General features: G+C 48.5%; 2 protein-coding genes across 3 annotated transcripts; one reads left to right on the top strand and one right to left on the bottom strand.

Annotated features, from left to right (window-relative positions):
• The first annotated feature begins 240 nt into the window (after positions 1 to 240).
• On the top strand, positions 241 to 25,202 carry CNTN2 (contactin 2). Of its 2 annotated transcripts, XM_049770620.1 has the most exons (23): positions 243 to 438; positions 5,230 to 5,349; positions 8,932 to 9,076; positions 9,214 to 9,389; positions 9,517 to 9,612; positions 9,856 to 10,065; positions 10,194 to 10,293; positions 11,860 to 12,035; positions 12,415 to 12,551; positions 13,006 to 13,135; positions 14,599 to 14,749; positions 15,308 to 15,435; positions 15,709 to 15,884; positions 16,254 to 16,374; positions 16,776 to 16,934; positions 17,287 to 17,436; positions 18,323 to 18,393; positions 18,652 to 18,886; positions 19,114 to 19,226; positions 20,275 to 20,461; positions 21,025 to 21,137; positions 21,464 to 21,632; positions 21,945 to 25,202. In XM_049770620.1, the coding sequence occupies exons 1-23, from the start codon at positions 294 to 296 to the stop codon at positions 22,052 to 22,054; spliced, it is 3,318 nt and encodes a 1,105-aa protein (XP_049626577.1). In that variant the 5' UTR covers positions 243 to 293; the 3' UTR covers positions 22,055 to 25,202. The 2 variants fall into 2 exon arrangements, with proteins under 2 accessions (XP_049626576.1, XP_049626577.1); XM_049770619.1 differs by having other exon boundaries at positions 241 to 438; positions 21,464 to 25,202.
• Positions 22,076 to 94,192, bottom strand: IGFN1 (immunoglobulin like and fibronectin type III domain containing 1). Its single transcript, XM_049770789.1, has 26 exons — positions 94,186 to 94,192; positions 93,719 to 93,841; positions 91,894 to 92,033; positions 90,860 to 90,959; positions 90,491 to 90,535; positions 89,879 to 89,924; positions 89,190 to 89,367; positions 87,794 to 87,907; positions 85,816 to 85,984; positions 84,633 to 84,905; positions 83,931 to 84,224; positions 83,025 to 83,579; positions 81,006 to 81,143; positions 80,196 to 80,432; positions 78,095 to 78,155; positions 77,662 to 77,815; positions 77,459 to 77,576; positions 73,399 to 73,484; positions 71,599 to 71,743; positions 70,240 to 70,542; positions 68,262 to 68,588; positions 46,473 to 46,634; positions 45,975 to 46,124; positions 23,082 to 23,191; positions 22,788 to 22,882; positions 22,076 to 22,139 (listed from the first exon to the last, which is right to left on the bottom strand). Exons 1-26 carry the CDS (start codon positions 94,190 to 94,192, stop codon positions 22,076 to 22,078), a joined length of 4,194 nt encoding a protein of 1,397 aa, XP_049626746.1.
• Positions 94,193 to 121,896: the final 27,704 nt, after the last annotated feature.

Raw genomic sequence — 121,896 nt, 5'->3', positions numbered from 1 at the left:
AGCACAGGACCGACCGGAGCTCTGCTTCCTTCTGCTCCTCGCCACTCCCTTGTCGCAGCCCCATCAGCTCCAGGGCTGAGCAGGAATGGGCGAGCTGGGGCCAGACAGCGCCCCGCAGGCGGCGGCTGCCCATGCATTATGGAAGATGCGGCGCCCGGCTCGCTCCCTGGCCCTTAAATGACGGCAAATGAGGGGGAAGGCAGGAGGGTGGGGACGGGAAGAGAGCGGGAGGGGGTCAGAGCCGAGGAAGAGCCAGCCAGTGAGCGGAGCCAGGGAGGGAGGAGCACATCCTGATGCGGAGATGCTGCAGTGACTGGGACGCGCACACACACGGCGCGCAGGGACCGCAGCAGAGGCGAGCAGGGAGGAAGGCAGGCCCGCGGGCTCCGCCGAGGGCAGCGCCCATCTGCCCCAGCCGACACCCTGATTTCACCTCAGGTAGGTGCCTTCCTGCTTTTGTTTCCCGCCGGGGCTTCCCAGGGAGCTGCTTTGCACTGGGGCTCCGAGATGATCAGTTTCCTTGCAACTTGGGAGGAGCAGAGGCCAGGCTGGAACTGGGGTTCTAGCTTCTGGGCCAGGCTGACCTCTCGCCTTCACCCACAGTGTCTGCCCCGTGCCTCTGTCTATATGGGGGCATCCTGCAAGGCCCCTTCTCACCCAATCTGGCCTCCTGCGGTGTGTGTGTCCGAATTCCTACCTCCCTCACCTCCACCACTGCGCCCAGGGTATGAACAGGAGGTCTCCACAAGGGCCAAAGCAGTCCCCAAGTCCCTGCTGCCCCACAAGTGTCTAGACCCCACTGGATGCCCTGACTGGGCACTGCTCGGGTGTCTCTGCAGGGATACCTCTTTGCAAAGTCCTCACTCGGGGGGTGGAGAAGCTGGGAAGGCAAATTCTGCAGGCAAAGGCCTGCTCAGGATCAGGGCCGTGGGAGACACCAGGACAAGTCACAGCCCTCCAAGGGCTAAGGAAGAGCCCCCAGTTGTAGCTCTGCTCCCTTCTCCACAGCTCAGGTTTCCTTCAGGAAAAGGGGTGCTGCTCCAAAGGGGTCTGGGGCAGAGCCACATGTCGCCCCCTGCTGCTCAACCTAGGACCCTCCCAGAGACGCAGTCCACAACCTAGTTCCATGGCTGGCTCTCTAGGGTGAATTCTGCTGTTCCCATCTCAGTAGGGGAGACAGGTATGGGAGGCCTGCAGAGAGGCGGATCCAGGGAGGGAACATGCAAAGGGATTGATGCTGCAAGGGAAAAGCAGAAAAGCATTCAGAAGTCCGTGGGGCTGTTTGTGTGCCCTAGTCTGCATAGCTTAGTGACTTCCCCAGTCCTACACAGGGCTGTTCTCCATGCCTGTCCCACCCTTCCCTCAGCCCTTCTCATCTCATCTGCTCCAAACTTTCCCTCCAAATGACTCCCTGAACTCCCTTCCACCTTAGTCTGAGGAGAACCTCATCTTCCACTACTCAGCTGGGCTAGGATCTTGAGGTCCCTTCCCAGCCCTTAGGCCCCAGAGCCTCTCGGGTCTGCTTAGCCTCTGCTGAGAAGGAGCAACCAGGGCTCAGGTGCAGCAAAGGGTGGCTGAGGACCGTGCTGTCGATGCTGGGGGAGGGAGGCCAAGGAGGGGTCTGTGGAAGGGTTGGGCCTTCCTGGGGTGCCTTATACTGGACCCTTTTCTAGCCAGGATATAGAAGCAGTCAAGTTTCTGTCACAAGGTCAAAGTACCTCATTTCCCACAAGCTCTGCCCTTGAGAACCTCTGTTCCCTGATTCAGTCACCCAGGTCACTTCATCCTGCTCAGTTGGGGAGAGGATGCTTGTCCCGTTCCCTGCATGTCCTCATCTCCATGCTGCCCAACACACCCCTCATCTCCATCCTGTTGGGTCCACTGCCAGACCTCACTCCTGACTCCGCTCATTTCAGCATCTTCTCTGCCTGTTCTTGTCCACAAGCACATGCATATCCCAGCAGACTGCTCAGCAGTAGGGGGTTCCACCTAGCTTCTTGGAAACCCAGGAATACCCTCAAGTCACCTTTAGCGGAGGGTGAAGTACGGGGGCCCCTGCGGTCCAGCCAGCAGACACTTCTCCCCTGCAAGGGGCCTTGGGTATCTAAGGGCACTACTCTTAGGTTTAGCACCGGGGGAGAGAGGTTTGTCTGGAGCAGGGAGTTTCCTTCTCCTGCATGTTGCTAGTGGACTCCTGCCATGAGATCAGCAGCAGCCCTGAGCTGGTCGCTGAGCCACAAAGTGTTCCTGGGGTTTCATGGCAGGAGGCATAGGATTCGGGGCTACTGCACTCACCAAAGAGGGGCAAGGATTCTCCTTGCTGGTCATGTAGTGAGCCCACCCCTCGACAGCCCTCCTGATACATCTCTCCCCTCCTCTGCCTGCACCTGGCTGGGCACAGTGTGGCACAAACACACACACACACAGTACACCACAGAGTGTAGCACATACTATACAGTATAACACAAATAGTGCAGCAGTAACCTAGTATACAGGCAGCACAGTACACCTAACACATGTAGTAGACACATCAACACAGTAAACACAGCAAGCAAAATACCTACAGCACACACAGCATACACAGAACATATATACACACAATGTATACACAACTCACAGCACACGGTATACCCAGCAAGCTAAGAACATACAATATGTACATACTGTAATGAAGCACATACATTACACACACAACATATAGCACGTACAGTGCAAAGTATATGCAACACAAACAGCACACATTGTACTCACATACCAAACACAAAGAAAATACATGGCACACACAGTATACAGTTCACAAATCAATACAGCACACACAGCAGTATAGTTCACATAGTACATACATTGCACAGAACACACATCATACTCTGCACACTAGCATGTACAAGCCGAATGTACAGCACCCACAGCACATGGCACAGTGCTGCAGAGCACTTCAGCCCTGCTTAGAGTGACTGGAGACTGTCCAATGCAGTTCATCTGGGCCTCAGAGTGGAAGCTAGTCTGAGTGAGGAGGCAGGCTAAAACTGACCCTTGTTCAGGCCAAGGGGCTGAAGGGGAATCATCCTTCTTGCTTGGGGATCCTTAAAGGTACCTCCATGAAGACTCGCCACTGCCCAATAAGGAACTGTCCTCTTTTGGAACAGAGTTTGGAGTCTTAGCCTGGCCTCACATTTAGGTCAGAAGGGACCCACAATGAACCACACCCCATGTTAAGGGTCTCCAGGGCAGAGGGCATAGACAAAAGAATTAGAGACACTGGCGCAGGTCAAAGTCCAGACTCCCCAGTCCCAAGGGTGAAAGCCAGAAGACCCCAAGAGCCTGATGTGGGAACAGACTCCTGTCCTGCATGGCTCAAAGGGAGAGGAGCATAGTAGGAGGGGACAGTCATGTGGGCTGTGCTCAGGGCACACTGAGCTGGCACCAGCCCACAGTGGGGACCCGAGAGAGGGTGGCACAGTCTGGACTGTGTCCTGGTACAGTGTCAATCATTACCATTGATGCCTCTAGACTCTCCTTTTCTCGCACACCCCTGAAGAGTGCATTATTCAAAGATATACCCCTGCACAGTGCAAGGTCCCAGGCTGACACGCCTCACATGCAGTATCTGGTTTAGCCATTCGCCCCCAGCTGTCTCCAGTCCTGTGTTTCCTAGGTTCCCCTGGTACCCCTGAATCCAGAAGTGGCCCACTCCCATAGAGTCAGGCTCCAGTGGTGACAGACGATGCCTGCTTGTGCCAGTCTGGGCCTGTTCCCATGTGACAGGACATCTGCTGGGCCAGGCCCTGAGCCTGGCAGAGCTACAGCAGCCTCTCTCCTCAGAGAAAGGCTGGATCTGCCCTACATGTCCTCGAACCTGCCAGAGAAGGTGCTGTGGGAAAAGATCACATGGCTCTGAGAATGACTGCAGACAGAGACAGGTGGTTGGGGCCCCTAGTTCATTACACACTGGCTGGTGTGACCACAAGTATCAGGGCCCCCAGTACACACCAGACTGGTGTGACCACAGGCTGTTGGGGGACCACAGTACACATGAGGTTGATGTGACCATAGTTGGTCTGAACCCCCAATACACACTAGGCTGGCATGACAAAAGTGGGCAGGGTGCACAGTATAGGAAAGTTCCAGTTCTATTACCTGGGAGCTCACAACTTTCTCATAGAACATGGGTGCGTGTGTGCATGTATATTAGTGCATGTTCGTATGAACTTGTGACTTTATGTACAGTGTGTATATTGTATGTAGTGCTTGTATGTGAGTTGCTGTGAATGTGGTATGCGTGTATGGATTTTGAATGTGTGAGAGACTATGTGTGTGATCATGTGTGTGTTGTGTTATTGTGTAAGTATGTTATCGTCACTGGTTAGTGAGACACTAAAGGGGCCTCTGCCCTGTCCCCTCAGAACCCCTGTCAGGTCCTCAACCAAACCTTGCCCAATCCCCACATAGCCCCTACCTGGTCCCTTGTGCACTGCAAATGTCCCAACACCTCAAAAGGAGCCCCCAGAGCTCTAGAGACTGCTGAGCTTGATGTTTGCCAGGCTTCCTGATGGGCAGCCCCAAGAAGGAAGCTCCATTGGAAGAGAGCAGTCATGGGAGTGCTGGAATGTCGGAGCCTGGATGGTGCTGGCAAGCTGATGGCCTGTGCCAGGGGGAGGCAGCACGGAGGGAGGGATGGCAGTAGGTGTGAGAGGCGCTGGTGAGGTGGAGCCATCTGTCACCACCACCCACACACCCAACTTCCAGCTCACATCTTCCCTGACCCCTGAGGCTTTCCCGCCCATCCTCCTCTTCCCTTTTCCTACCCTACCCTCCTGCAGTCTTTTTCATACCCTACCCTCCCTTTTCTGCTCCTCAGGAGCAGACAAAATGGGTGGAGGGTGAGCATAGGATGACTGAAAGATCTTTGAAGGCCCCTGCAGGAGCCCCAGAATTTTAGACCTATTCTGGGGAGTGGGGAAGAGTTCATGGAGCTCCTGTCACCTGTCCAGTCTAGTCCTGAGACACCACACCAAGCAAAGACAGTACACCCAGAGAGGGACAGGACACCCAGGGAGAGAAATGTCCAGGGACAGCATGCCCAGACTGACCGTTTGTCTGTCTCAGGGCCACTACAGTGAGGGGACCCTGTCCAGAGGACCTTTGTCAGTATCTGGCTTGCAGCCTCACCCTTCTCTGGGGTGTGGGGCAGGAGGGACAGTGATTGAGTTCCTCCCTGTCCCCATCCAGTACCCTCCCAGCCTCTGCCTGCACCCTGCCCTAAGGATCCAACACCTGCCATGGGGACACCTTCTGGGAGAAAGTCACACCTGCTGCCTATGGTCATCGTGGCCCTTGTCCTGTTCACAGGTAAGAAGGTCACTGGACTGGGGATCTTGAGTTGCTTCAGGAAATACCCATGGCTGAACATATGTATTACTGAAGCTGGTTCCTTAGCAAAAGAAAGTTCTTCCATGAAAGTTCTTTGGTTCCCTTTGGAGTCTGAGGAGAGGAAAGGAGATAAAAGAGGATTGATCCTCAGAGGGCAAGGGATTAGTCACGGGCACCACATGGTCCCCCACAGTGCTGGGAATAAGTCCTGAGCACTGCCAGGTGTGGCCCAGGAACAAACAGAAGACAGCTCTTCCCTAAGCCCTCCAGGATGGCCATGGTGGTTTTGCACTACAGGGCAGGGCCTGAGCACCATGGCCTTGGGAAATGTCTTTGAGACATTGGGCTCACTCATTGGGCTATAGAGATCACTGGACATGTACCCCAATAAGGTAGAGTTGAATAAAAATTAATTCTGAGGTGACTAGGAATAGAGAAAGGCAGAGACACAGAGAGAGACAGACCAGAAGCTAAGAAACTGGCCTTGGGGCCCGGAGAGATAGCACAGCATAGCAGCCGATCCAGGACCAAAGGTGGTTGGTTCGAATCCCGGTGTCCCATATGGTCCCCTGTGCCTGCCAGGAGCTATTTCTGAGCAGACAGCCAGGAGTAACCCCTGAGCAATGCTGGGTGTGGCCCCCCCAAAAAAAAAAAAAAAAAGAAACTGGCCTTGCTTCTGATTCTAATTTGATCCGTGGCACCACATGGTCCCCTGACACTGCCAGGGGTCACTTCTGAGCTCAGATCTGGGAGCAGTTCCTGAAGTGCTAGGAGTCCTCCCTGCTCAGTTGAGTCCCAACCACAGCCCAGGGAGATCTGGTCCAGGCCCGAAGGACACTTTCTTATCCCATGAAGTTCCAGGACCACTTTGGAGCTCCAGGCATGCAATGACAGGCCATGAAATTAGGGACACTTCTTAGGATGGTAATGAGGCCTGGCAAGGGGACAGAGTTGGGGAATATCTTTGGAGGGGCACAGTAGAGCAAGGTGGGCCCAGACCAGAGAAGAATGATCAGACCAAGGCACTTGTGTTAGGTTGTGGAGTTGATGGGGGCAGATGGGCTCTGGCAGTGCGGGGTAGAGACAACCCAAAATGAGCTTCTGCTTCTCCTGACTTGTGGGGCTACAGCTTCTCCCTCTCCTCCTGCCTGCAGCGCATACCAAGGCACTTGGAGACTTCCCCAAGATAAAGCCCATTGCCCACTGTTCAATGCCCCTTCTGGGGTTCTGGCCACTCTTCCCTGTTCCAGCAGTGCTGGGACCACACTTAAAGGTTAGTTAAAGGTTAGTCCATCTGGTAAGACCACACTGAACCTTTTGGCCACTCACCCTGTCCTAGCTGCCACCCCACCCTGCACCCACAGAGAGGTGCTGGCTTCATCCCTCACTGCACCCACCCAGGAAACTGGAAGGGTGTGGCTCCTGCCCTGGTGGATTTAGTGGGTTCCACATACCTGAGGTGGCTCCAGGGGTGCCTGGGCCCACACACCTCACAAACCCCTGGCTCAGTGCAGAGACCCCATGTTAAGTGCCAGGAGGGCAGCATCTCCCTCCAGAACACAGCCTCCTCTCCCTTCTTCCTGGGGTTACCCAAGCCTAATCTGGGGGCCATGATGTCTAGGTTAGAAAATCAAGACAGAATCAGAACAAGTACAGCAAGGAGGGGTGGTTTGCAGGAGTTGGGGAGAAAGACAAAGAGGTAGGAGGCAAGATAGGGGAGTGAGGGCATGTGTGGAGATATGTGTAAGTGCCAGAGGAGTGTGAGTGCCAGAAGGATGAGGGTACAGGAGAGGTTAGTTTCAGGGAGAGGGGAGCGTAGGGGAGGGTGAGTGTCTGAGAATGGTGAGTGTTATGGGAAGGGTGAAAGTTAGGGGAGGGGTGAGTTTCAGGGGAAGGTGAGTTTCATGTGGGGTGAGTGTTATGGAGGGGTGAGTGGCACAAGAGGGGTGCGTGTTGGGGGTGACACTCAGGTGCAATGGTGCTATATTACAGGATGGCCACTCAGCCCTTTGTACCACTCCCAAGGCATTTTGTGACCTCCCAGAGCCACTCCCAGAGTGGGTCTTTCCCCAGTCCTCTTCAGGTTCCTCTGCCCTGAGTTTGGTACCCAGGGAGCCCTGGAGCATGCTGGGTGCCATGCACAGTAGCGCTGGCCAAGTGTATGTCTGAACATGCTCAGCCCAGAGCTGTACCCCTGCATCAGTGGCCCTGGGCAGTGGGAACTGTGACAGTTAGTCTCCCAGCAGGGTTGGGCTCTATGGTAGATTCTGCTGTGGGTCCTACCCTAGATGGGCTCTCCAGCACTGGCTCCAGGGAATCTGTGAGCTCAGCAGGCTCATTTAGCAACCACAGGAGTCAGTGTGTGAGGATCTGCTGGGGGGCATCTGAGAATAGGGGTGTCCTGGAGAGCCTGCTCTGTGATAGATGTGCAGTGTGCTCACAGCAGGGGCAGCTCCAGGTTGTATGCATGTTTTCTGCTTGAGGGATTGGGGCACCCACAGGAAGAAGCCTTGTACCGGCAGTGGAGCCTGGGCCAGTGGGGGCATGTCTCAAGGAGTGACCTTGTCCATAGCTGAGAGCATTTCACAGTTGCTGTCTCCGGCACCTGGGCCTCAGCTAACACTGGGGTGTGATGGGCAGGTCAAGAAGTGGCCAATGGGGCCAGAGTGGTAGCACCATGGTAGGGCATTTGCCTTGCATGCTGCTGATCCAGGATGGACATGTGTTCGATTCCTGGCATCCCATATAGTCCCCTGAGCCAGGAGTGATTTCTGAGCACAGAGCCAGAGTAACCCGAGTGCCTTCGGGTGTGACCCACAAAACAAACAAACAAGAGGTGGCCAATGGGGACCCTGAAGTTAGCCACCTGGAGAGATAGGAAGCTTGAAGGTGGGGGCCTAGCTTCTGTGTGACCCCACAAATACAGAGCAGCTGTCCCCACATATGATAACCTCAGAACTTGACCTGCCTGTTTACACCCCTGTCTTATGTCACACCCTCCCCAGAAAGCTTGGTTGTGATAAGAAAGGGACCATCTGTCCCAAGGGAAACTCCACTTGCCACCTCTTAGAACCCCATGTCCTATGTTTCCCATTCCCTGTGTGAGGTCCAAATGGTTCTACAAGGCCCAGTGCCCAGTCCCTTCTTGCGGACCTAGAAGGAACCTCTCCCAGCTCACGCATTGCCCATGACTTCAGGCCCAACTCTGGGCTGAGCTCAGTTCTGCCCATGTCCCCTCACCCAAACCCCCCACCCAAGGCTCCTATCCCTTGGCATGCAGCCCCCTCACTGGACACAAGCCCTCAAGGTCGGGGCCATATGTGGTTTACACTTCCTATAGACCGAAGGCAGGCACAGGTTCTCAGGCCTGGGTACAGGTTAGTTTTGGTAATTGACCCCCAGAAGGAGACTGCTAGTCCCATCTTGCAGGAGACTCTTCCAGGGCTGGCAGCAGTGCTGTGGATGGAATCAGAAGAATCCCCTCAGTGTGTCTAGTCCTGTGTAGGACATCCCTGCTTGCTGTCCAGGTTTCAAGCTTCTGCTGTGCTCCAATCCCTGCAGCTCAGAACTCAGCCCAGGGGGGCCCGACCACCTTTGGGCCTGTCTTTGAAGAGCAGCCCCTGAGTTTGCTGTTCCCAGAAGAGTCCACAGAGGAGAAGGTGACGCTGACATGCCGCGCACGTGCCAACCCTCCAGCCACCTACAGGTGAGGCTCAAGGGGCTGCGCCCCACAGGGCTCAGAGATCCTCCTCTGCCCAGGACCTCCACCAATTCAAGGCAGGGTCTGAGGGGAGCCCTGCTTCCTCCCCACTGGCTCCTCAAGAGTCCCCTCTACCCCTGCAGGTGGAAGATGAATGGCACGGAGCTGAACCTGGAGCCAGGTTCTCGTCACCAGCTGGTGGGTGGCAACCTGGCCATCATGAGGCCCAGCAAGGCTCAGGATTCGGGGGTGTACCAGTGCCTGGCCTCCAACCCAGTGGGCACCGTGCTCAGCAGGGAGGCTGTGCTTCGCTTTGGCTGTGAGGCCTGAGTCTTAGGGAGGGGGGCTTGGAAAGTCTCTGGAGCAGACCTGGCTGCTTCTCAGAGCTTCCCCTTCTTGCTCTTCCCCAGAGGCTGGGGTTAGGTCTGAGGCTTGTCTACCTTCAGTTCTGCAGGAATTCTCCAAGGAGGAGCGGGGCCCTGTGAAGACACATGAAGGTTGGGGGGTGATGCTACCCTGTGACCCTCCTGCCCACTACCCAGGTGAGTGGCAGCTGGTGGACAGCAGTTGCTCAGCAGGGCTATGGTGAGTGTTCCTGGGCAACCCAGACCTGTATTCCAGTTCTCGGTGCTTCTGAGTCTCCTACGGTCACACCTCCCTTGATCTCTTGGCTCTCATTGGAGCCACAACTCTAACACAAAGGCTGTACTTCTTTGGGCCTGTAGCCAAGTTGGGTTCAATGGCATGATGCACGCTCCCAACCTGGCTTACTCCAACCCCATCAGGTCTCTCCTATCGCTGGCTCCTCAATGAGTTTCCCAACTTCATCCCCACGGACGGGCGACACTTTGTGTCCCAGACCACGGGGAACCTGTACATCGCTCGCACCAATGCCTCAGATCTTGGCAATTACTCGTGCCTGGCCACCAGCCACCTGGACTTCTCCACCAAGAGCGTCTTCAGCAAATTCGCTCAACTCAACCTGGCAGCTGGAGGTCAGGCGGGTGTGTGGGGGTGGGTGGTGGCAGCGCAGTTCTAGGCAGTGTCCAGGGCAGGGACAGAAGTTCTGGAGGGTGCAGAGAGACACATTTCAGCGCCACCCCCATACGCCTTGTGTCCACAGACACCCGTCTCTTTGCACCCACCATCAAGGCCCGCTTCCCTGCAGAGACCTACGCACTACTGGGCCAGCAGGTCACCCTGGAGTGCTTTGCCTTTGGGAAGTAAGTGATGAAGGAAGGCAGGATCTGGTTGGGGAGTCCGGGAAAGAGCAGAAAAGCTTAGTGGCCTTCAAGGTCTGGCAGGTGCCCGAATAGAGGCCCTTTTGGTCACAGGGGTGTGTATGTGCAGTTTCAAGCCCCAAGTTTGGCACCACTAAGGGACAGCACACACCCAGTCTCAACTCTCACTGATTGGGACAGGGACACTTCCCTGTACCCCTCTGACCCCTCTGCATTTGCACATGGAGGTGCTGATAGTACTGGTCTAGGGGGCATCGCAGGACTGAGGAGGAATCAGTGCCCTTGACGTTGGAGCAGAACCTGGGACAGTGTCCCAGGCAGAACCACTTTACTTGTATTTGACTCTGGACCCAAGCTTGTGTCAGCACCAGAAGAAAGCAAAACCAATTGTGCCATTTACCAAGTGTTCTATGGGCACAGAGAGTTATATGTTTCAAAATTACAGCATACATATGTTTTCTCAGACAATGTCACAGGGACAAGCAAACAGTAGGTGCTCAATAAATGCTCACAGAGTGGATGAGCCAGGGATGGAGTTATTACTCCAGAGTTATCACAGTGGGTAGGCCTTGCATGTGGCTGACCCAGTTTAATCTCTGGCATCCCATATGGCCCCCCGAGCCTGCCATGAGTAATTTTTTTTTTTTTGGTTTTAGGGCCACACTAGGTGGCACTCAGAAGTTACTCCTGGTTCTGTGCTCAGAAATCGCTTCTGGCAGGCTAAGGGACCATATGGAATGCCAGGCATTGAGCCTAGGTCCTCCTCTTGTTGTCTTCATGTAAGGCAGAATGCCCTACCACTGTGCTATCGCTCTGGCCCCTGCCATGAGTAATTTTTGAGCGCAGAGGCAGGAGTAACCTCTGAGCTTTTCCGGGTGTAGCCCTAAAAACAAACCAACAAAAGAATGGATGAACCTGATGGTTCCTTGACACCCCCTTTCCTCAGACCAACTATGGTAACTCTCCAGCATGCTGCCTGCACTGTGGAGAGTTACTGGGTTTCAAGAAAACTGCCCTTAAGAATTGGAAAGGGCCATTATTGGCCCTTAGCCTTCTGATTGATTGGGTTGGCTTATAGGGCCGGAGTGCCTGTGTCTGCATATGGATGCTCCAGGTTCCTCCTGCCACCATATGGTCTCTGCAGACTGTTGGGGTGGCCCTGGAACTTCCCAAGTACAGCTGGTCCTGAGAACCTGGCTGAGTGTTACTGGGTTCCCCTGATCATTGCTTAAGGAACCTCCTTCCAGCAAAGAAAAAGTGATTTCAGTCTAAGCCCACCTTTTCAGGTTGATCACTGAGAGCTCAGGCCCCCTGCTGGGGAGAGTGGGAGGGGATCTTGGTGAGACAGACCCAGAAGAGGGGCCATGTGGAGCAAAGGAGAAAATAGGGAGGGAAGATGAAGGAGGGAGAGAGGAAGAAGAGAAAGAGGGGGAGGGAGGGGAGGAAAGAATTGAGAGGAAGAGGTTGGGGAGAGGATCCCTTGTTCTTGCTCCTTCCCAGCCTGAGAGTGCAGAGAGATCATCCCCCTCTGTTTTGTCTCCTTGCCAGTCCTGTGCCCAGAATCAAGTGGCGCAAAGTAGAAGGCTCTTTGACCCCACAATGGGCCGGGGCCGAGCCCACCCTGCAGATCCCCAGCGTCACCTTTGCAGACGAGGGCACCTACGAGTGTGAAGCGGAAAACTCCAAAGGCCGAGACACTGTGCAGGGCCGCATCATTGTGCAAGGTACAGAGCTGGGCTGCTCATCCCCTGCCTGAACCTCAACAAGCCCACCCCAAAGTCAAGAAGGAGGGCCGCTTACTCAAGCTTTCTCCTGGAGGTTTGTGCTGGGTGAGGGAAGGAAGGGGCTTGCCCTGTGGCCAGCTCCCTGTTACAGCAGGGGCAATAAAAAAGTACAAGGATAGCTTGAGAATGATTGAAATGGCTGCCACAGCCACTGGGTAGATAGATAGATGCCAAGAGGCAGCTTTCTTATGCCCAGCTGGATCTGAAAGCCAAAGGCGCCCTCTGCCGTCCTTTGCTAGGGCCACAGCTCTGAGTTTCCCTGGAGTGACTCAGAGGCGCCTGCCAGTCGGCTCAGCCTTTCTCTCCCGCGTCCCCGCAGCTCAGCCAGAGTGGCTCAAAGTGATCTCAGACACGGAGGCTGACATCGGATCCAACCTGCAATGGGGCTGTGCGGCCGCAGGCAAGCCCCGGCCCACAGTGCGCTGGCTGCGGAACGGGGAGCCTCTGGCCTCCCAGGTAGTATACTCCTTTTCCCTCCCTTTCATGTGGTCAGTGCAGTGTCCACCTGCCCCTTGCCCCTTTGGTCAACCCCCACAAGAGCGATAACTCCTCCAAGCCAATCAGGGCACCACAGGGGGCATGGTTGTCTCCCCTTCTTTCCCTCCTAGAACAACCTGGTCACAGGCTGGATAACTAGAGGCCTGCCCAGAGACTAGTTATTGGGTCTTGGACTCTTTGTGGGTCCAGGAAAACAGTGCAGAAACTGCATTCCCACTGCTTCTGCCTGCTTTGTTCTTCTACTATGTGAGAGGCCTGGAGGTTCTCTGAATTATGGGGTTCGGTGCCAGGCCTCCCAGGAGTAGGACCAGCACCCCGGTAGAGTTCCCACAGCTCTCACCTCGCTCTGCTTTTTTCCCCTGGGCTCCGAGCTCTGGCCTCACTGCCCTGCCCTGCTGACTCTTGTGCACAGAACCGTGTGGAGGTACAAGCCGGTGACCTGCGATTCTCCAAGCTGAGCCTGCAGGACTCGGGCATGTACCAGTGCGTTGCCGAGAATAAGCATGGCACCGTCTATGCGAGCGCAGAACTGGCTGTGCAAGGTAAGAGGCCGGGGGCAGGGATGTGCAGGGAGAACTGGAGGGCTCTGCCTCACTTGCTCACGTATACACTCACATATGTACTGCAGTATGCAGGTGCATACACATACTCATGCACACATGCTCTCACATGCTCGCACACCTTCAAACATATGGACAGCTCCCTGAGATTTCTGACAGCTTCTGAGCAGAACTCCAGCGCTTCAGGAAGGAACAAGGCCACTGAGGGTCCAGAGCAGATTCTGTGACTACTTCTAGGATAATAGTAGCTCAGTCGACTACTGTAGGAAGAGGCATTGAAAATTCCCTAATCTAAACCAAGTAGATTTGATTCTAACCCAGCCCCTTGAGTTATAGGCCAGTGACTACTCCTCTCTGTGACTGTTTCTTTTTTGGTTTTTGGGCCATACCTGGTGAACGCTCAGAGGTTACTCCTGGCTATGCACTCAGAAATCGCTCCTGGCTTGGGGGACCATATGGGATGCTGGAGATCAAACACAATCGAACCTGGGTCAGCCGCATGCAAGGCAAACACCCTACCGCTGTGCTATGGCTCCAGCCCCTGTTTCTTGATTTTGGAGGGGAGCTTGGGGACCTCATCCAGTGGTGCTCGTGGATACTTCTGATTTTGTGTCAGGGATCAGTCCTGACAGTGCTTGGGCGATCATATGTGATGGTCAGGATGGAGTTGAGGTAAGCCAAGGAGCTCAACTCCTGTATTATCTCTCTGGTCTGGATTCTTGATTTTCCATGTCAACAGCATGGTCCCGCCCAGCTGTGGTGAGGTTGAAACAAGAAAGCAAGTAAAAGCTTCAAGGGCGACCCGTCACATGGTAGCAGCCTGGCACCCATCTTCGTCCTGTGCCTTGGCTGGTCTCTAAGTAGGGCACTTTGATGCTGGGTCAGCTGGACAGGACGGGATGTCAGGGACTCTCTCTGACTCTTCAGACTGATTGGACTGTATTCAGTTTGGGCCCTAGCAGGGTAGGTCTTGGGATTTAAAACAAATGCCAAAGGGTCTAAGGTAGGTTCCCTGCAATAGCAGGTGGTGGGGCAGAGGACTGAGGGCTCAGAGCAGGGGGCTCCGGTACACTCATAGTCCTGTTCATGATTTGCAAAGTACTCTGGGTACATGCTGTGTTACAGGAGAACCAGGTGCAACCCCCAGCACCTCTTCCTGGTTCCCTGAGTCCATGGGGAATCACCTGAGCACCACCAGGTAGGGCCAGGACATAAAACAATAGATTTAGCACTGCTGGCTGGGAGTTGGAAAGAGACATAGAAAGTGGAGCCTGCAGCCAAGAGGCTGCTGGTAGCACCACAGGAGCTGCATCAGGCTGAACTGGGGGGGGGGGTTGCCACCAGGCCAACCACCAAAGTCCAAGGGACACAATCAAGTGGCACCTTCACAAGGTAGTGGCTACTGAAAGTTTTGTGTATAACTGTGGTACCCCCTTTCCTTCCAGCACTGGCTCCTGATTTCAGGCTGAATCCTGTAAGGCGCCTGATCCCTGCAGCCCGAGGTGGGGAGGTCACTATCCCCTGCCAGCCCCGGGCAGCACCGAAGGCCACAGTGCTCTGGAGTAAAGGCACTGAGATTCTGGGCAACAACAGCAGGTAAGACCCTTCTTTCTCAGGAGCATTACCCCTTCACAGAAGCACTTTCCCTGCTCAGGAACACTATTACTCCTTCCCAGGAAGATTCCTCCTCATTTTCTGGGAGATTGGTCCTCCCACTCCACCGCAGGAACCTCCCCCTCCTCTGTAGGAAGACTCCTTCATCCTCTACTTCCCAGAAACAATCCCACCATCCCTAGAACACTCTCCCTCCTCTGTAGGAACACTCTCTCTCCTCCTCATAAACACTCCCCATCCTCTCCAAGAGCACTGTCTTCTCCCTCCTTCCCTGGTAGGTTCCTCACCCCCAGGAACTCTCCCCCTCCTTCCCAGGAGGACTCCTTCATTTCTTCCTCCCCTGCAGTACCATCCCTTTTCCTCCTCCTCAGACGTTCCTGCTCCCATTCCCCCCAAAGAACACTTCTCCTCCTCCTCCTCTTCCTCTTTTTCTTCACCCCCTCTCCTTCCCCTTCCTCTCTTTTCCCTCCCCTTGCTCCCCTCCTCCACTGTGCCCTTCCCATGATGCCCTGTGGCAGATTCCCTCTGTCCTTGGCACAGAGTGACGGTCACTTCGGAGGGCACGTTGGTGATCAGGAACATTAGTCGGTCGGATGAAGGCAAATACACCTGCTTTGCGGAGAACTTCATGGGCAAAGCCAACAGCACGGGCATCCTTTCTGTTCGAGGTGAGGAGACGGAGATCTGCTGGGCCCTGTTCTTGCTCCACCGCTCCTCCTGTCTGGCCTGGAGGGCACCCTGGGGTTCTGCCACCATCCACAGTTCGCACTTCCGTGTCTCTGCCTGCATCCAGCTCATACATACATCTGCCGACAGGCTGGGGAGCTAGGGTCTGGTGCCTTTTACCATTCCTGGGGCCCTGGTTCGAAACTCCTGCCCACAGTGTGGCCCAGCCTGGACCCATGTGATCCCTGCCCCCCTCCCGCTTGTCTTCTCTGCAGATGCCACCAAGATCACACTGGCCCCCTCAAGCGCTGACATCAACCTGGGCGCTAACCTGACCCTGCAGTGCCACGCCTCTCATGACCCCACCATGGACCTCACTTTCACCTGGGCCCTAGACGGCTTCGCCATTGACATCGATAAGCCCGGGGCCCATTACCGTCGGGCCAGCTCAGTGAGCCCGAGGCCCAGCAGCACCCCCCCCCCCGCCCCTAGTCCTTCCCCACCTGGTCCACACACCCTGCTGTCCTATCCCAAGTCTGGGGCCCCAGGCCACCACTGCCTCTGAGGCCTACCACTGCCACCACTTTTCCTTGGTGACCACCCTCCCTCAGGGGCAGTTCCCTGGAGCCCCCAAGAAGGCCAGGAGCCAGCAACCTTCACTCCACTTCCCTGTCCATCTCCACTCAGGCAGTGTGGGGTTTTGTGCCAATGACTACATGGGCAGTTAGATTCAGAAGACTCAGGGGCACCTAGGGACCAGGACGGGTCAGGAAGGGGTCCCGGGCTGCCCTCAGCCAGGCCCCCCTCCTCTGACCCGCAGAAGGAGACTGTGGGTGATCTCACCCTCCTGAACGCGCAGCTGCGCCATGGTGGAAAGTACACGTGCACAGCCCAGACGGTAGTGGACAGTGTGTCCAAGGAGGCCACCGTACTGATTCGAGGTGCGCCCGCCTACCCCGGCCTCACCCCATCCCCTACCCAAGCACCCACACTGAGAGCCATAGCATAGAATAGTCTTCCAAAGCCAAAGGTTCCAAATTTTAGTCCCGAACACAGCCTAAGATTGGAGAAATTTTCTGAAGCTGGAAGTGTTGGAAGCCTCCCGCTGGGCAATCTGCACCTCTAGGAAATCTATACACCTGTGGCCTCTGACCTCCTTCCCCTGCTCCCCCCAAACACAGGCTCAGACACATCCCTCACTGCCCCTTGTCCTACCTCCCTCTTGACTGTGTTTTCTCTGCCCTCTGCTGTCCCAGTATAGTACTGCAGCCTCTGACTCCCCTTGGAAGCTCCCTTAGGAAGCTGCCCAGTTCCACCCTTGGGCTCCCACTTCTTCCTGCAGGTCCTCCAGGGCCCCCAGGGGGCGTGGTGGTGAGGAACATCGAAGACACCACTGTGCAGCTCAGCTGGAGCCGTGGCTTCGACAACCATAGCCCCATTGCCAAGTACACGCTGCAAGCGCGCAGCCTTCCCGGGGGGAAGTGGAAGCCTGTCCGCACCAGTAAGTGTGAGCCACCCGCTGGGGCCTGGAGACAGGCCATGTGGAGGTGGGTGGTTGCGACTTGGAGAGCCAAGACAGCCAAGGCCGCCAGCCTGCAGAAGCTCTCAAGTCTGAGAAGGGCCACTGGACCTAAGAGGATGGCCAGGACTCACTGGGCAGAAGGATGGGGCGGGCGCAGGGATGCACTATACCAGCCGACTCTCCAAGGCAGAGCCCCCTAACTCCCATTGTCCCTGAAAAGGGCTCTGGGTGCTTGGTATGTGGCAGGTACCCCCAGAGGATGCAGAGGGATGATTCGGGCCTTTTCCCCACCTGCCTCCATCAAGACCCCTGACTCAGTGGTGCCTTACAGATCCTGCCAACATCGAGGGCAATGCCGAGACTGCCCAGGTGCTGGGCCTCACTCCCTGGATGGACTATGAGTTCCGGGTTTTAGCCAGCAACATCCTGGGCACTGGGGAGCCCAGTGGGCCTTCCAGCAAAATCAGGACCAAGGAAGCAGGTCAGTGTCCATGACATTCCCAACTGAAGTTACATTAGGGCACAAAGCTCAGTCCTCCTCCTGGGGTTGTGCCAAGAGATAGGCACTGAGCAGTTTCCTGGGGCTCACCAGCCGAAGCCCTGAGATGGGGTCCCTGCTGTCTCTTTGTGCTTCTTTGTGTCCTGATCCTTAGCTCTCAGTCACTAGCTCGGGATACTGTGCCCCAGGGTGTGACCTCTTAACCTGCTTTCTGGCAGCACTTTGCCTTTTTTCTGCTTTCTTCTACACAGCTAACCCATTATTCAGTCCAGAGAGGACACACAGACTGTGCCTGTGGTCTGGCTGTCGACACCTTGATTCAACAGTCTATGTGCTTGTTTTAGTGTCAGCCTTATTACATACAGAGATAATCAGGAAATTCATCTGCCATAGAAAGAAAAATCATAAAAAGTAGGATACCACCCCAAAGAAGTGCTCTGCGCTAACTTTAGTCTTGGGTGGTGATTCCTCTTCAGCGAAAGCGATCAGCGTTAACCTCATTACTTCATTTGAGTCAGCTAGAGGGAGTAGGTCAGTGATCACTTATGGAGAGTCTATGACATATTTTATATGAGGACTTTCTCTTGTTTCATTTCATTCTCCTATACACTTTGAGACACACATTAGTGTCCTAATCAGAGATCAGAGAGGTTGAGTAACTTGCCAGGGAAACATAGCAAGTAAGTTGCAGAAGCAGGACTTATGCTCAGGTCAGCCTGACTCCTAAGCTCCTAAGTCCATCTTGGGAGGGATAGAGGAAAGACACGGGGTATACAAAGGGGAGCCCTGCATACTCTGCAGATGCGGGCTCAGGCTGTGACCCTCTCTGTCCATTTATGAGCCTGGTCTGTATCCTTTGCCCTCACAGCCCCCTCGGTGGCCCCCTCGGGACTCAGTGGAGGTGGCGGAGCCCCTGGTGAGCTAATCATCAACTGGACGGTGAGTTGCAGGAACAGAACCAAAAGCAGGACCCAGTTCTGGGAGGTGGGACATGTCCTGACCCCTGATCTCTAACATCCCGTGCTTGACTGGACAGCACGTGAGAGGGCTCAGCCTGAGCTCTGCCCTATTGTGACATTTGCCACCTGACCCCTCTGCCCTGGGAGACCTACAGGGACCTGGAGTGCCCCAGGAAGGCTGGGTGGGCAGAGGACGAAACCTTAGCGACCTCGCCCATGCCACACTCTTGCCCCTCAGCCCATGGCCCGGGAGTACCAGAATGGAGACGGATTCGGCTACCTGCTGTCCTTCCGCAGGCAGGGTGATGCCAGCTGGCAGAGCACCCGGGTGCCTGGTGCCAGTGCCCAGCACTTTGTATACAGCAACGACAGCATCCGGCCTTACACACCCTTCGAGGTCAAGATTCGCAGCTACAACCGCCTCGGGGTGGGGCCTGAGAGCCTCACTTCGATCGTGTACTCGGCTGAGGAAGGTGGGCCTGCCCGTGACTGGTTTGAAGGCTAATGGGGTGCTCCCTCTACACCCCCCACTGCCCTACCCCTACTCACCTCTGTGTAATCACAGGAGCTGGGGATCACCTGGTGCTCCGTCAAGCTGGGAGACAGAGGGGCTTTCTGGGGAGAGGCAGTTCTGAGGGAAAGTGGGTCTCTTGAACCCAGGGACTCCGGGGTCTCCAGAGCCATGTTTCTCAATTCCCAGAGCCCAGGGTGGCCCCAACCAAAGTCTGGGCCAAGGGGGTCTCCTCCTCGGAAATGAACGTGACATGGGAGCCCGTGCAGCAGGACGTCAACGGCATCCTCCTGGGCTATGAGGTGACAGGGCAGGACAGGCGGGTGCTGGGTCTTCAAGGGGAAGGGGTGATGTAGGGGTGATGTGACCCCTCCTTCTGGGCTCATTCATGCTCTGGCCTGGCTAACATCACTGCCACATCATACCTGGTGCTGGGACCAAGCTGGTGGGGAACACAGAGACAGACTGGCCAGAAGTGCTGAGCCCTGGGATGAGCTGCTTGGGGTTTCTAGAAAGTGGGAGGCCATTCCAAGACCAAGGCCCACTGGTGCCTTTCGGCCAGAGAGCAGTGCAGGTCCTTGTCCTCCCTGCCTGCAGCCTGTGCCCAGTAGCCCAGGCTTCAGTTCTACAGCCAGGCGCTGTGCACAGCAGATGCAGAGCTGGAGTAGAGCAGGAGGAGGGATGGAGGAGCAGGAATCCACTATCCCAGGGAAACTGGGACGCCCCAATTTGGAAACCAGGGGTGCTCTCATTCCCGACTCTGAGTATAAGCAGACCAGGCCATGCTAGGGTTCCAGACTGCCTAATTGGGAAGAAATCAAAGTCTCCATCTAACAAGACGATATAGATAGTTTGCCTTAGTGTCTGGCCCCAGAACTGGCCTGCCTCCATTACCAGCACAAATACACATTCTAGGTCCTTTAGCACAGTCCTAGAAATTCTCCGGGCTTTTCTGGAGCAGGAAGGATTGAGTCAGACACTGCCAGAGGCTACTCCCAGATCATTCCTGGAGATTCTCAGGGTCTATGTGGTTCCGAAACTGACTCTGGGCCTCCTGCTCACAATGTTGCCCTCAGCCCTTGTAACTGGCTCCCCAGCCTGCTCACTCTCATCCATCGCTAGGATAAGTCTGTGCCTGTCCCATCTAGCCTTATGGAGCTCCCATCTAGCCCCTTCACTATGGAGGCCAAGGGCCCAGTCTCACCCCTGCCCTCTAGAGCTCCTGACCATATGTCTGGTTCTACACACAGAGAGGAGTCACAGGCAGCAGTGAGGGCCATAGAGTTGGGTTTAGGCCACAGAGTTGAGGTCCTGCTCTTACCTCAAACCTGAGGCCCCCTATCCCTTCAGATTCGATACTGGAAAGCTGGAGACAAGGAGGCAGCTGCTGACCGCGTGAGAACAGCAGGGCTAGACACCAGCGCCCGGGTCACTGGCCTGCACCCCAACACCAAGTACCATGTGACCGTTCAAGCCTACAACCGGGCTGGCACTGGGCCTGCCAGTCCCTCTGACAGCATTCAGACCATGAAATCCCGTGAGTCTGTCACTCTGATAGGCATGGGGGATCCCAGTGGTGCATGGGGACCTTGTGGTTCCAGGGATGGAACCTGCGGCTCTCATTTTAGAGCAACTGTTCAGTCTTTTCTTGACTGAAAATCACATCCTTTCTTGTCCATCTGGGGTGAAGCTTCCCCCCAAGGATGAGGCAAGTGCTTTAACTGAAAGCCCTGTGCTGAACAGAAACCAGGCAGTGGGCCAGATGGCATGAGACGGTGGAATTCATGAGACTGAGTACTGCTCTCTCTTCCTAGCTTTCTGTTTTTTATGGGCTTACAGTTGGGATAGAATGTTCTGGGTGTAACTGTGGTGGATAGACACCCAGAAGGCCAGGGACTGGGGACTGGAAGATGGCTTGGTGGGCTGTGCAAGCCTTGCTTCAGGTGGCCTGGGGAGGCCTGGGAGGCCTCAAGCAATTCCCAATCACTGTTTGGGGAGCAGGCCATGTGCATCACTGAATGTGTTCCCAAACCTCAAAATATAAGTAAGGGGCCAGGTGATGAGGAAGCATTTGCAAGCCTGCCACCTTCTCTCTGGCAGCTCCACGACAACCTCCAGGCAACATTTCCTGGACCTTCTCAAGCTCCAGTCTCAGTATCAAGTGGGATCCGGTGGTTCCACAGCGCAATGAGTCTGCGGTCACCGGCTATAAGGTCAGGAAGGGTGGGGGCAGGCACAGACAGTGTCAAGCGGGGAGACATGAGCTGGACTTAGACATGGAACAAAGTGAGCAAGGGTGGCCTAACACAAGCTCATGAAGGAGCAAGACAGTGGCACCAGGCAGATAATGTCCTGCTTGGGAGGCAGGGCTCAAGGAACAAGGGGTGACATCAGGTGTTTCCCACCATCCGAACCAGCTCAGCTATTTGCTCACTTTCTGAGGAGGTTGATTCTGGCTGTCAGAGGTAGTGCCTGGAATGGGAGCAGAGGACAGAGAGTGGAAGCAACCCCCATCGCTGCCCCCTGACCTCCACAACAGATGCTGTACCAGAATGACCTGCACCCAAGGCCTACACTCCACCTCACCAGTAAAAACTGGATCGAAATTGCAGTCCCTGAGGAGATCGGGCATGCCCTGGTGCAGATCAGGACCACAGGGCCTGGAGGGGATGGGGTCCCAGCCGAAGTCCACATTGTGAGGAATGGAGGTACGGCTTCCCCCACTGGCCCCAGGGGTCAGCAACCAGGACTCATTCCTTCCAAGACAACCCCAGAGGGAGGGCAGGGCATACAAGAAACATGTTTGCCACCCCCAAACCACCTTGCCCCCTGCTCACTGCACACCTGCCCTTGAGAGCCTGGAGCCTCTGATAGGGTGGGAGGCCCCAGGAAGTACAGTGCTGTATGATGCAGGGATATTCCTCTCTTGGGGTCCATGTCTCCTTGGGGAAGGGTGTGCCTCATTCAGGCAGGAGGCTGAAGTGCTGTCAGCCCCTGACTCTACCTCTGGTCCCTCTTAGGCACGAGCATGATGGTGGAGAACTCGGCAAGCCGCCCCATGCCGCACGCCAGCACTATCCTGTCCCGCTCCATGGCCCTGCTGGTGCTCGTGAGCTGCCTGGAGCTCTGATGGGCCCTTCCATGCACAGGCTCATGGTGCCTGAGAGGGGCTGGGTGTCGAAGCCCCTTCAGACAGTGCCTGCAGGTGCTGTTTCCTGCTAGTAATCCCCATAAGGACTTGCCCTAAATCTAGAGGCACTGGGCACTGTGTTCCCTAAGAGTAGGGACACTCTGCCCACATCACCTGAGAGCCTGGACTTGGGGGCCAGGCCTGGGAGAAGGGGCTCAAACCCATCCCCCTCAGTTGCAGAGATGGTGCCTTTGGGCCACACTGACCTCTGCCCCCAGGTGGAGGCCCTGCCCAGGGGACACTTACGACTGTGACTGAGGAAACTCAACATCGGCCTCCCTCAGTCTTAGGGGGCCCAGCCCTTCCAGAGAAGCAGCTTGGCTGGACCCTGATCCTGTCCTTGATGGGGTTTCTACTGTCCTGAAAGGTCTTTGCCCTCCACCAGGTACTGAGAACCAGTACCCCAAAGACTTGCAGCTTTGGGGGTGATCCTCATACTGCTGGAGCAAAATCCAGCACCTGGTGACATGCTCCAGGCTTGGCCTGAGGCACAGCTCCCACCCAGGTGACAAAGCCTCTTAGCCACCACTGCCAACCTGACACTGTCACCCAGAGTGACGCCACTGGAGGTGGCTGTGTGACTAAAGGGCTTGTCTTGGGGAGGTCCTGCCCCACTGGAGCCATGGCCATAGTCCCTCTGTGGGGTGGGCAGTGCATTGGACCATGTGCTTACCATCCACTTCTCTTGCAGACGCCATGCTGCTGCCTGACACCCACTACCAGGTGTGGGGAGTTGGGGCCGACTGTTAGCTTGGGGTCAGGCATCATCTGAGAAAGACAAAGGGGCAGGGTGACCTGCCTACTTCCAGGATTCCCTGGAGTGCCTGGCTAGGCTGTGTTGGGCAGCTGGCGCTTCCCCAGAGAAAAGGGAAAAGAAGGGGCCATTTCACGTGCATTCAATCAGAGTGTCAGTGTTGGAACATGCATAGCATGCCACTGTCCAAGACCTCCCATTCTCAGGGGCCACCGGAGGGGCCAGGCAGAGGCTAGGCAGTGATAGCAGCTGAGCACTGGTGCTCAGTTTCCTCTTCTCTTCCAGGCATGTCTGGGGGATGGGGCAAGGTGGAATGGCTGCACCTGGTGAAGGGGCACAGTGGATGTTGGGGAGAGGGGTGAAGGCTGCTTTCAAGGGTTCTGTGACTGATCATGGGATGATAAGCCTGGGGTCATGGCCTCAGGCTGGGCTCAACCCAGGAGACACCCTGTCCTTGTCTGCCTTCTGCTGTGATCTGGGCTGTGTTGGCTGGAACCCCTGAGCCTCTTGCTCCAATCAGAGGCCAAGGCTCTCTGCCAGTCCTGGGTGGCAGTGGATGTGCGACAGGAACCCCAATGCCGAAGCTCCAACAGAAAGCTCCTCAGCAGGAGCTGTGGGACCAGCACCACAGTCGGCTCCCCTGGTTCCTGTAGTTTACAGTTAGAGCTCTATTTTGTTATGGTTTTTTAAACTTTGAAGTGCTGCCCTGTTTTCCTGGGCAGATTTCTGTTGTTTACCTTCCACTGGTTTTAGAAAATGTCAGCTCACACCCCTCAACCAGGGCCCTTCACTCTGCTGAGGACCTGCCTCTGCACCCCTCTGATCACTCCCACCCCCTCCACACAGGGTGCAGGGGCTCAGCTCTGCCTTAACCAGGAACCCAAAGGCCCTTGCCTGGCCTGTGCCAGAACCAGGGTCTATGAGGGCCTTTGCCCTGATCTCTAGGGAAGGGACTGCTGGGACAAGAAGAGCCTCCTGCCCAAGTCTGAGCAATTCCTTCCCTAGTGACTGCCTGCAAGACTGAGAGGGATGTGCAGGTCTGTCCCTTAGGGCAAAGTGGCTAGAGGTGTGGTGTGAGTAGGCTTCAGGCCGGAGACATGTGGGACAGTGAGTGTCAGTTCTGAGGAGGCCCCTAGAAAGGGAGTCGGGCACAGGCCTAGGAAAGCCGCCAGTGGCTGAGCCCTCGGGACTTGAGGATAGTCCAACTAACATGTGGAGTTGTCCCTGTGGGAGTGAACAGGCCCCAGCCAGGCAGAGTCCCTGCTGGTCTCAGGCCATACTCATCGCCTTGCAGGAGTGGGCTGGGAGCTGAGGGAGTTTGCCCTGAGAGCATGAATCACTTCCCTCTTTTGGGATTGCCTGTCTCTCACCACTGCACCTGCCACCAAGGGGTAACTCCATGAGGGCCAGATGCAATTTCCACTCTGCACAATTTGTGTGGCTCTTACATAAGTTCCAGGGATCACCACTGTCTCAAACTGGAGGGGGGGGGCGGTGAGGTCAGGGTCTCTCCTTCCCTTCAGGCCCCAGAAATTAGAGGGGCCACAGGAAGCCAGGGTGGGGTTGGGAGGTAGTTTTTTTAAACATTGAAGTGATCAAATAGCAGGAGTCAGGTTTGACATCAGGAGATAAAAACATTAGAGTAAGCAGGTTCTACCAGTTATAGGGAGCTTGGGAGACTTGTGACTGCCGTGGGCTGGGGTCTCAGTTAGGGGGAGCCTGGATGGGTGTGGGATGCTATATCCACCACACCCCAAAGGACCTGGCTGGCCCCTACTGCATGGGGAACAGGGAATCTCCCCTGAGTGAAGACCTTGCTGCCTTGAGGTTCATTTGCTTCCCTCTCTGAGCTGGTGTCAGGCCCTTCTGCATTACAGGGAGAGCATCACTGTCATTCCAAGTTGACACTTAGGGTGGTGCCTCTCCCTGGTTCACACCCTAGTGAGGGTGTGAGAGATTTAGACGGACATTCTAAAGGGCCTCCTGGGAAGAGGTACCCAGAGGCTGAGGGGCACCCTGAACTTACAGAGATGACCACAGGGCTGGGTAGCCACAGAAAGCCAGTGTCTTTAGATGGGTGCACCCAGCCCTGCCCTGAGCTTCAGGCTGCCTCCTGTGGACACACACAGTTTGGAGAAGCTCACAGCTGGGAAGCGGCCAATGCCTCATCCTGCCACAAACCTGACTCACACTTGACCAAATGGAATGGCTCCTGTGGGCCCCAGCTTTGGTCCCATCTTTGTCTCTCTGTATTTCTTGTCTGGTAGTTATTTATTGACTCTGGTAGCAACAATTCTTAAATAAAGATGGTTTCCCAATCTGTGAGGCAGAGAAGTCCAGTTGTGATGATTTTCTGCTCAGCCTTTAATCCTGTTCTCTGACCCCAGCCTGTTTTCTGTCTCCTCCACCCAGTCAGCTCTGCAGAGGCCTGACACCATCCACTGTTGCACTCTGTCCTGAGAGGGGAAGTTAGGCCAATTGCCTTCTTGTTTTGCAGTGCCAGGATTGAAGCAGGACCTCTCTCACATCCCTGAGGTGCATGCTCTCTGCACATGCCAAGCTGGCAGGCTCCATGATGGCAATGAGCAGAACTCCCTTGAAGACACCACCCAAGCTTCCCTGAGGTGTTCACCAGGTTCACAGCATCTTCCCCCTGCAGACCAAGTAATGGAACTGAGCATTCCCCACCAGTCAGAATCTGCCTGTAGTCTCTTTTCCCGGCACTAAGAAAATTAGAATTCTACTCTTGATGTGTCTAGTGGCAAGACTCAATGCTCAGTGGTGAGATGTAGGCCTATGAAGGTGGTAGGTACTCACACCATCAGCACTCAGGGCTGTTCTTTTTTTTTCCTCTCTCCGAAGAAGATCCATGCTAACCTTTGAGTTCTTTTCAGGGGAGAGGGAAACCATAAAACAGAATCTTTGTGATTGGTGATCAGTGATGTAAGCAAGGCTGAGCAGTCAGCTGAAAGCAAGTCCCCAGAAAGGACATGGAAAAAAATGCCTCAGGCCTATATGCCCTGCTCTGCCACCCAAAGGGGCTGCTGAGAGCACTGGCCTCTGAGAGACCAAATGTTAGTCCCATGAGCATCTCTGTGGCCCCAACACAGAACTAAGAATTTGAATTGTTACACAAAAATGCTCCACATCATTAATCAGGGAGATGCAAATCAAAACAACAATGAAGGCACTATCTCATGCCACACAGACTGGCACACATCACAAAGAACAAGAACAACCAGTGCTGGCAGGGATTGGGGAGAAAGGAACTCTCGTTCAGTGCTGGTGGGAATGCCAACTAGTCCAGCCTTTATGGAATATAATACAGAGATTCCTCAAAAAAAATTGAACTCCCATATGATCCAGCTATATCACTTCTAGGAATATATCCTAGGAACAAAAATCACAGTACAAATTTGCCTTCTGCACACATATATTCATTGTAGCACTATTTACAATAGCCAGAATATGGAAACAAACAAGATGCCCAACAACATATGAGTGGTTAAAGAAACTGTGGTACATATACACAATGAAATATTATGCAGCCATCAGGAAAAATAAAGTCATGAAATTTTCCTATACATGGATGGACATGGAAACTATTATGCTGAGTGAAATAAGTCAGAGAGAAAGAGAGAGATAGACACAGAATAATCTCACTCATCTATGGGATTTAAGAAAAACAAAAGACACTATTGTACTAACACCCAGAGACAATAGAGATGAGGGCTGGACGGACTGACCATTATATGAAGCTTACCACAAAGAATGGTGAGTGCAATTAGAGAAATAACTAAACTAACAACTATCATGACAATAGAAGTAGGATGCCTGTCTTGAATACAAGCAGGAGGTGGAGGAGGAGGCAGATGGATGGGACGGGGGCTGGGGGGGCATTGGTGGTGGAAATGTTGCATTGGTGAAGGGGGTTGTTCTTTTTTTTTTTTTTTTTTTTTTTTTTTTTTTTGTTTTTTGACACACCCGGCAGTGCTCAGGGGTTACTCCTGGCTGTCTGCTCAGAAATAGCTCCTGGCAGGCACGGGGGATCATATGGGACACCGGGATTCAAACCAACCACCTTTGGTCCTGCAAGGCAAACGCCAGTATGCTATCTCTCCAGACCCGGGTTGTTCTTTTTTTATAACTGAAACACAATTACAAACATGTTTATAATCATGATGTTCAAATAAAAATATGAAAAAATTTTGAATTGTGTTTGGGGTTTTCCTAATGTCTCTGAGGGTCTTCTATTTGATCCCTTTAGTTTTAGTAAAACAAACAAACAAACAAAAAGCAAGAACCTAAAGGACAAAGGAACTATAAATCAAGATTTATATAGTATTCCACCCTGTCACCTTCTCTGTAAAAAGAGAAGACAGAGGGGAAGAAATACTGTGATTCTTTAATACAGAATTAGTTGTGCCATTAGTTAGGACAGGTGTCGGCAACCTGCGGCTCCGGAGCCGCATGCGGCTCTTTTGAAGGCTTGCCGCGGCTCCGGAGCCGATGTCAGAAAAAAAAAATACTGCTTTAATCTCAGCTCCGCTTCTCTCCGCTATATCTATAGCAGTGAGGCGGAGCTGAGGAGCGGAGCCAATGGAGGCAGCCGTACCTGGTGACGTATATAGCATTAAGGTAAGAAACAATATATGCAGTGTTATATTTGTTTTAAATGTTGCAATGGTTTTGCGGCTCCCAGTTTCCTTCGGAAACGGGTCCAAGTGGCTCTTTATGTCTGAAAGGTTGCAGACCCCTGAGTTAGGACAAGAGCCTTTTCCCTGGACCTTTTAAGGACAGGATTTCCCAGAGCAAAAAAATGGTATTAGTCTGCCTTAAGACTAGATGCCTAAGCCTTTCTAAGAAGCCAATACACTTGCTTTAGAGGGACACAGCTGAGGCTTTTGAAAGTACTAAAAGGACAGACAGGGAGGAATTCAAGATTAGTAGGCACATAGGCAGAGTCCATTGCCCAAGGATGAGCACAGCACCTCACTGAGTGTGAGTGGATGACTTGTCAACATTTAGTCCCACTAGTGCCCAACTGGCGTCCTGATGATCTGTAGACCTGTTCTTGGATACTCTGCCTTTTTGTAATTTGTTGTTCCCCTAAAATGGGATATGTTTGTTTTGCTTTGGGTCACACCCAGTGGTGTTCAGGGGTTACTCCTGGCCTTGCACTTAGAAATTGCTCTTGGTAGATTCAGGGGATCATATTGAATACCAGGGATCAAACCCAGGTCCATCCTGGGTCACCACAGGCAAGGCAAACAACCTATCACTGTGCTATTAGTCCGACCCCTACAATACAGTTTTATATTCCACATATGAGAAGAATCATTCTGTACTAATCACTCTCCTTCTGACTGATTTCACTCAGCACAATGTTCTCCAGGTCCATCCACACTGAGTCAGTTGCATGATTTCTTTTGTTACTAGAGTCAAGTAGTATTGCATTGTGTACATATTTCAGTTTGTACATAGTCATGTTTTCATACATTAGGGTTATTTCCATATTTGAACTACTGTGAATATGTTGTATGGCAATGATCATAGGACTACAAATGTTTTTTCTGAGTAAAATTTTGATGCTATTGAAATCGATGCCAGAAGATTGCTGGGTTATGTGTGTTGAAGTCCAGGACTGACTGATGCCCAGTCTTCTTTAATGACACCTATCAGAAAGCTCTGGGACCTGAAGCAATGGTCTTGGAGAAAGCCTACCAGGGATGACATAGGCAAATATAGACTCAGTCATTCCCAAGATAATCATTACATGGGGCCGGAGAGATAGCACAGCGGTGTTTGCCTTGCAAGCAGAAGATCCAGGACCTAAGGTGGTTGGTTCGAATCCCGGTGTCCCATATGGTCCCCCGTGCCTGCCAGGAGCTATTTCTGAGCAGATAGCCAGGAGAAACCCTGGGCGCCGCCGGGTGTGGCCCAAAAACCAAAAAAAAAAAAAAAATCATTATGATTAGGCCTGTAAACAGCCAGGTTTTCTTTAGATACACAGCCAGAGTTTTCTTATGCAAGTATGTGGCTTCCATCTCCATGCAACAGGATACATATATACATGTATATATAGATAGATGTGTATGTATATATACATCTATATAGTTTTTTTCCCCTCATTCTTTTAGCTTTGTTCCTCTTTTTTCCCATCCTCATGGTTAACTCCCCTCAGGATTACCACATGGACCAGGCAAATAGAATAGAATACAAAAAGCAGACACCAACTAAATAAAATTATAGAGGAGAAAAATCAGTAACACCTAACAAGTGTAATGGAAGTCTCATGCCCCAGTCCTTTGGGGATTGGCAATACAGAAAATAATCCACATAAGGATAGCAGTTCAGAAACTTCCACCACACTGGAGTATTTTAAAGCTTCTGTGATGATTCTAATGGCAGTCAGGTTGAGAATCACTTTTCTAAAGACTGAAGGAAGATGAACTGAGGGACACCTGGGAGATGCAACTTTAAAAAAATATTTTAACTTTATGTAAACATTGTGGTTTACAAAATGTTTGGTTCATAATACAATTGTCTAAAGCAGTTGTTTCAATACTGATGTCAAGCAGTCCAAGACATAGTGATCAAAACAGCATGGTACTGGACAGACTCTGACTCTATGATTCTCTGGTCAGAATCGAATGTCCGAGGACACATTTCTATATGTGGCCAGCTAGTTTCTGACAAAAGAGTTGGCAGCATAAAATGACATACAACAAACTCTTCAACAAACAGTTTTGGGACAATTGGTTCTATATTGTATACCACATGTTGTTCATCTAAGTCTATTTGATGAAGGTGCCATAAAACTGAGCTGAAAGACAGGAGGTGGTGCTCTTTAAAACTTCAGTTAACTATGGAGAAAATAAAATTTTCATATTTAACCCTGAGGGTGATTTTCGGGCTTTTGGAGAAATCACCTCTGTGACTTAGAGTTGAGGGATCTTCCCTGGGTGGTTAGTTGTGGAGACTACACAGCTGAGCCAGAACATCAGGGCAATATTCCTAGCTTTAGGGAGATACAGAGCCTATAGGAAGAACAACCCCCCCCAAAATAGGTTATGAAATGTGGATGATGAGTTGGCAAGTAGATATCAGACCAGCAGTAAGATTCCTCAGTGGGAATACTGGATTGAGAACCTGCTTCTGACACCCATGGGGCAGTTACCTACTATCCAATTTAGGCACTGAAAAGATATAATATTATCAGGCTTGCTTTCTTGTTTCGTTTTGTGGTCACACTCAGCTTTCTCAGGCCTTACTCCTGGCTTTGTTCAAGGGATCAAATGTGATACTGTGAATCAAACTAGGGTAGATTGTATATATGGCCAATGCCTTAACTCCTTTGTCCCTAAAAAGTCTCTAGATTTCAAAGAATTAGTGCTATGATTTGCATAGAAGTTTCTAGGTTTCCAAGCATAATGCAATAATCTAGTCTAGACCATAACTATTAAACTATTGTAAACCATGATACCTCAAAAAGACATTTTTTATTCTTTTTGAGCCACACGTGCTCAAGGGCTTTTCCTGACTCTGTGACCATGATCAACCCCTGGCAATGCTCAGGGGAAATCTGTAGTGCTGTGAATTCAAACAGGGGTTAACTGGAATCAGTTAGCCAAGATGCTTATCTTACAGCAGAAACAATGCTTGCTCTTGGTACCCAACATACACAAAAACCTACCAATCCCAAACCAAAAACATGACTTCAAAAGCCTGGTGAACTCTGAGTATCACAATAATTCCTATAATTAAGTTGGAAAACTCAACAAGTGTCCCTTGAGGCTGATGATAACTAGTTTCTTCCCATGTCATTTCCCTATCTCCTCTGAATGATGTGCTATTTCTTTTATTTGGGGGCTATGCCCTAAGGTACTCTAGGTTTATTTTGAGTTCTGTGCTCAGGGATCACTCTTAGCACTATTCTGGGGATCACATGCAGTGGAGGGGATTGAAGTAAATCAGCTGTGTGCAAGGAAAACACCATAACTCCTGTGCTATTTATCCAGACCCAGCTATTTTATTCATACAAGCTCCAAACAAAGGGCTTGATTATGCTATTACTCCAAATTTGATATTTTTCTTTTGGGGGTGGGTGGATCATGAGAGGTTGGGCCATACCAGTGATGCTCAGTGACTACTTCTGGCTCACTCAGGAAGCACTTGAATTGGTGCTCAGCAAACTATGTAGTGCTAGGTGCTGAATCTAGGGCTCCAGCTTGCAATGAATATGCTCTGGCCATTTGAACTATTGCCTTGGTCTCAGTATATACATGTTTCCTTTTTATTTTTTTAATTTTATATTAGACACTGTGATTCGCAACGTTGTGAATCCCCATATACTTCCCAGTTCCTCCAAGAGTGTTTCAAAAGGACAGGACCAGAAGTGAGCCTGGAGTAGCATTGGGTGACCCACAAAGAAAAAATGATGTGGTAAGAAGTGAGAGACCTACCCTGTATGTGTCCAATGAGGTTTGATTCCAAGCACAGAGCACAGAGGAAGCTGGATGTGGTCCCAAATACTACAAAGCAAGGCAGCAGTTGAATGTTATTTTGGGTCTCTCCCAAGTGTTGCTCAAGAAGATCAGGGCCCCCTGTGATTCTAAGCCAATTCAAAGACCATTGGTTCAGTGCAAAGTCCTGAAAAACTAGGATGCTGCTAGGGTACTGGGGTGTCCAGGATTACCCAGGGGTGCGTGGAGGTAATCCTGACTTACACCTAGTGATGCTCTGGAGACCATGTGGTGATTGGGATAGAACTGAGTCATGTTCCTTAACAACAGTGCTATCGTCCAGCTCCCCAAAATAATGAATTTTGTTTAGCAGGTGTATTCCTTCATATTGCCTGGCTACATTTAATTTTTAGACTTAATTATTAGTGTTTTTAGCTTTATAAACTTGCCCTTCTCTATGTGGGATTTGACAACCTATGGCCTGTGAACTAAATCAGCATATGGTACAGTCTGTGAAGTAAGAATATGTTTAGATTTTAAAAGAATTGTTTAAAAGAAGCAGAAGGAACAGGGGAAGCAGTTGAAGGGAAGGAGAGGTAGGGGAGGTAGGGGAAGAGTGAGATGGGGAAGAAGAGAAGGATGATGGGAGGAGGTGCAGGAAATGAGGGAAGGGTATAGAGGAGGAGGGAGAGATAAGGGGAGGGGTGGCGAGGGGAAGAAAGCAATGAGAAGAGGGGGAGGAGAGCTATATACGACTCACGAAGTTCAAAGTATCTTTGGGTCCAGAGGAAAGCCCAGTAAGCAGTGTCAGCCTGTCTTACAAAGGACTGTGTTAGTTCCCTAATACCATACTGTTCACGTGCACCTAGTGAGATCCTGGCAGCTGCCAACACAAGTGGTATGGGCAGCCCTGTCAGTGATTTGTTTCCTAATTCTGCAAACAATTTCTGACCACACTACAGCCATGTGTGTGTAAGTAACAAAAAAAAAAAAATAAGAGAGGACATGCAAAAATGGAAACGCATACCCTGCTCATGGATTGGCAGGATTAACATCATCAAAATGGCAATACTCCTCAAGGCATTATACAGATTTAATGCTATCCCTCTAAAGATACCCATGACATTCTTCAAAGAAGTGGATCAGGCACTCTTGAAATTCATTTGGAACAATAAGCACCCTAGAATAGCTAAAGCAATCATTAGGAAAAAGAATATGGGAGGAATTACTTTCCCCAACTTTAAACTTTACTACAAAGCAATAGTTATCAAAACAGCATGGTATTGGAATAAGGACAGGCCCTCAGATCAGTGGAATAGGCTTGAATACTCAGAAAATGTTCCCCAGACATACAATCACCTAATTTTTGATAAAGGAGCAGGAAATCCTAAATGGAGCAGGGGAAGCCTCTTCAACAAGTGGTGTTGGCACAACTGGATAGCCACTTGCAAAAAATTGAACTTAGACCCCCAGCTAACATCATGTACAAAGGTAAAATCCAAATGGATTAAAGACCTCGATATCAGACCCCAAACCATAAGATATATAGAACAACACATAGGCAAAACAGTCCAGGACATTGAGACTACAGGCATCTTCAAGGAGGAAACTCCCCTCTCCAAGCAAGTGAAAGCAGAAATTAACAGATGGGAATATATTAAGCTGAGAAGCTTCTGCACCTCAAAGGAAATAGTGCCCAGGATACAAGAGCCACCCACTGAGTGGGAGAAACTATTCACCCAATACCCATCAGATAAGGGGCTAATCTCCAAAATATACAAGGCACTGACAGAACTTTACAAGAAAAAAACATCTAATCCCATCAAAAAATGGGGAGAAGAAATGGACAGACACTTTGACAAAGAAGAAATACAAATGGCCAAAAGACACATGAAAAAATGCTCCACATCACTAATCATCAGGGAGATGCAAATCAAAACAACGATGAGATACCACCTCACACCCCAGAGAATGGCACACATCACAAAGAATGAGAATAAACATTGTTGGCGGGGATGTGGAGAGAAAGGAACTCTTATCCACTGCTGATGGGAATGCCATGTAGTTCAACTTTTATGGAAAGCAATATGGAGATTCCTCCAAAAACTGGAAATCGAGCTCCCATAAGATCCAGCTATACCACTCCTAGGAATATACCCTAGGAACACAAAAATACAATACAAAAACCCCTTCCTTACACCTATATTCATTGCAGCACTATTTACCATAGCAAGACTATGGAAACAACCAAGATGCCCTTTAACAGACGAATGGCTAAAGAAACTGTGGTACATATACACAATGGAATATTATGCAGCTGTCAGGAGAGATGAAGTCATGAAATTTTTCTATACATGGATGTACACGGAATCTATTACGCTGAGTGAAATAAGTCAGAGAGAGAGAGAGAGAGAGAGAAAAACGCAGAATGGTCTCACTCATCTATGGGTTTTAAGAAAAATGAAAGACATTCTTGCAATAATAATTTTCAGACACAAAAGAAAAAAGAGCTGGAAGTTCCAGCTCACCTCAGGAAGCTCACCACAAAGAGTGATGAGTTTAGTTAGAGAAATAATTACATTTTGAACTGTCCTAATAATGAGAATGTATGAGGGAAATGGAGAGCCTGTTTAGAGTACAGGCGGGGGTCGGGTGGGGAGGAGGGAGACTTAGAACATTGGTGATGGGAATGTTACACTGGTGATGGGTAGTGTTCTTTACATGACTGAAATCCAAACACAATCATGTATGTAATCAAGGTGTTAAAAAAAAAGAATTGGAATAAAACCTGAAAATGTAAAAAAAAAAAAAAAAAACAATGGGGAGAGCACCACAAGTAAAATCACGTGCAAGACCATGGCCAGTAAGTGCAATCCTTGGTGTGTGAGCTCGGTAGTGGTCCCTATACTATAACCAGAATGTAAATGAGCCCCAGAACAATAAGAAGCCCCCCTTGAGGACCTTGCCCATACACAAGCACTACAACAACTTGTTATGCAACTCTTCAGAACCCCCCTAAGTAGACACATCAGCTCCTCAGTCAGATGAATGTGTCCCATCATTTCAACAATCACACACACATACACAAGAGGAAAATATAAAAGATATTTTCTATCTTGTCCTCAGTAGGAAATGTTTCCAGCCTGACCTCCTGGTGGCATGTAATTTTTGCATAATTCCAGGCCTTTCTCAATACTCAGCTGATGTCCAAGATAGCTTGGCCCTGAAATATACCCCCACACCTTCCAGATTCACAGATTGGTTTCCATTTAGTTCTCTGCCCCACTGCAGTGGCTGCTTGATGAGCTTTATGAATTATCATTTGCCCTATGCACACAGTCTGGTTAAGTTCCCATGAGAAAGCACTGAGCACATTTCTGGACCCTCAACCTTATGGGCTCCCTTATCTTACTCTGTTCTACTATCCTACCTGAGCCCTTGCCTTGTCCCTACATGCACCTAAAATCTTAGCTCAGAGAGCTTAGCTCCCTGCCCTCCAGAGGATTTATTCCTTGTTTTTTAGGAATGTTTCTGTTAGAATCCAATACAATTGTGAAGTCTGTGTGTGTGATGGGTGTGTGTGTGTGTGTGTGTGTGTGTGTGTGTGTGTGTCCTCGTGCACATGTGCATGCATGGATTTGCACACTCAAAGATCACAATCTCTTTCTCATAGTCAGCATTTAAGAATAATTTCTCGGTTGTTTCCAGAATCTGGCTATTGTAAATAGTGTTGCAATGAATATAGGTGTGAGAAAGGGATTTTTGTATTGTATTTTTGTGTTCCTTGGGTATATCCCTAGGAGTAGTATAGCTGGTTGTATGGGAGCTCAATTTCCAGTTTTTGGAGGAATCTCCATATCGCTTTCCATAAAGGTTGGACTAGAAGGCATTCCAACCAAGATGCCCTTCAACAGATGAATGGCTAAAGAAACTGTGGTACATATACACAATGGAATCTTATGCGCCCATCAGGAGAGATGAAGTCATGAAATTTTCCTATACATGAATATACATGGAATCTATTATGCTGAGTGAAATAAGTCAGAGGGAGAGAGATAGATGTAGAATAGTCTCACTCATCTACGGGTTTTAAGAAAAATAAAAGACATTTTTTCAATAATTCTCAGAGAAAAAAGAGATGGGGGCTGGAAGGTGCAGCTCAAGACATGAAGCTCACCACAAAGAGCGATGAGTGCTGTTAGAGATATAACTGCATTGAGAACTATCCTAACAATGTGAAAAATTGAGGGAAGCAGAAAGCCTGTCTGGAGTACAGGTGTGGGAGGGGTGGGGAGGAGGGAGATTTGGGACATTGGTGGTGGGAATGTTGCACTGGTGAAGGGGGGTGTTCTTTACATGACTGAAATCATACAACTACAATCATATTTGTAATCAAGGTGTTTAAATAAAGATAAAAATATATTAAAAAAGCAGTTTCTCTAAAATATTCTGCCCAAGTTTATAGTTATACATGGAAGCAGTTCCAGTATTTCCCATTTGTCATCAGTGTCTTTCTATAAACTGGGGACCCAGCCCTCCTCACCATCTTTTGATTCTTTGTTCCTTTGCATTTTACTAATTAGTTAAAGAAGTGGATTACTTGCTTGATTTTTTTTAAAATAGCACGGACTTAGTATTTTCAGTTCCACAGGGTCAATGAATGAGACTTGAAGTTGGAGTTGAGTTGCTAGATGACATTCAGTGAATTCTTTTCTCCTGAGGCACAAAGTATCGGTTTCCCTCTCTCTAAAACCTCAGCTGTTGTGCTCAGTATCTACATTCACTGATTCATTAGAGCATCCTTGCTTTTTAAATTCATAATGCTGATATTATACAAGTTTTAATGCTGAATCCATTTTAATTATCATGTTTTAGTATTTAAACCATACTTTCTTCTGTGTTTAGAGCTTTTTCCCATCTCTGAATTCTGGAATCACTCCAAACCATCTGTGGCTTCTGGGATTAAATTTCTGCAGCAAGAACAGTGCCATGCCTGCCATCCTATCTCTCTGGGCCTTAAATACTGAACTTTAAGCTTAATCATATTGAATAAGACTTTCACAGGCTGTTTCAGGATCTAAATTAGATCTAAACTGCCTCTTCTTAGGTAACAGTATTAAAAACATATTTCAAGGTCTAGAAAGGGAGTGCTATAAGTTGTGTGTCTGCTTTGCACATAGGAGAACAAGGATCAGTCCCCAGCATTGACTGTTCCTTTGAGCATGGCTATGGTCTGGAATGACCCCAGCACTCAGAACTTGGCGTAATCAAGTTACACTGGGAGTGACAAAGTAAAAATTGTGAAATTCAGGGCTGGAGAGATAGCATGGAGGTAAGGCGTTTGCCTTGCATGCAGATGGTCAGTGGTTCGACTACCAGCATCCCATATGGTCCCCCGAGCCTGCCAGGAGCGATTTCTGAGCGTAGAGCCAATAGTAACCCCTGAGCGCTGCCGGGTATGACCCAAAAACCAAAAAAAAGAAAAAATTGTGAAATTCAAATTCAAATTCCTCTTTCATTTTCTTTAAGATATTACTTAGTCTTAGATATTAATTAGTCTTAGTGTCACACACTTAATGGTACAAATGTACAATGGTTGGTAGCCTCCACTAGACCACCACAGTTCTTCCATTGTCCCTCTCCTGTGCTCTGCCTATTCATTTTAACCATCACAACCCTGGGAAGCAGCTTATCTTTTTTTCTATTTTGATAGTTTTTACTTTTCTTGAATATACCAGTGGTATTATGCCATAAGTAGCTATTTAAAATTGCCATTTCTCTCTTAACAATATATGTCATGATACCTGTGTTTTTCATGGCTTGAAAGTGATTTATGTTGTGTTGGAACAGGAACTACCACCTGGCAGTGTTCAGGGGACCCAGGGTCACTCCTGGCAGAGTTCAGTCCACGTGGCCCTTTTTGCTCAGTGGGTAGTGCTCAGCGAGCCTTCATAGTTTCATCCGGAAGTGCTGGGGATCAAACCCAGACCCTTGCACATGCTTACCATGTATTCTGCCACTTGAGCCATTTCTCTGGCTCATTCTTTTTATTTCTTCTTTGTCTTTAGTGCCAATTACCATTCCAAGTTTGCAACATAGCATAGTGTATCCACTTTTTTCTGTAGAGGACATCTTATTTTCTTTCCAAACTCTTTCAACATCTTAGAGAAACATGACTTTCCTAACAGCTTTTATAAAACCAACATTAGGCCAATTCTAAAAGCAGACAGGAAGGAAGGCATTATTAAAGAACAATGTAATTTGTAGCACATAGAATATGCAATCTGAAATGAAAAATACAAACTATAAGCTTCCCCTCTGATTTTATTACTTACAACATAGCTCAGCAAGATGGGCATCAGGGACAGGGTTCCGAGTGACATAGCAAATCACACGCAGGATTTGTGTAGAGGGAGACTTCCCAGACTAGTGAGTTTGACATTGGCAGTCAGGAACTAATGCACAGGGTCTCAGGCATCTAGAGTCCTTTGGGGTTACATCACTTTCCAAGCACCTAAGCACACCTACAATGACAGTGGTAGTGGGTGACACCAAACTAATGAATGGTCATCCAGGGCAGAATTCCTGTTATTAGCACGAAGCCGAGATGTGTTAGACAAGGAGGTTTCCTAGGTCCTCTTCTTTCACCAGATTGGAAGCATTTCGCATAGGCAGAAAAAGGCATGAATCATAATAGCTAGAGGCAGGTGCCTGATTATGAGTGGTCTGTGTGTCTCGCAGGGATGGGAGAAAAGATGCCATACTGCAGCATTTATTAGGGAGGCTTCCCAAGTTTCCACCACCTGGTAGGTTGCTAGGGAAAACTTTCCCTCAGTGTACGTGAATTGGAGAAATTTAGATTGGCATCAGCTAGCATCAGTATTATTGTCAAGTGTCAGAAAGTCCCTTGCATCTTCTGTGTGCACTTTTCACTGGGTGGGTGTAACGGGCCTTCCCAGGTCCCTTCTGCTCACCTGGATGGGGAGGATTCTTAATGGCAGCAGCTGGGCTGAGGACTAATGCTTGGGCATTGGGCAGAGTGTCCTGGGCATCAGTATATTCCAGATGTTATGGGGTGGTCTCTACCAGAGATGGTGGTGAGAGGTTTCCCAAGTGTCTCACTTGTCTCCACTGAGCAGAATGTAGGGGGAGGTTTCCATGGTTCCCCTCATACCTTGAATAGGATGGTTTTAGATTGACCACAGATTTGGGGAGTTTTCATTGGCAACACCTGACAGGAGTCCTAATATCTCAGCATTGGGCCCAAATTCTAAGGGTGGGTGACTCACCTGTGGGGAGAGAGGGCACTCTCCCTTAGGATGTAAGCAAAGACTTATAATATGCACTCATCTTGGTGTAGTATGACTTGGTGGGTTGTTTGAGGAGATCACTGAGTTCCTCTCAACACACTGGTATTGAGATGACATTAAACTAGCAGAAGGTGGCAGCAATAGAGAAGATGGGGTGTCTTTCACCTCTTTAGTTGACTCCAAGATACTTGATTTTCCGAGGCACAATTGTGATTGGGATTGTAATCTCGATAGTTCATTCTCTTCTTTCATTATTTTTGTATAAAAAATCCATGAATTTATGTGTATAAACTTTGTATCCTGTGACTTTATTATGCAAGTTTAGTCTGTTGCTTCTAGAAGATTTTTTTGTGAAGTCTTTAGGATTTTCTAGATACAGTATTATGTCATCTGTAAACAAAAAGATCTTCCCTTCTTTCCTATGTGGATGCCTTTGATGTCTTTTCTCTGCCAATTGCTATTTTAAGTACTTCCATTACTATATTGAATAGTAATGGTGAGAGGGACAACCTTACCTTGTGCCAAATCTTAGTAGAAAGGCTTTTAGTCCCCCCCCATTAAGAATGATATTTGGAAAGGGTATGTGATAAATGGCTTTGAAAATATTGAGGAAAGTTCTTTCAATTCCCATAATTATTGAGTTTTGTTTTTATCATGAATGGATGTTGTCAAATGCTTTCTCAGGACCTATTGATATGTTTTTGTTTTTTCTTTTATTGATATGGTGTTATATTGACTTGTGTATATTAATCCATCCTTGCATCCTTGGAATAAATTCTGCTTGACCACAGTGTATAAGCTTCTGAATAAGTTGTTGGATTCTGTTTGCTAGTATTTTGTTGAGGATCTTTGCATCTGTGTTCATCATATAATTCTTTTTTTGTGGTGCCCTTTTCTGCTTTTGGTATCAGGGTAATATTGGCTTCATAGAAACACTTTGGGAGTCTTTCTTTTTCTTTGATTGCCTTGTAAGAGCTTGAAGAGAATTGGCAGTAGATCTTCTTTAAAGGGTTGAAAAATTTCACTAGTGAATCCATCTGGATGGGGCTTATGTTTTTGAGAAGGCTTTGGATTTTTCTTTTTAAAAAATACTTTCTCAGTTATTGAATGTTTACTACCCTTCACCAATGTACCTTTCTGCCACCAATGTCTCCCATTTGCCTCTTCCCCATGCCCTACCTGTCTTTGGGACAATCATTCTATTTCTCTTCTCACTATCATTGTCATGGTAGTGTTGTCAGTGCTGTTAGTGCTTGAACTGCATTAGCCACTCTTTGGTAAGCTTCATATGGGTTGGTCCTTCCAATCTTCATCTCTCTTGTCTCTGGATATTATTGCCATACTGTCTTTTATTTTTGTTATATCCCACAGATGAGTGAGACTATTCTATGTCTATCCATATCCCTCTGATTCATTTCACTCACCTAATAGTTTCCATGTCCATCCATGTTTAAAAAATTTCATGACGACCTTTTCTCTGCTGAGCCTGCCTACTTCCAAGGACTATAGCCTCTTCAGGACCCATCCCGGTAAGATGTCCCCACCCAATGCACGTGGGGCCAATTCCTGCCGTGATTGGGTACCCAGAGACTTTTAAACCACAGCGGCCTTGCCCTCTACCTTTTCTCTGCTGAGCCTGCCTACATCCAAGGACTATAGCCTCTTCAGGACCCACACCCAAAATTCGGCTGCTCCGCTTCGCTTCGCTGCCTTGCTTATCTTGTAACCCCTGAATTCCATTTCTGTACATTTTAAGAAGCAATCTACAGCCTTGCCAATGGAGTAATTTTGCAGTACACCCCCATATTTACAGAAATCAAGATGGCTCCTCTAATAATCTAAAAAGTAGAAAACAAATAGGTATCCTCTCAAGAAGTTTAGAGTAGAATTATGGAAAATGTTCAGGGAGCTCAAAAAAAAAAAAAAGCATCGATAAACTTGACTGGAGCAAAATTAAGCATCAAGAAGTTTTGTCAACTGAAATTAGAAATTTTCACACTGAACTAACAGATCAGAAAAACTGAGCTTACGGGACCCTTTTCCTAGCCTGAGGAGTGCTGGGAGGCTTGGCAGGCCCCCAGCCATCCTTGTCTTTTTCCCCTGACTCCAGGCCTTCCCTGGGTGCCAGCTCAGATGGCCAGAAGTGGGTTCAGGTGGACTCTTAGTGGTCTTCAGGTTCCCCCCTCCCTCTGTACATTAGAGGGGAGGTGCATGGGGAGGAGGGCAGGCAGACATCTGGCTTCCGGTTTCCTCTTTGATTCTGGAGACCAGCTCTTGCCAGGTATAGGGTTTTTCTCCCCTGGACTTCAGTCTTTCCCTGGGCACCGGTCTAGGTGGACTCTATAGGGGTCAACAGACTTTCCCCCTATCTCTCCCTACACTAATGGGAATGCACTCTGGGAGGAGGGCAGGCTGTTCTAGCACTGGTTTATATTGGGACAGTCAGTGGAAATTTTTTCTCTTTTTTTCATATTGATATTATTGTGTGCATATATTCTATATATCCATAATATCCATCTTGTATTGGGACCTTGATACTGCCCTACAAAGCTCATTTCTAATATTTTACTGCCTCAATCCCAACCCTTACTTTCCCCCATCCTCCCATGTAGGTGCAGCTAATGACATGAAGCTCACCACATAGAATGATAAGTGCAGTTAGAGAAATAACTACACTGAAAACTATCATAACAATGTGAATGAATGAGGGAAAAAGAAAGCCTGTCTCGAGTACAGGTGTGGGTGGGGTGGAGAGTAGGTAGATCTGGGAAATTGGTGGTGGGAATCCTGCACTGGTGAAGGGGGGTGTTCTTTACATGACTGTAATCATACAAGTACAATTATATTTGTAATCACGGTGTTTAAATAAAGATAATTAAAAAAATTTCATGACAAAAATAATTTCATGACTTTTTTTTCCAAATAGCTGCATAGTATTCCATTTTGTAGATGCACCACAGTTTCTTTTTTTTTTTTTTTTTTTTTTTTGGTTTTTGGGCCACACCCATTGACGCTCAGGGGTTACTCCTGGCTATGTGCTCAGAAGTTGCTCCTGGCTTGGGGGACCATATGGGACACCGGGGGATCGAACCGTGGTCCGTCCAAGGCTAGCGCAGGCAAGGCAGGCACCTTACCTCTTGCGCCACCGCCCGGCCCCCACCACAGTTTCTTTAGTCACTCTTCTGTTAGTGGGCTCCAGGGTAATTTTCAGATTCTGGCTATTGAAAATAGTATTGTCCTGAACATAGAGTGCAGAGAACATTTTTTTTTGTTTTTGTTTTTTTTTGGGGGGGGGATCACACTCAGCAGTGCTCAGGGGTTACACCTGGCTCTAGGCTGGCAGGCACAGGGGATCATATGGGATGCTGGGATTCGAACCACCATCCTTCTGCATGAAAGGCAAATGCCTTACCTCCATGCTATCTCTCCGGCCCAACAGAGAGCATTTTTAATAGTGTGTTTTGTATTCCTAGGGTATATACCTAGTAGAGGTATTGCTGAACCATATAGGATCTCAATTTCAAGGGTTTATTTTTTTGAGGAATATCCATATTGTTTTCCAAAATGGATGGGCTAGAGGGCATTGTCACCATTAGGAGTGAGAGTTCCTTTCTCCCTGCATCCATGCCAGCACTGGTTGTTCTTGTTCATTGTGATGTGTGCCAGTCTCTGTGGCATGAGATAATACCTCATTGTTGTTTTGAGTTGCATTCTCCCTGATGGTTAGTGATGTGGAGTATATTTTCCTGTGCCTTTTGGTCTTCTGTCTTTCTTCTTTGAGTAAATGCCTATTTTTTTTTCCTCCCACTTTTTGATAGGATTAGCTCTTTTTCTTGTTATGTTCTATCAGTACTTTTCATATCTTGGTTATTAGACTCTTATCAGATGGGTATTGGGTGTTATAGTTTCTCCCATTCTGTGGGTAGCTTTAGTACCTAGTCACGGGTATCCTTTGAAGTGCAGAAGTTTCTCAGTTTAATGTATTCTCATTTGTTTATTTCTACTTCACCTGCTTGGCCAATAGTTTTCTTCTTTAAAGATGCGTTTACTCTCAATGTCATGGAATGTTTGGCCTATGTTTCTTCAATATACCTTATAGTCTTGGGTCTGATATCAAAGTATTTCATCTATTTTTATTTGACCTTTGTGCATGGTATTATATAAAGGTGAGAGTTAACTTTTTTTTTGCATGTGGCTGACCAGTTTTCCCAAAACCACTTGTTGAAGAGGCTTTCCTTGTTCCATTTTGCATTTCTTGCCTCTTTCTCAAAAATCAATTGGTTGTATATCTGGTGGTCATTATATGAATACTCAAGTCTATATCATTTATCTGAGGGTCTGTCTTTATTCCATTACCATGCTGTTTTAATGACTATTGCTTTGTAGCATAATTTAAATTTAGGGAAAGTGATGCCTCCCATTTTTATTTCCCCTCAGGGTTGCTTTAGCTATTCATGGGCATTTATTGTTACAAGTGAATTTAAGAAGTTTTTGATTCACTAATTTGAAGAATACATGGGTACTTGTAGAGTGGTTGCATTAAATCTATAGAATACTTTGGGGAGCATTGCCATTTTAATGATGTTGATCCTACCAATCCATGAACAGGGTATATATCTTCATTTTTTGGTGTTTTCTTTTATTTCATTTATGTATTTATTTATTTATTTTTATTTATTTATTTTTGGGGTTTTGGTCACACCCGGCAGTGCTCAGGGATTACTCCCGGCTCCAGGCTCAGAAATCGCTCCTGGCAGGCTCAGAGGACCATATGGGATGCTGGGATTCGAACCAATGACCTTCTGCATGAAAGGCAAATGCTTTACCTCCATGTTATCTCTTTTTTTTAACTTTGTAGATTACTACTTTGCTATTATAAACCTATTGTTTCTAGAAACAATAAAATTTTAGAGCAAATTATCAGGCTACAAAATTAACAAACAAAAGGCATACCTAAATAAAAAATTTAAAGAGATATTTAAAAATAATGCCATTCACAATTATGCTTCAGTAAATCAAGTACCTCATAATCAATTAAAAAGGTGAAATACCTGTACAAAGAAAACTACAAAATATTAAATCAAGAAAAAAAAAGAGAGAATATATGGAAATGGGAAAACATCTCCTGATCATGGATGGAGATAATTAACATCATTAAAATGGCCATACTTCCCAAAGCATTTTACAGTTCAATGTAGTTCCTGTTTAGAACACCTATGATGTTTTAAAGAAATAAATCAAACACTTCTGAAAGTCTAATGGAACAACAGCTCAAGCATGAAAAACTAACACAATCCTTGGAAAACAGGAAATAGTAGGCATCAATTTCCCCAATTCCAAATCATACTACAAAGCAAAAGTAATTAAAATGGAATATTATCAGAATAAAAATAGACTCAGGTCAGCGAAATAGAACTGAGTAGTCCTGATCCCCAGGATAGGATAAGTTAGTTTTTCATAAAAGAGGAAAAATATGAACTGAAGCAATGAAGCCTCTTCAACAAATGGTACTGGGGAAATTGGTCAGTACATGTAAAAAAAATGAACTCAGACCTCTTTCTAACACTCTGCACAAATGTCAAATTAAAATGGATTAAAGGAGCTGGAGCAGTGGTGCATAGTGGTAAGGCATCTGCCTAGCCGGTACTAGCCTAGGACAGACTGTGGTTCGATCCCCAGGCATCCTATATGGTCCCCCAAGCCAGGAGCAATTGCTGAGTGCATAGCCAGGAGTAAGCCTTGAGTGTCACCGGGTGTGGCCCAAAAAAACAAAAAAACAAAAAATTGGATTAAAGACCTTGATATCAAGCCTGAAATCATAAGGCACATAGAGAAAAATGTAGGCAGAATTTTCTATGACACTGACTGAAGTTAAAGGCACCTTCAAGGGTGAAACACCACTGACCCAGACGTTGTAAGAAAAGCTAAATAAAAGAGACTACATTAAATCAAGAAGATTCTGCATTTCAAAGGAAATAATGAGCATGATACAAAGACTGCCCACAAAATGAGGAAATTATTTATCCAATGTCTATCTGATACAGGATTCATAAGGCACTCGTAGAGTTTAACAAGAAAAAACTCATCCAATCACATAAAAAAATCACACATCAAAAAAATGGGGAGCAGAGATCAACAGAAATTTCTTCAAAGAAGAGATCAGATGGTCAAAAGGCAGAGGAAAAAGTGCCCCACATCATTAATCATCAGAGAGATGCAAATCAAAACAGCAATGAGATATCATTTCACACCACAGAGACTGGCACTAATCACAAAGAACAACCAGTGCTGGCAGGGATGTGGGGAAAAAGAAACTCTCACTCACTGCTGGTACAAATGTTGACTGGTCCAGTCTTTTTGGACATTCTAAAATGTGGAAAATTTAAAAAAAACAACAACTAGAAACTGTGCTTCCATAAGACCCAGCAATAAAACTCCTAAAAATATACCCTAGGACCCAAAAAATACAATGCAGAAAAGGTACCTGCACTTCTATGTTCATTGCAGCACCAATCACAATAGCCAGAATCTGGAAACAACCCAACTTCCTGAGAACAGATGAGTGGCTAACATTGTGTAGTGGTTCAGCTACACAATGGAATATTTTGCAGCTGTTAGGAAAAATGAAGTAATGAAATGTGCTTATACATGACTAGACATGGAGAATAGCATCTGAGTGAAATGAGTCAGAGCAAGAGGGACAGACATAGAAAGAGCACACTCATTTTTGGAATATAAAAAACAAAGTATGAGGACAATATCCAAAGGCCATAGAAATGAGGAGTGGGAGGGAACTGCAGTTAGGATAGAGAAGGGACCACTATGACATTAGTAGAAAATGATCACTCTGGACCAAAACTGGGTGCTGAAAAGAGGTGAGGGATATTCATAATACCCTTGCAGTAATATTGCTAAACATGGTACCCAGAAGGAAAAAGGGAAAGAGGGAGAGAGTGGGGAGAGAGAGTAAGAGAGTGCTCAAGGCTTACTTCTAGGTCAGTACTCAGGGATTACTTACAGCAAGTGCTAGGGATCCAGCCCAGTTCTGCTTCCTATAAGGCAAGGTCATTACCCACTGCACAGTCTCTTCAAATCTATCCCCTTTTCCATTTTTAAAGCATAGTTTGGACTACCTTACCTCAGGATGGTTCTTAAGCAGGAGGGAATGGACCTGGCCCTTGGTATGTGCTGTCCTTCTCTAACTCATGAGCGGGCCTGCAGCTGGTGAACCACAAGATTCTGCTCAGTGCCTCTCCCTTGGCATACCCTAGGAGGATGACAGAGCTCTGTGCCCTGATGTAACTTCAGTAAGGAATGCCAGGGATACTGACCTGCTTCCTTGGTCCTGATTTTGCTGGAAGGCCCACTAGGTTCCCCAGTGCCCAGGATGTTGCTGGCTAAAACCCAGAACTCATAGTCCATCCAGGGAGTGAGGCCCAGCACCTGGGCAGCCTTGGCATTGCCCTCAATGTTGGCAGGATCTGTAAGGCACCACTGAGTCAGGGGTCTTGATGGAGGGAGGTGGGGAAAAGGCCCGAATCATCCCTCTGCATCCTCTGGGGGTACCTGCCACATACCAAGCACCCAGAGCCCTTTTCAGGGACAATGGGAGTTAGGGGGCTCTGCCTTGGAGAGTCGGCTGGTATAGTGCATCCCTGCCCCCGCCCCATGCTTCTGCCCAGAGTCCTGGCCGTCCTCCTAGGTCCACTGGCCCTTCTCAGACTTGAGAGCTTCTGCAGGCTGGCGGCCTTGGCTGTCCTGGCTCTCCAAGTCGCAACCACCCAACCTCCACATGGCCTTTCTCCAGGCCCCAGCACGGTGGCTCACACTTCTAGTGCGGACAGGCTTCCAATTCCCCCCCGGGAAGGCTGCGCGCTTGCAGCGTGTACTTGGCAATGGGGCTATGGTTGTCGAAGCCAAGCTCCAGCTGAGCTGCACAGTGGTGTCTTCGATGTTCCTCACCACCACGCCCCCTGGGGGCCCTGGAGGACCTGCAGGAAGAAGTGGGAGCCCAAGGGTGGAACTGGGCTGCTTCCCAGAGTCAGAGGCTGCAATACTATACTGGGACAGCAGAGGGCAGAGAAAACACAGTCAAGAGGGAGGGAGGACAAGGGGCAGTGAGGGGTGTGTCTGAGCCAGTATTTGAGGAGAGCAGGGCAAGGAGGTCAGAGGCCACAGGTGTATAGATTTCCTAGGGGTGCAGATTGCCCAGCAGAAAGCTTCCAACACTTTCAGCCTCAGAAATGTTCTCCAGTCTGTGTGTGTGAGGGTGCGTGCGCACGTGAGCGTGAGTACATGTGTGTGAGCTCAGTCACTTTCCCTCCTGCTCTGCACCCCAAGGAAGGGCTAGCTAGACCATTATCACACTTTGGGTTTTGTTCCTCTCCCCCTGGGAGTCTGACTGCTTGTACCCCAGGGCACTCTGCTACCAGCAGGTGCTTTAAAGGTAGTGGGTGGCACTAATTGGCACCAAGAACTCACCTGCCTGCTCTCCCACTAGTGCTCTTGATGCAGGGCCTGGAGGGGGCTGTGTTGGCCTGAACTGGGAAGCTAATAGCAGTGACTGGCCTACAGTCTCCTGCCTGACTGATGAAGTCACTGGGGAGCTGCATTAATTTCTAGCAGGTGAGAAGGGTATTTGGAAGCAACCTGCCAGGCCCAGTCATGACTTGTTACTCAGCCTGGTTAGTTATGACCTTGGAGAGGACCCAAAAGGGCCCTGAAAGGAAGAATGTGGAGGGCAGCAGCAGTGAACCCCATTCTGAGCCCATCACCCTCCTTCCTAGAGGGGCGCTAGTTTCATGGGCTTGTGGGCTCAGGAAGTCCTGAGAGAGTGAGGGATCCTTTGGGGAAGGAAAATGAAGCCAGCCTCCCACTTCTGGGAGTACTGAATCTCTGGGTTCTACATTCTGATGAGTATCAACATTGCCTCTAGCTCTAGAGAATAGGGAGGGCTGGGCTGCAAGCCAGGTACAGACGAAGGTCCTCTGACAGAGTTCCTTTACTGCAGTGGCCCTGACATAGGCAGATATGTCCAGAGATGGGCACTCTGTCCTGTCCTTCCCTGGGTGTCCTTCCCTCCGTAGGTGTTCTGTCCCCGCCTGAGTTTGCTGTCCCAGGGCTGGAATGGGCAGGTGAGAGGGGCTGGGGGACTCTTCTCTACCTCCAGCAGGTGTAAAATTCTTCCCTTCAGGAGAAAGTGCTTTAAACAACATTCAGACCCTATGCTCACCCTCCACCCATTCTGTCTGTTTCTGAGGCATAGGAAAGGGAAGGGTTGGGGAAAAGCCTGAAGAGAGGAATAGGGAAGAGCCAGGAGAGGGTTTGGTGGGGAATCCCCAGAGGTCAGGGAAGATGGGAGCTGGGTATATGGGTGATGGTACCAGATGGTGTGGCTTCACCGGTGCCTCCCACACCCACTGCCATCCCTTCTTTGATGCTGCCTTTCTCCTGCAGAGCCTTCAGCTTCCCAGCCCTATCTAGGCTCCTACATTCTGGCACTCTCATGACTGCTCCATTCTAGTGGAGCCTCTTCCTTGGGGCCACTGGCAAGCATCAAGCTCAGCTGTCTCTAGAGCTCTGGGAGCTCCTGCAGAGGTGCTGGGATATCTGTGGTGCAAGGTACCTGGCAAGAGCTGTGTGGGGACCGGGCAGAGTTTGTACAAGGACATGTCAGGGACTGTGCAGGGGCCTTTTACGCATTGGTCCTTTGAGCCTCCAGCACTGTTCTGCATGACACCAGTGAAGCTCACATACTTGCACACACACACACACACACACACTCACTCACTAACATACACATTAACACAACACATGCATATAGTAGACAAAGCCATACTGCAAAGTAAGCAACTGGGAGGTATGTCATTACCTAATTTCGAGCTGCAATGTAAAGCTATAGTGATCAAAATTATGGTGCAGAATTAAAGATAAGCTTTTTGATTGAAGGGACAAAAATCTAATACCCAAAGACAAAACTTTATCTCTGTGTGCATATGTATATATATGTATATATATTCATATTTATACATATAGATAGGGAGACAGTTACTTTTGGGGGGTTTTGGGGGGGTCACAGCCGGCAGCGCTCAGGGGTGACTCCTGGCTCTATGTTCAGGAACCACCCCAGCAGGCTTGGGGGACCATATGGGATGCCAGGATTCGAACCACTGTCCTTCTGCATGCAAGGCAAATGTCTTACCTCCATGCTATCTCTTCGGCCTGACCGTTACTTTTTGATAAAGGAACTATGAAATGAAATAAAGATAAAATCTTCAACAAATGGTGCTGGGAAAACTAGATCTCAGAGGGAAGGCTTTCAGCTTTTTTACCTACTGGCTATGGGTTTACAACTGTTTTCTGTTATGATCTTAAGGAAGGGTTCCTTCCAGCCCAGTTTTGTTGATTTTTTTAAATAAAATCATAAATGGATGTTAGGTTTGTTGAAGGCTTTTTCTGCATCAATTGACATGATACTATGATCTTTATCTTTCTTTTTATTGGTATAGTGCATTGCCAAGTTGAAGCGTCCTTGCATCCCTGGGATGAATCTTACTTGATCATGGTGTATGATATTTTAGATTTGTTATTGGATTTGGATGAGAATTTTTGCTTTGCTGTTTATTGAAGAGATTAATCTGAAGTTTTGCCTTTTATTCATAACTCAGTCTACTGCCACATTTCTTCCAAGCTACAGACAACAATCATTTCAGCTAACAAGTCCAGTGGAGACACAAACCAACAGTTAGATTCAATTGCTCTATATATGAATGAACCTGTGGAAAATTTCAACCTCCAGTCTTCAAGTGCTCTCATTGAATTCTTATACAAAAAAAGATCAGAAATAATTAATTTCACTATGTTTTATGCACAGGCATGATAATCATCCATTTTGCTATTTAAATATACATTATTTTAATATAAATATAAATTATTTTCATATAATAATAGTAAATAATTATGTTAATTTTAATATGATTAGAATAATTGTGGTTAATGGGATTATATTTTGAAGCTATTCCTACTTTAGGGAAATAATACATTAACTCTATATAGACCACAGTTATGCATATTGCAATTTTTAAATATCCAGTAAAAAATAAATAAATGCAAAGTGACAAACTAATCAAGGAATTAAATTGTAATGCTCAACCAAAATTGAGCTAAAAACAGGTAGGAACATACTCCATTATAAACACAACACATCAAAGACAAATAGCAATTGGATACACTTCAACACATACCATACCAATTCTATCTTTAAAACTAGTTAGATTTGGGGTTGGAGAGATAGCACAGCAGTAGGAAATTTGCCTTGCATGTGGCCAACCACCGATAGATACCGGTTCGATTCCCAGCATCCCATATGGTCCCCCAGGCTTGCCAGGAGTAGTTTCTGAGTGCAGAGCCAAGAGTAACCCCTGAGTGTTGTAGGGTGTGACTCAAAAACCAAAACCAAACAAACAAATAAAACTAATTAAACATTTTCATTAAAAGTAATATGTCTAAGGGGATTTCTCCCACTTTGTTTTACAGGACAACAGAACGTGAATCATCTTGTTCTGCCTCTTATTTTTATGTCTTACTACAAATTGAGAAAAAAAAAAAGGGATGGACCAAGGGGCCAAGTGGTCTCAGGAGCATTGAGTGGAAATAAAAAATAGTTAGACCTAAATAGCCAAACCAAAGTCAATGACAATAGAATCAAGAAACCCAACCTAGGGGCCAGAGAGATAGCATGGAGGTAAGGCATTTGCCTTGCATGCAGAAAGTCAGTGGTTCGAATCCTGGCATCCCATATGTTATCCCAAGCCTGCCAGGATCGATTTCTGAGCATAGAGCCAGGAGTAACCCCTGAGCGCTACCGAGTGTGACCCAAAAACCAAAAAAAAGAAAAGAAAAGAAAAGTAAGAAAAAAAAAGCAAAGAAAAGAAAAGAAACCTAAACTATAACAAGCCATAAAAAAAGGGACCTATTACACTAATAGTACAGGGGAGTAAGGGTGGAGGTATGGGAGGATTGCTGGGAAACTACGGTGAAAAGAGGTCAATACTGGTGGTGGGAATGGCCCTAATTCACTGCCACCATGTACCTGAAATACAACTGTGAAAGACTTGTAATTCACATTGGTCTCAATAAAAATTATTTAAAAATTAAAATAAAATAAAAATAAAAGTACATATTGTCTGTGGCCAGAAAGATAGCACAGGGGTAAGGAACTTGCCTTGCACTTGGCCAACTCAGGTTTAGAACCCCCTGTACCTCTAATAGTTACTCAAGCATCACCAAAATTGACTCCTTGTGCAAAGAGCCAGGATGGAGGCATGCAGACCCCCCCCACCCAAATATGGAAGCAGATACTATTAGACTGGCTTTGAAAAATTAAGATCATGGGCCCAGGGAGGTGGACTAAAGGATTGCTTTGAGGTAGGCCTGGGTTTGGTTTCCAGTCCCATGAGTTAAACTGAACACTGCTCAAGTGGGCCCCAGAGTTCCTTCTCCTAGCACTATGCTGGATGTAGTGCCTGGGCGCTGCTGGGTGGGTCCCCTCCACCAAAAATCAAAACCATTAATAATTACCCATTACCGTACCTTTGCTTATAAACACAAAATTAAGTTGTGTTGCAGAGAAACTAGCTCTAAAATGAGGACTGCACAAATTGTTGACAATTGAAAATGTCTCCCACTCCTGTATGTATGTATGTACATATCCACACATGGATAGGTAAGAAAGTCTGATGGAAGGTGTGTGTGTGTGTGTGTGTGTGTGTGTGTGTGTGTGTGTGTGTGTGTGTGTGTGTGTGTGTGTGTGTGTAGGGTAAATATCTCGGGATTCCAGAGCCAAGGCTCTGAACATTAAATTAACTGGCCCACACAGACAGGCTTGTCTCTAAAAGTGATTCCTGAATCCCTTGAGATTTGCTTCAGAGTTGAAATGCCATCCCCAAAATGTCCATTGACTCCTTCCCTTGGAACTGCTGCAAAGTCAAAATACAGAAATCCTCACCCTGACCCCCTTCTTCACTTAAGCTGTTATGAATCAACTTGCCTCTACTCTGCACTTTGCAGAAAGTTCTGTGTGAAGATTGAATCCTCTTAAACTCCTTGGTGTGAATGTTATCCTCAGCCTTGACATTCTGACCTATAATATATGGTGGGAGATAGATCCTGCACAGCTGAGGCAAGCGCAAAACTAGAGAAAGAATGAGGAAAAGTCTTCCCAACTCAGTGAAACAAGCATGATATGCTTATAGGCTATGAGGCAAATTGGACTTGAAGACAAGTATTATTGGGAGAAAAGGTGATTTCATTATGATAAAGCACCTGTCATTAGGATGCCCCTACATACATATGCATCAGTATCAGATCTTAAGAGGACTTAGTGTCATATGTGAAATATTTATGTCCATCTTTCCAAGGCTTCTATAAAATAGAAATTAAGAAGTATTTCCCAAACATTTGATAAATTGTAGCATTACATATATACCATTATACATATTTGTATACAAGACCTGTTTGAATCCACAGCACTACAGATTTCTTTTGAGCAATGGCAGGGGTTGAAACTGGGCATAGCAGTCAGGAAAAAACCCTTGAGCATGTGTGGCTCTAAAACAATCCAATTTTTTGGAAAATTTCATTTTTTAAATGTATTTATTTTGGTTTATGGGCCACACCTAATGATGTTCAGGAGTTACTCCTGGCTCTGTGCTCAGAAATCACTCCTGGCATTCTCCAGGGACCATATGGGATGTCAAGAAACAAACCCGGTTCCATCCCGAGTCGACCACTTGCAAAGAAAATGCCTTGCCACTGTGCTATTGCTCTGGCCTCAACAATCTAAATTTTTGAGGTTTCATGGTATCATGATTTGAGGTATCATGGTTTACAATTGAATTAATAATCATGATCTGGACTCACTAGAAAACAAACCCCTGTGCAAATCACAGCACTAGTTCTCTGCAATCTACAAGCCTTTTAGGGACAAAGAGATGCTACAGTATTTAAAGCACTAGCCATACATATATCCTACCCTAATTTGCTTCACAGTATCACATTTGATCCTTTGAACACAGGAGTAAAGTCTGAGCAGTGAACTGACTTCAAACAAAACTCAAATGAAACAAAACAAGAAAGCAAGCCTGATAAAAACACACAGAGCCTAAATAGGTTGGGTAGTAGGTAACTTCCACGTGGCTTATAAACAGGTTTTCAATCCAGTATTCCCACTGAGGAAACTTGCTGTTAGTTTGATATCTACTTGCCAACTCACCTATTTCTTGGAGTTGTTCTTCCTACAGGCTCTGTATCTCCCCACACCCGGAGCTACTACCCTGATGTTCTGTCTCATCTGTGTAATCTCCACAACTAGCCTTCCTAGTTCCCTCAGCTCTGGTCAGAAAAGTTTTCCCAAAGCCCGAAAACCACCCTCAGGGTTGAATATGCAAATTGGATTTTCTCCACAGTCAACTGAATTGTTCAAAGAGCACTAGCTCTATTTTTTCAGCTCAGTTTGATGGCACCTTCTTAAAAATAGACCTTTAAATAGACATAAATATACAACATAAGGTGGAAAATATAGATTCAATTGTCTCAAAAACCATTTGTTGAAGAGGTTGTTTTATTTCATTTTTTGCTGCCAGTTTCTTGTCAAAAATTAGCTGGCCACATATAGGACTTTGTCCTTGGACATTCTTTTCTGACCCATTGGTCAGAAAATCTGTCCAGTACTATGCTGGGCTTTTTTGTTTGTTTGTTTGTTTGTTTGGTTTTTGGTTTTTGGGTCACACCCGGCTGCTCTCAGGGGTTACTCCTGGCTCTACGCTCAGAAATCGCTCCTGGCAGGCTCGGGAGACCATATGGGATGCCGGGATTTGAACTACCATCCTTCTGCATGCAAGGTAAACACCTTACCTTCATGTTATCTCTCAGGCCCCATACCATGCTGTTTTGATCACTCTGTCTTCGCTTGAAACAACTGTATTATGAATCAATCAGTTAAACGAAGTTAAAACAGTTTTGGGAGCCAGAGCAATAGCACAGCGGTAGGGTGTTTGCCTTGCATGTTGCCAACCCCAGACTGACTCTAGTTCGATTCCTAGTGTCCCATATGTACACTGAGTCTGCCAGGAGCGATTTCTGAGCACTGAGCCAGGAATATACCCTGAGCGCTGCTGGACGTGACTCAAAAACCATATCTATATCTATATCTATATCTATACATATATATATTTTTAATTTGCATATCCCAATTGTCCCCCAGTCCATCTTTCTTAGCTCTTCAGAAGAGTGAGTCTCAACCTGACTGCCATCCAGAAGATCACAGAAACTTTACAATACTCCAATGCCTACCACCTGATATATAAAATACTAATTCAAAATGTATCCCAAACCTACAAGTTAGTAGGAAAGGAAAACTCTTAAAAAAGAGAGGTAAATGGTCATGACCCTGAATGTAGCAATCTAAGACCTGACACCAAACATGTAATGAAGGAAACAAAAGATATATTCAACTTGACTAAAATGAAAAATATTTATGCATTAAACATAGCATGAAAGTAAAAATGACCACCTACCAAATGGGACAGAAATTCTTCAGTCAGATATCTGATAAGATCAGTATCCAGAATACATAAATACTTGTTTACACAGCAACAACAACATGAAGACTGGCCACCCAGTTTAAAAGTGGAGAAAGGAGGACTGGAGCTGTGGTGCAAGCGGTAAGGAGTCCCCCTAGGATGGACTACATACTGCAGTTCAATCCCGCGGCTTCCCATATGGTCCCCCAAGCCAGGAACAGTTTCTCAGCACATAATCAGGAGTAACCCCTGAGCGTCATCAGGTGTGGCCCAAAAACCAAAAATAAAAAGTGGAGAAAGTAAGATATACAAAAGCCAATGAGAATACAATACATGCTTGCCAACATGATTCATTATAAAATGGAGATTAAAAGCACAATTAACACACAAAGGTGCTATAATTATAACATGCCTGAACTCTACGATCCAGAGCCACCAGGAGAGGCAGAGTTCTATCTGAAAGTGGCAGAAGCCCCTGTAGGCTTAGGAATGTCACGTGACTAACAATAGAAAAAACCCCATCCTGACCTGAAGAATGTTACTGAAAAGCTAAGGTCTCAGGTGAGCTTCCATGGGAGCATTAGCTGGGGGTTCTGTGGCCATCAGCCAGTGCAGTGGAGTCAAAGTGCAGACTCTAGAAGCTTGTGCTCAGAAGTATGGCCAGCAATGGTGTCCAGCCAGTTCAATGCATCAGTGGGGATCAGCTTTACTGCCCCATTGGCTCTGATATTTTCATAAGTTTAATTAAAAATTTTAGCCAGAGATTAAACACAGGACTTTATAAATGCTGGGCATGGGTCCCACTACTGAGTTACAACCTCTACTTTTTCAATTTTATCTAATATTATTTGTTCTCTCTTCTTTGTTGTTGCAAAGGTCCGGGATTACACTAGCACTTGGTTGTGATTACACGCTTGGATAAGGTACGCATAGGAGCATGCAGAAGATGGGAACAGTGTATACTTTAACTATGGTGCCCACACAGAAATGGCTGTGATGCAGGTTGAACACTCTGAGTAGCACTGGGGCCCTACATAGAATGCACACCCTTAAGTGTTCAGGGCTTACTCTTGGCTCTACTCTCTGAGATCATTATTGGCAGTGCTCAGGAGTCATATGTGGGACCAGGGATCAAACTCAGGTTTATTATTTGCAAGAAAACTGCCTCAGTTACTGTGCAATCTTTCTAGCCCTTATTTGGCTATTTTCTTCATTATCTGTAAAATATATTAAAGTATTGTCTGCTCCCTGTTTCTTGCTAGGGATATTGAGCACGTTTTCCCCTCTATAATTTTATTTAGATGGCCTCTGCTTTTTGTATCCTATTCAATTTGCCTGGCCCACATGACTAATCAAAAGTGTAGTTAACTATGACAGTGGGGGAAAAAGAGAAACAAAGCTAAAAGAATAATAATAAGGGCCAGAGCAGTGACATAGCAGTAAGTCATTTGCCTTGCACACGGCTGACTTTGGATGGACAGTGGTTCGATCCCCTGGCATCCCATATGGTCCCCCAAGCCAGGAGCAATTTCTTTTTTTGGGGAGGGGGCACACCCGGCCTTGCTCAGGGGTTATTCCTGGCTGGCTGCTCAGAAATAGCTCCTGGCAGGCATGGGGGACCGTATGGGACACCGGGATTCGAACCAACCACCTTTGGTCCTGGATCGGCTGCTTGCAAGGCAAACGCCGCTGTGCTATCTCTCCGGGCCCCAGGAGCGATTTCTAAGCACATAGCCAGAAGTAAACCCTGAGTGTCACCAGGTGTGACCCAAAAACCAAAAGAATAAAAATAATTATAATAAAACTAAGGATGTGTATATATACAATATGCAAATCTGCAAGAAGATGGAAGCCACATACTTGAATAAGAAAATCTTGGATGTTTGCCTGAAGAAAACCTGGATGTTTATAGGCCTAATTGGGAATGACTGGATTTATATTTGTCTATGTCATCCCAGGCAGGCTTTCTCCAAGGTTATTGCTTCAGGTCTCAAAGCTTTCTGACAGATGTCCATAACAGAAGATTGGGCATAAGTCAGGCCTGGACTCCAACACACATACACAGCAATCCCACTCCTGGCGTAGATTTTAATGTCCTCAAAATTCTACTCTGCAAAGACATTAATTTGTGTTCCTGTGATCATTGCCACATAATATATTCACAGTAGCCCAAATTTGGAAATAACCCTAACATATAAAAACAGATGACTGTGTATAAATTGAAATATGTATACAATGCAATACTACTCAATTCTAGGAACAAAAGAAATCGTACAACTGACACAATGTGGATGGACTTGGAGAACATTGTGCTGAGTGAAGTCAGTCAGAAGGAGAGACTAGAACAGAATGATCCCTCTCATATGTTGAGTATAAAAACCCATAATAAGAGAACAAAAAATTACATAAAGGAATGGTATCTAAGAACAGGTCTACAGATAGTCAGGACACCAGATGGGCACTAGTGGGACTAAGCATTGACATGTCTCCCACAGACACCCAGTGTCTCATCCTTCAATAAGCACCTGCTGTGCTCATCCTTGAATAAATTCCTGACCAAATCCATGGGCAATGTACTCTTTGACTACCTGCATGCTGATCTTTAATTTCATTCTCTCTGTCCTCTTAGTTCTTTCAACAACCCCAGCTGTGTCCCTATGAAGTCAAATATAGTGATTTCCTAAAGCAGCTAAGATCTTTTAAAGGAGACTAGTATCTTTTTTTTTTCTTTTGGTTTTTCAGGCCACACCCGTTTGATGCTCAGGGGTTACTCCTGGCCGCAGTCCTTCCTTGGCTAGCTGTTGCAAGGCAGACACCTTACCTCTAGCACCACCTCGCCGACCCCAGGCTAGTACCTTTTCATGCTCAGAGAATCCAGTCCTTAAGAAAGGCCCTGGGAGGCTGGAAGGACTTTTAGGGAAAAGGCTCTTGTTCAGCTCATAGCTGAACTAATTCTGCTTTAGAGAATCACAGTATTTCTTCCTCTGTCTTCTCTTACTACAGAGGAGGTGGCAGGGTAGGATATTGTATAAATCTTAATTTATAGTACTCTGTCTTTTGGGTTCTTTTCTTTCCTTTCTTCTTCTTTTTTTTTTTTAAACTAGGGCTGAAGGGATCAAGTGTGAGAGAACAGAAGACCCTCAGGGACATTAGGAAAGCCCCAAATGCAGTTTAAATCTTTAGTTCTGTGTTGAGGGCACAGAGATGCTAATGGGACTAACATTGGGTCTCTCAGGGACCAGCGCTCTCTGCAGCTCCTTTACCTAACAGAGTAGGGCTCATGGACCTGAGGCATTTTTCCCATGACCTTTTGGGGTACTTGCTTTCAGCTGACTGCTTAGCCTTGCTTATATCACTGAGCACCACATTACGAAGTCTCTGTTGGTTTTGTCTCCCTCTCCCCTGAAAAGGACTCTATGGGGCAGCAGGGATCTGCTTCAGAGAGAAAAAAAAGGACAACCCTGAGTACTGATGGTGTGTGAGTAAATGCCATCTCTCTCTCTTTTTTTTTTTTGTTTTTTTTTTTTTTGTTTTGTTTTTCGGGCCACACCCGTTTGATGTTCAGGGGTTACTCCTGGCTAAGCGCTCAGAAATTGCCCCTGGCTTGGGGGGACCATATGGGACGCCGGGGGATCTAACCGCAGTCCTTCCTTGGCTAGCACTTGCAAGGCAGACACCTTACCTCTAGCACCACCTCACCGGCCCCTAAATACCATCTCTTACAGGCCCACGTTTTACCACTGAGCACTGCTGGTCTGTGAGTAGTGCCTTACCTCAGGTACGGGTTTTTTGATTGCTATGAGTCTTATCACAAGACAACAAGAATTGAATTCTAATATTCTTACTGCTGAGCAAGAGACTAGGGGCAGATTCTGACCGGTGGGGCTGCTCAGTCCATCATTGAGTCTGCAGGGGGGAGATGCTGTGACCCTGGTCAACACCTCAGGGAAGCTTGGTGGTATCCTTAGGTGAGTTCTGCTCATTGTCACCATGGAGCCTGCCTGCCTGGCATGTGCAGAGCTTGCACCTCAGGGGTGGTAGAGAGGCCCTGCCTCGATACTGGCACTGCAAAACAAAACAAGAAGGCCCTTGGCCTAACTTAACCTGCTAGGACTGAGCACAGTAGTATAGATGGTGTCGGGCCTCCACAGAGCTGACCCAGTGGAGGAAACAGAACACAGGCCAGATCAGAAAACAGGATGGTTGGGCAGAAAAACAGCACAACTAAAATACTTTGCCTCCCAGGTTGGGAAACCATCATTACTTAAGAATTGTTTGCTACCAGAGTCAATAAATAACTACAAGAGCGATAAAGATGGAACCAACTGTTCAATTCTGTCAAGTGTGAGTGGCAGGATGAGGCACTGGCCCCTGCCCAGCCATGAGCTTCTCCAAGCTATGTGTGCCCACAGAGCAAGGCAGCCTAAAGCTTGGGGCAGGGCTAGGTACACCCATCTAAGGGCAGTAGGCTTTCTGTGGCTAGCCAGCCCTATGGTCATCTATGTAAGTTCAAAATGCCCCTCAGCCCCTGAGCACCTCTTTCCACAGGGCTCTTTAGAATGCTCATCTAATCTTTCACACTCTCACCAGGATGTGAGCCAGAGGGAATATCAACCCTGAATATCAACTTGGAATAATGGTGATACCCTCAGTATAAGAAGGGCCTGGTCCCAGCTGGGAGAGGGAAGAAAATGGACCTCTGGGCAGCCAAAGCCTCACCCAGGGGAGATTTCCTGGCCCCCATGCAGCAGAGGCCAGCCAAGTCCTTTGGGATATGGTGGACCAACCATCCCACACCCATTTAGGTTCCACCTAACTGAGACACTGTCAGCTGTCAGCACACAGCTGTCAGCCCCATGCCCAGTTCTCTATATCTGGTAGAAGCTGCTTACTCAACACTAATGTTTCTTTCTCCTGATGTCAAACCACCGACTCTTGCTATTTGATCACTTCAAAGTTTTAAAACCCCACCCTACCCCCACCCTGGCTTCCTGTGGCTCTGTAGCTTCCTGTAGCTTCCGAAGCCTAAAGGGAAGGAGAGAACCTGACCTTACTGCACACACACATCCCCCAGTCTGAGACAACGGTCCTCCCTGGAACTTACTGTAAGAGCCACACAGATGCACTGAGTGGGGAGACTGCATTCTGCCCTCGTGGCTCTTCCCACTGGGTGGCAGGTGTGGTGGTGAGAGACAGGTGCTCCAAGAAGAGGGTAGTAATTTTTGTTCTCAGGGCAAACTCCTTCAGCTCCCAGCCTGCCCTGCAATGAGACAAGGGTGACCTGTAACCAGCAGGGACTCTTTCTGGCTGGAACCTGTCCACTCCACAAGGGCAACTCCATGTGACAGGAGATCTGTCCTCATGTCCCGAGGGCTCAGCCACAAGCTGCTTTCCTAGGCCTGTACCTAGCTCCCTTTCTCCAGGAGTCTCCTCAGAACTGACACTGTCCTGAGTATCTGGCCTGAAGTCCACTCACATCACAGCTTCCAGCCACTGTTCCCCAAGGGACAGACCCAGGTGTACTCAGTCTTACAGGATCCTTTCTCAGTCCAGAATCTGGTCCCATATAGACCATCATGTGTGCCCAGACCTTAGTGCACCTTAGTGCCCTGTCCTCAGGGTGCAGACCCCCTCCATGGTGTAACCCCCCTCAGAATGCAGACCCCCTTTAGAGAACACTTCTGGATACAAAAAATACAAGAAAGGAGTGCCACTCTCACAGGATGACACTGATGGAAGTAGAATGTAGAGGGATCTTCCTCAGCTGGATCTTTCCTGTCTCCTGTCTCACTTCCTGGCATCTTGTGGACCAGAACAAGTAGCGAACTTCTCGTTTGTCCTCTTTCCTTTGCTGACTCACCCAATAATTCCATATCATCTTTTATAACCCAAAGCTGAGGCAAAAACTTGTTGTTTTCTTGTTTGAGAGGAGCACCCCCAACAGTGCTGACAGCATCCCTCAGCAGTTTATTCCTGACTGTTCAGGGATCACTTCCGGCTGGAGACCAGGTGTGATGCTGGATAAGGCAAGTGCAATGCAAGATTTTACCAGCTATACTATCTTTCCGGCAGGCAAGTACTTTTTCTGTGCTAAGCCACTGTCCTTAAGAAGCATAAATAAGACCAATAGAAATGTACAAGTGAATGACCATATAATTTAGTATAGAAAAGGTAGAGGTCAAATATCTTATTCACCCACCTTAAAATTAGGAATTGTAAAACACAATTCAACTGAAGAAATCTGCAGTCTACAAATGGGAAGAAAGCATTTCTAGTAGTCTCCAAGGTCACAGGGCCAGAAAGATAGTTGAGTATGTGCCTTGAATGACCCAAGTTCTGTCCCCAGCACCCGATATGGTTCCCTGAACCTCGCCAGGAGTTCAAATGGAAAAATAATATTTGAAAGTTCCTTCAGAGAAGTGATACAAATAAAGAGCCCATAAGTAGATAGAGAAATATCCAACCCATGGGTGACCATCCACCCTCCTTTATAATGTATAAAACCCAGTCATATGCCATTAATGCCACAGGCTTGCAAAAAGATAATTGTCTATTCCAATGCTGATGAGATTGGTGGCATGCAAAGTGTGGGCCACAGCTGGCAGGGGGTTCCATTGGAAGATCCAATATTGACTCATCATGGGAACTATAAAATGTATGGGTAATGGTATCCCAGAGAAATAGATCAATAATACCAACAGGATGGATATATGGATAATAGATAATAGCTAACAAACAAATCAATAACAGATATCATGGAGAATGATGACCGTAAAGTCCCACAGTCTGTTCTTAGTCAAGCCAGACCCAACTCTCCTCCAAGCTGAAGCTTTAGAACTGAGAATCTGCGTGGGTTGAGGTGGGGTAGGGTGGGAGATGCTGGTGTAAATCCTGGTCTAGTTCTGTCTGGAGAACTGGGAGCTCAGCAGGGAGGAGCAGAAGCTGAATTTCAGCCCCAGCAGAAAGCAAGCTTCCCTGCCTGTACCTAGTAGGATTACAGGAAATATGATGGAAAAATTACATAGAAATTTTCCAAGCTCAATAAACCTAAACAGTATCATAGAATCTCAGCTAGCACCAATCACATCCCAGTAAATCACATCCCAGTAAATCCCTAAACACTGACTTTAGTAATACCATGATGAAATTACTTTTCAAATTGACCTTTGTTAATTTAAGTTTTGATAACTTCATCTGCCTTTGTGTTGATAAAGTAAGTTTCTGGCTGCAAGGAGGCAGGCTAGGGTGGTGAGGAAATTGGGGTACTGATGAAGGAAAGGTCACATGGGTGGTTAGATTGGTGTTTGAATGTTTAATGCCTGAAAAAACTATTATGAACAATTTGGCAAATCATAATCTTATAATAAATCATAATCATAATCTTATAATAAAAATTATTTTAAAATAACCTTCACATTTTAATAAGCTACATGCTTATTTAATAAATTACATACTTCCTTTTGTACAAAACTTGATAGTTTTGATTTTTTTCTTATTGACTTGGAAAATAGTTTATATATCATTAACTCTTTCACTCTCTTAGTGCTATAATATTTACAAAAATATTTTCCACTTTTTTTAGGTTTGTTTATAGTCTTTTTTAAACTTGATTGATTGATTGATTGATTGGTTTTTGGGCCACACCAAGTGGTGCTCAGGGATTACTCCTGGCTTTCACTCAGAAATTGTCCCTGGCAGGCTGGGGGACCATATAAGATGCTGGGAATTGAACGGGGTCCCTCCCGAGTTGGCCGCATGCAAGGCAAATACCCTACCGCCATGCTTTCTCTTTGTCGCCTGTTTAAAGTCTTTTATTTATTAAATTTATGTGCATGTGTGTTTTTGTATGTGTGTGTTCTACAACTGGACTACATTTCCCAGCACTTGCTTAAAGTTTTTATTAAGGTAGAAAGTTCTTTGGCTATGTTACCAATTCTGTCTTGGCTCTAAAAGGTTTTGAGTGTCTTCATTCCAGCCTCAAAATGAAATGAATGAGGATTTGTATTTTTTTTCTTCAAATATTTGAGAGTTGGTTTATTATTCTCTCTTTTAATTTTTAGCTTTTTATGTTGTTGGTGGTGACTGGGTTCATGCACAGTGCATTGAGGATTATATTGATTTCTTAATATAAATTTATTAAAATGACTACTTGTGCTGCAGGGACTTCAAATAACAGCATAGGGGATTGTATTCAGGAACACAGGTAGTGGCAAGGATCAAACATAAGGTTTCGGTCTTGAAAGGAAGGTATTTATTTTTTGCCATTGTGCTGTCCTTGAGTCCTATGTGAAGTTTCTTTAATATATCTAAGATATTTTGTTGTAAGATATGAGATAAGCATACAACTTAATTTTTTCTCAAGTAAAATTCAATTATTCAAGCACATTTTCTTACTTACTTTTTTTAAAAAAAATCATTACTTGTTATACATTACCACTGCTTTGACCCATGTTCTCTTCGACCCATATTACACCTTATTTTAGTGAGAAAAAATAGATCAAACTCTTCAACAACTAATCACATTTGTAGAGTTATAATTTAGATACAACTAATCACATTTTGTTTCCTTTAGAAATGAAATAGTGTCTATATTTGTCATTTGAGTCCTATTATGCTTAATTTAGAAACAGGTTAATGATTTTAGTTTTGATTAGAAAGGGCAGGAATGTTATGATAATTACATTTGTAATTAGCAACTGAATTCACTCTTTTCTTACCCCCAGGAAATATTGGGGTGTGCTTGTAATATTGGGTGAAGAAAGTAAGGATGAAAGGAAATGTTATTGGGCATCAACATGCATTCTATCTACCCAGCAGAGTAGTAGTCCTCTTCTTTCTCCTGCTGTCAGTTATTCTTGGGCCTCAGACATGACTTGCCCACTTTCTGAAATCTAGCCCAAAGATAAGCCTCTGTCTTAAAGGTAGAGCATCCACAGATGTATTTCCTGTTTTAATGTCAAAGTAGCTATACCAAGAGGAATGTGCTTTCTGAGGCATTAAAGGCATGACAACCCTTTGGGTTGACTTCTACTCATCAAGTCTCTTTCTGCCAGATTTCTCCTGCTGGATTGTCGTTGCTGAATTGCTGGAGAAAATGTTCACCAGATTCCTGGATCTTGCTGCTTTTTGCTTTCTCTCCTACTGCTCTGGGCCTATCACAGAAAAGTTTGTTCAAAATGGATTAAAGGGATTTGGAGAAATTGTACAACAGGTAGGGTGTTTGCCTTGCACACTGCTCACCCTAGTTTGATCCCTAGAGCCCCATATGATCTCCTAACCCTCATCAGGAGTGACCCCTGAGTACAGAACCAGAAGTAATCCCTGAGCACTGCCGGATGTGGCCCCAAAGCAAAAAATAAAATTAAGCTCTTAATAGTAGAACCGAATCCATAAATGGCATTGGAGCAAACATAGAAAAAAGTGTTCATAATATGGACTTGAAAGAAATCTTCAATGGCTGAAAGCCATTGGCCAATCAAACTAAAGCAAAGGTAAACAGATGGGACTATATCAAATTAAGAATTTTGTTACATTAGACAAAGTTAATATTTGCAAAACTTTACAATAGGAAAATGAGTAATCCTATTTATAATGGGAAGAAGAGTAGAGCATACTGTTTCTCAGAAAAAATATATAGCTGGTCAACAGGTATAGGCAAAAATGTTCTTCATCGCTCATTATCTGGGTATAACTTCCTCCAAGCCTTTACAGAGTAGTGTACATAGATGCTCAAGAATCAATGAGCCTAGTGTGGAGTTTGATCGCCCTCTAGTGGCTAAGAACAAATCTCATTTGATCAGCAGTGTCTACTCAAGTTTACAATTTACTAAGCAATACATAAAAATACGATAGATTAATGGGATAATAGACTTTATTGATAGTCAGACACATGATAAAGTAAACTCAACAAGGTTTATTATAGAATCTGGACAGATTGATTTGGAGTTACAGTCTAATTCAACTTTTTTTGGGGGGTGAACATCTACATGACTAAAAAAGACTATAAAGGTGCAGTAAAAAAAAATGAAGGTGCTGCTGAGATACAAAAAATTCAAAGGTCGAGCCAAGGTCAGCTTCTGGTCTCCATCACATACAACAATGGATGATGGGCCTAAATAGAATTATGAAAATCTTGGCATCCAGAGTAATGATACAGCAGGGAAGGCGCTGACCTTGCACTCAGCTGACCTGGATTTGATCTTGGGCATCCTCTAGAGTCCCTGAAATTGCTAGGAGTTATCTCTGAGCAAGAGCCAGGATTAAACCCTGAGCACTACCAGGTGTGGCCCAAACATTTAAAATAAATATAAACGAAAAGCATGAAGAAAACCCTAGGGAGGAAAAGAGAAGCGCTGGGAACTCGCGTTGGGTAGTTGCAGCTGTGCTGAACTCATCCAGAAGGTGAACACAGACAGACCTACATCCCATGGCAAGGGGACGGGCTTGTCTCTAGCCTGGACCACTCCACTATGCAACCGTTCCTGGCTCGTGGCTGATGGGAGCACCTGCTGCCCCTCCCACAGCCTTCTCTGTTTGCATAAATCGGTTACAGGTGCATAAGCAAGTCAGATAAATCAGTTACAATGACATAAATCAGTTACTGCTAACATAAATCAGTTCTCAGGTGCCTTGCTGAGACTGGAATCTTGCAAGGCTGGGTTAATCCTGCCATCCACCTCCACCAGTCCACAGGTCTTGTCTGTCCTACATTACTGTATTACCCCAGCAGAAGTCCAGCACCAAACTTAAAAGGGGTTCACCTTTTGTGTTTTTTTTTTTTTTTTTTTTTGGTTTTTGGGCCACACCTGGCGGCGCTCATGGATTACTCTTGGCTATCTGCTCAGAAATAGCTCCTGGCAGGCATGGGGGACCATATGGGATGCCGGGATTCGAACCAACCACCTTAGGTCCTGGGTCAGCTGCTTGCAAGGCAAACGCCGCTGTGCTATCTCTCCGGCCCCAAAAGGGGTTCACCCTTTTAAGAAAGACCTTAATCAATTGTCATTGGCTGGCTGGAACTCTATAATCATCCCCTCCTCAAAACCCAGTGAGGTTCGGGGGTAGAGTTGTTAGAGGCAGTTTGAAGAGGCAGTTGGAACAGCAACCTGACAGAACTGTTTCTACTCTTGGCTATGGTTTTTCTCACTGATTTCAACAGACTTTTGGCAGTTTCTTTTTGGACTACTTGTTCTTTACTTTGTATACTTGTTTCATTTATCTGGCCCTCAATCTGATCTTACCCTAGTCCCAAACCCAGCTCTTTCTCCCTCTCTCTCTCTCTCCCTTACCCAGCCTAGGGATTTGCCATATGACCCCTGGCTTCTCTATTAATTAAGGCTTGAAGTATCTTGTCAGAGATACCTGCTCCCTCCAGTAGGTTGAGGACCCCAGGAACTCTGGCACACAGGAACCTGTTTTCCCCCACCTGAAATTCTTCCCCCTCACCCTGGCACAGCTGCCCCCCATGTCAGCCTGCTTGGTCCCCCTTATCCTTCAGGGGGGTCACCACCTGTGCTAAGTCCTCACTGAAGTGCTCAGCCTGCAGAAGCTCTCACAGAACAGTTCGGCACTTTTCTTGGCACCTCTCCTAGGGCTGGGAGTGCCTCCTATTAGGTGATGGTCCTGCTGTGCCTGACTTTTCTCCATGCTAGTGGGTGGCCCTGGAGGGGCACCTGGGTACTTTCCCCTGCCCAGTGGCTATTCAAACCCCATCAGACGAATGAACCCCAAAAGCTCCCCCTGTCTCTTCACAAGGGTCGAACCCTCTTCACTCCTCCCTTAATGAGGGCACTCTTGGAGGCTTTCCTAATCTGTGTTAGGTGAGGCTGGTCACATCACCACATCCCTCAGTGTGCTGATCCCCAAATTCAGATTTCTAATTCCAGCCCCCCCCCTGCAACTTTCACCACTGTGGCCCTCATCTCTGTAGCACTCATCCTGCAGCCCTCACCCCTTCAAGGGTCAAAAATCTCACGGAGGTTTTTATTATAAGAGAATCACTGTGAGATAAACAGTTTCAAAGTTGTTGATAATAGAGTTTCAGTCTCACAATGTTCCAACACCCATCCTATCACTAGTGTCCACTTCCTGCCAACCACGTTCTCAGTTTTCCTCCCTCCTCACCCCCACTCCAGCCTGCCTCTATGCCAGACATTATTATTCTCTCTCCCTTTCTCTCTCTTTCTCTCTCTCCCCTTTGAGGCATCCTGGTTTTCAATACTGTTACTGAGAAGTACCCTGTTCTTGTCCAGAGTGATCATTCCTAACTATCATTGTCTCCAAGAATTCATCCCCCAGCTCTGGCCTGCTGGGGTCAGCAGAGGTGGTTGTTAAATTTCAGAATCTGTGATGAGACAGGCATTACCTGAAGCTTGGGAAAATGAGCCCCTGGCATCTGCCTGCTTTTGGGAAGACAGTTGGGGTCTATCTGGGGTGGCCAGCAACTCCCCAATTCAGAGGGCCACCTGGTCCAAGAGTTCCTCTTCCGTGTGACCCATCATCCTTCATGGCCTTAAATGACAATGATACTCCAAATGGGTGTGGGGGTCATAGAAGAGTGTGGGGTCACAATGGGGGTGCAGGGGTCTACACATGGTCTCCCTGCTGCGAAGTACCCACTAGACTTGGGTACCCACAGCAAGGAGTGAGGCTCACAGCTGCCTTAGCAACCCTGGAACTCCAGAACATTTCCTGGGAGTTTGGATGTTGGGGAGCAGTGGCTGGAAGGTGACAGCAGGTGGAGCAGACAGGTGGGACAGAGAGGTGATCCCAGGCCCCTGGAATCAGGCTGTGGAGAGAAGGGCCTTGGGAGCCCCTGGGCAGGTACCAACACTTAGGTGTCCCTCTTAGGCCTTTTATCGGTGGAGTTGCTCCCAGCAGTACTGGGGTGACCATGCAGGGCTGGAAATCAAACCTGCGGCTACTGCACTCAGAGCCTGTACTCCAGCCCTTTGAGCAGCCCTGATGGCCAATGGCAGATCTCACATCCTCCCTCTCCAGATTCCCAGGGAATTTGCAACCATCTGTCTGTGTTAGCTAGAAGTTTTAATAAGACAGAGTGCCCCCAGCACACGGTCCGTGTCCCATCCATTACCCCCTTGTTTCCTTCCTGTTCTCACAGAAGCCCAGCTGTGCCCACTGCCCCAGAGTCAGCCCAGGCGGAGGACTGGACCCCTTTCTGCAGCGAATACACTCTGGAGGCCTGAGAGTGGTGGGAAAGGGCAGTAATGAGACTTGAGGCTGACATTCAGCTCCCGACTCTCTTGTCTTCCCTAAGGGCTCTGCATCCTCCTGGGCCTCTCCAGGCTCCTCCTGCCCATATCCTTAGCAGTGCCTCCATCCTGGACACAGAGCACATGTCCAGCGATGCTTCTCCAGGATCCTCCCCAAATGAGGCCCTGTAGAGTGAGGTGAGCTAGGAGCTGGATTCTGCAAGACACAAGCACCCACATTCCGACTTGATCCCACCCCCGACTTGGAGTATGTGCCTTACATAGAGGAAGTGTGCAGGGTCCCATTTAGAGACACCATGTACTTCTTTGGACATAGCCCTTACCTGGACCCTGAGTCACCCCCAGCCCCCTTCAGCCCATCCCTCTGCTCTCTACATGCAGCCAGAGATGGGTAATTGTGTCTGGGGTGATGATCTTTCCTGCTCTAGCACTCAGGGTATTGGGGTACATTTTCTTTTGGGTGAGAATTATTCTTTGTCTTGGGAAGGAGAGCTGACAGCCAGGAGAGTAAAGGCTGAGGTTCTGAGTCCTCAAAGTCCAGGTAGGGTGTCTGGGGGGTTGATATGTAGGTGCAAAGAGGAATAAATCAGCCTTTATCTCCCTGCTTGAAGTGAGTTGCAAGGTTTACTGGGAGATGGGCTCAAAGGGTGGCACAGATGTGGCCCCTAAAGGTAGAAGCTGCTTCCCACAGAGGAAGCACAAAGGATGGTGGTTCCTCCCGACACTGCAGGAGGGACAGGACCCTAGGGAGGCCCTGAGGAAGGACAGATGGATGGCCTTCTCCACCCCCTCGCCCCACCTTTACCTATGACGATGAGGGTCGTAGTGCTGACAGCCTGGCCCAGCACGTTCTCGGCCACTGCCCGGTACTCCCCGCCATCTTCAGGGGCGACACAGGGCAGGATGAGTGAGCACACACCCAGGACATCAGTGCTGTGCACCGTGGGGTCTCCCACCAGGCTCTGGCCATTCCTGAACCAGGTGACGTGGGGCCGGGGCCAGCCACGCACCGCGCAGCTCATGCAGCACTGGCTGCCGCGGGGCAGCAGGTGGGCCCGGAGCCCCACCAGGAACCTGGGCTTCTGGCCACGATCGAGCTCCCGGAAGCTGAGTGCCTTCACGGTGAACTTATCTGGAGAGGGAGAAAGAGCCGAGGGGACAGGGGAAGCAGTTGTAGTGAATGTGGGCAGGAGGCCCCCAGTGCCAGGCCGGTATCTCTGCACCTCCCTGGACATCTGAATTGTAGCCCAACCCTACCATGACCTGGCAGGACACTTGTTCTGCTGTTCGGGTCTGGCAACCCTCCCCTCAGAGCTCCAGCTACAGCCCTGACTCCTTTTATCCTTTACTTACTTTCTATATTGTCTTGCTTTGCTCTGTTTGGGGGCACACCCATTGGTGAGTTGGGACTGCTTCCAGCACTGTGCTCAGGGTTGCTCCTCATTTGGGGGGGGGGGATGGTCCCTGCTGGCAGTGCTCCAAGGAATGTGCCATGCTAGAAATTGTACTCCAGCCTCCTGAATACAAACCATCTCCTTGTCCCCTACTTATGTACTATAAGAAGGCACACACTCACTGTGAACCAATTAAAACACAGAATTTAAAGGAGGTGGTGCAACAGGAAAGAAGGGCCAATGCTGGAGCAACAATATAGCCCAAAGTAAGAACAATGGGGAAACATGGAGAAAAAATAATAAACTATGGGCCAGAGTGATAGAATAGTAGGAAAGGTGCTTTCCTTGCACACGGCTGACCCAGGTTCAATACCAGCATCCCGTAAGGTTCTATATGCACCACCAGGAGTAATTCCTGAGTGCAGAGCCAGGAGTAATCTCTGAGAATCACCCAGTGTGACTCAATCCCACTGCCCCAACACACACACACACACACACACACACACACACACACACACACACACACACACACACACACACACACACACCCCTCTATAATCTCATTTTCTTGATGACTGATAACCTCAGCTAAATTCTGCCCTGAAAACTTCCGGTGTCTTAGAATAGTGAAATATTGAAGTCATGGGTGCGATTTTACAATTGCTTTCCTTGGGGATTGCTCCCATGTCTGCATCCCAACAGACTAAATCAGCTTTTGTTTTGAGTGAAAGATGGGCCGCTATCACACGCCTGCCCCAGCTCTTTGGTGCCCCACATGGTGCAGAGGGAACCCCGGCACTCAGAGGGGTACACAGACATCCCACAGCTCAGTGACTGCCCTATGGTACTGCTACCCTGTCCCAGAGCTGATGTTTGAGGTTTTCTATGCATCTCATCCAATTGTTCTTGTGAGGCTGAACTGTCCATGCAGGAATGACAGTGAAGACCCACATAGAGCTAAGGAAGTCACTAGATTCATAAGTTCATTTCCAAAGAAATGCACAGGAAAAAACCCCGTTCCCCTGGGTTTTCGTCTGCTGGACAAGAAATTGCCTCCAGAGGCCCAATGGCAGATGCTTGCAAACACCTGGGCTTGGTAGAGGTTGTGCTACTGAACCCTCAAGCCTTCAAACACATATCTGATCTCTGGGTTTTCATAACCTCTGTGTCTGTGGCCTGGCCAACAACTAAAGGTCTTTTATCTTCTTGCATGCAAAGGCATGTGTGACCATGCAGCTCTCAGTGTTCTGGGGCAGAAAATGCCAGATGGACAGCATCAGAACATTTGGGCGGGTTTGAGAATGGGCAGCTGCTGGCTGAACCAAGGATGCTCTACCTTCTCTGTCAGAGCCCCATTCCACCACCCCCCCCACCACAATTCCCACTCACCTCGATGCTGCCGGGGAAGGCACCAGGGCTGACAAGTGTCAGAGGGTGGGCTGGTTCCCACATCGTTCTGTGCCACCACCCGGAAGTGGTACTGGTGCCCAGGACGCACCCCTGGCAGGGTGAAGCGGGTAGTGTGGATGCGATCGGCCACCTGGCGCCAGGGCCCACTTGCTGAGGAGCGCATAAAGACAGTGTAGTACAGCTGGGGCTCCCCCAGCTCATCTGGGGAGGGAGTCCACTCAGCAGTAACTGTGCCTGCCACCTTCTCCAGCAGGCGGATGGGTCCGGGTGGCCGCGGACAGGCTGCAGAGCACAGAAAAAGCCATACTGAGGATTTCACTGTGTCCTTTCCTGGGCACCCATGTCCTAAGGTTGCCACATAGGTGGCTGACCCCTAAGCAAAGTTCTACAGGAACCTTGGAGGGAAGAAAACCTCTCCCCAAAGGTTTATCTCAGCTGCTTTGCTTTGTATGGAAAGTGGCAGGTGTCATACATAGGCAGAGGGCCCCATAGTGCAGTGGTCGGCAACCTTTTTTTCAACTGAGTCAAATCTCGCCAAAACCACGATTGAAATTTATTTTGCGAGCCATACAGGGCGTGCACTGATAGAGGCTAGGAGCAGAGTCCTGACTCCTGGAGTGGCCGCCCGGCACACAGAAGAGCCAAATTAAAAGTGTAAAGAGCCACATATGGCTCGCGAGCCGCAGGTTGCCGACCACTGCCATAGTGCATGCTAGCTGAGTGTCTTTCCTTTGTTCCAGAAGCTTCTCCAGGATGGGGTGGGCTGGAAGTCTATGTGGAAAAGGGCAGCCTTCATTGCTGTGATACAACAGACCACCCTCTACTGTTCTTAGAAAACCACCACAGTGGGGACTGTTTCTCTCAGACCCAAAATCATCATGGCGCTGGAGAAATAGTACCAGGGTTAAGGCAACTGACCCTGCTTCAAATCCTCAGCACCAAATATAGTCTCTTGAGCACAAAACAGAAATAGCCCCTGAGCTGGGTGTGGTCCCCCCCACCTCTGCTCCAGAAAAATATTATTTGGGCCTGAGAAATAGTGTGTCCTTGCATGCAGCCAACCTGGGTTCATCCACTGCACAGTATATGGTCCCCTGAGCCCCAGGAATGATCCCTGAATGCAGAGCCAGGAGTTAGCCCTGATCACTGCTGTGTGGGCCCCAAAATAACCTGAAGGATCAGTGGGCATAGGGTGGGGCTGTGATTGGTGGCCTCAGACCCTGAAAGGTTCTATTTGCCCCCACTTCTCCCAGGTGCTTTGCCTTTCTCTGAAAGCACTGAAAAGATAATATGGTCTCAACCTCCAGTCCTCGCAAGGACCTGACCCAGCCTACTCACCTGCAGCCCTGAGAAGGGAGGGTGAGGCAGCATCCCAACCCTGTGGGCCGCTAAGCTGCAGATGGTAGTGGGCACTGCCCGAGGGTCTGACCGTGACTCTTCGAGACAAGGATAAGCCATCCTTCAGCTGGGTCACTGGGGCCACCTGAGAAACCGAAGGAGGAAGTGTGAAGGGGCTTTGAAGGGAAAAAGCCTGGAAGCAGGGTCTCTGGCCCCCAAAGAGGAGCCTTTTGGGGGTAAGTGGTCCTAGCATAGCATGAGAGGAGGTGGCCTGGGGTGTGGCAGGGAAGGACCCAGCAGGGCACTGAAGGAGAGGGTTTGGCAGCCTTAATGTCGCACACAGGGAGACACCCGAGGTTCCATTCCCTGCAATATATATGAGCGTCTGTGGTCAGTGTGTTTATTTACTTGGTTTTCTTTTAGTTTTTGGTTGGTTTTGTTTTAAGTTTTTTGAGCCATATCTGGAGATGCTCAGGCCTTTCTCTTGGTTCTGGGCTCAGAACTCTAAAGAACCTATTCAGTGTTGGGGATCAAACCAGATCAACAGGAAACAAGACCAGCACGTTACCCCTGGAACTTTCTCTGGCTCTGTCATAAGGTTTGGAGCAAGAACCGTAGTTAGACATAATCATATCTGAAGTCACAGACTGGGATGAATCCCAGAAATGGGGGGAGGGGGAGTACTGACTAATGACCACATAGGTGGCTGATCCCTAAGCAAAGTTCTACAGGAACTTTGGACCCCAATAGTCCAGGTGATATTTATGGGTTCTAGCTAAAACAAGGATGACTGTTGCTGGTAAGGAGGCCAGGACAGATGCCTGATGCCTTCATTGCCAGCTTCCCCAGTACCTGGCAAAGGGCATCAGATTTGAGGTGCTCACATCCCTCATGGCCCCCAAGGTTGGTTTGAGCATCTGAGAAGGGAATAATCTGTGGAAATCTGGAATTGACAAACCCTCAGTGTCCTCTAAATTTCCTCACCCTCGTCATGGCTGGTTATAAGGTCTAATGGCCCTAGATTTGGAGCTGGACTGGGATCCAGCTCAGAACTTCCCACCAGGAGAGGGTGAGTTCATGGTGACATGGGCTATGCCTTCAGGGATCACCATCAGGGCCCAGGTCAGTAGTCCTGAGTCCTAGCAATAAACCTTTGGTTCTGTCACAGGTCAGAGAGATAGCACAAGGGTTAAAACATTTGCATAGCAAATAATGGCTGTAGCCCTGATACTAGTTTAATCCCCAACAACACTTATGGTATCAGAGCACTGCCAAGTGTGGCCCCTGAGCATTGCCAGCCATGGCTCCTGAGCATTGCCATGTATGGCCCCTGAGCACCTCAGGCTGTGGCCCTCCAGGAAATCTTCTGTTGTTATTTCTATCTAACAAGAGGAAATGGGGACCTGAGAGACTCAGTTATTGGTCCAACATCCAATACTAGTGAGTGATGGCATCCAAGGTTGAACCAAGGCTGCCAAGATATAGCAAAGATATGCTGGCCACATTCCTGAATAAAAAGATCATGTGCAGGCCTGAAATATACTCCTGGCTCCAATGGGTCTGCTCCAGAGTCTCCGTTAAGAAAGGCTAGGTGTCTCTTCCAAGAGGCATAGTCAATACTGGAGTCTGCCACAGAGGGATATGCAGGCCAGACGGGCCAGCGAGAGGGCTGGATCCCCTGGATTCCAGCACAGACCCCAGGGAACTGAGAATGAGCAGTGAAGAAAGAAGCAGGCTGAGTATGGTTCCCTTAGCCCTGCTGGGGTCCCCTTTGAGACCCCATGAGATAGATATACTCACTTCAGAGAAGACAGGCACACACGTGTCCCCAGCGCTGACAGTCATTGAGTCTCGGCTGCAGGAGCTCACAAGGCGCTTGGGGCCAGCTAGAAGTCACAGAGTGGCCATCACTCATCTGTGGGGCTCCCTGATGGGGCAGGGTGTGAGGCCCACAGGAACTAAAGCCAGGCTGGGAAGGGAGGGATGTGAACAGGGGTGGGTGGAAGCTGAGAGAGGTAGAAACCGGGGTAAGGAGAGAAGAGAAGGCAGCATTTGGGCTGCTCAGATGTGGTAATGAGGTGGGATCCAGGTTCTGGACTCTGGAACCACTGTGCTTGTTGTCGCCTCCCATATTGTTTCAAGACAACTGGGATCTGTGTCTCTAGGAATTAAATCAGCCCCCATAAAAGATGACCCATCTTTGGGGTGACAACTGGGGTTTGTTAGACCATGAAGTAAAAAGAGAAAACACCACCTGGACCTAGCATACCTGGTCCAATCTCCAGCTCTGACCAAGCTCTGAACTTTAATCAGTTCAACCCTAACAATGACTGGAGCATTCAAGCATTAACCTTGTCTTAGCAGTTATGAATGAGGTTAGAAACCACTGCTGCACGGGTCTGCCTCACCCAGAGCCCGACCAGTGCTTAAGAGGCACTCAGCAAATTTGACTTCATTCAGTGGAAAGAAAACTCTCAGGAAGATATCAGTGCAGGCTCCTCAGTTACAGAGCCAGCATGCACATTAATGAACGTGTCCTACATTCTGATTACTGTTGACACCCAGAGGAAATAGTTCCTCAGAAGGATGCCCCTAGGCTGTGCAGAAGATGCATCACACCCATAGGGCACTGGTTCAACTGGCTCGAGCCATCTGTGCTTGGTGCCCACCCTGGACATCAGGCCAGCTTGGGGTACCCCGGTGTGTTATGTGTCTGGGACCTCACTAGTGGCAGGAATGGCACTGTCTGCTCCTGAAAGAGGTCTCTCATATGGACACTCATTAGTTTCCCTCTAGGACTCTGGAAGTTTCCAAACTCTTCAGAATTGCCTATCTGGGACCAATTCTAATCTTGACCCTGGTTCAAAACCATACACCAATGTCAGCTCCTCCAGGCAGCCTCCCTGTCCTTGTCCTCATCCATCGCCTGCCACTTCCTTGTCCCTAGCTCTCCTTTCATAATTACTGAAATTGAATGTTTCAGTTAATCATTTCTTAGGCTTTGTGATAATACAGACTCTAAGCCTGTGTTGCAGCTACTCCTGAGCTCAAATCTTCTAGTCCAACCTTTGGGCCTCAGCCTTTGTTTCATCTAATTTTATTGGGGTCTCACCAGAAGGTGACAGGTGTGAAATTTTTTTTTCATTTCTCAGCCGTTGCTGAGATCCACACACTCATACCCCAATCTGACTTAGTTTGATTGTTACCAAGAAGGGCACCCACCTTTTTAAAAGCCCCCTGAGAGCAGGGGATGGTTTAAAGATTGAGGCATATGCTTCACATGCTGGAGCCTCTGGTCTGGTCTTGGTACCATATGGTCCTTCAGCACTTCTAAGTGTGGCTCCAAACCCAAAACAACAACAGGTACCCAAGATGCTTCTAAATAGCAATGAAGTTTGAGAAGCACAGGTCTGCTCTGCATTTCTACGTTCATGTATTCAGACCACCTAGTGATTTTGTGGACAATGCAGATCCTAGTCCAGTAGGATGAAGTGAGAGATGCAGGGGTGAGGGATGAGAACTGAGTTTCTGCAGAGTAAAGGCTGAGATTCTGCTGGGTGAGGGCTGAGCTCCTGCATGGATAATGGCTGAGATTCTGCAAGGTTGAGGGTGAGCTCCTTCAAGGGTTAAGGGCTAAGATTCTGCAGGGCTGAGGACTGAGCTTTTAGGAGTGAGGGCTGAGATTCTGCAGAGTAAGGCCTGAGATTCTACAGGAGGGCTGAGATTCTGCAGAGGTGAGACCCAAGTTCCTGCAAAGTGAAAACTGAGATTTTAGAGGGGTGAGAGCTGAAAATTGCAGGGTTGAGGGCTGAACTCCTTTAGAGATAATGGGTGAGATTCTGCAGGATTGAGGGTTGAGATTCTGGAGGGATGAGAACTGACATTATGCATTGCTCACATATTTCCGGGGAAAATAGGCTATGCTAAGTAGTGAATGAGCCAAGAAAGGTAGGGGGGATACACGGGACTCTGCTCATCTCGTGCTTCATGGTCCCTTTCAAGTAAGAAACAGTGGCAGTGAAACAAAAGGGATTGAGTCATTTGCAAAGATCCCCGGGCTTGGGTCTGGCTCCTTATTCATCCCTGTGCCTCACATACTCCCTGAATAGGATGAAACTCAGCTGTCACTGGAACAACTAAACCACCATCAAGTTCTCTTCTAGCTGATTCAGTTCATCTGCTTGGCGAGCTATGGGCAGTGGCTCACCCACCTTTGCCTGCCTGCCCCTTTTTACCAGAGAGGGTTCCCAACAGCTCAGGACCACCTCTGGAGGTAGAATCAGCACATTTTACATCAGCAGGGGACTTGGATAGGGGCACACAAGTGTGGCGTGTGTCCCATGGAGATGAGATGGAAGAGAGTCGTGCGGTAGGCGGACTGGATTTTCCATTTGTGCTTACTGTGAGGTGGACCCTGGACATATACAAAAGTACCCCTCCACCCATGACCCCCAAGGAATGGAGCCAGCCCCACATCCTCCGACTCTGACCACCGAGTCCTCAGGCTGCATTCTCCTATCTGCTCTCAATGCTCAGGGCCAGATTGCTCTACCACCTCAGGTGCCCTAACACATTTGCCAACCAGTTGCACTATCAGACCCTCCTAGAAGGATCCTGGCTCAGATCCATAAAAACCTCCCCCTTTCCAACCTGGAGGGACACCTGGAATGGGCAGAGTGAGCCAGGACTGCATTGAACTGCCCTTGCTCCTCCTGGTCACTCGTTGCAGGTCACTGTTCTTCCAGCCAATGTGGGGGAGGCGTGGCCAAACAGAGCCTGCCCTTGGGGTTACCAGGCCCCACTGGCTGCTGCTGCCTCCAGCCTCATCCTTCCTCCAAGCAGCCCGGACAGGGAAGCAGCCTTGGGTGGGCAACTGTGGTTCTCGTGGGGTCTCTCTCACTTCAGGGGTACCTGGAGCTGGAACGGGGAATCATATGAGGGGCATTGGGAAAAGGACCAAGAGAGAAAAGTGTAGACCACCCTCTAGAGCCCCCAGGGCTTCAGGGGTGGGCGTGGTGGAAGCCTACATTTATAGTGGTGTAAACCTGTATCCCTAAAGCATACACAGTGCAGCAAGCCCACATTCCCTTAGTAACAACAACAACAAAAAAATTCAAGGGCTGGAGTGATAGCACAGTGGTAAGGCATTTGCCTTGCATGCGGCCAATACAGGACGGACCCCAGTTCAAATGCCGGCATCCCATATGGTCCCCTGAGCCTGCCAGGAGTGACTTCTGAGTGAAGAGCCAGGAGTAATTCCTGAATGCCACTGCCAGGTGTGACCCAAAAACAAAAACAAAAACAAAAACAAAAACAAAACAAAACAAAAAAAAAAGAAATGAAATGAAATAAAACACTTTTAAAATTGAGGGGCCTCCCCAGCAGTGCTCAGAGGATCTGGGGCCACTTTCAGAAATACTCTGCCAACCAGGCCACACAGTTCAGTGCTAGTTCAGACTGCAGAGCTGGGGGCCAGCAGGTGATTGTGGGGACACAGTGCAGAGGAGGGGTCTGGAGCTTGCAGCATGCAAGATGGCACAGCAACCTCTGAACCTCCAGACTCACAGAGCACAGTTCTGGCTCTGTGCTCAGGAGCTCCCCTAGCAGTGTCTTGTAGACATACCAGGGTCTCAGCTGCTGCAGCCACAGCAAAAGCAAGTGCCTTATCTTATCTATCTGGCTAGACTGCTAACAGTCTTTTCTAAATTCAAAAATTACCAAAAAACAAAACAAAACAAAACTAAGACTTCTGTCCACCCCCCAAGGACAGACAGAAAGTTTGTGGGTGTGGTGCAGGGGCAGGATTAGGCTTCCCTAGGGCTTTGTCTCTCCCCAAAGGCAAGACAGGACCAGGACTAACCTGCGCTGCCCACAGAGGTGGAGCTCTGCTGGTCTCTGGCTGCAAAACTGCGTCTCCCTGCACCGTTGCCCCGCACATGGCCCTCTTGCTTCCAGGTGATTCTATCCTGGGTACCAAGCTGGACAGGAGATACAAGACCCAGGTCATGCCACCCTCTGACCTCCAGTCACTGAGGGACCTTGGGGTGTGCAAACTCCCCTCACCCTGTCCTCTCCAAAGCTGGTGGCACCTTCAGGGCCCCTTTTAGACCAAGGTCTCATGTGGGTGAGAGGCTCTGAAGCCAGGATCTGCAGTGCCCAGGTTGTTGTTGGCTCCCGTGAAGGCCTCTTCTCAGTCAGCTCGAGGACAGACTTGGGACTGGGGGGGGGGCATGAGGGGCTCACAGCAGGTGGACACTGAGAAGGATGCACCAGGAGGCTGAGCCCCATGTCTGATGCCATTTTTCACCTCCCACTTTGCTCTAATGCCAACCCTGAGTTGGCTGCTCAGAGTTCCCGGATGCTGCCTTGGTGACCTGAAGCATGACTGTCATTGGTGAAGCCCCCCCCCCCAGCACAAATAGAGCCATGGGGCTAGACCTTGACTCCCTTCTTCCAGCAGGTGGAGGGTCCTTGGTCTTGGATGAGGGGGCAGTACAGACCCATAGCCTTGTCCTGTGCCACCGTCAGAGCAGGGAGGCCCTGGGAGAAGGGAGGCCCTGGAGAAATAGAGACAGGGCTGTGGTCCCCAGGGTCAGGCCTATGCTCACCTGGGCTCAGCCAGGCTAGCGAAATCATACCCCATTTTATGGTCCCAGCTGACCCAGAAGAGTTGGGGTGCAGGGCAAATGAGGAGGCCCAGAAATCACATGGATCCACAGTTCAAGGTAATCCACAAGAAGTAAATCCAAGGGCTGGAGTAATAGCACAATGGTAGGGCATTTGCCTTGCACGTGGCTGACTCAGGATGGGCTTGGGTCCAATCTCCAGCATCCCATGGTCCCCTGAGCCTGCCAGGAGTGACTTCTGAGCAGAGACAGGAGTAACCCCTGAGCACTGCCAGGTGTGACCCCAAAACCCAATTCCCCCCAAAATAAGATGTGAATCCAGTGACTTTTGTGCTTTGGACATAGGGGAGGCCTGATACTGTTCATACCCCAGACTGTACCCTACTGCATCGTGGGTCAGAAGAGCCAGAGTGCAGGGTGCTGTGGCCCGATGCCAGCACATACCTTGGGTCTTCTTGTAGAAGTCGCTAGTGCCAGGCTCAGGTGTGGGCCCTTGAGTCTGGGGGGCCTCTCTACGCTCACTATGGACACCCCATATGCTTTCTTGGCCTTCTCTCCAGCCACCGAAATGATGCAGAAGGGCCCCATCTTTACCCTGAGCCTCATCCAGGAACCCTCTACCCTCTTTTTGGGTTAACCATCCTGCATGTCTCATCTCCCCTGTACCTCCATTCCTTGCTGTTCCTGGCTGTGTTTGGGACCCATTCCCAAGAAGGCCTTGCCTCTGACTGGAGCCTCTGGGCTCCCTTGCACCCCATCCTGCACCCGCCTTGAGGGATCCTGGGCCTTGGGTTTTGTCTTTCTCAGCCTGCTTCCCTGGGTGTCCTCTACCTCGGCCCTCTCCATCACCTGACCCAGAGTCCATGCCCTGGATGCCCCCTGAATCTTCCTCACTAAAAAGGCCAGCTGTGACCTTCTGGGATCCTTGAGATCCTGAGTGTCCTGGTTTTGGAGATGCATTCTTCTCTCCATTCCATATCCCTAAGTCTTCTATAGGGCCACTGCTGGACAAGAGTTGGGGGGCTCCATCCCCATCTGCCTTTTGGTCTGAGCATGGTCCCAGACCTTCAGGGGCCTCCAGCTCTCCAAGAAGAGCCTCTTCCTCCTGCAGAGACCTTAGAGCATGGGAATCTGGAACTAGAGCCCCAGCTTGGTCCCCCTGAGTCAGGCTTAGTCCCCTCCCTCCAGCAGGCGCAAGCCTGGCTTCGTCCCTTTCCCTGACCATGTGTCTGCCTGGCCCCGCAGACCTGCTTTCCTGCGCCACAACACCCTCCCCATCTGCTGCCCCCTGACCTTCTCCCCAGACACTGCCCACACATCCAGGAGCCTGGACCGTCCCTTCCCATGGCTCTCCCTCCACAGCACCCCTGCCTGAAGTCCCTGTGCTCCCTGCTTGGACGGCAGACTTGCCTTGCCTGCCGGGAGATGCCTTGTCCCTGGGGGTCGCTGGGACTCCAGCATCTATATGTCCTGCTCTGACACCTGGTTCCTCCAACCAGCCAATAGCCCCCAGTGCCTCAGCAACCCCCAAGGGGCCAGAGCGCCCAGCACCACCCTGGGAGTCCTGCCTGTGTCTATCTGTAAGAGGCCATGGACCCCCAGGAGCTCCCAGCACCCCTGAGTTCCAGGTGCCGTCCACAGGGGTACCCCCAGTCTCAATCCCCAGTCCCCCTCCCCTGCCAATCTCAGAAGCGCCTTTGCATCTGGTACCCCCAGCAGGTCCCTTGGGACCTGCCCCAGACCCTGCTGCATGTCCCACAGTTCCCATTGCATCCAAAGAGTTTAGTACCCCAAAACTCCCAAGGCCCTGTCTGCAGCCTACATTCCCCTGGGGACCCATGTCCCAAGAGTCCCCTATGCATCCTTTAAAACCCACCTCACCCCCCAATCCTGTTTCCCCAGATCCCCCCAAGCCATCCCTGGGTCCTCTCTTGCCTCCCAATTCTGTTCCCCCAGGAACCCCTAAACCACCCTTGGGGCCTCCCACATCCCCCAATCCTGTTCCCCCAGGGTCTCCCAAACTATCCCTTGGGCCTGCTTTATCCCCCAACCCTGTTCCCTCAGGGGCTCCCAAACCTGCTTTATCCCCCAATCCTGTTCCCCCAGGGCCTCCTAAACCATCTCTGGGACCTCTCTCACCCCCAAATCCTGTTCCCTCAGGGCCTCCCAAACCATCCCTTGGGCCAGCTTCACCCCCCAACCCTGTTCCTTCAGGGCCCCCCAAACCACCCTTAGGTCCACCCTCAACCCTCAATCCTATTTTAGGGCCTCCCAAACTATCCCTGGGGCCTCTTTCACCCCCCAATCCTGTTCCCTCAGGACCCCCCAAACCACCCTTGGGGTCACCCAAAACTCCCAACCCTGTTCCCCCAGGGCCTCCCACACCATCCCTAGAGCCTCTCTCATCCCCCAATTCTGTTCCCTGATGGCCCCCCAAACCATCCCTGGGGCCTCCCCCATAACCAAACCCTGTTCCCCCAGGGCCTCCCACACCATCCCTGGGACCTCCCTCACCCTCTAATCCTGTTCCCTCAAGGTTCCCCAAACCATTCTTGGGTCCACCCTCAACCCCCAACCCTGTTCCTCCAGGGCCTCCCAAACCATCCCTGGAGCAGCCCTCACCCCCCAATCCTGTTCCCTGAGGGCCCCCCAAACCACCCTTGAGTCCACTCTTACCCAATTCTGTTTCTTTAGAGCCACCTAAATAATCTGTGGGGCCTCCCCCATTCTTTGACCCTGTTCCCTCAGGGTTCCCCAAGCCACCCTTGTGTCCACCCTTACCCAATCCTGTTTCCCCAGAGCCCCCCCAAAAATCTGTGGGGCCTCTGCCATCCCTCGACCCTGTTCCCTCAGGGCCCCCCAAGCCACCCTTGTGTCCACCCTTACCCAATCCTGTTTCCCCAGAGCCCCCCAAAAAATCTGTGGGGCCTCTGCCATCCCTCGACCCTGTTCCCTCAGGGCCCCCCGAGCCACCCTTGTGTCCACCTTCAACCCCCATCCCTGTCCCCTTGGGGCCTCCCAAACCATCCCTGGGATCTCCCTTACCCCCTAATCCTGCTTTCCCAGGCCCCCCAAAACCACCCTTGGGTTCACCCTTACCCAATCCTATTTCCCCAGAGCCCCCCAAACAATCCATGGGGTCTCCCTCATCCCTTGACCCTGTTTCCTCGGGGTCCCCCAAACCACTCATGGGTCCACCCTCAACCCCCAACCTTGTTCCCTTGGGGCCTCCCAAACCATCCCTGGGACCTCCCTTACCCCCAAACCCTGTTCTCCCAGGGCCTCCCAAATCATTCCTGGGGTCTTCCTCACTCCCCAACCCTGTTCCCCCCAGGCTCCCCAAACCACCCTTGGGTTCACTCTTACCCAATCTTATTTCTCCAGGGCCCCCCAAATAATCCCTGGGGTGTCCCCCATGCCTTGATCCTGTTTTCCCAGGGCCCCCCAAACCACCCTTGGGTCCACCCTCAACCCCCAACCCTGTTCCCTTGGGGCCTCCCAAGCCATCCCTGGGGCCTCCCTTACCCCCCAATCCTATTCCACCAGGGCCTCCCAAGCCATCCCTGGGGCCTCCCTTATCCCCCAATCCTATTCCCCCAGGGCTTCCCAAACCATTCCTGGGGCCTCCCTCACCCCCCAATCCTGTTTCTCCAAGGCCTCCCCAACCACCCCTGAGGCCTCCCTCACCCTCTGACCCTGTTTCCCTAGATTCCCCAAAACTGTCCCTGGGATCTCCCTCACCCCCTGACCCTGTTCTCCCCAGGCACACCAAACCATCCCTGGGGCCTCCATCACCCATCTTTCCTCTCTCCCCAGGCCTTAATTCACTTGACTCTCCCCTGTAGCTTGCTTCACCCCTCTCTGGCCCAGGCCCTCCCAATTCTGACTGACCCTGAGGCCCCAGCATCCAGGCAGCCCTAGGCAGACTCTCAGCGAAAGCCAAGTCCACCTCCAGTCCCCTGACACCGTCCTGACACCCACTTCCTGCTCTGGGCTCACTGGGGCTTACCTCCAGGCACCCATCTTCACCCCTTGCCTTGGCCCCAGTCCTCAGAGGTTGGAGCTCCTTGGTTCCTGACTCCCTAGAACCATCTTCACGGCCTCCTTCAAAGGATCCTGGAGCCCCTGAACCTCCAGTCAGACTCTGAGAACAGGTTCCCCCAGGAACCCTCGGAGCTGCTGAGGCCCCAAGGACCCTTCTGCCCGAAGGCCCCACTGCCTCAGGACTGTCTAGGGCACCAGGGGGATAGTGCCTTTCCTGGCAATCAGTATCTCCCTGACCTTTGGGGTCACCTCTGATCCCTAATTGCACCCCAGATTCATCCCAGGGTCCTCCTCTGGGGCCTCCTGGGTTCTTAAGACCAGCAGCTTCCCTAATCCCACCCCCTATAGGCCCATAGCCCCCTCTGTTCCCAAACCTTTCAGCAAGCTCCCCTGGGCCTGGCCTGGAGCCCCCACTGTGCTCTGTCCCCTCAGCTGCCCCAGAGGCAATGCTCCCACCAGCACCCTGGCTTAACACCTTTGCTTCTGACACCCCTGAGCCATGGGCAAAACCAGCCCCAAGTTCAGGATCTGCTCCCCTGCCTTCCCTGAAGCTACCCCCATAGCCAGATTCCAGCCCCATATGGCCTTCTGAGTAGGCCTCACATCCCACATCGACTCTAGTGCACCATGTCCCAGCCCATAAATAAGGTGCAGAGCCAGAACCACCCATATCTCGTAGGGTCCCCCCAAGCCCCTGAGCACCCCCGATACCCACCTTGTGACCAGGCCTCATCTGCCCCCCTATCTGATAGGCACCTGTATCCCCTTCCTCTCCATTAGACTCTTCCCCTCCACCAGACCCAGGCCAGTGGGAAACACCCTCAGGCTCCAGGCTGGCAAGGTCCCCTGCTCCCATCTGGCCAATGTCACAGCCCTGGGAACCCCTGAGGCTTCTGGAACTCTCCACAATCTCTCCAGTGTGCAATGCATCCTGGGTCCTCCTCCCTTGGAGATCCTGTTTACTTCTTTCCCAGCCCCCTGGATCTCCTAGGCCCATCGCGCTGGCTCTGTAGACCCTCCCCCCAATTTCAGACACCTCCAGGTCTCCCACATCTGCCCTCTGCAGCAACTCTTCCACTGAGGTCCTCTGCTCCTCACTTTCAGGGAGGACCCTCCTGGGCTCCTCAGGGCTCCTGCCCACAGCAGTCTGTCCTTGACACCCCCATGTTCCCCAGTAACCCTGGGGTCCCCCAAGCTCAGCTTCCCTCCCTCCAGCAGTGCCCCAGGATCCAGGGCTCACACCCGCCTGGGGATCCAGAACTCTTGCTCCAGGACCTCCTGCCCCCCTGCTCTCCTTGGGGTTCCCCTTGACTGGCCCATCACCCCCATGTGCTGGCCTTACTCTCCTGCTCCCCTCCTCCCTGCACAAAGCATTTCCCCTGTCCCTCTGCCAATTCTCCTTTGTCACTTCCCCACCTGACCAAGACACCCTGGGGCTAGACTGGGCCTCCATTCCCTCCCTAGCTCCCCAGTGAGTACCCCAGGGTTCCTCTTTGGAGTCCTCTCCTTCTGTAGCCTCCCAGCCTCCTGCTAAAGTCCCATCCAGAAACTCCTCCCTGGGTCTGCTAGAATTTTGCTGTCCATCATCTATGGGCTCTGGCTTCAAGTCTTGGTCCTCCCACCACAGACCAGGTTTCCAGCTTCTCTCTCTGGGAACCTCACTTTCCCCCTCTTCTTCCAGAAGGCCCTGGGCAAGCTTGCCTCCTCTATGAGAACAGGTAGGGCCCCCAGGATCACCCACATCAGGGCTCACCAAGGGCTGGACCCCAGAAGCTTGCCCCACCCCCTCAAGGGAGCCTCTCAAGAAATGCTGCTCTTGGGGTCCCCCCTCTTTGCCACCCATGTGCCTGGAATCTTCAGCTTCTGGGTCTTGGACTCCATGCACCAGCAGCTCGTGGCCCACACCTGTAGTCAGAAGGCCTTCACCCTTCCCAGCTTTGGGGAGAAGGCACCCCCCTAGAGAGAGGAGAGAGGGTGAGAGTGTACATCTCTGCAGAGACGGTCACCCAAGAGATAGCCCATTGCCCTTCCCCAACCCTGGTGCAGGGGGCAACACATGAGCCCAAGTGCCCTGCTGAGAAATCAACTACTTTTCATGACTAATTCTTGACTAATCCCCAAGCTCTGGGGAGAGGTCAAGACCTTCTTGGATGTGGCTCAGTGAACCTGTCCCCATCCAGGCTCTGTCCAGTGCCTCAGGCCATGCTGGACCTCAGCAGTACCCCCAGGGGACAAATGGGGCTGGGCTATAGGGGACAAAGGAGACTCCCTCTACTCCCAGGGGGTTCAGAAGACAGTTGCTCAATGCCCACCCACCCCATGCAGGTGCTGAGGGTCAGAGAGAAGCTGGAAGGGACTACTCACCCCCAACCACCAGCCAGGCACTGGAGGACTGCTGCCCAGCGAGCAGTGAGTAGAGACCCATGTCGCAGGGATGGGCGCCCCGCACAATCAGCTGGTGGGTCAGCCCGTCGGGGGACACAGACACTTGGTACTTGTTGCTGGGCCGCAGTGGCCGGTGCTGGAAGTGCCAGACAGCGTCGGGGTAAGGACTGGAGAGGGAGCATTGGAAGTGGGCATCACCCTCCTCTGGGCAGCGGGCCTCAGCCAACGGGACCTCCACTCTTGGGGGGATGGCTGCACCAAAGTAGGAAGAGGGTATCAAAGTAGGAAGAGGGCAGCCGCTCTGAAATCCAGGTTCTCTCCAGCAACCTGGGGTCACCCATGCCCAAATGTCAGACCCCAAAACTATGCCAAAGCCAAATTGAGACAGTGAGGGAGGCTCCCTCTTTCCAGCTCTAGGACTCTATTATTCTTGGGAAGCTCCCAGCACTCCTGGAGATACACAGCCCTGTGCAGACCTTTTATTGCTGGGGTGACAGGGACACATTTTTAGACTGAACTAACTCAGGGCTCCCACAGAATCTTCACTCCAGCCTACAAACCTGGCCCTTAGAATTATCTTTCTTAGTCCCCAAACTGATATTAGGGCAAAGTGGGCACATAAAAGACCCCACTGTACCCAGTGCTAGGACTCCAGACACCAATTACACTTCTGAGAAAGAGCTCCCAGAAGGTACTCCACTTCTTACACACCCAGAAGCTTTAGTGCAGTGTCTTGACCCAGGCCCCCCAAAAGGCTCTGCTCCTGGTGACATAGACCTGGGCTTCAGGAAGGGCTTGCACTCATGTGACCCTGCTTGGCCTCTATCCCTCCCCACATGTCCCTCCAATTGCCAAGGACCATGGGAATGGGGTGATATGCTCCAGCTCCCTATGGGAATGGGCAGAGCACAAGGCCCCACTCTACAGATGGGGAGTTTCAAGGTGGGTGCAGGCAGTGTGTGAAGGGGGATCCTCGAAGCAGTGAGATAGGTGGAACACCCGAGAAGGGAGAGGTGCTGGGGCTAAAGAAGGTCAGTGCATAGATACTCCCAATGTTGGCCTCCATTTCAGGGGTCCCTGTACCTCTGAACCAGGCTTTCCAGACACAGCACCCACCTGACCCCACCCGCACCTGCAAGCGTGTGCAGAGCACCCAGCTCACCGGAAGCTTCCAGCTGTGTGGAGAAGACCCCAGCGTCCTCCACTTTGACCTGGTAGATGCCGGCATCCTCGGGCTTCAGGTCCCGGATCTGGAAGTGGTAGCGCTTCCCCAGACGACGCAGGCAGTGCTTGGTTTGGTTGTCAAAGCCGTAGGGAACCATCTCTCCATCCTGGTGTGGATTAGGAAGAGGAACCCAGGGCTCAGCCCATTCCAGCCCCACACTGGTCACACAGTGGTTTTCTCTCACTACACTAGGCCCCACAGTGCTGGAACCACCAAGTTGCTGGTGTGGGGACAAAGCCAGGTCTCAGATGAGAGAAGGCAGCCAAGGCCCTCGGAATGCACTTGGCGCTATCTCAGACTAAATAATCCACAAGTGTCAGGACGAGGGCAACTGAGACTAAGTATGAGAGGCCGGAATTGATGGGCTGGCCACCTAGAGCCCTGCAGGGATAATGGGGTCAACACCCGTGGTCCTGGGACCCCAGAACACACATTTGATTGCTCAAAGGGCTAAATGCAAGCTTTGCATGTGTTAAGTCCAGGAGAATGATGCGCCGTTCAAAGACACCAAGACCACAGTTTCATGCAAAAGCAGGGGGTTTATTTTAAGCATATGCAGGGGCTATGCTAGAATCCAGCATAAGCTAGAAACTGCCAGCCCTGAGCCATGAGCTTACAAGCTGTATATAGGAATTCAAACAATAGAAAGGTACAGTAGATTGATTTGCTTTAGGAAGTACATGACATCTGGCATTTGCTCAATCACATTTTTGCAAGGTGCAGGTGCAAGCTTACAGGGTTAACATGACCGGGTTAAAACCATGTAGGAACAGAAAGAAAGTTAAACTATAACTGGGTCTACAAGTTCCCACAATTGTGAAGGGGGGTGAGTAATCAGGGCAGTCAGGAAACTCAGGGGAAACTTAAGTTCCCAGAATTGTGAAGGGGGGTAGGTAATCAGGGCAGTTTGCAAACCCAGGGGAAACTTTTCCTTTACACATGCAGGAGGCAGAGTTGTAAACCAAAGCTGCATTCCCCTCCTTAACCTCAGCAGTGGCAGGGATGAACCCCTGAGACAGAGCTGGGAGTAATCCCTGAGCACTGCCAGAGTGCCTCTGCAATTAAAAAAAAAAAAAAGTTTGATCAGATCTCTCCAAGGCTCTTCAAAGCCCAAGAACCTAGATGTACACCACTTTCTCAACAGTGGTTATTGCCACTCATAAAATCCTAGTGGCCCACAGTGTGCCAGGCACTGTTTTAGGAATCAAAAACACAGTCATAAATAAAACCCAGGGTCACACCCTGAGACAAAAACAAACTGTGAGGAAACACAAACAATCAGCAACCTAAACAAATACTGGAACTACAAGGCTCAGGTGAGCAGGATGACTTGGGGTACACGATGCTCCTTAGTGTGTCCAGGAGCATTGCTCTGTGAGTGAGAGACCAATCCTCATGTATGGGCTAGAGCAGGGCCACTCTATCCAGAGGGCAGAGCCAGAATAAAATAACAGGGACCTGGAGAAGGACAGAGGAGTAGGAGCCAGCAGGGAGACCTCCTTATCCCCATCCCCATGAGACAGGCCTGACAACACTCTTACTTTTTAAGGGGTAAATCAAGGCACCAAGCAGTTGAACCTCAGGTTACAGAGCCTGAAAGCAGTGGTACAGAGTTGGGTCGCAGGACAAGATCCAGCTCTGTACACAGTCACACACCAGTCTAGTCCCCACCTGGTGGTGGACTATGGGTCTGTCTGTCTGGAATGTGCCAAGACCCTGCAGTGAGGCTAGACAGATGGGGGGTGGGGGATGGTGGACACTGTACAGAAATCTCCTTTCAGTCACTGTCCCAAATGGCTCAGGTGTCTGCAAAATGACCTGGCTCATTGCACAGATTACACGGGGAGCCCCCCCACTGTCCCGCTCAGAGAGTCATGCAGCTACAGCTCTTCCCACCGCAGCCCACCAGCCTCACCTTATACAGGTAAACCTTGCTCTCGGGATCCTTGAGATCCAGCTCCAGGGAAAAAGTGGCCACTCCGTCCTTGCTGACCTTGAGGTGCCTCAGGTTGGAAACAATGTTGACATACTAGGGAAGCAACAAGATGAGTATTGGCTTGGGGATCAACAGAGGTGGCAGGCCTCAGCCCTAACTGAGCACACCTCTGTCCCTTCAGCAGTGGGAGTCTATAAGCCCAATAAGTCGGGGGGAGAACTTCAAGAGAAGAGAGAAGGGCAAGGTTAGGAAAAGCAGGAAGCGGGGTTTGATCAGTTATCCTGTATGGTCCCCTGAGCCCACCAGGAATGATTCCTGAGTGCAAAGTCAGGAGTAATCCCCGAGCACCTACAAGGGTGGCTCCAAAACAAAACAAACAAACAAACAACCAGGAAGAATTCCCAGTGCCCTGGCAATGTGGTGGGTCTGCCCTGCACCTGTCTGTCCATCAAGGTATCTGAGCACCCACCACATACAAAGTCCAATGCTGGGTACCTTGGGGTCTACTGGAAATAATCTGATAAGGCAAAAGAGAAAGTTGGGAGGAGAGGAAGCCCAGACACCAAGATGGAGCAACCTTCTCTCCTTAACTTGGTAAAACACTATTTTGGAAGAAAACACATTTCTGGAAGAAAAAATATATGGGACTACAGCATACTTAAGTTCAACACAGGAAAATACTTCCTGTTCCATTTACAACAGTGTTTTTAAGCTAGGGGTCCAGAATATGGGGTTAAGGAGCTGACCTATGGACAGGGGAATCACATGAAGGAAACAAGTTCAGAGGGGATGAGAAAATGGCTTTCTAGGACTCAAGAATGAGAGTGAGAATGTGGGTGAGAATGTCTCTCCCTTGAGGCCTTAGACTGAGCCCAAAGCACCGTGATGAGGAGGCTGATAACAGTGATATCAAGGATGGAGACAGTGTGGCAAAGAGACTAAGAGACTATTCAGCAAGAGAAAACAATAACACAGAAGGCTCAGCTGGCACCTAGCAGCTCAGCAAATTCTCGGCAATGACTTCGTTAACGCTATTGTGAGATGTAGGCTGGAACAAGCAATATAAAGCGAATTATGTTGTGCCTGCTAAGGGGGCATTAACTTGGGACACTGGTAGGGGGAAAGTCACATTGGTAGTGGGATTGGTGTTGACATATTGATTCTTAAAATGACTCACTCTATTATGAACAACTTTTAAATCATGGTGTTTAAATAAAGTTTCAAATGGGGGGAATGACCGGATGTGGCTTGTGCAGATCCCTGCTTCATGGGGCTGTTTGTTCCAGGGACTTAAATAACGACCAGCCGGCCACTGTGCACCACATCCCTGCACCCTAGCTGCCCCGGCTGCCTGGGCGGCTGCAGCTCGGGATACCTGCACCATCCGGTCCTCACGTTCCTGGCGCATCTGCTGCAGCTTGCGCAGGAGGCCCCGGAAGTCCACGATGCCGTACTTCCGGCAGATCTGCTCATAGTCCTTCCTGTCGGCTGTGGTCAGCAGCTGCCACACCTGCTCCGAGTCCAGCTTTTTCTCGGGCACTGGAGTTGGGGCCCTGGGGAGCAGGGCTAGCAGGTCAAAGGTTAGAGAACTGGATCTGGGCCTCACTGCTGGCCAGGTTGGAAGGAACCCATGTGGACAGGGTGGGCCTCTCCCTCAATCCCAGCTTCTGGAGAGACACTGATCCTTCCAGTCAACTGTGCATTTCCCAAAGAGTTGTTCTTGGGATGGGGATGTCTTGAGATGGGGCTTCCCAAGGGGATCTCTGGGTATGGCTCTGGGGATTAACATTTTACTTCCAGGCCGCATCATTCTCCAGGTGGATTCTCAAATAATTTAGTGAAGTCAATCAGATCCTTTAGTGCACTTGAATGAAAAACGTTCAAGTAGGAGAGCGCACCCCCATCAGAGGATTGGGGTGGGAGCCATTCACTTAAGGCCACTGAGTGTCTAAGCAGTTAAGTCCAAAGGGCCCAGCTCAGCCCATCCCTGCCTCCATCTGCCCTTTAGGAGAGCGAAGAGGAGGGCTGGGTCTTCATTTGCTCACCCCAATAGTCCAGACTCACCTCTTTCTTAGCACCTTCCGGAAATCTACCAGCTCCTTCCTGAGATCTAGAAAAGACAGAGAGGGGACTGAAGAGACAGTACAGTGTGTAGGGAACTTGCTTTGCATGTGGCTTACCCAGGTTCAATCCCTGGCACTATATGTGAGTCATTGGGAGTAATATCTGAGTGCAGTCAGGAGTAACCCTTGAGCTGGGTATGGCCCCCAAAATACCAACAACCAAAAAGGTAGAAAAAGTGGAAAAGGAGCCTACCTGAGTGAATAAAACAAAGGAAAAGTAAGGGATGGCAGGGGAGGAAGTTAGAACCTGGGCTAGAACTGACAGTTGAACTTTTGGAGGAGGGTTGGGGAACATACCCATGGTGCTCAGGACCTACTTTTGGCTCTGTGCTCCAGAATTGGAGCTGGTGGTACTCAGGAGACCATGTGGGGTGTCAAACCTGCGTTGGCTGTGTGCAAGGGAAGAACCCCACCTGCTGTGCTATCTCTTCGGCCCCCTGACAGCTAAACATTTGCAACAACCAATTTCCAGGGGATGGGGGTGGCCCATCTCTTCGGGGCTCTATGGTGCAGAACCCCATCCTCCAAAGGCCCTCCAAGGAGAGACACCTACCTTCCTGGGCTTCCTTGTGCCGCTTCCGATTCTTCCGGAAGCCAACTGGAGTGAACACAAAGGGGATAGTGAGGAGACAAGCAGGGTCATCAATGTGCTTCCTGAGAGAATGGGAGTAACCCCTCACCCTATCTCTCCTCTAAAGCCATGGTCTGGCAAGAAGGACAAGGGACAAGCAAGTTGAGGATCTCAGCAGTATGCAAGTCTCTTCTCCAGAAACTTTGAGATTCCAAAACCTACCTAGCTAAGAGTGACCCCATTAGCATCCCCCACTCCCATTTCTTCAACCCCATCAGGCCTCTGATCCTCTTATTTACTGTGTCTCCCAAGGCACAGCCAGGGCTGATCAAGGCAGTCCAGGGTCCCCACCTTCAATGACTGTCAGCCTCGCGGAGCACGTGGCCTCACCCCACTTGTTGATGGCCTTGCAGCGGTACACATCCGTGTCCTCACCCGTCAACTTGAGGATCTGTGGGAGCCAAGGGCATAGCAGTAGGCTCGACACCCCCACCTCTTTCCTTATGGTAAGTATTAGGGCTGCAAGGACAGGGAAGTGTACTCCTGGCTTCCCTGAGCTATGCTCCTCATCAGGAACACACACACACACACACACACACACACACACACACACACACAAGCACGGCCAGAGAGATGGTACAGTGGATAGTTTCTTGCCTTGCTTGCTTCAGACTTGGGTTTGATTCCCTGCATCCCATCTGAACACAGCCAGGAGTGAACCCTAACTGTAGAGCCAAGAAAGCTCTGAGCACAGCTGAGTGGGTCAAAAGAGAGAGACCCTTAATCACACACATACACACACACTTCAAAAAAAACACAACTCTGGGGTTTGGAGTGAGGTGGATGGACAAGTATTATGTGAGACAATAAAACAGTGTGACAAAAAAAGAAGAAAACTTGTGTTTAGAGATTCTGGGATTGAATAAAGTCTCTCCTGTGCATACTTAGCAAATTACGTAACCTCTCTGAACCGTAGTTTTCTTCTAAGATGAGGCTAATACTACCTTCCCAGAGAGAACATGTTCAGGGTTCAGTCTCATTATGTGGGTCACATAAACAGGCCTAAGCACAAAGTGGGTGCCCCTGTAAGTAGATACTATCAACAGAACCTCTAGAGCTGACCAGCATACACTGGCTGGCAAGATACTTCACATCTGCCCAGAGAGTAGGGAACATCTGTCATGAGCCCATTACAGGTGTGTGGGGGGGGGAGACTGAGGCACAGAGTTACAGAGTTGTGCAGTGCTTCCCAAGACCAAGAGGTCCAGGGAAGGAGTAAAATGTGTTGTCTGGGATTATCACTCAGACATCTGATTTCCAAGGCCATCGAAGAGGGTCGGGGATGGACACTGGTGGCCAAGCATGGCTGGAACCAGGAGGCCCACCTGCAGTGTGTGCTCCCGGTCGCCGGGCTCCTCCAAGACCTGATACTTGCTGGAATTGCTGAGCTGGCCTTGGCTGTTCTCCCAGTGCACTTCAGGGATGGGGTCCCCACAAACCTGAACACGAAAGGTGGCATTTCTCCCTGCACAGAGTAAAGCATGCAGAGGGGTTGGTTAGGGTGGCAGAGTATCTCTAGTGAGCTCCTAACTTAGTTGAGATGGGTCAGGAAGGCAGCTCAGACCCAAGATTTGCATGTAGAAGGCCAGAACAGGATCTCTGGCACTGCTGGGAGTAAGCCCGGAACACTTTTTGGCAGTGGCTTTGGAGCATTACTATGTGTGATCCAAAAAAAATAAACAAGAAAATTTTCTGTTTGTTTTTTTTTTTTACAGAAAAACCAAGGATTATCTTTATTTGGGTGTGATCAGGTTGTCTTTTTTACATTTTTTTAATATATAAAATCTTTAAGCACCATGATTACAAGCAAAACAAAATAATCTTACTGGGGATAGAGCCATAATACAGTAGGTCGGATGCTTGTTTTGAATGTAGCTGACCCAGGCTTGATCCCTAGGACCCCATATGGTACCCCAAGTCATACTAGAATTAATCCCTGAGCTCAGAGCTAGAAGTAGTAAGCTCTGAGCACAGCTGTGTAGTAAACAAACAAAAACTCGAAAAAGAGGGACTAGAGTGATAGTACAGTGGTTTAGTACTTGCTGTGCACACAATTTATCCAGGTTCAATCCCCAGAATCCATATTGTTCCCCCAAGCACCACCAGGAATGTTTCCTGAGGCTAGAGCCAGGAGTCAGCTCTGAACACCACCAGGTGTGAACCCCTCAAAATCCTATCTTGCAAGACTGGAGTGTGACCTGGTATCTCATGCTTGCCATAAGGCCCTGGGCTGAGTACTTTGTTCTCCTGTCCTTAGAAGGGCCCCAGGCCATTGTCCCCTTGGTTCCAGGATCCAGGAATGCCAGGTGGACATCAGTATGCTCAGGCCTCGAGGAATACCCTTGTTAGGCTTGGACACCACATAGTTGGGGCTCAACAGCAAAGGGGTGCTTATGACTGGCCCTGATGAAAGGGGTGCAAGCAGGATGAGCAGTATGGGTGGCATTTCTTTGTGAGAAGGTGGGATCAGGGGGTCTGATGGACAGAGAAGGAGTCAAGGGTCTTGGACTCGGGGTCAGAGAAACTATAGAGAGAAATAAATTCAGGGGCTCAAAGATGCTCTCCAACTCAGGATTCCTACCACAGAAGCTCCTTTCCGAAACCATACTTGGTATGAAAGTCTGGAGCAGCTGAGACCCTCCAGCAGCGCCAGCTGCCCAGAAGCCTTGGATCCAGAAGAATACTAAGACCCGAGGCCATGACCTTGGTCCCCTCCAAGCACTGCTGCTGTCCTCATGGAGGACACTGCAGAGATTGACCACCAGTACAGTCTGTGAGGCTTTTCCAGTGTCCCTGTCACTTTGCTCAAATGGACTTCTTTAGTGGCCCCTTGAGCCATGTGGTATCAAAGCCTCAGGAGGAATATCAGTAGCTGGGTGCCCCTTAGCCAGGGTGGCTTCTAGACAGGGGGTGAAAAGGAATAGGGGCATCATGACCTCACCTGCCCCCAGTGCAGCCCTCTATCCTTGAAGTGACAGGCTATAATATGTCTTCACTCTCTGGACCCTTTTGTCTCTCAGGGCCCTTTCTCTTTAAGGGTCCCAGGTAGGCACCCCCTACCTGTGTGACTAGGCTGATTGGTGTCTGAGCCCCTCCACCTCTTGCATAAAGATAGGATGGGGCCAGGACTTCATTCCCCTCCCCACTCACCCTCCTGCAAAGCCAGGCTGACAGGTCTCTGCTGGAAGCCAGGGGGGCTGCCACCTTCTGGCATCTCTTCCTCTGGCAGCGGTGCACTCACCACAGGGGTGCAAGCTGTCTCTAGAGGCTTCCCTGGAGAAAATGTGAAAGAGAAAGTTGGCCACCCTCCTCCATAAAATGGAGAAACCTCTCACCCACTCCACAGCAAAATCTCCAGAAAACAGTAGGTTCTCAGTTAGTTTCTGCCCCTGAGCATCTCTTTGGGGTTTTCTTCTGGTGCCAGGAACTGATCTGTCAGTGTGAACAGTCTTGAGAAGGGGCTGAGGGATATTGGGGTGTCCATGGAAATAGGGAGAGCAGTGTGCCTTTGGAAAAGCAAGTCAAACCCCAAAGATGAAACTTAAACAAGTGGGGGCAAGGTGGCATCCCAAGATCTATATCCGCTCCTGCCAGCCCTACCCCCACTCCTCTCTCACCTGCCATGGTGCTGGGCCTCTAGGACTCTGAAAAGAGAAAAGAATTTTGTGAGGTCACAGCACTGAGTACAGTAGTCAAGCTATGGAAATAACCCACACACCCAATTACAAATGAACACATATTGTGAGGTTGTGGTCTGTACATGGTGGAATATTATGCAGTTGTAAAAAAGAGCAGAACTATGCAATTTGCAGCTATACTATGGAGCTAAAGGAGATTGCGTTGAGTGAGGTCAGTGGGGAGGAAAGGAACAGATCCATAATGATCCCTTATCTCTGGGACTTCAAGATACACAGCGAGGAAGCAACAAAGGGCCAGAGACAATACAACCGGAGAACTAAACTACACAACTGAATTGGGGTGAAGAGGTTAAAAGGGAAGGGAGATGGGATCCTTGGGTAGATGAGGGTACAGTGGTGAGAGGTGTGGTGTTGGAGGTATGTAATAAGAAACCATATTTAGCAGCATGTAAGTCAAAGAACCTCAACTACAGAGAGAATGTTTGTTAGCAGACAAACCATCCCTCACCACCAACAACCAGCCCTTTGGGGTGGGAACTAAGGGGTCACCCACAAGAAAACGGCTCACACCACTAAAGGCACCTATCGACACAAATTATTCTCTGACTTACAAAGGCAGTTTTCTAGGCACCTTTGCTGTTGACAGAAACTATAGGCCAGGGTTTACACATCACACAGGATCAGATCCTGGCAGCTCCCAGGACCATGACAGTGAGGCATGGCTCTTCCCCCATGAGGTCTAGGAAGCAAAGTCTGAGCCCTGAATTCTCCTGTTTTGGAGCCTTCTGGGCCCTGACTGTGGCAAGAATATTCCAGAATGTTCTCTAGGTCTCTGCAGCTAAATCTGAATTCCCTGGTCTGCAGTAGGTTGGGGGTCCCATAGTTCACCCACACCACTCTTTCTGCTGAGCCAGGGAATCAGTACCAGAACAAGAGACCCCCAATCACTGGTACTGCCATCTTCCCTGAAAGCAGTGTCATCCCACAAGAGAAGAGCTGGGCTTGGGGGTGACAGGAGAGTCATGACTGAGGTGTCTAAAGAAATGCTGCCAGCCAGCCATGTCCTGTGCAGCTGGCAGATAGGCTGAGGTGCATCTCCAAGAGTCTATTTCTATCACCAATCTGGGACCATCCAGGACCACATGTGCCTGTGTATGCTCCTACTGCAGGCTGATGTGTCCCCTTTCCACTCCTGCCATTCTGGCCCCCCAAGTCTCCCTTCAGTGCTCAGTCCCTGCAACCAGTACACTGGAATGCTAGGGTGTGCCAGATTTGGTCTGGAGCAATCACGAGGCAGCTGAGTTTCAGGGAGTTGGGACAGGGGGTGTCTTGGGGACAGGGTGAGAAGTGCCAGCAGAGGAGACTCAGCAACTGTGGTAAGAAAAGGCTGAGAGGCCTCAGTGTTCTCCAGGAGAAGCCTTCCACCTTCAATACCACCCCTACCATCTACCACCACCCCCAGTTCTGTGTCATGCTCTGCTGTTTGCAGTTCTAGCTGAGACCAGAGACCCACCCCAAAAATCAGAGTGTGGAGTTCAAAGAGGAACCATCCCTTCCCCCGGACCTCTTCTCTTTGTTTTGTTTTGTTTGGAGGCCACCCTCAGCAGTGCTCAGGGTTCACTTCTAGCTCTGGGCTCAAGGATCACTCTTTTTTTTTTTTTTAAATGAGCAGTTGAATAAGTTGGGTTTAATGAATATTTAAGGGATTGCTACATATGCCCCACACAATATTCTTTTTTTTTATTATTATTATCTTTTTTTTTTTCAAGGATCACTCTTGTTCTCAGGGCACCATCTGCAGGACTGGGGATCTAATCAAGGTCAGCTGAATACCTTCCATCAGCAAGGACCCTCCATCTCCAGACCCAAAAAGGGTGGGCACAAGATCTTTTTGTTGGGAAACTAGAAAGACAAGGTTCCCATAAAACAGAGTTACGTCTCTCTCCAGAGCTCAGTCCTACACCGGGGAAAAGCCCTCATTTTTGTTTGTTTGGTTTGGTCCCACTCCCAGCAATACTCAGGGGTCACTCCCGACAGTACTTTGGAGGCCATGCAGTGCCAGAAATTGGCCCAATGGTCCAGCCCTTTGCATTATCTCAAAAAAAAAAAAAAAAAACCTTAATCCTGGGGTCATAGGAATAATACAGTGGATAGGGCCTTGCACATGGCTAACACAGGTTCGATCCTGGCACCACACAGAGTACCCCAGACTCTTCAGAAGTGATTTCTGAACAGTCAAGAGTAGGCCCTGAGTACAACAATTGTGACATGCCCCCACAACCCCTGAAATAAAAAATTGAGAAACCCTTTGCCATATTGAACATCTGCTTGTGTCCTTACCTCAGCTTAGTCTTACAAACCTCATCCTGGTCCCTCTTGAGGACCCCAGCCCTGTACCCCTTTTCCGTCCAGGACCCAGTCTTCTGCTGCCTCCAACCTACTGATTCCTAGGAGCTGACACCAGAAGATGTTTTTCCCAACCTCTTTACCAGGCTATAAATCAAGATTGGGCCAGTCCCTAGCCTGGATCCTGACCCTGACCACTAGCCAGAGGCTGAGTCGCTTCAACTTTCATGCTCTCACACCAGCAGTGCCCAGAACCACAGCCAGGACAGAAGAATTCAGGCAGGACCTGCTGAATTTTCTTCTTCTGGCACTTTAGAGCTGTCTACTAGAATGTGAGCTGCCCACCTTAGGAGAGTCTGGGGGCTGACATCTTACCCTTGTGGTACCCCAAGGCCATTGTGTGAAAGGTGGTGCCAATACTTCCCTCTCTGTCCCAGCCTGGGGATGAGCAGTGGGGTGTAGGTGACTCACCTGTACCCTGGCAGCCTCCAGCCTCTTGCCTGCTCTCTCTCATGTCTGGGCTCTGAATGACAGCAGGATCAAGCCCTTGTAGAGTCTGACTCCTCTGCCCCGCCCTACCACCCCATCTTCCGGCCCTCACTTGGCAGGGCAAGCCCCCAGGTCTAGCTGGGCCTCAAAGGTCAGGGATGGACTGCCCAGTGACATCAGCTCATGCAACTCCCTGGTTCTCAAAAATCTAAGCACTTAACTACAAGGGCTTAGAGATGTTCCAGCCCCCATTGGGCTCACCCGATGACCCCTTTCTATGGGGGTGGATGCACTATCTAAACCCTTAGATTTCTAGCCAAGCTGGTCCCCAGGGCTCCTGGACACTCAGAGTCACACAGATGCACAAGGCACTACTTTCTTGGCAGTCATTACCCCAGGAGGGGACAGTCAGGGACCAAGCACCAGGATTGGGGCAAACTTAGACTGCTGTGGGGGTGAGGTACCAAAGACCCTGCTACTGGGCATCCTCCACTGACAGTGCCAAACAGGGGAAACCTGGGGTCAGAAAGGCCGGAAGGCTTCTTGGAGAAAGTGAGTTTCCTCAGTATAGAAGAGGTGGCCTGGCCACTGGGCTGGACAGAGGGCTGGAGGTAGAGACCATGAGAGGAGGATGGATGCAGGGAGATGAGCACAGAGAGAGTCAGAGGCCCAGAAGGAGCCAATGAGGACAACCAAAAGGACCTACAGTCATGGGCCCACTTTCTCGGTTTAGGATAAGATGCCTCTTTGCCTATCATATATATTTTGTCACCACCATTAAGCAAAGCTTACTTGAGGATTTGAGGGAGTAGAAGGACATGGGGAAACCCTGGTGAGAATGAAGGCCCTGCTACTTCTTGAAAGGCCATGGCAGCATTGCTCAGAGTGGGGCCATGCGCACTGCACTCAGGTATGCACCGGGTTCAGTGTACCTGGTTGTACTGTTCTTAGCTCTGGTGGTCAGGGCTAGGGTCTCCTGAGTTGGTGTTGGTCAGCTCAGTGCCCTAGGTCTGGCCCTCAGAGCCTGGCAGCCTGGGCCAATGGCAGGGCTTCTCTCTTCAGAGTTTAGGGTCCAGCAGACAAAGGTGGAATGGGGCTGGCAAGAAGCAGAGTACTCTCCAAAAACTCAAGTGGGGGCAAGTGGGGAGCCTGAAATGCTAGGGAAGGGGCAGCAGGAGGTGGCTTTGAACAGATAGACTTTGGGAGCTGCACAATCTCTGATTTCTAGTCTAAGAGTTAGTGAATGAAGTTGGTTTTAAACTGAAGGACTTACTTGCAGTTTACACTTGAGCTTTGCAAGTAAAGGATAAGGGACAGGAGTCTAATTACCAGGATGGTAGTAGAAAGACCCCCAGGAACTGAAGGAAATGCTGCGGGTATACATGGCCCAATGCTGAGCTTCTCTGAACCCTCTCTGCTTCCCAAGAGGCTGGTGAATTTGCCATAGCCTGAAGATAACCAACAGGCCACAGTTGGGGTGCCCCTGTACTCTGTAGCGCCCCCCCCCCAATCTGCTCTTCTTAGTTAGAGGGAAGCTCTGAACTCAGAGGTCTAAGAGGGGCCAAGTGGTTCACATTCATGTTTCTCCTCATCTTTAACCTGCAGCAGGCAGAGGCCCATAACACTGGTGGTCTGGGGCCATCAACTCAGAGGTGAGAATCAGTGGAGATTCCTGGGCCAGACATTGGCTCTGTCCTCTCCCACTGGCAGAAGATAACAGGGGCTAAAGGGGGGTGTCAATCCCCTTAGGGATTCCTTCATAACCCTGCAGAGAATGAAAGGGATTCTGATTCTTCCCTGGGGGTTCCCTAGTGCCCAGATTTGCAGTAAGAGCAGTAGCTTTCTACATACACTTCTCTGGACCCTGGACCCTGCCTCCTGTTTCTTCCGGAGGTGAAGGAGCCTGCCTTGCCTCACTGATCTCCTTGATGATCGTAAGGCCTCACCCATAGCTCTGCACTGGGGGCTTGTCTCCATTCTCCTTCGTGTTTTGGGGGGTGCTCCAGAAATCAGCGCCCTCTGACCTCATGGAAGGGAATGTAATCTTTGGCCCAGCAAAAGCCCCTCCTACTGCATGGGATAAATTCCACAAGGGGGCGCTCAATCCCGGACATCTTGATCGTCCCTGAAATGGGTTAAGTACAGGTCTCACAAGAGCCCCCATTGCCTTTGGGCTGGGTATCAAAATAGGTTCCTGGGGGCTGGAGTGGCGGCGCAAGGTGTAAGGCGTTTGCATTGCGTGCTAGCCTAGAACGGACCTCGGTTCGATCGCCCCGGCGTCCCATACGGTCTCCCAAGCCAGGGGCGATTTCTGAGCGCATAGCCAGGAGGAACCCCTAAGCGACAGGCTAGGGGACAGTGTTTTCTCTCACCTCCATTGAGTCCCACAGATGGTCTGGAGGTTCTGACCCTCCAACACACATACATACACACAAGGTTACCCAGAATCTGGTGATCCCTGACCTATGGAGATGGCTTCGGGGATTTGGGACCATTTCTAGCTGGGGAACAGGACTTAATTCTGACCATTTTTTGCTTCAGAGTGGGGACTTAATTGTCCATGCACATACATAGTGCACAAGCACAGGCGTGCGCGCGCGCGCGCACACACACACACACACACACACACACACACACACACACACACACACACACACACACACACACACACACACAGTTTTTCTCCTGGCCATTGAGTTCTGCTCTATGGCCTTGCCCAGGCATTAGCCAGTCCAGTGTATGTCTTTCTCACCCCACCTGCATGTAATGGATCCCCAACCTCAACAGAATGGAGCCTTTGCAGACCCCAAGGGCAATTTCACGCTTGCAAAGTTGGCTCAAACCACAGAGAAACTTGAGCCAGGCAACAATCCCCTGATCTGAAAGGACAGGGCAGCTGGTCTGAAGGCCACAGAAGGGGAGTCCTCTTTACTCTCCCCTAGGGAAGAAAGGAATTTGGAAGAACCCCTGCTACAGCTTCCAGGAGTTAGGTCACAGCAGGCATTTATTAAGGAGCGGGGCAGTGTAGAACCTTCCAGAAGGTCAGAACTGACTAGGATCATTGAGAACTTCTGGCAACAACTTGGTGACAGCTGTTGACAGTTGTTGACTTGCTACACTGCAGATGTTTTTCTGTGCCTTCTGCTTATGGGGCTAATACAACAACCTCCGCCCTCTGGGGCATGAGGACCCCAGATGGGTGGGGTCCTAGCCCACCTAAGGGCTCATGTCCATGATAGAGCATAGTATTGAGAGAGGATCCAGCCTTTCCAGAAGGCTGCTGCTTAGGCTGACACAGATGAGCCTGCCCCACTCAGCCACTCAGATATTACTGGCCACCTGATCACTGCTCCACCGCCAGCCCACACAGCCCTTACTGGGCTTCTGCTGCTGGTACCGGCCTCACCTGGGTCTTTTACTAACCCCCGCCTCACAAAATCCCAGTGAAATAAAAACTAAGACCCATGTCATGTGGTGCCTGGGACTGTGAGCTCACAGCATGGATCCTGGGCATGGCTAATGAAGAGTTGGATGTCATTGTTTGATTTCTACATACATGGGTAGTAGAGATGGAACAAATGCAGCATCTCTGGCCTTCATGTCTGTACTCTTCAGGTCCGAAACCTTTTCTTGCAAAGACTCATCAAATTTCAAAATGACCACAATCCCATTTTGAGGTTTCTGGAAATGTTTTGTATTCATAAATTTTTATGGAAGCCACAGGACAATAACAGCTGGGGCAGGAACACGCCTGGCACTGCTCTTCTGAAGGTGCCATGGACCATACGGAGACCAGACAGTGCTGATGGTGGAATGTGAGGCCTAGCATATGCTTCGTATGAACAACATCCTCAGTCTTATCTTCTGGAAAGTTCTTCAAAGGAACAAATCTTGGGCTGAAGAGTTAGTGCAGTGGGCAGGACATTGCCTGACATGCAGCCTACCCAGGTTTGTTCCTGTTACCACATAGGGTCCACCAGACCAAAGTAATAACAATAATAACAAAGAAAAAATTCTAAAGCCAGCCTAAACAGGAGTAACAAGGACCCCAGCCAACACTCTAAGATACAGGGACCCTGTAAAATATACCCCACATTGTGAAATCACCCCCATGCTCTGTATTCCCCATCCCAGGTGAATGAGTGTGAAGCAGGTAGCCGAGAAGAATTAATAAACCAAGTCAGTCAGGAGAGAATCATGGAGTCAAATTGCTTCTTGCCTCATGGTCTCTCTGCCCACCAAGCCAGATGACCTTTCTTTATGAAACTAGTACAAATTCACCCAAAGGGGGAAGGTCATGTGAGAGACAAAAATTTCTTTCCAGGGGCCAGAGCAGTGGCACAAACAGTAGGGAACTTGCCTTACATGCACTAACCTAGGACGAAGAGCAGTTTGATCCCCCAGCATCCTATATGGCCTCCCAAGCCAGAAGCGATTTCTGAGCACATAGCCAGGAGTATGGTGACCTGAGTGTCACCAGGTGTGGCCCCCCCAAAAAACAAAACAAACAAACAAAAAACCTATCCAGGTGGTCTTTTACAAGTCAAAGGGCTTGGTGAAAAGAAAGATGACATTAGAGGAACACCTTTGTTTTGGGTAATAGCTGGGTGTCATCTAACAATTTTACCCTTTTTGTTTACAAGAAATTTAAAAGGGCTTATATTGTTCTGTTACCACTCTCTGAGCATGATTTTATCCTGACTGCCTTGGTTTATAAATTCTTTGTGGCAACGCTTCTTCAGACCCAACCACTTGGGGTTGGAAATATGGTACAACATGGGTGATTTTACAGAACCCCTCAGAAATGACACTAGACACAGGGACCCCACAAGCATGGTCCCAGATACAAGGACCCCACTCAACATGGGCACCTCAATTGACACAGCTCCAAACAACTCAGAGCACAGCTATCTTATTCCCTGAGGAAACTGATTCCAGAGCCTTGAGATATCTGGAAGAGGGCTAGAGAAGGGCCCAACCTTGAGCCATCTTTAAGGGTCCTAAAGGTGACTGGATGGGAGCACCAGGACCCACAAACGAAAAAATATTCTGGTAGATACTCAAACAACTGCTTCAAGAGACTGATTCAGCAGAGTTGGTGGAGCACTGTACTGAGGAGCCTGCTTCTGCCCATGCCAGAAACCAGAGATGGCGGTGATGATACATGAGCCTCCCTAGCACTCTTAGGGTACTCAGGTCTTTGTGCCAAGCCTGAATGACCCTCCCCTTTCCATCCACACATTCTGGTCTCTGCCCCCTCCAGTTCATTGTCCCTCCTGTCCAGAATGAAGGGTTCAGTTCTCTCACGGGTCAGGCCTTACACCAGAATCTTTTGAGGGGTGCACACTCTCAGTGGTTTGCTGTTTACTCTATAATCTACCAGGTGCCTCGAGGACTAAGGCTGAAATATCAGTGTTCATTTCTTTAGAACATTTTTTAAAGCTTACTTTTATGAAGTAAATAAAGTTTATGAACTTTTATGAAGGCACCATGCTTTACAATGATGTTCATAATAGACTTGTTTCAATCATTCAGTGTTCCAACACTGTGACCTTCCTCCACCAATGTCCCCAGGTTCTTTCCCATCCCTAGCATGCCCCCTTGGCAGGCTCATAACATATTTATTTTGTATTGCTTGTTCCAATAAAATTGAAATGAACAGCAAAGGAAATTATCAGAAAATAAGCCTTTTAAAGGCCATTTGTGATGACTGATGATTTTAACCTTTTTTTAATCTAATAGAATGGATGAGTGAGTGCCGTACTCAATGCCCCTGCTGGAAATGGTGTCCTGCCCTTTAAATAAGGCCCTTCAGTCTTGCTCTTCAAGCTCCTGTTCTCCGTTGAATTGTATCTCATTTGCCCCTCTCTGTGTATCATTGCTCATTTGCATCTTTCATTCCAGAGAAGTGCATGCTTTCTCTTTATTTTTTTTAGTTTTTTTAAATAGCATATTTATTAAATATACCATAGTTACAAACATGTTTGTAGTTGGATTTTAGTCATAAAAGGAACACACTTTCTCTCTTTCTCTACCCTTACATCTTTCTAAATAAGTTTTATTCATGGGGCCCAAAGTGATAGTACATAGGTGCAGTGTTTGCCTTGCATGTGTCTAACCTCAGTTTAATTCCAAACATCCCATATGGTCTCCCAAGCCCTGACAGGAGTGATCCCTGAGCACAGAACCAGGTATAAGTCCTAAGCATCCCTAGCCTCCATCCCTGAAAAAAAATTCTTTAATTATTTTTGTGAAACTGGCATCAAGGTTGTGGCTTCAGGCCATTGCCTGTCCAAGAAACTCTATATCATTCCTTCAGACCTAGTGATGATCTGGCCAGAGAGATTCTTGGTGAGGTGTTCATTTTGTTGATTTTGTTTTTGTACTAGATCCCTTTGAATCTCCTATGCAGTCATGGATGATTAGATTTGAGGTGTCACTAGCTAGGACCTACTAATACATGCTCACCACCAGTGGGGTCTATCTCTTTCCCTCGAATTAGGGGTTCCTAGGGGGATGCTCAGGTACCCAAGCTCTGAGCCACATCCTGGAACATCCAGTCAGCTACTGGGGCAACTACTTAAGGTGAAATTCTGAGAACTAGACTGTCCTCAGGAGCCTTCAGTTCCACCAGTTACCAAGGCTCAAAGTCTGGGGAGCAGGACTCAGGACAACATGCTCTCTTCCGTATACCCCCACCCCCACCCCCATCCCAGCAGCATGACTCCTCCATTGGGGATCAGCTGTCCTCCCTGCGCTCCTAATTTCCCAAATCCCAGCAGCTGGGGCCAGGCTCAAACTGAAATCCTGTTCCTGGCCTTGTCTGCGCTGCAGGGCCCGCATGCTGGAGATGGTGAGGGCCAAGCACACTGTGTCCTCTCAGGGCAAGTGCCACTGTCTCTGCCCTGCTGACAAATGCCAGAATACAAACCTCCTGGAGCCTGGGAAGGAGACAGTTATTGAGGGGGCTGGGGAGAGATACAGGCATGCTTTCCAGTCCCCTGAGAGCACCTTATGATTGGGGACAGTTAGGTGTCAGGTGCTGACAGCAGTTCTCTGACATGTAGAAGAGGCCTGAGCACCAACAGAGGGCAACAGACTGGGTGCTGCCATGTTGGGTCATTTTATTCATTCAATCACCTTTACTGTTTTTGCACTCTGATTGTGGGGCTGAGGCTGGGTGCTTTTGCCCTGCCCAACTGGTGCTTCCCTCCCACTCCTGTCCAGTCCAATGGCTGGAGCAGCCTCATGTCTGATGGCCCAAGGCCAGGCAGCTGCACATATCTTGCTGCTGTGCTTCTGCCATGTGCTCTCTGGGTGGAGCACTCTGAGCCCCGTGCCTGCTGTTTACTGTGAGAACTGGGCCTGGCATTCATCTGTTGATTGACTGAACCCAAGAGAACCAATATCACAGACTCAACTCTGTTCTGGGAGTATGGGGAGGTGTGTGTGTGGTGTGTGTGGGAGGGATATTTAACTTTTTAAGATAAAATTTACAGGGAGACAGGGGGCAAAGGCAAAGAACAAGATGCCTGGCATGGATACAAGGTAAAATACCATCAAGGGTCAAAGCAATTGTAGAGGGGGAGGGAATTTGCTTTACATGTGGCCAACCCTGGTTAAATCCACAGCATCACATATGGTCCCCTGAGCTCCACCAGGAGTGAGTGAGTGCAGAGCAAGGAGTAAGCACTGAGCACTGTCGGGTATAGTTTAAAAATCATAGCTATGGGGCCGAAGAGATATCACAGTGGTAGGGCATTCACCTTGCATGCGGCAGACCCAAGAGGGACTCAGTTCAATTCTCAGCATCACACATGGTCCCCTAGCCTGCCAGGGGCAATTTCTGAGTGCAAAGCCAGGAGTGCCTCTGGCGGTGACTCAAAATCCAATCACTCACTCAATCAATCAATCAATCAATCAAGTTTAAAAAATACAGTTAACTAATTTAATAAAAACACCATAGAATTTTTAGTTTGTCTCAAGCACTGATATGTCAGAAACATAATGATTCTGGGGTACAGGAGGCACATTAATCATTATAAATAAGAATGAAATTTGGGCTACAATTTATGATACAATGGTCACTTTAATTCTTGGGTCTCTCCCAAATATATTTTCACTGCTATAGAATTTTTCAAACAAACCTTCAAATAATGTTTGATTCCTCCTGCCCCTGTCTCAGGGGCATGAACTGCTGTGAGTCCAGGAGAGGGGGGGGGGGTCAGGTTGACTCAAAGCCTCAACCAAGTGCTCTGTTTATAAAGCAAAAGATACCCTTTGATTTCCAGGAAAGTGAGCTTCCATTCGATCCCAGCTATACCATTCCTAGGGATATACCCTAGGAACACAAGAATACAATACAAAAATCCCTTCCTCACACCCATATTCATTGCAGCTCTATTTACAATAGCCAGACTCTGGAAACAACCAAGATGCCCTTTAACAGATGAATGGCTAAAGAAACTGAGGTACATATACACAATGGAATATTATGCAGCCATCAAGAGATGAAGTCATGAAATTTTCCTATACATGGATGTATATGGAATCTATTATGCTGAGTGAAATAAGTCGGAGGGAAAGAGATAGGTACAGAATAGTCTCACTCATCTATGGGCTTTAAGAAAAATGAAAGACGTTTTTGCAATAATTCTCAGAGACAAAGAGAGAAGGGCTGGAAGTTCCAGCTCACTTCATGAAGCTCACCACAAAGAGTGGTGAGTACAGTTAGAGAAATAACTACATTGAGAACTATTATAACCATGTGAATGAATGAGGGAAGTGGAAAGCCTGTCTAGAGTACAGGTGGGGTGGAGTGGGATGGGGTGGAGGGAGATTTGGGACATAGGTGGTGTGACTATTGCACTGGTGAAGGGGGGGGTTTCATGACTGAAACCTAACCACAATCATGTTTGTAATCAAGGTGTTTAAATAAAGATAGTATAAAAAAAGAAAGAAAGAAAGAAACCCTTCAAGGCTTGACTCCTCCCAGAGAAGCAGGAAAGAAAGGGAGGAGGGGAAATGAGAGAGAAGCTCCAACCTTCGCCCCTCAACAAAGAAATGCCTCCAGAGGAAAACTGTCAGTGTCAGTCATGAGGAAGGGGACTTTGGTTGAACTCCTTCAGAGACACACTTGAATCTGATTTGCATTTTGTGGGGTTGGAGTGAGGATACCCTCACTGCCAGTTATGCTCGGGATCACTTCTGTAGGTGCTCCTGAATCCTTTGTGGTGCTACAGATTTAAACCTGAGATAAACAGCACTAAAACAAGATCCCTTCCACACCTCTGTTTCTCCCTTTCCAGCTTTTGATGCTGTTTTATCAAAATGCCCAGCTGGCATCCCCAAGAGATTTTAGGACCTAATGTGTGTGTTTACACCATGTCTCCACAGGCCCTTTCAGACCCTTCAGGCTTCCCACCTTCCCTCAGTGAATTCTGGGACATATCCTACCAGTCCCTGGGAGCCCCTAGATTCTCTCTCAGGAGAAACCACTAACAGTTGGGGTCATTTTATGCTTATTCCCAGAAGATTGATGGGCATGGATGAAATCCACTAATGCCTAGGGTAGAAAAAAGTTTTGCTGCCTACTAGTTGATTTGTGATCCTGAAAGAATTTAGGAACCACAAACAAGGTGACAGTTTGGTAGTTGCATGTAGCCAGAACCAGAAGATAAGGTGCTTTGTGGGTGCAGTCCTGCAGCCCTCCCAAATGTTGCTATTGTTGGTCTTGGTGTTGAGAAAAGTGTTCAGGACCATCAAGATCCCCTTCTCTTTGGCTGAGTGTCATCTCAGGGGATGTAGTAGGGGAAGGTGCTCTGAGCCTCCTGACTCCAAGCCCAAGGTGTTGCTTGTCTGATGGACATTGAGCAAATCTACCTTGGTCTCTGGGATAGTCCCCTGCAGAAAAATTATCAGTTTTCTTCTGAACCTGATTTTGAACTTCTGGGAGCCAGAGTTGTAACTTCAGGCCTCCTGATGGACTCTTCAAATTTATTTATGGAAATAATGGCAGGCCAAAAAAAAGATCATTACAGGGTGGGTAACATAAGAGTTCCAAAGAAGGAAAAATTGAATTTTCAGGATGACTTTCTGAGATAGAATTAAATTCACTTAGATAGGGCTTACTTGGAATGTTCTTATCCAGGTTCTCTCACCAGAGGCCAGAGATAGCATGAAGGTCAGGCCAGAGGCCAGAGAGATAGCATGAAGGTCAGGCATTTGCCTTGCATGCAGAAGGACAGTGGTTCGAATCCCGGCACCCCACATGGTCCCCCAAGCCTGCCCATAGCAATTTCTGAGCGTAGATCCAGGAGTAACCCCACAGCGATGCCAGGTGTGACCTCCCCCCCCCCCAAAAAAAAACCATATAGTCCCCCAGGAACCATTAGAATGATCTCTGGACACAGGGACAAAGTAAGCCCTGAGCAGCAACTTGTGTGGCCCACATTCCCTCTTCCCCTTCCCCAAATAAAGAACTTAGACACTAAATACCAAGACTACAGGCTAAGTAGTAATGAAAACTGAGGGGGATTTGGTGAGGGGAAAGTGACTTGAACTGACAATGTTAGTTTTTAGTCTACCCTGGAGGACATTTAGGATCTAGAAAAAGTGATGGTGGGTAGGGTCTGGCCCAGTATTTGTAATTATATGGGTGACTTCTGGTGTGATCTGCAGGCACATTTCCTGGTCCTGTAGCCATGGCATAGTTCTCACATCATTGGACATCATTTTCCTTGTTTGCTTAAGGGGAATAATCTCAATGGAAAAAGCACAAACAAGAGTTCAGCAGACCCAGATTTTTCTTTTCTGCTTGTTTGTTTTTAGCAACATTTGACAGTACTTAAGGTAGACTCATGAATCTAAGCTCAAGGATCACTCTCGGTAGGATTCGGGGAGCCATATGTAGTATCAAGGATCAAGACTGAGTAGGCCACGTGCATGGCAAGCTCCCTACTATTGCTGTTCTATTGCTTCAGCCCAAAATTTTCATTTTATTTTTGCAGCCTATAAGCCCGGATCAGCCTGCTGCAGAGGGAAAAAGAGGAATAATTTACCAGAAAAGGGTGGAGCCAGCAGCACGTGTGTGTGTGTGTGTGTGTGTGTGTGTGTGTGTGTGTGTGTGTGTGTGTGTGTGTGTGTGTGTGTAAGATCAGGACTTTGAAATGAAGAGCTCTGATTTTAAAGGGTCACTCTGCAGTCAGAGTTGAAAATAAGAACCAGCAGTGAAGGAGGAAAATCAGAAAAAGCTCTTTCCTCTCAATGATTTAGTGAGAGTGGGAGGCACCCCCAAATCACCGTGTAGTGGGGAATTAAGCAAAGATCAGCTTCTAGGTGCTTCTAGATTCATCTGCAGGGAAGAACCAGCAGTCATGCTGACTTGTCACTGTTAATCATTACATATATTTGAAAAGGCATCATCCCTGCCAAGGATCTGCCTAGCACTACAGGGAATCATTCAGCATGTTCAAGGAACTATGTGGTACCAGGGATCCAACTCAGTCTTGCAGGTGCAAGGCCTGTGCTCTCTACCTCAAGGCCAAGTCCTTTCATGAGAGTTATTTGTTTAAAGCATTGTCAATTTCACCTCAGGAAAGTTCTCCAGAGCCTGGATCCTGGGAATGTATGAGTCCTGGACGATTTCTCCTGTGGAGCCCACCTAACAGCATGTGGCTGGAAGAACAAAGGAAGTATAAAGTGCCAACCTCATGACTGAGCCAATGTCTGTCCCCAGCCAAAGGACAGCCTCAGGGTAGTGAATGGGAGAAGGTGCAAAGGTACAGCTGCTGTCACAGGGCCCTAAAGACCTAGATGGAGAAAGGGGGAAGAAATATAGAGAAGACTGCTTTCAGATAGAAAAGTCACAAGGAGGATGGAGTGAATGATTTTGGACAGGGAAGAGCTTGTTCTGGCAGTGCCCCATGGCTGACATGGGCACAGACTCTGCTCTAAGGCCAGCCAGCAGCTGGACACGATGGGAATGGACTTCACATCAGAGACACTGCATGAGAGGCCAAAGCAATATCACAGTGGTCAAGCATTTGCCTTGCATGCAGCCAATACAGGACATACTCCGGTTTGATTCCTGGCATTCCATATGGTCTCCAAGTCTGCCAGGAGCTATTTCTGAGCACAAAGCCAGTAGTAACCCCTGAGCGCCACCTGATGTTACCCAAAAACAAACAAACAAATAAACAAAAAATCAAAACAAAAAAATAGAGTCACTGCATGCTATATAGCTGGGCTGTCTGTACCTGTCTGTTGTACCCACAGTGGCTGGTTCTGGACCAAGACAGAGCCCCAGCAGGAAAGATGGGAATGTCGGGTGGAAGAAGTGAGTGTGTGAGATCAAAGGTGAAGGGAGAATTGCAGGGGGTGTGGTAAAGCAGGTGAGGTGAGACTGGGCTGCAGAGACCTGAGTCGGTTTGGTCTGGGATCAGAGGAGGTATGCCTCAGGCAATTGTGCAGCAGGTGGGATGCTTGCCTTACACTCCCTGACCAGAACTCTACCCCCAGAACTGAAAATGAGCTCATCACTGACACCTGAACATAGCCTGGTGTGGTATCCCAGAAAAGAGAAGCATCTCATCCCTGAAGGAAGGAGAGGGGCACAGCTAGTCCAAAAGCTGTCCCCCTCTCTCCACATCCATACTGTTTTCTTAGAAATGGTTGAACTCGTGTCCCCGTCGCTGACCTCAAGGCACATTCCAGGAGCTCACAGCTATCTCAGCCAACCTTCCATACCCATGAAGCCTGTTTCTATGGCTCATGCATGTGGGGTTTTGCTCTCTCCAGCACCACCCACAGAATAGCCCCCTGTCTGGGTGAATATGGGGACATGCATGTTTGTGCCTGAACACACACACACACACACACACACACACACACACACACACACACATCTCATATCACATCACATATCTGGGTAGCAGGAAGATTCATTTTAGGAGGGTATTAAGTCATTCCTGGAAAGTGAAGCCTTTCTCTTACCATCCTTCTTCCAGATCTGATCTAGAAATTCACTACTTACATGACTGGACTCAATCCCGGCCCAGTGTGCTAATGAAGACTTTTTTCTGGTTCTTTCCATGGAAGTATCCTGGCTGCTTCTGGGCCCTATGGGTCTATCAATCTGGCCAGTCTAAACCTGTCTCTTTAGAGAACCTCAAAGCTGATGAATGTACATTTTGGCTGGGACCATTCCCTGCTAATGTCCTCTGAACTCCGTGTCCTTCCCTCCTTCCCTATGTTTGCTGTCCATCCAGTATCTCAGATGTTCAGAGACATCTAATTTTGCAGTTGTGTTTTGCTGTTCATTGGTGCTTTGTTTTATCATGTGTTTTGTTTTATAGTGCCAGGGACCCAACCCAGGAACTCACACATGCAAGACACAGGAACATCCCTAGCCCCAGGAGCTAGAAGTATGACAAGGATTGGACCCTGGAGCTTGCTTCTTCCTCCCCTGCCTACACCTGCATTCAGTCCCTATGAGCTTCCAGAGAGAGGCTGATTCTCCTTCTTCCTCTTGCTAAACCCTCAACAGTGTACCTGGGTGCTACCCAGGAGTTATGAAGCCTTGAGTGCTCTGCCAGAAGAGAGGGTCTGCAAGGCAGTTTTGAGCTGCCTGGATGAATGAGCAGAGGTGATTTGAGAGGGAGGTAGGAGGTAGAAGGGTGAGAGACAGAAGGGCAAGTGAGGGATTCTAGTGCTCAAGGCCAATATCAGACCCTGAGGTAAAGTGACCCTCCCTATTGAGTACAAACCCTGGCATTGTCCAGGATTTAGCACTTCTCTGTGGCAAGATTTAATGAGAACTTTTAAGCAATAGCCTGGGCTGTTAATTGCTTTCTCAGCTTTCCTGCCAGGACCATGCTAGTGAGGAGAGAAGGGGGAAGGACAAACATAGAACAGGCTGGGGTGGAAGAACCAGGTCTCCTGTAGGACTTGGAGAGACTCTGGAGTCCAAAGGCATCTGTCCTTAGAGACAGGTAAAGAGACTAGGTCAGGTGAGGTGAGTAGAGACAGCTGGAGGAGAAAAAGCAGCCAAACAGGTGGGGTTGCTCTCCCTCTCCACTCCCACCACACAAGGCTGCATAATTTCTTTCTGCCCCCAAAATCTGAGGGTGGATGGAGAGCAGCTGGGAGAAAAGTGACGAAGTTGAGAAGGAGCCCTGCCTTTCAAGTTCAAGCTCTCCTGACCTTTCTGATCTGGTGTCCTTCAAAATGGGTGTTACTTCAAATAAACTATGGAACCCAATATTTTAAAGATATTATTGGCAGTTATTAGGCAAGGAGAAGGGAAACAATCATTTTATCTACATGCACTGAGAGTTAGTAGATGATATTGTATCTTAATTAAATGACCACCATAAAACCAGAATCTGGTTTGCCTAGGGCACTGTGTAAACAAACTGTCCAGTGTACAAGAGTCATTTCAAACCTGTTCTCTGTTGTAGTTGGTATTTTTTTTCCTTTGCCACGAACTGTTTATTTCTAAGAAGACAGAAATGGCAGCAATTGATGTCCAAATAGTTGAATTTAGAACTTTGCCATGTGCACACATGCCCCTATAGGGATTCATTTTCCTTGGTGATATGTTTTTATTTCTCTAAAGAGAGAACTATAGGATCAAGACACGATGTGACTGTGATATCTATTCACCCCTAAATTCATGCCTGAAATCTTGCTTGAACAATAAGAGGAATTTATTCTAGCTCGTGGAAGACCTTTTTCTTGGCCAAAATGAATGAGAATCTACGTTTCTGTAGAGAAGATACTTAACATGAAGATTTTGTGGAGATGTCTATAATCTTTCTGGTTTTCATAAAACCAAGAGGAAAAACTGGTCCAGTTCAACTGCCCTAATTTATTAATCTCTGAGTTTTATGTCACAATTTCAATTATGTTAATTGAATTAAACAATGAGATCAGAAAAAATAAATTACTGACTAATGTGACCTTTGATAACCTGGGAAATGAGGACTCCCTGCTATCTAGAGCCTGGGGTATACAAAGCAGCATGTTCCACAGAAGCTGTTTCTGCTACCTACTACCTGGCCAACATCCCTATCACACACACACACACACACACACACACACACCCTAATCTAACTGAGGCTTGGGGTATACATAGTAGCATGTTCCATAGAAACTGTTTCTGCTGCCTACTACCTGGCAAACATTCACACAACACACACACACACACACACACACACACACACACACACACACATCTATTCTCTCCACAGCCAGCAGACTACAGTCTGAGGATCAGATCCAGTGCAAAGGAAGCTCGTGGAAAGCAGAGTTTCAATGGTTTTTGGTTTAGTTTAGTTTGGGGGCCATACCCAGCAGTGCTCAGGAATTATTCTGTGCTCAAGGACCACTTGTGGTGGGGTTTAGGAGACCATACACAGTACTAGGGGTTGAATTGGGCCAGTTGCATGTAAGCAAGTGTGCTACCTGTTGTCCTGTCCCTGCAGCTCCATAGCAGACTCTGGATGAGACCATCACATTCAGACTCCCTTCTCCCCACTGGAACACGAACAGCTGCTCTGCTACCATCACAGCCCAACTGAGCACTTGTCAAGAACCTTGAGCAGCTGCTACAGACTCACTGTCTGTTGCTCTGTTGTCCCCTGTGTTAGAAAAATGAACCCTTGGGGCCGGGCGGTGGCGCTGGAGATAAGGTGCCTGCCTTGCCTGCGCTAGCCTAGGACGGACCGCGGTTCGATCCCCCGGCATCCCATATGGTCCCCCAAGCCAGGAGCAACTTCTGAGCGCATAGCCAGGAGTAACCCCTGAGCGTCACAGGGTGTGGCCCAAAAACCAAAAAAAAAAAAAAAAAAAAAAGAAAAATGAACCCTTGAAAGACTAGTATGTGCCCCATCATATTCCTAGAAGCCCATCCCCAGAATTTCACCCTTGTTTAGACACTATACTGTCACTGAGATATATGGGCAGGTCCCTATGGAGGCTTCCAGAAGAACCCTCAAGGTGCATAGAAGAGGACGTATCTGTTGAGAAGCCCTTCTCTGAACCTTCTAGCACTAATGGCAGCAAAACAACTTGAGGGTCTGTTTACAAAGCCTTAGGAAAAGTGCAACTGTGAGGTGGACATGGGGCAGGAAAAATGGCAAGAGGATGCCCCAAACTGGGCCTTGCGAAAGAGGCCAGTCAAGTGATAACGTTTTTTTTTTTGAGAGCTCCTTTGCCTCATCAGCATTCCTAATCCTGCAAGGGCCGGGGTTGAATGCCCCTCTGGCTGTTCCCACAGTGACAGCTGAACCCTATCAGTGAGAACCTTTGGTGTGGGAGTGGTGTGGAAGAGGGAGGCATCTCCAAGGAGAGCTGGTTTGCCAGTGAAGTTCTTGTTAGGCATCTTGTTCTCCTTTCTGATCTGGAGGGCATTTTTGGGGTAGGTGATATCTGAGTCTAACAACCATTATTGCTGCAAGATTCTTTCTAGCCTAGATTGTAGGGTGAGTCAACCAGGTAAATGTTGGCCCTGCCACTTGAGTCAAATGATGTAACTGCCCAATACCTCCATTTCCACACCTGCAATAAGGCTAAAGTAATACCTGTGTCACCAAGAACTTCTAAGTGAGCTCATGAAGGACCCCTTGTGTCATATTTGTTGACATCTGGTGTGATTTATAGACACATGACTGCTGAGCTCAGTTGAGTTATTAAATCCCTGTTCACAATGTCTATTCCCTTACTCTTGTTCTAGGCCCAAAGACAAGCAGTTAGGGTGTGTGTGTGTGTGTGTGTGTGTGTGTGTGTGTGTGTGTGTGTGTGTGTGTGTGTGTGTGAGAGAGAGAGAGAGAGAGAGAGAGAGAGAGAGAGAGAATATGCAGATAAGGTGCTTGCCTGTCATGTGGCTGACCCTGATTATTAGTGGTTCCTAAGCACAGAACCACTGAGTGTAATTGTCCCCCCCCCAAAATAAATCCAAACAGTTATATCGGAGAAATGGCACAGAGATTAAAGTACATACCTTGCATGCTGCCAACTGTGATTTGATTCCTGGCACTTCATGACTCTCCCAACTAGCATCACACAGCCAGTATGACCCAGATAATCCCTAGCACAGTGGTACCCCAGCAACACCACATCTTTAGACCCTAATATTGATTGAACCACTGGCCAAATTAATTAACAGAGAATTGTCAATGCAGCTCCTGGGCCTCTTGAACACCCCCCAAATAAGTTAAAATTTTCTGTTAGACTTTAGTGGGGCCCAAAGTATGTTGATTTTAATGGCAAGAGTGTTTAGTAATTGAAGACTATCTAATTGAGCCAGAATTGAGGCAGGAGAACAGCCAGTGTGAGTATAGTATTGACTGATCTAGGCAGGAAAGATTAGAAAACTTTCTCTCCCGGAAAAAGATCCCCTTGCACAGACCTTGCAGCACCTAAGACCCACAACAGTCATTCTTGTGAGCAAACATCTGTGAGTTTATACAAAGACTAATACCTGCTGCACCCTGACTTCCATCTTGTTTTTGGGCTGCCCTGTTGGTATTCAGGGCTTAATTCTGAGTCTCTGCTCGGGAATCAACCCTAGTAGGGTTCAGAAGACCCAATGGGGTGCCAGGGATCCAACCTGGGTCTGCCAAGTGCAAGGCAAACACCTTACTCACTGTACTATTGCTCAAGACTCTGCTTCCATCTTTAATCAGGTTTTTCTTGCCAGTCCACATACAAAATCCAATGCTTAATGTGGCTTTGCCAAAGGAGCTAGTGTTTAGAGAGTTTGGATGCCTCAAAAGGAGAGAACAGTAAGTTCCAAGACTTGTAGCCTAAGATCAGTTGAAGCCAAGAAAATTCAAGATGGAGGACCCAGCGTTCATTGGATAACTTTCAGCTTCTTTAGGAGCATGTGTGAAAGCATGTTTGTTTAAGATTGGTTGGATCATCTAAAATCGCATGTAATTTATTTATATGATACAAACCACTTCCATATCACATAGTGATTCCATTTAAAATTTATTTTAAAGAATAACATTAAGACAGTTTACAATTGCCAAGTCACCAATAAGGGTTAGAATCTACAGTGCTTTGATTCCAGGAAATCAGCACCCCCTTAGTCATCCTTTTTTTTTTTTTGAAATCCCATGCAGACTTCTTTCCTTATTAATTTATTCCATTTCTGTGTCCTAGAGTATTGAACTGGCATGGAGTACACCCTTACTATGACTCTTTGACTGGGTCCTCCAGTTTTAATCCACAGTTTTGTCTTTCTTAGAAATACTTGATTTAGAGTTACCGTCTAATTCTTAAATGTGCCATACTGTAAAGTGATACTAACAGCCCTAAACAAAGGTATTCCTTCAACTTCCTTTTTCCCTAAATCTCTTCTTTTGGTACGTAAAAGGTTCTGGATTACAGAACCTTCCCCACTCGGGTGGATTTGGTTCTGGATAAAAAAGAAAGAGCAGTCCTGGCTTGGAGCCAGCACATAGGCAGCACAGAGCAGAGAGAGCACATGGCAGAGAAAAGCCATGACGTTAAAGCAGGCTGACTCCAATAAATCTGTTCCTAACTGCTTGGTGTACTATTTCTCCACTGCTACCCACTTCATCAGACTGGTCTGCCTAAAGGATTAGAAACACGGTGTCTGGGGAGTAGGGGGTCTCACCAACTTGTGGGGTTTTTTTATTTTAATTTACCCCATACTTCCATGAATTAATTTCTAAATTTTATTGCTCTGATTTACTTTTTTAAATTCTCTTTTACCATAAACCAAGGAGACTCCACTTTTCTCCTTCAAAGATGAGGCTCACAGGATATTGACCAAGATAACCCAAGTTCTGCGAGGTGCCAATGGAGAGTGAGTGGCAGCTCTGATACTGGAATCAGGGCCTTGTGCCTTCCCTTCCTGGGAAGCTGAGTCCGGAGGTCCCCCAGAATATGAGCTGAAAGTCCCAAACACAGTAGATCCCTCCTGCTTTGGCTGCAATCTGAGCCGGGCGATTCGTGTCAAGTGATGATGCTTAAAAACTGCGGATTAGTGTTCTCCGTGCAGCTATGTTTCCAGGGATAAGCGACCCTGCCCCATATGGGCGGCAGGCACCAGGGGAGCAGTAAATCTCCCCCTAAACCACTACAGCGCTTGGGGATCCCAGCTCATTTTCTGCTTCGTGAAACATTTGCTTCTAGTTCACAGTCCTGGGAGGAGTGAGGGTATGGGTCGAAACCCACCTCATGAGCAGCGGAACCTTTTGTAGCCCCCAGGACCGGGCTCCGGGGAGCAGGCACACCCCCACCCACTATCAAATTTCTTCCCTAAACCCAACCAGGCTCAGGTCACGTCTAGAAATGACATGGGGCAGCCGGTGGCTCCTGCGGTGCGATGATTGGGAGATGCATCACATTTTTCCCAAGTGAATTACCTGGGGAGATCATTTGAGCCTTAGGTACAACAAGCCTGTCGCCTGGTGCGGGGAATCTCTCTTTCTCGGGTGACAGCTGCTGGCAGAGTCAGAAATGTTTTCATTCTAGGGAGCCACCTCCTCCCCACTCCTTACTCCACACCCGCAGTGCTTTCATGCGAAGGCCCCCCCGCCAAAATCTAGGCGGGTAGGGCTTTCCCTGGTGCTGGTGGATGGAGATTGGACTGGGTGTGTGATGTCACTATGTGTAGGGCTAGTGGGCCACGTGGGTCCCTGCCTGAGGACGAAAGTATTTGTCCTTGGCCAGCTTCACCCCCGTTTGCCCTTTGCTAGGACACCCCGCAAATGTCCTGCCTTTCCAGTTGCGCACTGGCTTTATGAGCCTGGGTGTCTGGAACAGGGCTTGACACATAGTGAGCGTCAGAGACCTGCCTAATCCATCAGCGTGTCTGTCTCCCGGGGAGAGTTGTGTCGGCTTTTCCACCACCATTTAGACATGTATTATGGTAAAAAAAAAAAAAAAATGGGAGCATCCCCATGTGATGTGGTGCCAGGGATGAAACCATCCAGCCCTTTGAGGCATCTCTCCCTCCAGTCCAGTACTTTTTTTTTCTTTTTAAGATAAATCAGACACGTTTGAGGACTATTCCATGAGCTCCTTGCGCTCTTAAACTCTGATGCCAGATTCTGGGCGCAACCATAAATTGCAGAAGGTATGTGGTGGGGAGTGTTTCCTTCTGCCAGAAACAGCTTCGACTTTATTTTGGAGGATGATGTGGGTGGTGACTAAGATGTACTCACCTTCTGGCCCAGGAGCAGGTGTGAGATCCACACTGACAGTGACCTCGGGTGAAGGTTACTCCAACCCCTTTTACCTCAGCCCTGGGAGGCTGTACTGAGAAGTACATGTACTTACTCTACATGCCTGGCTCTTCCCCAGTTCATAGGTCAAATTTCTAACCCATTCAAATTTTTCTTAGGTTCAGCACTTGTGGCTTACAAAGCACTCTAAACTTTGGGGTTCACAGCTGATGGGAGGGAAAATGCACCATCACCTCTTACCCCAGGGCAAGCTTACAGTGATAGGGCAAGTGTTGAGAGTCTTCATTCCACCCTGTTCTATTAGCAAAAATTGAAGGTGCCAAGAACACCCCCATCACACTTGCAGGAATTTCAGGTCAGTCATATGTCCAACTTTGCACCAGCTACTTCCATACCCTTTGAAATAACTTCAGAGGGTAACTTTCCAAATATGTGAATGTCCTCTCTAGGCATTCTGGAATCCTTTAGACCATCTGGAAAAAGAGTTTTGCTACTAAACTGAAGGTTTCCTCTGCCTTGCTAATCCATCCTCCATTCCTATAATTTTTCTATTTTAGGAGTGTTAGTTAAACAAAACAATATAGTCTACAGGCTTTGGGGATCATCTCCTAAACCTTGGCTTCTTCAACGGTGGATTGTGACCCTATAGAAGATCAGGGAACTAAATGCATGGTCATGAAAACTTCGAAACAGTAAATGGTCAATGACCAAAAGTTAATTTAAAATCAACCTTTGCAAGGAATCTGAAGTGGTTGTTTCTGGCAGTACCTTCTCAGATTACATTTCTAGGGTGAAAGGGGCCATAGTGTGTGTGGGGGGGGGAGGTGTTTAAGAAGCCTGGTTCTAAATAACATAATTCCCAGGTTGCAGCCAGGCTGAACTGATGTGTGAATAAATAATTGATTTTTTTTTTTCTGGGTACTATTCCCTGGTGTGGCTATACTGCATTTTGTTTAAGCAACCATCCTTTAAGAACAGTTGCATAATTTCTGTTTATTGGATCTTTCAGAATAATCTTCTATAAATTCAAAGGAAAATATTTGTGTGCAGATGAGTGTTACATAAAGGTATGTGTATATGAAAGTATATATTAAATAAGGCAGATATCATTAGCTATACTACATATAGTTTTGAGAGTATACTGCTTTCATTCAAAATGTTATTCAATGTCATAGTATTATTCTTTAAATGATGGTTTAGTCCATGTTGGAAAAGGAAATATCTGTGTTGAGTTTGGTGGTCCTACAAAAGAAAGGATTGGCCAACTCCTAGCTGGGAAAGGGGCTGCCTTTCAGGGCATCTTCTGTCCTCACTCTAGTGCCTGCCATGACCTGGAAAACCTGTTGTGGTCAGAAATAGGAGCCAGGGTGTCTATCACATCATTTGAAGGGTTCCCTTACCCCTGGCCTTTATCCATAAACAGGGCAACTATGAAAAGTAAATAAAGGGCTCCTCTGTGTTCAAATGTATTCATTCCAACAGGTGACAAGTGCTCAGAACCTATCATGTGAGTGTTATTCTCTGAGTTGGTGATCCTGAGGAGCCCCTGGAGGGCCAAGGCATGGCTGTAATTACAAAAATGACAAAACTCACTGTCTCATAAGAGCTAGAGGCTGTGAGACACTGTAGCAATAGGCTTGGCTATCTCTGGCCACAGGAAGCAGCACCTGGCATTTGATGCCAGGGGGAAGAGACACATTTGGGATAGCCCAATGCCTCTCCAGGACCAACAAGAATAGGTACAGGGCATGAGGAGGAACCCAAACTCTCAGCTCTGCACAAATGCCCTTAAATGCTTAAATGCTGGCCTTAAATGCTCAAGTTGACAGATGGGCTGTAGGGGTAAAGCAGATATCAGATTGGGAAACCAAGACTCTGGGGCACAGATATTATATTTGTATCTGTTTTGTTTCTTCATTGCAAAATAAGATATATGTAATGTGCATAAGAATTCGTTAAGTTTTGTTTTTACTATAGTCAGACCCTCCAATGGCCTGAGGGACAGTGAACTGACCCCCTGTTTAAAAAGATTGAGGACCCCTGGTTGGGCTAATCTGGAGCTCTGGAGCTCTGCAATTGCAACTCTGGAGCTGCAAATGTGGGAGGAGGCAGCTTGGGTAGAAAAATGAAGAATGGTGCTCCCAAGGAAGTGTTTGGAAGCTCCCAGAGCTTCCTTCCTCTATGAGAAAACACACTCCTGAGATCACCTAGTCTTTTTTGTTTGTTTGTTTTGGGGCCACACCTGGCAGTGCTCAGGGTTTCACCCTGAGTTCCAGACAGACAGACCTTTTTCTTCCTCCATGTCTTTCTCCAGTGCCATCTTTAAGTCTTACTATCTCTCTTTCCTCTGACACCTAAATTCTGAATTATTTATCAAACCTTGCTCACCCTTCCTGGTTGCATTCGTTTTCTGTTGCTGTTATAACAAATACCATGAAATGTAATTACTTGAATCAACACAAACTTATAGGTTAGATATTGGTCACTTGTGCCACTAAATGCAAATCAAGGTAGCAGCAGGCTGGGTCCTTTTGGAGGCCAAAGGGAGAATCCAGGTTCTTGCCTTTACTTGCTTCCAGGATTATCATTCCTTAGCTTGTGATCCCCTTTCTTTCCTTCCTTCCTTCATTTGTTCCTTCCTTCCCTGTCTTCCTTCTTCTCTTCCTTCCATCTCTTCCTTCCTTCGTTCTCTCTATCCATCCCTCCCTCCCTCCATCCTTCCTGGCCAGAGCAAGCTGCTGGAGATGGGCTCGCTCTGCCAGAATCCATGGGAACCTTGTTGGCAAAACTCTGAAAAACTACTTCAAGTCTTTTTAGCCCAGAAGCCTATGAAAAACCCATAGGCCAGGAGAGAAAGGGAGAACAAGAGGGAGAGAGAGCTGGGTTTGGGAACCAGGTTAAGGTTAGATTGAGGGCCGGGTAAAGTAGAAAAAAGTGTTCAAAGAGAAAAGCCATAGCCAGGAGTAGAAACAGTTTGGTCAGATTGTTGCTCCAACTGCCTCTTCAAACCCCCTCAGACTCTCTACACTTACTCTTCACTCCACCTCACTTGGGAGGGGGGCTTTTATAGGCGGAGCCAACAAACAATAATTTATTGAGGTCTTTCTTTCTTTCTTTCTTTCTTTCTTTCTTTCTTTCTTTCTTTCTTTCTTTCTTTCTTTCTTTCTTTCTTTCTTTCTTTCTTTCTTTCTTTCTTTCTTTCTTTCTTTCTTTCTTTCTTTCTTTCTTTCTTTCTTTCTTTCTGTTTTTGGGTCACACTCAGCAGCACTCAGGGGTAAATCCTGGCTCTACGCTCAGAAATCGCTCCTGGCAGGCTCAGGGGACCATATAGGTTGCCGAAATTTGAACCATTGTCCTTCTGCATGCAAGGCAAATGCCTTACCTCCATGCTATCTCTCTAGCCCTATTGAGGTCTTTCTTAAAGGGGTGGACCCCTTTTATGGCTGGTGTTGGACTTCTGTAATACATAATGTATGACAAGAGCACCCCATTTCCTTTTGTATTTAAAAAATTTTAGGGTAGGGCCCGGAGAGATAGCACAGTGGTGTTTGCCTTGCAAGCAACTGATCCAGGACCTAAGGTGGTTGGTTCGAATCCCAGTGTCCCATATGGTCCCCCGTGCCTGCCAGGAGCTATTTCTGAGCAGACAGCCAGGAGTAACCCCTGAGCACCGCTGGGTGTGGCCCAAAAACAAAAACAAACAAAAAAAATTTTAGGGTAGGTAGGTCAGATCCAGCTTGATGGTGTCTTCAAATCTGCATAGAGTAAACAGGGATGGCTGGTTTTCTGTAGTTAAGGGCCTCATCTGATGATGTCATTAGCTCTGTGCAAGAGAATCAGAAACTAACAAATTTCAGGATCCTTTTGCAGGTCATGCTTTAAGTTTCAGTTTTTTTTTTTTTTTTTTTTCACTCCATGGAGACGTTTCACTCTGTTGTTAATGGAACAGAAAGGAAAAATGGAAACTTTGTTTAATAAATGTAGGATATCAACAAGAGCTTACTTACCTATGATTGCTATTTCTAAGTTGAATGTGGGCATAAGAACTATCTGAAAAGAGAATTGAAACAAACTATTTACAGCAAGCTATTACAATGGGAAATTATTAAATTTTTACAAGAATAAATTCTAAACCTATAACTACATTGAAATGTTCTTCATTCCTCTGTTGTCAGAGAATAGAGATGATGTGATGGTTTTATTTTCCTGCTGATGTAGGGGCATTGCAATGTCAGTTTTTCTTTATCACTAATATAAATAACAACTAACTGGGATCTTATTTGCTCAAAAAGTAAAATAAGATAAGACAAATGACTATTTCTTTATTTTTCTTTCTTTCTTTCTTTCTTTCTTTCTTTCTTTCTTTCTTTCTTTCTTTCTTTCTTTCTTTCTTTCTTTCTTTCTTTCTTTCTTTCTTTCTTTCTTTCTTTCTTTCTTTTTTTTTTTTGGTTTTTGGTTTTTGGGTCACACCCGGCAGCGCTCAGGGGTTACTCCTGGCTCTACACTCAGAAATCGCTCCTGGCAGGCTCGGGGGACCATATGGGATGCCGGGATTCGAACCACTGTCCTTCTGCATGCAAGGCAAATACCTTATTTCCATGCTATCTCTCCAGCCCCACAAATGACTATTTCA

The sequence above is a fragment of the Suncus etruscus genome, chromosome 3 (assembly GCF_024139225.1).
Source record: "Suncus etruscus isolate mSunEtr1 chromosome 3, mSunEtr1.pri.cur, whole genome shotgun sequence".
In the NCBI taxonomy this organism is placed as follows: domain Eukaryota; kingdom Metazoa; phylum Chordata; class Mammalia; order Eulipotyphla; family Soricidae; genus Suncus; species Suncus etruscus.
Note: the sequence above shows the minus strand (reverse complement) of the source record. Positions and strands in the feature narration are given on the sequence as shown.

What these genes read in the sequence shown, in the direction of transcription:
- IGFN1 (XM_049770789.1), bottom strand. An exon ending in GCAAGGTTTACCTGTATAAG is followed by an intron (nt 85,985 to 87,793) that starts GTGAGGCTGGTG and finishes AATCCACACCAG; the next exon opens with GATGGAGAGATGGTTCCCTA. An exon ending in GGATGTGGGAGGCCCCAAGG is followed by an intron (nt 78,156 to 80,195) that starts GTGGTTTAGGGG and finishes CTATTTCTCCAG; the next exon opens with GGCCTCCCTTCTCCCAGGGC.
- CNTN2 (XM_049770619.1), top strand. Translation starts at nt 294, where the DNA reads ATGCGGAGATGCTGCAGTGACTGGGACGCGCACACACACGGCGCGCAG. An exon ending in GGGCCGCATCATTGTGCAAG is followed by an intron (nt 12,036 to 12,414) that starts GTACAGAGCTGG and finishes GCGTCCCCGCAG; the next exon opens with CTCAGCCAGAGTGGCTCAAA. An exon ending in GGGAGCCTCTGGCCTCCCAG is followed by an intron (nt 12,552 to 13,005) that starts GTAGTATACTCC and finishes TCTTGTGCACAG; the next exon opens with AACCGTGTGGAGGTACAAGC.